The sequence below is a fragment of the Monodelphis domestica genome, chromosome 1 (assembly GCF_027887165.1).
Source record: "Monodelphis domestica isolate mMonDom1 chromosome 1, mMonDom1.pri, whole genome shotgun sequence".
NCBI classification, from domain to species: Eukaryota; Metazoa; Chordata; class Mammalia; order Didelphimorphia; family Didelphidae; genus Monodelphis; species Monodelphis domestica.
The window spans coordinates 255,797,500-255,904,176 of record NC_077227.1 but is presented as its reverse complement, the minus strand read 5'-3'; the positions used below and the strand labels follow the sequence as shown (position 1 = coordinate 255,904,176).

The window sequence follows — 106,677 nt, the reverse complement described above, 5'->3', positions numbered from 1 at the left end:
GTACATATTATATCTGTACACCACAATTTGAGGAATTTAATTAATGGCAACTCACTTTCTAGGTTTTTGCTAAAATAAAAGTGGGATCTGTATAATGAATTCAGCATTAGGCAGTATTTTCCTCTAACACCAACTCCTCCTTGGACCGGATCCCTGATTTTTGGCTCTTGGCCACAAGACTTTCATCTTTCACTAGCCTCTAAAGTTTTACTGATCAATGTACTGAACCTTCTGGTATTCTAGGTCCTCAACCAATTTGACTCCTAAACCCCAATTACCTGTCCCCTTTCTTCTAATGGATTCCTTATATCTGACTCTTAAGATCTACTTCCCTCTTACTCTCCTTATTTGTTACTACATATTCCTGACCATAATAGTACATTTTCTTGGGTTTCATTTACAAGACAATATTATTCAGAAACAATATACTAAAGTAAGGTAATTAAGAAAACCACCTGAGATCCTAGACTGGGTAATACTCAGCTTCTAAACTATAAATTCTAAATCTGGTTAGAATTCTCCACCTCTCCTGGCCTACTTATACAAATTATGGCACAATTGGGTAGATTAAGAACTGGCTAGATGGTCATATCGAAAGATTATTATTAATAGTGTGATGGCAACATGGAGAGAGGGATCCAGTAGAAATCAGTTCTTGACCCTATGCCGTTTAACATTTTTTATTCCCTGACTTGACTATGGAAAGTATATTGAATTTGCAGTTGACTGGATGGTAGGAGGCATAGTTAGCAAACTGGATAAGAATCATGATTCAAAAAGATCTTCATAGGTTATAATGTAGAAAGTCAATTTGGGTTAAAAAAAGTCAGACTTTTAGAGATCTCTAAACTTAGTATGAATCAGTAAGTACAATATAGCAGCCAAGAAAGCTAATTTGATCTTGGGCTATGTAAGGAGAGGCAAAGCTTCCGAGAATAAAGTGATATTTCTTTAGACTCTGCACTGGTCAGATCATATCAAGATTTTTATGGGGTATGTGGGAGGGAGATTGGAACTAGATATGTTTATTCTTAAAGAGAAATAATCTGAAGTGCAGATGAGGGGGAGCAGGAAAAGGGAGGGATTAGATTTATTCAGCTTGGGCCAAGAGGGAAGAAGTAGGAGTGATGAAGGGAAGTTTTAAGAAAGGCAAATTTAGATTTGATATAAAGAAAAAGTTTCCCAACAACTAAAGCTATCCAAAAGAACTGCCTCAAAGTAACACTTCTTCTTGATTATAGGTCTTAAAGAAAAGGTTGACCTCTTATTGTGAGATTTTTTTCATCTAGTTGTTGGAATAGATAACCAATGAGGTACATTACAGCTTGGATAAGGCTAGTAAATGTCTGAGGTGGGAAATGTTTCATTACCTGTTCTCTAGAGTCAAGATTTCCCCCATGAATCAAAAAATCTACACGGGGCTTTAGGGATTTTCTAGTTATGACACCTTTCAAATATTGATAGGTGATTCTCATGCCTTCAAAAGTCTTCTCCAGGGTGACCATCTCTAGTTCCTTCAATTCTTCCATTATCTTAGCTGTTAGTTTTTAAAGCATGGCCACAAGAACTAAACATAATTCTTCATATATAGTCTGACCCAGTAAAGGAAAATAATGTTGGAGGGGACATGGCAAAATTGGGACACTAATGCATTGCTGGTGGAGTTGTAAATTAATCCAGCCATTCTGGAAGGCAATTTGGAATTATGCGCAGAGCTTTAAAAGACTGCCTGCCCTTTGATCCATCCAAATCACTACTAGGTTTGCACCCGAAAGAGATAAGGAAAGACTTGTACAAAAATAGTCATAGCCGTGCTTTATGGTGGCAAATTGTGGTATATGATGGTGATGGAATACTATTGTGCCCAAAGGAATAATAAACTGGAGGAATTCCATGGGAACTGGAACAACCTGTAGGAATTGATGCAGAGAGGAAGGAGCAGAACCAGGAGAACCATTGTATACAGAAAGTAGAGCATTGTGGAATGGACTTTGCTACTAGTAGCAATGCAACAAGCCAGGACACTCTTGCAGTAGTGTAAAAGAATACTATCCACACTGAAAGAACTATGGGAGAAGAAATGCAAAAGCAAAACATATGACATCACTTAATGCATGTAATATATGGGTATGTGATTTGGGGTTTAGACTTTTAAAAAAATTGTACTATAGCAAAAATGAATAATATGGAAATAGGTATCAAGTGACATTTGTACAACCCAGTGGAACTGCTTGTAGGCTCTGGGAGGGGGAGGGAAAGAAAATGAATCATGTAAACATGGAAAAATAGTTTTTAAAAAAAGCTAAAAAAAGATGTAGTCTGACCAAGTACACAATACAATGGGAGTCTATCCCAAATTGGAGAGCTACTTGGTGTAATGGGAAACTATATTTCAAGTCAGAAATTCTAGGTTTTAGCCTTAGCTCTGATACTAGCTGTGTGACTAGGGAATTAATTTGTTATACATACATATTTATAAATAAATCTTATTTATCCAGCCCAAACCTCTTTCCTAATCTTGTCTTGTATTTTCAACACCTTTTGGATACCTCAATCTGAATGTTCCATTTGTTGTTCTGATGTTTAGTTGTTTGGTCGTGTCTGACTCTTCATGACCCCATGAAGCCCATGGGCTTTTCTTGGCAAGGATACTAGGGTGGCTTGCCATTTCCTTTTCCAATAGACCTTTTTTTCAGTCAACCATAAGATATGTGACTTGCCCAGGATCCCACAATTAGGAAATATCTGAAACCAGATTTGAGCTCAGGTCTTTCTGACTCCAGCTCAATGCACTGAATCATTGAGCCACAGCTGCCCCTGCAGAATGTCCTATAGATATCTTAAACACAACAGGTCTAAAACAATTCCCTCCCCCTAAACTTTCCCCTCTCCCAAACTACCAAGTTACTGACAAGGGCACCACCATCCTCCCAGTCACCTGTGTTCAAGAACTAGAATAATCCTTGATTCTTTATCTTCCATATCCAATCTATTGCCAAGTCCTGTCAATTCTATCTTTCTAACATTTCCCATATACTCCCTCATGAGTCTTCTAATATAGCCACCATACTGGTGCAGATCCTTATCACACATCTGGATTATTACTTTTTAATCCATACCACCCATCTTGGAATCAATACTCTGTATTGGTTCCAAGCCAGAAGAGTGGGAAGGGCTAGGAAATGGGGGTTATGTGACTTGTCCAGGGTTACACAGCTAGGAAGTGTCTGAGGCCAGATTTGAACCCAGAACCTCACATCTCTGGGCCTGACTCTCAACCCACTGAGCCACCTAGCTGCCCCCATACATCTGGATGATTACTGAAATAACCTTCTGGTTGATCTCCCTGCTTTGAGCTTCCTAAATGTGGTCTTCCTAAAGTGCAAGTTAGACATCATTATCCCCATATTCAAACCCCTCTGGCTCCCTATTACCTATAACATTCAATAGAAAATCTTGTTTGGCTTTTAAAGCCCTTTAGAACCAGGGCCCATTTTACCTTTCCAATTTCCTTTCATTTTATTCTCTTCCATGCACTACAATCTAAGGACATTGGCATCCTTGCTGTTCCGTGAACAGGAAACTCAAATCTTCATCTCCTAGCTGTCCTCATGTAGCTACTAAAATCCCAACTTCTACAAAAAGCCTGTCCTCTTCTTTAATGCTAGTGGCTTCCCTCAAAGATTCCATCCAACTATATATATATTTTTTGGACAGTTTGCATATTGCCTTCCTCATTAAACTGTGCACTCGTTGAGAGCAGCAATTCTTTGGGAGTACTTTTCTCTATATCCTTATCACTTGTCTAGTACATAGAAGATGCTTAATAAATGTTTGTTGACATGATCCTTAGGTATTATGAAGTTGTAGGAAATAGTGGAAAAACCAGAATTGGTTTTAAATACCAATAAACCTAATTTGAACTCAATTTTGCTTTAAAAAATGAGAAAAATGATACTCTTTATCACCCCTCTCCAAAATGGCTTTAAACTCTTCCCTTGGGGGGTCATAATTGTCAGATTTAAAATGATTTTGAGTCATGATTCTGTATTCCCAGCCTTTTAAACAAGTTCACTAAGCATAGATTCAGTGTCTTTATAAGTGTTAGTATATAAGACAGGACCAAGGCATTATACTAATGCTTAAAGACATCGCACATTTGCACTATGCAAAGCTCTCTCCAAGTTGGTATCTATTTTGGCATAGAATTATTTGACCAGCTATACCGACCTATTTTATCGTTCAATTCATATTTCTCTATATGACCATGCTATAGTAATAAAGTGAAAACTAAAGGCCCTTAGTCTCACTAAAAATAAATGTTGGATGGGGAGTAAGGTATAACTTAGACTAATAGTTTGGTATAGGATTGGTGGTACTCCTGGTAATTTATCTTTGAGATCTTAGAAGGAAATTTTACACTTGAGTTTTGTTTTGTTTTTTAACTCTTACCTTCTGCCTAAGGGCTAGGCAATGGCAGTTAAGTGACTTGCCCAGGGTCACACAGTGAATTCTGAAATTTCTAAGAACCAAGTTCTGGTATGTACTGCATTCAAACTCATAAAGGGACAAGGATATGGATTCCAATCTCCAAAAGGGAAGTGAAAGAACTGTATTTACTCATAGTCAAAAGTTTATAAAGACATATTAATCCAGACATAAGCTCACCCAAAGCCTAGAAATTATTTCCCATTAGTTTTGCATATTTACATGGAAAAGGGAGGGAGAACCCTTTTATTTGTTATTTACTCTTCTATTTGAACAGCCCACTAGATTTGCTAACTAAAAATAATAAAGCACTAGCTGTGATTAATAGAGAATATAAGTGCAAATGACATCCACCACCATGAAAACTGTCTGCTTATTTTAGAAGAAACTGAATAGGAATAACTATACTGAGTTCTTCATTACATAGGAACAATAATCAGATTTGGAACTATTTCTTGTGAGTAAACTTTTCTAAGTCTGTTAAAAGCTAAGTTATGAATAACTTTTTATTATCTGATCTTAAGGAGAGATTAAGTGAACATACATATTCACAAGATTAATATTAAGGGAGGGTCTTAAAAAATGCTTTATTACAATAAATGAGGGAAGAGGCTAAACTACCCCTTGCCTGTTAGGGAATTTAACATTAGTTACCAAGGATTGCTCATGTCAGAGGTGAACTCCAAGTTCCAAGAAGTGAACTCAAGTATAATTTTGGGGTTGTTGCCTGGGCAGGAAGAGAAAAGAAAGTCCTTGGACACAAGCAGTTCTAGCAACAATTCACAGGGAAAGCTCAGCTTAAAGGGTATCAGTTGGGTCTTCTAGGTGATCCTCCATAGTACCATACCATATAATGCAGATAGGATCTTTCAAGACATGCCCACAGTTTACTGCACCTACAGCAGGATTCGAATTGCCAGATTCTGAGGGGTGTGATCTATCCATTTTAACAGCAGATGGCGATATTACTCAATGTTTAGTAGCTTAACTATCCTTAACCTAGCTTGAAATTCATGAAGGCAGGACTTTTCCCCCTTAGTCGTCATCATATATAAATTTGTCCCTCTTTAGAACTGAGGAATCTGCAAAAGCACAATCAAAAATTTTAGCAGAGATATAGACTAGACTCATAAACACAACTAAAATGGTTTCCCCTAAACTTTATTTCAGAAAATTTACACAAAAATACCCAATCCAATACTTACAGGTAAATCTGTATAAATCCCACATGCTTCTTTCCTATAAAACAAGTTGTGTGAAAACAGCTTTATGACAAGAATTGCATTTAATTTATGACCATGGTACCAGTAAAGCTTACTGTAAACTTTACCACCTCATTTACATTATAGAGGTCATTTTGAATAATATACTCACAAGAGAGAAAGAGAAAGCAGAGAACTCAGAATACTCTTATTTTCTAAGCAGACTTACTCTAGCACCAGTCTTTCAAAGCAATTAATTCTTTTTAGATAAAAGCAAGCAGAGTTATCAATTAGCTTTAGAATAAAGCAGAGGGCTCTGGAGAAAGTTCCAGCATGGTTTAAAAAGGGGACAAACACGAAACAGATTTCAAACTACACAAAACTCAAGTCAAGGGTCTAAAGTAATGGAGAGAATTGATAAAATGAAGAGCTTCCCTTTCCGCCTGGATTAAAAATTCAATGAAAGACAATCTGTCAACTGATATCATAATTACCTCAGTGACTATCACGGTTAAGACAAGAGAAGAATGTTGCGATCAGAGAATGGTAGTGAGTAGCTTGTCACAGACTTTGACTCAGAAGGGAGTCCCGATGGCCTGTGTTGGCCGTCGCCTTGAAATGTCTGCATCTGCAGGAGGTGCCTCTGACACCCATTTATTCTCTTCTCTTCCTTCTTGTACACACTGACACTTCACCTTACAAGTCTCACATGCAAAACTGTAGATGGTACTCTCAATGACTACTGTTACTGTGGATTTTTGCTACACTAAGACTGGTAAGTCTTACCACTGCTGGATTCTCAGGAGCAGGAACTCATAGCTTCTACCAGCAGATGGCAATACTGCACTAGTTCTCTAAATCAATTTGAAAGGGGCAGTTCACACAAATGGGCGGAAAAGCTTCAATAGTTGTCACTCTCTTCAGCTGGAACATTGCTTAGTTCCCAGGTTCTTTTAAGTAGGTCTCCATCCTGTTACCAAATCTTTCCCCATTATCTTCCAAGGCATCACCTCAAGCTCTCCTGTCAACTCTTTCCAATATATTACTCTCTGTATTAAAGAGAATCAATCACATGGCTGAGGGCAGTTCTTTCAGTTGCTGCTTAAGAAACTTTAATTAATATAAAGGAGTAAGTTTCTTCCTACCTCTGGATCAACTGAGAAATCCATTTCAAAATAAACATCTATTTTGCATAACTATGTGAACATGGTCACTGCATCCTTCCTCATATGTAAATATATAAACACATCTGGCGATGGCCTCTACTCAATCTTTAATCCCACACTGATTCTTGGCCCTGCATGCATTCACTCCATGTATTTCCAGCACCTACTTTATTCATGATGCTCCCAATTATACAATTTTATACCTTACTGAACTAAATTCCTAAACATAGCATAAAAATATAGGAAATAAATATAAAGAGCTAAAGTAAGGAAAGTTATTCAATTTTACTTTTGTAGGTTACATTAAGAAATCTAAGAGGCTGAGTGCATAAAGTTTATTTTTATCCCTAGTTCTGAATTTTCTATGGAACTACAGTTCCAAGTTTTAGCTCTATCAGGAATCTTATCTTCTATCTTTTCTTTGGGTCTTGGATTTTTGTATCACTAGAAGTCACCCAAACAAATTCAATTTCAGCTAAAATATAATGGTTATACTGCTATAATAACCATAAGGGGGGGAAAAAACAGGACAATCAGAACACAGTAAATCTACAGTCAAGTCAATATGGTCATACAAATCTTGATGACAGAACTAGAGTAGAAGTCCAAGCCAACAGGTAGGTAGGAAAAGGAAAGAAGTCATATGGTTCAAACAGATCATTTTGAGGAAACCCAATGGCAATGCTGGGTTTCAGCATCTACAAAATCCATTTTCTTATCATAGGTGGCCTTAATGACAGTCCCATTGTTGCAAAACCAGCCCAACCCCCCCCACTACCCAGCAAGTTAAAAAGAGTCTCCCTCATTGGCCTATGTGGAGTTTAGGTGGTTCCCCATTCCTCCCACCCGAAATGAGGCCAGTTCTGACAAGAAAACTCCAGGGTCAGCAGATAGAATGTGCTGTCTGTGGTGTGGCTCAGGCCAGGTATGTCCCAGTGGTGTCCTCCTGGCTGCAAGACAGGGTGGGAAAGAATTTCTTCATTATTCTATCAGCTTCTTGGCCTTGAAGAAACGTCGAAGATAGAAAACTTGCCAGGTGGCCAATCCAATAAGGCAAAACATGGAGAAGATGCTGAAGTACAGAACCCGGGTATTTGTTGACTCTAAAAGGCAAAAAACAAAGCTGCAAACACATCCCTCTGGGAAATGGAAGTAGAAAAGCTCAGTTGACTAAACTAGGCAAAAGAATCAAAGAGTTTAAGTTCTATTATCTCTAATGATATGATTTTAAATGAATTACTTAGTTTCAGTGACCTAATGTGTAAAGGGTAACAATAAAGAACCAACCAACAAATATTTATTAAGCACTTATTGTGTACTAAAGTGCTCAGGATACAAAGAAAAAATAAAAATACAGAATTTTAAAGTTAGGGCTTCAATCCAAACCATTTCTGGGAAGAAAGCATTTACTGATGTGGTACTATGTCCCAGGCACTGTATTAATGATCACATTTGATTCTCACAACAACCCTGGGAAGTCAATACTATTATTATCTCTATTCTAAAGTTGATGAAATTGAGGCAGACAGAGGTTAAATGATTTGCCATGCAGCTAGTATCTGAGGTGGTATTTGAATCCAGGCCTTCCTGATTGCAAGCCCAATGCTCCACCTAGCTGCACTCTTGTTTACTGACACTGATGCCCTATTATAACACATTAGGTAAAGGTTATAGCACTGTTGCTTGAAAACCTCCAATAAAGGGGAACTTACCACATCTAGATACAGCCCGTTGCATTTCTAGACTGCTCTACTGTATTTCTAGATATCAAGGCAAAATTCACCTCTTTATACCTAATGCCCACTGATCTATTCCCTGGGATGAAGCAGAACATGTTTAACCCTCTTCTGCAACCTTTCAGATAATTGAAGACATTAATGTGTTCCCTTAGTAGTCCTCAGTTTTCTCACTCCCTGCGACATGGAGCGAGATCTTTCCCATCCTAGTTGCCTCATTCTGGACATCTTGTGGCTAATCAATTTCCTTCCCAAACTATAGCTTCCTGGATGTACTCCAAATGTACTCTGATCAAGGAGATCCAACTCCAGGAGGGTTATTGCCTCCTTATCCCTGAAAGCAATGTTTATCTTTCTGTCTCTGTCTCTGAAAACTCTTATCTCTGTCTTAGTAACCACTCAGCTAGGAAGTATCTGAGGCCAGATCTGGAACCCAGGACCTCCTGCCTAGTACACTATCTACTGTGCTCCCTCGCTGCCACAGCAATACCTCTCTTCATGCAGCACAAGCATGGATTAACTTTTTTTTCATTCCCATATCACAATGATGACTCCCATTGAGTCTGTAGCTCACTAACTACAACCAGAGATCCTTTTTCAGACAAACTGCTATCTGTCTCCCTAGCTTATACTTGTAACGCCTCTAAAAAAACCCCAAGCATATCTCTAAAATTTAGCACAATGTTCTAGACTGTAAAGATCTTTGTGGATCTTGTTAGTTAGCAATGTTAGCCATTCCTCCCACTTTTGTGTCATTTGCAATTGTGGTGAACAAGCAAAAATCCAAATCATTGTTATAAATATTAGATTCTTTCCCATAAGAATACTGTGAGCTATTTCATCAAATAATGTTATGATCTAAGCAACTATATCTACAATATTCTCATTAATTTAGAAAACTTAAAAAAAGGAATTGAAATTAATCTAGCATGACTTATTCTTGATGAAGCCATGCCAACCACACAGTCCTACTTGTCTATGATTTTTCTCCTTCCTTCCACCCTTACCATCTGTCTTAGAATCAATACTATGTATTGGTTCCAAGCCAGAAGAGCAGGAAGGGCTAGGCAATGGGGGAGTTAAGTGACTTGCCCAGGGTCACACAGCTAGTAAGTGTCTGAGCCTAGATTTGAACCTAGGACCTCCCGTCTCTAGGCCTGGATCTCAATTCATGGGGCCACTCTGATGCCCCCTTGATTTTTCTTTAACATCTTTCAATTAATCATTTGAACATTTAAAAAAATATTTCAATGACCCTTTTTTCTTCCTTCCCTCCCTTTTTCATGACCCTGTCACTAGCTTCTCTTTCTCTCATGCCCACTCAACTAAACAGAAAAACATAAGTCTTGTAACAAATAAGCATAAAGCATAATGCATAATGAATCTACACATCCACCTCATTCTGTATCTTGAGTCCATCACTTCTCTCTCATAAGGTAAGTAGTATGTTTCCTTATACATCCTTTAGTCATGAATGATTGTTGCATTGATCAGAATTAAGTTTTTCTAAGCAGCTTTTCAATACAATGACGTTGCTACTGTATAAATACATTCTTGCCAGCCTTTGTTAGGTATATTTCACCCTTGGTCAGGAGTTTCCCATCCTTATATTGTCATGTTTCAGAAATGTAAATCCCATTCTCAGACATGTTCACTTCCCAAATCAGTTTTCCCTTCTATATCCTTTACCTTCAAAGGGCAGCAGTGGTGAAATATAACCTGTGTTCCCTCTGGTGTCTCGTCCAAGACTTTATAACTCTTGGAAGTGTGTTTTAGGTCTTTCCTAGCAGTATCATTTGTGTCCACAAGAATCCTTCAAAGTGAGTACTAGTCACTGGTATTATAAATCTTGGAAAATGTTCAGTTATGCCTTGGATCCATGACAATGGTCTTCTCTATTGCTATCATCAGGTCAATGGCTTCCTCAGAGTCCCAAGGTAGAAAGTCACCAACCATTATGATTTTTTCTATCTTCCTTGCCTTTACTGGATGATCTCTACACAACTTTAGTGGCTTTATACCCTTCTTTTGGATTATAAACAGCTTCCTTCTACCTCCTTAGGAAGAATCTGAAATTTATATATTTGAATCCAATGTACACTTGTTCTTTTTTCTTCCCTTTCTTTTCTATGTGACATTCTTTTACACTCCTACTTACTGATGAGTCAAGTTCCCCCTCCTTTGCTTCAGATCCTTTTCCCATTCCCATTCCCATTTCCCTCTTTCTGGTTTTTTTTGTATTAAAGAAAACTTTATTTTCTTTAACAACCTGATTGTGAAGAGGCACTTTGACTGCCTTACACTTTTTCTACCAGGAGGAAGGGTAGCATACATTTGGAACCGACAGAACAACCAATAGGCTGTGGCAGAAATATATGCAACATTCAATGCAAATTATTGCAAAGTTTGCCCTAATTTATGTAATGGCTAATATTTTTATCTTCCCATACTAATTACTTTCACAGTATGATTTAAGAACAGCAAAAAAAATATCTATAAAACCTTTAGAAATGTAATACCACAGAGCAGCCACATAGCACAGCGGATAGAGTGCCAGGCCTAGGATTGAGAGGGTCAGGTTCAAATCTGATCTCAGATACTTCTGATCTGTGAGACCCTGGGCAAGTCACTTAACTCCAATAGCCTCACCCTTAGTTCTTTTGCCTTTAAATTGATCCTTAGTACATTCTAAGACTAAAGGTAAGGATTTAAAAACAAAACAAAAAAAAGAAATGTAATAAACATTATATGTTGATTCTACTACTTTCAAGTCAATTTGCCATGAACTAGATGACAGAGTTTATAACAATTAGAAGAAAAAAATATTTTAAAGTGAATCAAAATGTGTGTCAGAATTCCTACTCACGATTCCTACCTGTTCACATATGAACTCCTTCACTTTATCATACCCAACAATAGCCCACTTTTGGTGAAGTCTTTTGAAGTACAAGACCAACATTTAAAATTCTAGAAGATGATTAGGGAAATGCTAACTGCTACTGACCATTAGTATCTCGCATCTCTTCTTCTCGCTTCTTCATGTAAGCAAAATCATTGACAATAGATTCTGAAAGGTCCTCCAGGCGTCGCAGCTCAACTTCCAGGGGTTTTAGTTTCTCCACTTTTGCGATCTGGGAAAGAAAGGAATGGTGGAATGGCTGAATGCAGTATTACCTACCTAAATCACCTCTGAAGAGTAAAACATTCCTACTTAAAGACAAGACAATGTATAAACTTTCCATGTGAAAAATTTAACAATAATAATGGCGATCACCTAGTCTATTGACTATAGTAATATAAAACTTCAAATGAAACAGATTGTCAAGGACACCACTCTTCAAACTTCTTCTCATTTGTTCATTCAGTTTTAGGGATCCCTAGTGGTAGTCCCATACTACCTGCTCCAGCATAATAAGAGAGGGAAAAGGGGTGAAAGGTAGTAGTATTTGTGTGTCCTCACACTTTCAAAACCTACTACAATCCATAAGGGAGATTTTAAGTTTTTTTTTTCCAAGGGAAGACCCATATCATATTTATCTTGATCTTTCTCCTATTATCTAGCACAGTACCTAGGCACATAGTAGGGACTTAAATGTTTACTGATCCTGCTAACAGCAGGAGCTATTTTATTTTTATCTTTGCATCTCCACAACCTTAGCATGTACAGATGCCTGACATATAAATGCTTTCTGAATGAATTCCCAATTACTCCCTACCACTATCCTAGCATATCCTTAACCTAAGCCTCTGATTTGCTCTCCCTCTGCAGAGCCACTTATTTCATTAACATGTATTAATTCATTTGAAACATTATAACAGGATCCAAATAGAAGAAAACTATGTGCTTTTGCAGGATGTGTGACATCAATAAAACTATTCACTTCCTCACATGTTAAGGAAACACATATAACAAGGTGTTTTGTTTTTTAAAAGGAAAGGAAAGTGAAAACCTGGTACAGAACATTCACTGTCATGACAATATTAGGCCAAACCAAGCTTTGGAAGAGAAACCACAGTCAGTCTATAAACATTTACTAATCACCTACAATGTTTCATGTACTGTGCCAAGTACTGGGGATATAAAGAAAGGGAAAGGGGGCAGCTGGGTAGCTCAGTGGATTGTGAGTCAGGCCTAGAGATGGGAGGTCCTAGGTTCAAATCTGGCCTCAGACACTTCCCAGCTGTGTGACCCTGGGCAAGTCACTTGACCCCCATTGCCTAGCCCTTACCACTCTTCTGCCTTGGAAGCAATTCACAGTATTGATTCCAAGATGGAAGGTAAGGGTTAAAAAAAAAGGGGGGGGGGGAATCTAGCCTCTGCCCTCAAGGAACTCCTAATCTAATAGAGAAGATAACATGCAAATAACTATGTTCAAACAAACTATATAAAGGATAAATTAGAAGTAATTAACAGAGGGAAGGTATCAGAATTAAGAGGCTTAATTTTTAAGGAAAGGCTTCCTAGATGGTAGGATTTTTTTCTCTCTCTAAAACCTGTACCTTCCATCTTAGAATCAATACTGTGTATAGGTTCTATGGCAGAAGAGTGCTAAGGGCTAGGCCAGCGGTTCTCAACCTCTCAATTTGTAGCAATGAGAATACATAATGCATATCAGGTATTTACATTCCGAATCATAACTGTAGCAAAATTACAATTTTGAAGTAGCCACCAAAATAATTGTTTGGTTTGGGGTCACTGCAACATGAGGAACTGTATTTCGGGGTCACAGCATTAGAAAGGTTGAGAACCACTGATCTAGGCAATGGGGATCAAGTGACTTGCCCAGGGTCACACGTGCCCAAGGTCACACAGCTAGGAAGTAAAGATGGGGGGATTTTAGCTGGCTCTTGAAGGAAGTCAAGAGGCAGGAGAACATTCCGGATATGGGGACAGCCAGTGAAAATGTACTGAGTTGCGAGATAGAGATAGTGTCACTGGATAGCAGAGTATGTAGAGGTGGTGGGATAAAGTATAGGTTATAAAGGGTTTTGAAGGCCAAACAGAATTGATTCTGGAAGTAAATAGGGAATCACTGGAATGTGAATGTATATGACCTATACTTTAAGGAAGATCAATATGTGAGAAGATGACAGATTGGAGTGGGGAAAGACTTGTGGGCGGGGAGACCACCCACAGAAACCTAATGCCAAAGGTAGTGAATCAAAGTCCAAAAGACAGTCTGTTGGGATTGTTAAAGCTCTGAAATAAACTAAAGATTTATTCAGCAACAAAATTCAATAAATGCCTATTTAAGCTCTACAATTGTGTTAAAAAAAATTTAGATTAAGTAACAAATGGTCAGGCTGGGATTCAAACCTTTGATAATACCAAACTACTCCCCCCACAGAAGTTACCCTTTAGTTGTTAAAAACTATTTATCTGGTGACCTTTCACTTTCTGCACTCTCCCACCCCCAATTTCAGCAAAAGTGGAATTCCTCTTTGTACAAAAATCAAAGCCTTCTCAATTACTACTGATGATATAAATCTACGGAGTCTTCAGTATAATCTATATGAAAGCAATTCTACCAAAGAAAGGTGTTAACTCCTTAAAAAGTAGTTTCTTAAAGAGGATGTGTGAAGACAGTTTGCAAGTCTCCAGATTTCACACTAGTTTCATAAAGCTCTTTTCCCTCATGTAGCATCAAGACCTAAGAAAGAAATTTCTTTGTAACAAGCTAGATTTAATGAAAGCATTACATCAATGTCTGAAACTGACTTTTGAAAGGGGCAGAACACTCTTGTGATGGATTCCAGATCACAGCAATAAGTATTAACTACACAAGCCCAATTCACACAAAAACAGGAACAAAATATACTTATGGACAAAGTCTGTGCATGTTTACTTGTGTCTGGGGAAAGCAAAACAAGGCAAAGTCCTGCCTATTTGGTGATTTAAGAATTAATGACATCTCATTTAGTTCTACAAATGTTTATATCTCAAATGAAATTTGACTCTGGAAATTATCAGATTTTGGTCCTATTTTAGAACAACAGTTCCTCCTTCCTCACTAGCATACTAGGAGAGAGCTATAGAAAGTCCTCAGCTGTCATTTAAATCAAGAAACTGTGGTTTTTTTATGTGTTCTATAATATTACTTTCTTGAGGAGCTTATAAGCAGAATGTTAACATTAAAACTGCTGAAAGAAAAGACATGTCCAGAGAAGGTATTGGGATTGGGAGTTGGAGGGCTTAAGAATTAAAATTTAAAGTAACTAATATAGTCTTTATTTTTTTTAAATACTGTGTATTGGTTCCAAGGCAGAAAAGTGGTAAGTGCTAGGCAATGGGGGTTAAGTGACTTGCCCAGGATCACACAGCTGGGAAGTGTCTGAGGCCAGATTTGAACCTAGAACTTCCCATCTCTAAGCCTGGCTCTCAATCCGCTGAGCTACCCAGCTGCCCCCAAATCAATGCATTTTTGATGAGCAATGACTAGCTTCCCTAGAAATGCACTAGATAAGCATTAGTTCCCTGAAACATTTGCATTAATATATTGACCATAAATTATCAGAAACATGCTAAATTCACATAATGAAATCAAGCAAAAGGCAAGACACTAAGAGGCACAAGGTAATAAAAGCCAGACATCTACCTATGCTGTCCTGGAAAAAACAAACTGAGAAATCAAGAAGACTGCTTGCTATCCTTTTTAAGACAGAAGTGCATTCTCTCCATATAAGCATCAAGTTGGGAAGTTTTGTACATTTTTAGGCAGAAGGGCAAAATATTTCATTTTAGCTGTGCTAAACTAATTTTCTAAGAGACACACAAAACATCTGACCACATAGGAGGGACTGACTAAAAGGACCTGAAGCTAGATTGTAAAAGATGACCAATGGATGACCTTCAAATCCTAGTGCTCCAGTATGAATTCAAAGAAGGAGAAGATATGTAGCATATCAGAAGCACATAATATCTTCTTAAATTTCAACAACAGACTCCAAGGATTCTGACCTTTTTGTCTAATAATTACTCCCTACCATATTAAGGCCTATTATCAGCTGTTTCAACACCATATGAACTCTCCAGACAAAGCATGGATCTGGGTAGGTTCCTGAAAGTTAATTACTCCCATTCTTTTCGTGGTCTCACACTCTATTCTAATACACAAAAGGGGCACTGGGGGCAGCTATGTAGCTCAGTGGATTGAGAGCCAGGCTTAGAGACAGGAGGGTCCTAGGTTCAAATCTGGACACAGATATTTCCCAGCTGTGTGACCCTGGGCAAGTAACTTAACCCCCACTGCCTAGTCCTTACCTCTCTTCTGCCTTGGAACCAATACACAGTATTGATTCTAAGACAGAAGGTAAGGGTTAAAAAATTTTAAAAAAGAAAACCCAAAAAATAGGGGCAAATGGTGTCACTGCCTGCTTCTGATATATAGGAATGGCAGTAACAGTGTAAGGCAGTGGGAAAAGCAATGGTCTTGGAGTTAGGCAAGTTCTGGCCTTTAACTTATTGTGTGACCCCAGGCAAGTCACTTCACTTCTCTGTATCTTAATTTCCTCATCTACAAAATGGAGATTACCCACCTCACAAGGCTGCTAGGGGTATATATTTGGGGTTCACAGACAGGATTGGATACTTATTAGCTATATAATACTGGGCAAGTCACAAAGTCTTTGAATGTCAGTTATCTCATCTATAAATTAGAGATAAAAATACTATACACTACTGATCTCATGGTATTGTAGGAAAAATGATTTTTAGACCTTAAAAGGCTCTGAAAATGAGCTACTATTATTTCTAAAGACAGCATACAATTGTCTCTAAATAAAGGAACACCAGATCCTGAGCATAAGCAAAAAAGCACAGCCTTTGGAATATAACCCAACCACTCCCTCTTTGATAATGACCAAATGAGGGTTGCTGCTAGGTTCCCATTTTCCTGAGCCCCAATAATGGTATACCCTATTGGGGGAGGGGAGTTTCATAATTGGGAAGCAGAAGCATTGAGTTATGTTGTAACCAAATACGTAAAGACAGGCTGAGGAGAAGCTGAGGATGTGCCAGACATCCAAAGCAGGAAGTAAGGAAAGGAAGAGCAGTGCTTCCTTTCTGTTAGGGATTCCCCAGAAGGATTAACTAGAAGGTCAGAGGACCCAAAGCCCTTCTTCCCAGTGTTAACAAATAAGGCTTTAATGTTAAGTTCAAGAGGTTCAAAGTCCCCCAAATATTAATAGAATGGTGTCATTTATGTGTCTTCTAATTTAAAGAACAAAAGAAACTGCTACATAAAAAGCCTTATTGGATACTTAAGGTGCAGCTGATAAAATAGCTATCTATTATGCTGAAAGAAAGAAGAGTTCAATCTAAGCTATATCCCAAAAGTCCAGCTGAGATCTTGTTGCCTGTTAAGTTATAAAAACCCAGCAGTGTTGCCTTGGGAGCTACTATAATTTGGAACAAGAGATTGGGTAGAAAGATTACTGTACCTTCATAAAGTCACAGTTTAAATGTCTTTGGGATATCTGTTTGGTGTCTAACTAAAAGGAGAAAGATCAAAGTTTAGCCACTTGCTATCAAATGGAAAGCATTCTATTCCTTTCTCACTTTTTATTAGAGTCCCTCATCTTTGGCACTGTGAAGACTTGAGAAAACCTTTATTCTTAAACCCATCTGGAGAAAAACAAAAATCTATTCTTTTTTTATTGATCAAAATTCAGATGGGGCAAGCAACACAGTATCTCCAAGGAGTATCTACTGGCTCATTTGCTCTGTTCTACTGTTGACAGATAAGTCAGAGCAGTTTCATTTGAACACTTGACAGGACAACCTACTTGGAGATCCCAGGAGAAAACGAGCAGAAACATCTCAAAGAATTATCATCCCTACTTCACTACTTCCTATTTCAAAACTAGCCATTTATTTCCACTCCTCATTCAAGCCAGGGCATCTTCCTTTCAATATCTGGTTCAAAGATAAATCTCAAGTGGCTCCCATCATTTTTCTAAGAAAATTATTCCTTCTCTTGTTTTCTGGTCACTTTGTTACACACTTCTACAAATTCCTTTAAATGGCTTTGCACAACTAACCTTCCTTAGTTTATAGTCTTCAAAAATACTTTATTATTTCCTGTTCTCCCCTCTTTTTCATAGCCTGAACTGTTACTCAGCCAAATAAAACATATTCTTTCATTAGAGATTGATACCTCTTGTCCTTAAATTCTACTTGTGGTTCCCCCGAGTCTCTTCTAATTTAGTGAATCCTTTTGTGCCACCCCCAAAATCTTCCAGCTGGGCCCTCCTAAGAGATGAATCTGTGCTCCTTTGTTCCATGATGCCTCATTCATTATATGCAACTGGCCACTCTCCTAACCTCCATCCCCAAGTGCAATGACTTGAATCTCTACCACACTTTTATGTGGGCATCTAACTGCCATTCATCACCAAACTAGTCTCCTACAATTTTTTTCAGTTTCCTACCTTTAGTACTCTTACTTTTACTAAAAGAAACTTTTGTCTTCCTTTGTGTCTCAGAGGGCACTGTTGCTCAAGATTAAATAAAAGTGAATTCATGCGCCCAAGAAAATAGCTCCACGGGCATTCAAAAAGCCAAAACAAACCACTTTTCCCAACTTTGGATTTCAACAGAGAAACAGATTCCAGCTTTTAAAATTAGAACTAAGCATATCTGAAGTTTGCCTCAAGAGAACTAATGGCAAGCAGAAGGGAGTTTTATCACCCTGACATTTCCAAAGGGCTGTCAATAGAGTCTCTTTGGCTAACAACAAAGCCAGGAATGTTTTTCAAGACTGCTAAACTAACTTTCCATATCAGTAAGACACCAGATTACTAACAGCTGGTTGTCATGTGACTGCTGAGAAAAATACAGCATTCTGGGCAAAGCACAGCCTACTGGCCTTAGTGGGTCACGGAGTCCTAGTAGCATAGTTGGCTACTGCCTAACTGGGTATCACTGTAGGACATACCTCCTCATAATTTTTCGCTTCTACCCCATGCTTCATGTCCAGGATCACGAGCTGGTCAGGTGTCCGCCCTGTTCCTGGAAACGAAATGAAAGGATTCATTGTGTGGAATATTTAACATTCCAGGAAATCACCCACCCACTCTCTCCTTGCCCCCACCCTCTCAATAAAGGGAAACAGGCAGTCCCTCCCCCTACTCAGCTGCAGAGAATTCCCGTCTCTGCCTAAAATCACAAGCGCTCCAGACAAAGCCTGGATCTGTGTGGGACTCCGGAAAGCAAAGAGAACAGGCTGCTGGCAAACAGTACTAAGTGTGTAAGACACAAGATACTGCAGCTGGTGCTAGAGGGATAGGGAGGGAGGAAAAAAAAACAGGACTATGGGAATGTGAAATAAAGCTCACAAAATCAAAACAATTTGAATCCGAGTGGGAGAAGAATCAGCTGGTGGTGGTCATTGGTTTAGGCTGACACATACATTTCACTCATCTGAAGGAACTGCACTGACAAATTCCCCATGGGCAGCCAGGCTCACAGAAGCTTAAAATGTGAATAAGATACCACATAGTTAATACAGACACAAAAAGGAGACCAGATTCTGTCATGCAATAAACTATTTTAAATGTAGGCATTCTGGCCCCCAAACAACAGAAATCTCTCTTTCTCTGTGTACAGTATTAAACCCCTGAAAATTCAGAACATCTTAAGAAAGCCTGATAGCAAACTGAGCAGTGCACTGGGCTTAAGAGTTAGGAAAACCTGAGTTTAATCCTGTTTCAGACACTTACTAGTTGTGTGACCCTGGCCAAGTCATTTAACCTCAGCTTTCTCATTTTTAAAATCAGTGGGAGTGGACTTCATGGCCTTGAATATTCCTTCCAAATGATGTCATTATAAAGAAAGGTTTCTGTTCTTCAGAAAGAAGTCTATTTATGATGACAGCAATCAACAAAACAATGGTCATACTAACAAAAAGTTCATCTCTGACCCAGAGTGGTAAAATGGAATTATTTTCTTATTTATCAAGTACGTGAAAAGGAAAAGGCAACCAGAAGATTCTGTGATCCAAGATCTTAAAATTCAGATGCATCATGCATAGCAGGCATCAAATAATTAACTCACATTTATATAACACAAAATGCTCTGCATGTATTATCTCACTTGATTTCTTACAACAAGCCTGCAAAGTAGGTATTTTAAGTGTGCAAAAGTTTAAGTGATTAGTTGCACAGCAAATGTTAAGAAGTGACATTCAGGCAGTGTAAAGTGACAATTGGGCATAGTGTAAAGAATTCTATGTGTGGAGTCCAAGGACCAGAATTCAAATTTTAACTACCTCAGACATGTCACTTACACTCGTCAGGCCTCAATTCTCTCATTAGTAAAATAAGGAGATTATACTAATTGACCTCTAGGTCCAACTCTAGAATCTGGGATCAGAGCTTTATTTGAGTCTAATATTTTGTCCATGAAAGCTAACCAAGCTGAGGAACATATTCTCTGAAAATAAGAGTTAGTCTTAATAATAATGTGGAATTAAATTCAACAAGTATTTACAGATGACATATCTGCCAAGGATATAGTCCCTGTACTTAAAGGTCTTATTGATAAGCTGCCAAAAGCAGTGACATAAATAATAAATGCTAGAAGTCAGAAAAAGGAGAATTGTGGGCCAACAGTGGGAGTACAGATTTCATGAAGAAGTCAGGCTTTGAGCAGACTGAAAGAACTTAAGAAGGGGGGTAGTGGGAGTGCATGTAATTCAAGTTGGGAGATGAGAGTGGGGATGGAGTAGGGTGAGGGAAAGAATGAAGGGGGGGAGAGGGGGACAGCTGGGTAGCTCAGTGGATTGAGAGCCAGGCCTAGAGATGGGAGGTCCTAGGTTCAAATCTGGCCTCAGACACTTCCCAGCTGTGTGACCCTGGGCAAGTCACTTGACCCCCATTGCCTAGCCCTTACCACTCTTCTGCCTTGGAGCCAATACAGAGTATTGACTCCAAGACAGAAGGTAAGGGTTTAAAAAAAATAAAGAATGAAGGGGGGGGGAAGAAAAGGGAGGGAAGGGTAGACATAGTCCAGTATGTTCAGAAGGCAGTAAAGAGACAAACATGGTTAGAGCAGTAGATTCATTAGATAAAGGATAGATAGGCAAGCTAAAATAAAACTACAGAAAGCTTTGAATGTCAGGATGAATATCTGATTCCCAATCCCATCAATAGGTGATGATGCTTTCAGAGGACTTTGCCCCAAAACCTAGGTGTGCAACCCTGATATTACCACAGTTCCTATAGGAGATATAAAAACATTTTAAATTTTCCCTTCCTCATTTTAGGAGTTATGAAATCCAAGCAGCTCATAAAAGCACCTGGTCCAACTATCTAGGATATCCTTTGCCTAACACTAACAGTTTCTTTGCACCAGTTCCCACTTTGTCACAGCACAATATTATTCAATCACAAGTAAAATCTCAGCCCTCTGCCAGATCTGATTCCAGATAACCAAGTCCCTAGAAAATTTCCCATTAAAAAACAAACAAATACCTCTTTCAGTTTTATATCAGTTTGAAAAGATAGACTTCAGTCTAGGTGGTGTCAGAAAGGAAAAGGTAAGACAGGCAAGATATTAACAAATGAGAGAACCACTAGCACCCCACCCCTGTTCAGGGGCAGGGCCCACAGTCTGGCCTTGCTGAGCTCCATTGCAGCTACAGTGAAGGTAGGCTCCAGTTCCACACCTCATCTTCCCCCCCTTCATTCAGGAAGTGAATGCAGCAGTGAAGCCAGTGCTAAGCTCTACCTGGAAGGAGAGAGGATCAAGAGCCCCACCCCCTGCATTCTGGGGCAGGGCCAGACTCCCAGACAGCCAAGCCAGGGACCTGCACATACCCACAGAGAGGTCTTTGCGTGCCATCTTTGGCACATGTGCCATAGGCTTGCCACTACAATGCTTAATAACTGTCTGCTAAATTCTTATGTGCCCAGAACTATATATTACAGTAGTATACTGAAGTATACTATCTAGAACTAACCTGCAGGAAAGCAAATAATAAATATAGGGCCCAATGACTATCTTTCAGAAACTTAGCTGGGGTGAGGCAAGACCTGCCTGTAGAACACTTAAATAATATTATAGTAAGTGGTCCAGAAATGCTATAGGAGATCATAGAAGGAAGATTATGAGCTGCAATAACTTAGGAAAGCTTATTGCTGGCAGCAATAGGGCTTGTGTTGGAGGAGGAGAGGGCTTTCCAAACCAGAAGACAATGTGAACAGAACTGTTGGGGCATGTTTAAGAATAGTGTTTTCCAAAAGACATGGGGATCAGACTAGCTGGGGGGAAAGTTCATGCTGGGAGAGAAATTTAAAGTTAATGTATGTAAGGGAAATATTAACTACGGAAGCTCTTTAAATACCAAGTTCAGGATGGACTTACAAGTCTAAAATTCTGTAATTCCATAACTTTATTCTATCTTGGTGAGTCTACTAAATGTTTTTAAAAAGGGGGGATAATACATGGGCCCAGGATCACAGGATTTACATTTGGAAAAGCTGATGAAAGTAGTTTGAGAAATATTTATTTGGCAATAGTTCACATGATAGAACAGAAGAAAGGTGGCAAGTAAGGAGGATAATGAAATCCAGGCATAAAATAATTAGAGTATGGACTAAGGTGATTAATGTGGGAATGGAAAATAATAAAATAAAAATTTCAAAGGAATTATTCATAGAACTGGTGACAGATTTGATACAAGTAGTGAAGAGGAAGGAGAATAAGAAGACTTCCAATATTTTGGGCTTATCATGACTGAGAAAACAATGGTGTCATTGACAGAAACATGGATGTCAGGAAAGAGAGTCGGTTTGAAAAGAACACAATAGATTTTGAATTGTGTTGCATTTAAGTTGATAGTAGATCAAGTAAGTGGAAATGTCTGGTAGGCAGTGGGCCATATGAGACCTGGGGGATAATTAACATTACAGAAGAAGTCCTTTAGTTACTTCACTTCTTTATTTATAAGTCAACTCATTGCACTACACAATGGGATGAGCATTAAATGTGGAGGGCAGGCAGCTCCCTGCCTTGCCATTTATAGGCGGTGTGGACTTGAGCAAGGCACTTAAGCCTCTTTGGGATTTAGCTACTGCTCCTATAAATGAGCAATAATAATTCCTATTCATAGAACTGTTTTGAGGATCAGATAAAAAGATATACATAAAACACTTGGAATCTTGAAAGGTGTTATCATTGTTAATATCCCCATTAGCTTTTAATCTTAGCAGGCCTGGTCCTGATCAGTTGTAATCAACTAGTTCTTGCTAGGAATTCTAACCATTATGGTGAAGCTGCATGTGTTGTTTACTGAACTTTCCTAGTTGAGTCTAGGAAAATGTAATGAATGAAAGTCTAACCATTTTGGGGCATGAGTTGCTGAAAATGTCCTTTAGACCAAGGCCTACTCTGCATATGATATTAACTAGGAATCGTGCTTATTAGTTTTGCTGACTTTTTTTTCTTTTTCAGTCTGAGATGTCTCTTGGGCCAAGGGGATAGGGCGATGAAGCTACCTTGGGAAACATATGTGGTATGAAAACAAAAACTATAAATAAAAGATTTTCTTTTAAGGCACAAGACCACCTCTGACAAAGTTCTAATTAACTCAAATTTATAAAGAGCTAAATCAATTGTACAAAAAAATCAAGCCATTCCCCAATTGATAAATGGGCAGGGGACATGAATAGGCAATTTTCAAATAAAGAAATAAAAGCTATTTATAAGCACATGAAAAAGTGTTCTAAATCTCTTATAATCAGATAAATGCAAATCAAAACAACTCTGAGGTACCACCTCACACCTAGCAGATTGGTTAACATGACAGCAATGGAAAGTAATGAATGCTGGAGGGGATTTGGCAAAATTGGGACATTAATGCATTGCTGGTGGAGTTGTGAATTGATCCAATCATTCTGGAAGGCAATTTGGAACTATGCCCAAAGGGCGCTAAAAGACTGTCTGCCCTTTGACCCAGCCATAGCACTGCTGGGTTTATATCCCAAAAAGATAATAAGGAAAAAGACTTATACAAGAATATTCATAGCTGCACTCTTTGTGATGGCAAAAAAATTGGAAAATGAGGGATGCCCTCTGATTGGGGAATGGTTGAACAAATTGTGGTATCTGTTGGTGATGGAATACTATTGTGCCCAAAGGAATAATGAACTGGAAGAATTCCATGGAGATTGGAACAACCTCCAGGAAGTAATGCAGAGTGAAAGGAGCAGAACCAGGAGAACATTGTATACAGAGACTGATACGCTGGTACAATCGAATGTAATGGACTTCTCTATTAGTAGCAATGCAGTGATTCAGAACAACTCGGAGGGATTTATGAGAAAGAACACTATCCACATTCAGAGGAAGAATTGTGGGAGTAGAAACACAGAAGAAAAACAACTGCTTGATCACATGGGTCGATGGGGATATGATTGGGGATGTAGACTCTAACTGAACATCTTAGTGGAAACATCAACAACACAGAAATAAGTTTTGATCAAGGACACGTGTAAAACACAATGGAAATGGGTGTTGGCTATGGGAGGGGGTGGGGGAAAGGGAGAAGGAACATGATTCTTATAACCTTGGAAAAATACTCTATTTAAAAAAAAAAAGGCAGAAGACCAAACAGAGAAATGACAGATTCAAAATGCAGAATGACACACATTTTTGGACACAGACACTGTGGGAATTTGTTGTTGATGACTAAGTATATGTTATAAAGGTTTTGTTTTTCTGTTAAACTGGGGGAGTAGAGGAATGAATACTTTTTAATTGAAAAAGAAAATAAAAGATAAAAAAAATAAAAGAACTTCAACTAAAGCACTCATCCAGAAATAGCCAACATCAAGGAGTTCTTAGCTCTATCACACAATGAAAGAAGAGAATCAAATCTTGTTCTAAATTACAGAAAAAAAATTGTAATCAAATGTGAATAGTTTTCTGGGCATCTATACTAAAATCAAGTCTAGCTACTCAACCTAAGGCACGTCACAAGACTCAGAACAATTCCAGTTACTGCACATGAGGAAAGAGGACTAATTAGCTAACTTTCACTTCTATTTCCGTGAGTAGATACTTGGGTCTCATTTCCCCTTCACAGCCATCCAGGACACAGGAAGTTCATGCTTTGCCTTCTTCTGATAGCACTTCAGGAGTTCCTTGCCTCTCTAAAAGCAAAGCAAAATTGGGGAGAGTACCTATCATCCAGGAAGGACCTTCTGTGGCCACTTACCCTTGCTCTCAAAACATGCCTCAAACATATCATAATCCTCAGTGGTGAAGGCAAATTTCCCCTTGGTTGCATCTTCCTTAGAATACAGGATGTGGCCAGCTGAATCTGTAATCTGCAAAAGAAAATAAGAGTAAATGATAAATGCAGTTTTGGAAGGGAATAACATATTCTTCCCCCACATCACATCTCTAAAGGATAATCATGTAAAAGGAGCTCACATTTGTCTGTTAGGGCTTATCCAGCTATCATCAGAAATGGGCTCTAGATTTAAAAGTCCAAGTAGATACCAGTTTGCAAAATTTGAGATTTTTCCTGTCAGTCTAACTATACTACAAACCGAGACTACTTATTTCTTTTCTTTTCTTTTCTTTTCTTTTTTTTAAACCCTTACCTTCCATCTTGGAATCAATACTGTGAATTGGTTCCAAGGCAGAAGAGTGGTAAAGGCTAGGAAATGGGGGTCAAGTGACTTGCCTAGGATCACACAGCTAGGAAGTTTCTGAGGCCAGATTTGAACCTAGGACCTCCCATCTCTAGGCCTGGCTCTCAATCCACTAAGCTACCCAGCTGCCCTCTGAGACTAGTTATTTCTATAGATTTTCCTATCATCCTGAAGGGCTGCTGTAACATTATTCTATTTTATACGATTAAATGACATAGGAAAGTTTTGATTTTTTAAAATTACCACACATAACAAAGACTATAGATAGGGCTCCTAGCCAAGCTTGCGGATAGTTAAGATCTTCTCTAATCAACTTTTATCTTCACCAGAGTCTTATGTAGTTATTCTAGATACAGAATGAATGACATTCTGGAATTTGGATTGAGGTTTTCCCATAGTAGGGAAAGAACTTGAGTTTTTTAGGGAGTCAAACTGCCTACAGCTCTAGAGAGCTCAACTGGTATGGGTCATGGGAAGAGGGTTCCTTTCTAATGCTGAAATTTTAGGAGTCTGATAGGTGTGGTGGCACACACCTGTAATTTAATCCCTGCTGCTGGGAAAGGCTAAGGCTAAGGCTGATAGATAACTTGTGTTTGGAAATTCTGAGCTACAGCAGAACAAGTACCAATCAGGTATATGTACTGGCCCCACAGGCCCTTAATGAGGTAGTGGTAGTATTATGAAGCTGTGAAGTAGGACCTACCAATGAGATACCTAGGGAGGGGTGAGATGGACCAGGTTAGATACAGAGTAGGTCAAAACTCAGAAACAAAGAAAATTCTAAAAGGTGAAGAAGATATCTGATTTCTATATTTTAAAAAGATAAAACTCCAGTTGGAAGGCAGCTAAGACCAAAAGTTGTAAATAAAGTCAGTCTCTTCCTCAAAGCATATTCATATAAAACCCAATATTTTAGACTTGCTCATTGTAGTAGCTTAGTTCTTAAGATGGCAATGATTGAATAGTGATAAGCAATATTTAAATGTAAATTAATATGGTTTATGCATTAAGGATATGTCATTGGGTGGGAAAAAATAAACACTGATTTAATCTCAACAAGCCAAGTCACTGACAAATGAACCAAATGAAACAATGTTCTGATGAGTCCAGAGTTGGCACAGGCATATCCTATTTCCCTAAAAGGTATAAGCTGAGTTCTTTGTGGTTTCCTAAAATATCCAAAAAGATGCCATTTAAAATACTTGATATATGTTGATACACATCTAGCAAGGAAAAAATATATTATTTGAAGGAGTTGGGGGTTAGGTAGGAAAAGTTTATGGGGGAAGAAGATGGAAAGAGAAAAAAGAGAAGAAACAGTCTAGATTGGAAAATTGAAAAATCTTTAACTTCCACAGTACTAACAACTATGTCAGTGACTTGTTAATTCTTTGTGTGTGCAAAGAATTGGACGGTCTTGGCCTAATTTCCCAAAACCTTTTTTTTTTTTTAACAGGCAAATTCAGGCACAGTACAGAGAACTCTTCTTCAAAATAGATGAACATAAGAGACACTTCCACTGTCAACTGAGGATTTAAGGAGGTGCTACAGTTGTGACTGTGGAAAAACACTAGTCACAACCCTATATCACCATTACCTGTGCAACTAAAGACAATCTGCAGAGGACATTCTGGAATACGAAGTACTTGAAGAAATTGTAGAAACTGCTGAACAAAATAAATACAACTAAGAAAATGATTTACATAATGACCTAAAACAGCCAACCAACAGCAAAATGTTTTGAGAAACAACAGTACAATGTACTTCCCTCCTCTCAGCAAAGAGGTAACTATGGTTGTGGAATGAAATCTATTCCTTAAGACATGGCCAATCTGTTTATTTTGCTTAACTATATACTTTCTTTGTTCCTAGAGAGTTCCATGAAGAGGAGAAATCCGAAAAGTAATACAAATGTTTTAAAAAACAAGACAAATTAGGCACACACATGAAGTGGTTCAAAGCAAAAAATCCTTCCATTCCCAGTAAACTGTGTAACTTTTATTATCTATTTAGAATATTTTTCCATGGTTACATGATTCATGATTTTCCCCACCCCTTTTCCATCCCCCCTCCCAGAGCCGACATGCAATTCTATTGGGTTATACATGTATCATTGTTCAAAACCAATTTCCATATTATTCATATTTGCACTAGAGTGATCTTTTAACATCAAAACCCTAATCATATTCCCAAAGAACCACGTGATCAATCACTTGTTTTTCTTCTGTGTTTCTGTTCCTACAGTTCTTTCTCTGGATGTGGATAGTGATCTTTCTCATAAGTTCCTCTGGATTGTTGCACTGATGCTAGTAGAAAAGTCTATTCCATTTGATTGTGCCATAATGTATCAGTCTCTCTGTGTATAAGGTTCTCCTGGTTCTGCTCCTTTTGCTCTGCATCAATTCCTGGAGGTCTTTCCAGTTCACGTAGAAATCCTCCAGTTCATCACTCTTTTCAGCAGAATAGTTATTTCATAACCATCAGATACCACAATTTGTTCAGTTATTCCCCAATCGATGGATAACCCCTCATTTTCTATTTTTTTTTTGCTACCACAAAGAGCGTGGTTATGCATATTTTTGTACAAGTATTTTTCCTTATATTCTCTTTGGGGGGGTGTCTTTTATTATAAATAAATTTGCTAAACAGAAATGATGTGTCCAATAATAAACACCCATAGTTCCGTAAAGGTTTCTCTTCACTTTTATATTCTCTATACATTCTTATAAGGATATAATTGATACAGTAACTGTTGTTGGGTTTGTTGATCCTTACTAGGCAGCTTATGTGAGTTGAGAGTAAGTTATAACAGTTGGGTCTAGCTAGCTGAAGGATGATGATTACAGACTTACTAGAGACAGTTATAAGAATACCTATTTAATAAATTCTTGAAAGGCTTAAGGAAAGGATAAACACAAGAAACTAAACTTTACCCAGTACCCTTCTGACTCACAAGAGTCTATTTCTTGCTTGAGATTTACTCAAGCCTTACTTATCTCCTTATTAGTAACTAATTCCCCCAAATCTATTCTTACTAAGCTATGTATTAATTTTATATATATGTATACATATACATACATATATAATAAAATAAAATTTACTGTCCTTCTTCCTCCAAGGAGAAATCAATTCAGTTGTTCTATCTCACTGTTCAAACTGTCAGTTTTCTTCAGGGCCTGAGATGAGCCTGAGTTGGGCCTCCTTTTCTCTTCAGTGTCACAGAGAAAAGCAGTTTGTTTCTTCTTATTGTTGATCCTCTACCAGTCTTTTCCTGAATCTCCAAATTCCTCCACACCAACTGTCACTAGTTATTCCAAGGTTTTTCCAGAGCACAGATCCATCAGCCTCCTCCCAGAGTCAACAAACTCCAAGAGTAGTCAGTTAAGATCCCAACAGCTCTTTAGGCCCTGACCATTCTCTTAAGGAATTCTCCCCAAGATTCCAACTGGCTCCTAAAGGTAACCCTGCAATATTCTTACCCTATTCCTATTTTACCCAGATCCTAATTACCCCCAATACTTAATTAACTGCAATATTTTCAAGGTGACAAAACTCTTGGCATCATACATGTTTCTTTAGATTAATTTGAAAATATGAAGTCAGACAACTCATTACCTTTGAGGCTTTGTTAACTATTACAGTTTGGAATTCTGATATAGGTGTCCTAGAGATTTCCTGTCCTTCAATTCAGTAGGCTCTTTCATCTTTCAGATGGCACTTTGAGGCTGCTTAGACATCAAGACACAGATCATCTCAAAATTTCTTTCCCTGCTCCCCGGAAATCCCATTACACAAAACCAGCAGGTAGCTAAAATTAGAGAATGGGAAATTGGGCCAAGCTTAGTGACTAACCAGAGTTGGCAAAGACCAATAGGCTAAAATGATTGTTTTTAATTTTCTTTAATTAAAATATTCTAACCACAGATCATTTGGTAAGGTCATTTAGTTTCTTAGGAGTTCAACTTGGTAATTTTATATTTTGTTTAAATGTTATTCAGATAACGTACTTATCAATATCCTAGATAAGTTCTCTCTCTGCCTCTTATAAATAGTATATCCCCTTCAAGGGGTTGTCTTTCCTTCCCTTCTAACAGCAACAACAACAACAAAAATAGCTTTCGATTATACAGGCCTTATATTAACCTTTGCTTAGATGGAAAGTGATGTTTAACTTTAAATTTGTTCCAGCTACTTTACCTATCTGATATCCCATCACAAAAGTAATGGGATACAAAGATTTATATTAAAATAACACCTTTAAGAGAAAGTCAACCAAAGCTTACATCTTAAAAAGTAGGAAGAGAAAAATGTGCCAATTGTATATGCAGAGGAGCTAATGTCAAGGATATGCTTTAATGTGAATACTCGCCTTAAGTAACTGTGAAAACAAAGATCATTAGAAGTAGGGGGAATGAAAAAAAGAAACAGAAGTACATCAAGAATTGCTATGCATAAACCCACATAAATCATCAACTTTTCTATATATCTCCAACACAGCTCAGCAGCAAGAACTAGAAAGAGAAATCCCATTCAAAATCACCTTAGACAAAATAAAATACCTAGGAATCTACCTCCCAAGACAAACACAGGAACTATATGAACACAACTACAAAACACTCGCCACACAACTAAAACTAGACTTGAACAAATGGAAAAACATTAACTGCTCATGGATAGGACGAGCCAATATAATAAAAATGACCATCCTACCCAAACTTATTTATCTATTTAGTGCCATACCCATTGAACTACCAAAATACTTCTTCACTGATTTAGAAAAAACCATAACAAAGTTCATTTGGAAGAACAAAAGATCAAGAATATCCAGGGAAATAATGAAAAAAAAACCACATATGATGGGGGCCTTGCAGTCCCTGACCTAAAACTATATTACAAAGCAGCAGTCATCAAAACAATTTGGTACTGGCTAAGAAACAGAAAGGAAGATCAGTGGAATAGACTGGGGGAAAGCGACCTCAGCAAGACAGTATACGATAAACCCAAAGATCCCAGCTTTTGGGACAAAAATCCACTATTCGATAAATTCGATAAAAACTGCTGGGAAAATTGGAAGACAATGTGGGAGAGACTAGGAATAATAGATCAACACCTCACACCCTACACCAAGATAAATTCAAAATGGGTGAGTGACTTAAATATAAAGAAGGAAACCATAAGTAAATTGGGTAAACACAGAATAGTATACATGTCAGACCTTTGGGAGGGGAAAGGCTTTAAAACCAAGCAAGATATAGAAAGAATCACAAAATGTAAAATAAATAATTTTGACTACATCAAACTAAAAAGCTTTTGTACAAACAAAACCAATATAACTAAATCAGAAGGGAAACAACAAATTGGGAAAAAATCTTCATAGAAACCTCTGACAAAGGTTTAATTACTCATATTTATAATGAGCTAAATCAATTGTACAAAAAATCAAGCCATTCTCCAATTGATAAATGGGCAAGGGACATGGATAGGCAGTTCTCAGATAAAGAAATCAAAACTATTAACAAGCACATGAAGAAGTGTTCTAAATCTCTTATAATCAGAGAGATGCAAATCAAAACAACTCTGAGGTATCACCTCACACCTAGCAGATTGGCTAACATAACAGCAAAGGAAAGTAATGAATGCTGGAGGAGATGTGGCAAAGTTGGGACAGTAATGCACTGCTGGTGGAGCTGTGAACTGATCCAACCATTCTGGAGGGCAATTTGGAACTATGCCCAAAGGGCGACAAAAGAATATCTACCCTTTGACCCAGCCATAGCACTGCTGGGTCTGTACCCCAAAGAGATAATGGACACAAAGACTTGTACAAAAATATTCATAGCTGCGCTCTTTGTGGTGGCCCAAAACTGGAAAACGAGGGGCTGCCCATCAATTGGGGAATGGCTGAACAAACTGTGGTATATGTTGGTGATGGAATACTATTGTGCTAAAAGGAATAATAAAGTGGAGGAGTTCCATGGAGACTGGAACAACCTCCAGGAAGTGATGCAGAGCGAGAGGAGCAGAACTAGGAGAACATTGTACACTGTGGTATAATCGAACGTAATGGACTTCTCCATTAGTGGCGGTGTAATGTCCCTGAACAACTTGCAGGGATCCAGGAGAAAAAAACACCATTCATAAGCAAAGGATAAACTATGGGAGTGGAAACACCGAGAAAAAGCAACTGCCTGAATACAGAGGTTGAGGGGACATGACAGAGGATAGACTCTAAATGAACACTCTAATGCAAATACTATCAACAAAGCAATGGGTTCAAATCAAGAAAACATCTAATGCCCAGTGGACTTACGCGTCGGCTATGGGGGGTGGGGGGGAGGAAAAGAAAATGATCTATGTCTTTAACGAATAATGCTTGGAAATGATCAAATAAAATATATTTTAAAAAAAAAAGAATTGCTATGCAGGGGGCAGCTGGGTAGCTCAGTGGATTGAGAGCCAGGCCTAGAGACAGAAGGTCCTAGGTTCAAATCTGGCCTCAGACACTTCCCAGCTGTGTGACCCTGGGCAAGTCACTTGACCCTCATTGCCTAGCCCTTACCACTCTTCTGCCTTGGAGCCAATGGAAGGTAAGGGTTAAGGGGAAAAAAAATTGCTATGCAGTCTGGACTATATGGAGCTTCTAAAATATTCTGGGTTTTGCTTCTCTAGATTAGCTCTGCTCCCAGACACTTCCCCAATGTCTTGTCCTTCATTCTTTCAAAACTTGTATCCCCCTTACTTCTGAAAGGATTTTCAGATGCTTTCACAATAGGCAGAGTACTAGCAAAATATTTAAGAATAAAAAAAGATTCAGGAGTCAGTCACTTGACTATCCAGATGGAGGACTAGACATTTTTCCAGTCCTCTCAAGTCTCAAAAAACCAAATCAAACAAAAGAAGAATTATGCAACAGACTAAGCAATTATAGCTATGTCGACAAGACAAGAAAGGAAGAAGCCTAACAACATAAGGCCCACAAACCAATTCTTGAGACTGTATTTTGGGTATATACACTCAAGGATTTCTCTATTGCTCTAAGTTCTCTGCCAGCATATCCTACTTTTGCTCTTTTCCCATGGTCCTGTTCTAACAAACAGAAAGCCTTAACTTGATCCAATCTCAGAAACATGTGTGCACGCATGCATCCAAGTTGAAAATCATGCTCCCCACACCCGACACCAAGATAAACTCAGAATGGGTGAATGACTTGAATATAAAGAAGGAAACTATAAGTAAATTAGAACACAAAATAGTATACATGTCAGATCTTTGGGAAAGGAAAGATTTTAAGACCAAGCAAGAATTAGAAAAAAAAATCACAAAATGTAAAATAAACAATTTTGATTACATTAAATTAAAAAGGTTTTTTTGTACAAACAGAACCAATGCAACCAAAATTAGAAGAGAAGCAACAAATTAGGAAACAATCTTCATAACAAAAACGTCTGACAAAGGTCTAAGTACTCAAATTTATAAAGAGCTAAATCAATTGTACAAAAAAAAATCAAGTCATTCTCCAATTGATAAATGGGTAAGGGACATGAATAGGCAATTTTCAGATAGAGAAATCAAAACTATTAATAAGCACCTGAAAAAGTGTTCTAAAACTCTTATAATCAGAGATGCAAATCAAAACAACTCTCAGGTATCACCTCACACCTAGCAGATTGGTTAACATGACAGCAACGGAAAGTAATGAATGCTGGAGGGGATGTGGCAAAGTTGGGACAGTAATGCACTGCTGGTGGAGTTGTGAATTGATCCAACCATTCTGGAGGGCAATTTGGAACTATGCCCAAAGGGCGCTAAAAGACTGTCTGCCCGCTGACCCAGCCATAGCACTGCTGGGTTTATATCCCAAAGAGATAATAAGGAAAAAGACTTGTACCAGAATATTCATAGCTGCACTCTTTGTGATGGCAAAGAATTGGAAAATGAGGGATGTCCTCCAATTGGGGAATGGCTGAACAAATTGTGGTATCTGTTGGTGATGGAATACTATTGTGCTCAAAGGAATGATGAACTGGAGGAATTCCATGTGAATTGGAACAACCTCCAGGAATTGATGCAGAGTGAGAGGAGTAGAACCAGGAGAACATTATACACAGTGACTGATACACTGTGGTACAATTGAAATGTAATGGACTTCTCCATTAGTGGCAATGCAGTGATCCTGAACAACTCAGAGGGATTTATGAAAAAGAACACTATCCACATTCAGAGGAAGAATTGTGGGAGTAGAAACACAGAAGAAAAACAACTGCTTGATCACATGGGTAGAAGGGGATATGATTGGGGATATAAACTCTAAATGATCATACTAGTGCAAACAACAACATGGAAATAGATTCTGATCAAGGACACATGTAAAACCCAATGGAATTGCATGTCAACTATGGGAAGGGGGGAGGGGAGGGAAAGAATATGATTCTTGTAACCAAGAAATAATGTTCTAAATTGACTAATTAAATAAAATTTTTTAAAAAAGTAAAGAAAATCATGCTTCCCTTCTGTTTGAGGCATCCCAGACTCAGCCTTGACAGAGAACCAAAGAATGTAGGGAAATGGAGTAGGTTAGTGAGCATGGCTACACCAGGCCTGAAGGAGTGGGACAGGAATCCAGCTGGGACTAGTCTAGTTCTATCCCCCTCTAAATCTACTTGAAACAGGGACTGAGGCCAGTTGTTAAGTGAATTCTCCTAAGGACTTCAACATCACTCGGTGTCTAGACCTGGTAGTAAAACTACTAACCAAGGGCAAGGAGTCAAAAAATGTATAATAAGGAAAAATGTAGAAACAACAAAAAAATTCTATTAAAATTTTTTTTATTTTAAATTTTAAAATGAAAATTAAATTCTATTAAATTGAGGCAGATAACAAATGATAACTAAAAATAGAAGGAAAGATAAAATACCAAAATATCCACAAAATTACAAACTCAGCCTTCTGAATCTCCTTCCAACCAGTCATTACAAAGCGTCTCAAAAGGACAGAAATCAAAACCAGATGAGTAAAGGGGCTCTGGCACTGGACACAGTCTTAAATGTAGGCAGTGTTTGGGGATTCCCACACTATAAGGGGGCAAAACTGCACTAATCAAAGGGCAAGCTGATCACCTCTCCCCCCACACCACTTACCATGCCAGAGTTGGAGCACAGCTGGGCAATCTAAAGCACCACAGATTTACCTCTGAGGATAGTGCAAAGCCTTGGCAGTGAGACTTGAGACATGAGGCTGAAGAGCACAGAGCCTGAGCAGAAACAAGGCTGGACATAGCCAAGGCAGCAGGGGCTGGAAAGATAGCCTCAGGGTAAAAACCGCTTTAAAGCACTCTACACAAAGAATATAACATTACCTATCCTCACTCAGGCTTCTGACAGGGAAGGGAAGCTACTACCAAGGTAAAAGTCCTGTGAGGCAGAAGCTAAGAAAGCAATCAATATGCAGGAACCCCAACCCACTAGTGGCAAAAGAAAGAAGCAACAACAATTACAACAACAACAAACTCTTGACCTTGGATAATTTCTACGGAGAAAAAGAGCAAAATACAGAAGCAACAGCAGAGAGTGACAAGGTGCAAACACATCCAAACTTTCCAAAAGAAAAAAAAAAGGAAATTGGTCACAAGCTCTCGAAGAACTCAAAAAGGAGCTCAAGAACCAAGAGAGAAAGATAGAAGAAAAAAGTGGGGAAAAGAAATTAAAGTAATACAAAAAGCAAGTAACAGTTTAAATAAAATTGCCCATATGGAAAAAGAGGCATAGAAATCAAATGAAGTAATAAGCAAATTGGAGACCAGAACTGACCAGCTGGAAGCCATGAAAAGCAAGATAGACCAAGCCAAAAAGGAAAATCCAAAGTTCATAGCTGAAAATCAGACTTTAAAGACTATAATTGGGCAAGGAGAAGCTAATGATCTCATGAGACAGCAAGAATTAATAAAGCAAAATCAAAAGAATGAAAAAGCAGAAGGAATCATGAAATATCTCATTGAAAAGACAACTGACCTGGAAAAATATATCCAGGAGAGAGACAATTTGAGAATTATTGGTCTACCTGAAAGCCTAGAACAAAATAAAAGCCTTGACATCATATTACAACAAATTATCCAAGAAAACTGCCCTGATCTTCTTGAACTAGAGGGCAAAATAGACATTTAAAGAATCCATAGAATCACCCCACACACATTAAATCCATAGAAGACAACCCCCAGGAATGTTATAGCCAAATTCAAGAGCTTCCAGGCCAAGTAGAAAATACTGCAAGCAGACAGAAAGAGACAATTTAAATATCAAGGAGTTGGGATTACACAGGATCTGGTAGTCTCCACACTAAAGGACTGCAAGGCTTGGAATATGATATTCAGGAAAGCAAGAGAATTGGGTCTACAACCAAGAATCACCTAACCATCAAAATTTTTCAAAGGAAAGTATGGACTTTTAATAAAATAGAAGATTTCCAAGCATTCCTAAAGAGAGAAATTTGAATCCACAATGGTGAGTCTAAAGAAGTAGAAAAAAGTTTGGGAACACAAATATACTGAAGAGAAGGACAATCAGGGGAAAAAAAGCAATAACATTAAAAGAATACATGATCTCTCTAGAAGCAAAACACACTGATCTTGAAGACAAGATGCATGGAAACAACTTATACAGACATGTTTGTAATAATTTTAAAAATATAACCACAATTCAAGAAATAATACAAGTAAATTGCCCAGGACTTCTGAATATAGAAAACAAAGGACCCAATTTGAAAGAATACAGATTACCATCAGAAAAAAATCCAGTGCTTTAAATTCCAAGACATACTATGCTTAAATAAAACTTCCAAAAACAAACAACAAATTCTGTAAGCAACAAAAGATAAAGACCATTAATTAAAGAGGAAATGAGCATTTATATAGCATCTTCTATGTGCCAGGCATTGTACTAAGGGCTTTATACATGTTATGTCATTTGATCCTCACAACCCTAGGAAGTGCTATAACAGAACCTGAGGCAAACGGAGAAACCCTGACTTGCTAAGGGTCACACAGCTTTAAACATAGGTATTCCTGACTCAAGGCCCAGCAATTTATCTACTGTATTGCCTAGTTGCCTCAAATTTGAATAACACAAGATTGTTATGCACCCACCAGAGATCAGAAAGCAATGGAATGTATTCCAAAATGCAGAGGAGTTCAAGATGCAACCAAAAAAATGATATAGTCTACAAAATTAAACCTATGGGAGAAATCTATATAAACATTACATTTTATACGGTTTTCCATGTTCTCCTATTCTAGGCTTTGATAACTGCCCCGCTTGACACTTGTTCAGAGCTGCTCAGTCCTAATTTTGCCACTCTCTTGGTGCATGTTAGGATGTTACAAGTCAATGTCACTAGCAATTACTAAATTTGTGGTAAAATGGCCCATGAAAGTCAATAAAGAATAAAAGCTGCATCAATGAGTTAAGGGTGATTGGGAACCTGCTATTTGGAGAACCAGATTAGCTATATTTTGCATATTGAAACTCCTCCAGGTACTCCAAGCAAGGCTCTATTGTATTGTAGGGTTTCATGTCCTTTTCTTAAGAATCAATAAAGGCAAGTCTCTCACCTGATCTTGAATTAACAGCTATATGTAAAATAAAGTCCAAGCTGTCAAGAAGCTTGTAATTTAGTTAGGACACACAAAACACATACTCTTTTAAGTCAGGAAAAAGTCAAAGGGTTGAGCTGAAACACAGTATAGGTCTATCATTTCCCGTCTGGGTTGTAGAGGTGACAGGTCTAATTCATCCTACCTGTAAGAAAGCTGAAAAGAACTATGCTGTGTGACATCCTTTTTTCTCTTTTTTTCAAGTAACTCTGATACTAAGAATTGGTTTCAAGATAGAACAGCAGTAATGGTTAGGCAATGGAGGTTAAGTGTCTTGCCCAGGGTCACACAGATAAGATGAATCTGAGGTCATATTTGAACCCAGGACCTCCCATCTCTAGGCTTGGCTCTCAATCTTCTGAGCCACCTAGCTGCTCCACTTTGCTACATCTTAAGATGCTTTGTAGTTTTAATTACAGAAGTTTTCTGACACGTTCTAAGCACATGCTAGCCTCCCTTTCTACTTTGCTTCACCCAACAATGTTCTGAATTACTAGCAGAATGCAGAACATCCAATTCTGTGTTGGTGATGAAATCTTTAGATGTATTATCTCCCTAGTATATGATGCTATGTGACATCAGTCTTTTTTGAGGAGGGAGAGGAGAGTTATCAGCTGCTATGCAGTCTATACAAAGTGGGTTGTAATCTTTTACATATTCTCAAACACAGGCTCTGAGAGATAGTCATCATTTAATAATGTCAAATACTTAAAGAGGTCAGGAAGAATGAAGACTGAAACAAGGTCAATATAGATGACTTGGTCTCTAGTGGCATTCTGGCCAGTAGTTCCAATAGATGAGGACCAAATCCAGATTGCAAGGGGCTGACAAAAAAGTGGGTTGTGAGAAGGGAACTGGATCTAGATAAGAAAAGACCTCATCACATTCTCATAGCCTTTTATTAGTCCTCTTTTTGAGTATTCTACTGTACCTGACCCTGCTGACCATTTCCATCCTTCCCCTGATTTCTGGGTAACACGGTCTCATTATTCTCTTTACTTCCTTCTTTTTTTTACTTCCTTCCTTTACTTCTGGCTGTTTGCCTACTCTGTAGACTATTTCCCCTATTCTCTAAACATCCACTATCTCTAGGGTTCCATTCTCACACTCTCCCTCCATTTTGTGATCTTATGACTTCAATGGTCACTTGGGGGATGATGCCTTCCAAAGCTACATCTAGGGACCCAACCTTTTATCTGAGCTCCAGCTATATTTTGAGCTCTTTCCTGGATATTCATTCATATTTTCTCTCTCTCTCACCCACCTAACTTCCCTATTTCTTTATCAGTGGCACCACTGTGCTTTCTTTCCAGCCTTGGATTACTCCCCTTCATGCATTCTAACATCCAGACCAACTTTTTTACTTTTGTCTTTGTATTCTATGTCCCTAGCACACTATACTCTTCCTCTTCTCTGTATCCCCATTCCACCTCAGTGTAGGCCTAAACCATCTCTTGCCTAGACTACTGCAACTATGTCTTGACTGATCTCTCTGCTTCCATGCTCTCTATTCCAATTCTTCCTACATATACAGTTACCAGGTTAAGATGATCAGAGACACCTTTTAGGAATAGTCACATCCCTTTCTTGACTTATTCAGATTTACTTTAGTTCTTATTCTTGGGCTTTCTTTTAGATATTACTTTTGGTATGAAGTCTTCTCTAATCCTTGGTTATGCCTTCATCCTCTAAATTAGTATTGTATTTTATATGTGTACAACAAAAATAAATTTATAAAGGTACATTGGAGGAGGGGTGTCTAACAAGGGGGAGCAATGCTGCATGGGGTGATAATAATGCCAACTGAGGAAAGTCCTTATTTTGCCTGTTTTCTCTGGAAAGGGAAATCACCTTTTAATTATAAAGAATTGAGAGAAAAAAAGGAGTTTTTTGGAGTTGAAAGAGAAGATAAATGGAGAGGTCTAGCTAACCTTGAGGGATACAATCCAGGCATCCTGGCACAAATAATCTACAGAAAGTACTGGTATATATGACTGCTGAACTATTGTTAACAATCTTTGAAAGACTGGAAAATAGGAATAGGAGTACCAGGATTAGTAAGAGGCAAATGTTTTAATTTTCAAAAAAAGAAGAAAATGGAGTCTACCTAATTATAGGCCAGTGAGCTTGATTTTAATGCGTGGCAAAATTCTAGAATGTATTACCAAAGGAATAATTGGTGAATATTTAGACAAATAAGTGATAATTACTAAGAGCCAGCCTAAGAACACATCACATCACACTAACCTTATTTCCTTTTCCCCCCAAAATATTATAACTGTTAGATCAAGGTAATACAATTAATAGTTTATCTAGCTTTTTGGCTATATAGCATTGAAAATTTCTAATGCTATTTGAGTAGATAAGATAGTCTCAAGGACAGTATACTTAGATGGATACAGATCTGACTGAATGGCCATTTAGTCTGTTTATGTGACAATTGACTACAAGTCACTGAACCCCAACTGCCTAGCCCTTACCACTCTCGTGCCTTGATATCAATTCTTAATATTGATTCTAAGACAGAAGGTAAAGATTTAAAACAAAGCAAAAACAGTCATGTATAGCTCAATGTCAAATTGGGAGTTCATTGAGTCCTTTAGGGACTTGAGATCCCTGGCCCTATGCAATTTAATATTTTATCAATGATTTTTAAGATGGTGGAATGTGATTAAGTAGCAGAATGTCTGAAAAAAATCTGGTAGGTTTTAGTGAATGCAAGTTCAAAATGCATCAAGAGCAGCAAAAAGGTTCATTAGATCTTGGGTTCTACTGTAAGCAAAGGATCTCGAATGTGGTAATAGGACCTCTCTGGTATGTTTTAGCCATGTTCTGACTGGAACAATGTCTAATTCTGGAGGTCGCAATGAAACAGGTACATCAGTAAGCTGAAGAAGAGTTGAAAGTGGCTAAGATGTTTGAAGGGTCCTCCAGGCCATGCTATGAAGATTGTTGAAAGAAGCGTGGAAGGATTAATGACAGTTGTTTCAAGAATTTGAAGATCTGTCATGTGGAAGGGAGGATGGTCTTGTTTCCCTTGCAAGGCCTAAGATGACACAGCCAGCAGCAATGGATAGAAGAAGAGAGGCAGATTTAAGCTTGATGGGGAATAATAACCTAACAATCAGAGCCAGAAAAATACAAAAAGAGGCAGTTCACTCACCTTATAGATTGTCAAGCAAAAGTCAGAAGAACAGGCAGTTAGGTAGCTCACTGGGTTGAGAGTCAAGCCTGGAAATGGGAGGTCCTGGGTTCAAACACTTCCTAACTAACATTCTCACAATGATCAATTTCTCTTTATAGGGAAAGTCAAATTTGGCACAGATAAGCCATACTTTTAACCCTGAATATAATTCATCTTTGTGCCACAAAGTGAAATAGTACTAAAACTAGTAAATGATCAAGAGCAGGGAGACATTCTATACAACAAACATGTTCAAAACCAGAAATAGAATTTTTCCTGGCACTTGTAAGATAACAGCCAGAAGCAGCTCTACCAGCTTTAATCAGCATTTGCTACAATACCCAAACATAGACAATACGTCACTTCAGGCCAGTTTAAAGAGCGCACCAAAGACCAGTTGCTGCCCAGACAATGCTGTTGTGGGGGTGAAGTCCTATCATATTCTCCCCTCTCCCCACTCTGTTCCAAAGTTATTTACGGTAAAAACCTTCAGTATGACCCTTTCAGTCACAAATGATGCCTTGTTCTTTATTAACAATTATTCCTTTGATTTAACATGGTTACACTGAACAATAAGGTGGGGAACCAGATAAAGCAGATGACATCAACCTTCTTCAAGCCAGAAGCTTGTCTGAGAGCTCAAATTCTAGTCCTTGGTCAGCTGGCTGACATCACAGAGGGCTCCAGTGTCAGAGCAGCCATGTGGTTATGTACACACACAGAATCTGTAACCTAGTACTAACCACTAGTCAGCACTTCATATAAAAAGAACAAGCTATAACACACCAATGACAATGTTTTAAATTTGTTCTACTTTCCTAGAAGCCATATTTGATCTCCAGCAGCCAACCCAAAGAAATAAAGAAGCAAACTTAAAATGGAAAACATTTCTTTTCTCTCTGTAATACCTAAAGAGAGAAACATTCCCTGTTTTATCATTCTTGAGTAAGAAAGATTTAAAAAGACAGAGGCAGCTAGGTGGCTCAATGGATAACCAGGCCTAGAGATGGGAGGTCCTGAGTTCAAATTTGACCTCAGATACTTCCTAGCTGTGTGACACTGGATAAGTTATTTAACCCCAATTACTTGGCTCTTACCACTCTACTGTCTTGGAATGGATATTCAGTATTGATTCTTAAGACAAAAATTAAGAGGCGAGGGGGAGGGAACAACCATACATATTTAGAAACTTGTTTTTATTAAAGGCAAAAGAAAACTAGTCATTTAGTACTTTAAGCCTAAAGTTAGCTCCCATGACACTGAAGCACCTGAGTCTAATGGACAGGAACCCAAATAAACTTTTGAAAGATCCATTCTCTCTCCTCTCTTTCCAGTTTCATTCATCTTTCAATCAGTCAGAAAAGTAAATCAATCAACAAGCACTTAATCAGTATTTACTTTATGCCAGGCACTGTTAAACACTGGGGAAACAAAGAACATCAAGGAAAAAGGACCTTGTCTCTTCCCTACTAAATGGGGTGACAACACATAAACAATTTGTTATATATGAGACATATATATATGCAGAATAATGTAATGGGCAAGAGAGTTGGGAGGGAGAATGTCAGGAAAGGTTCTATGCTACACTGAAATGTGAATTGTTGAAGAAAGTCGGGGAAACTCAGAAGCAGAGATGAGGGGAAGAGTATTCCAGGCATGGAGAACAGACAGTGTTATATTTGGAAGAATGGTCCATGTAGCTGAATGGTAAGAGTGTGTGGAAGGGAGTAAAGGATAAGAATATTGGGGCAGCTGGGGAGCTCAGTGGATTGAGAGTAAGGTCCAGAGACAGGAGGTCCTGGGTTAAAATCTGGTCTCAGTCACTTTTTAGCTGTATCACTCTGGGCAAGTCACTTAACCCCCATTGCTTATCCCTTACCATTCTACTACCTTAGAACCAATACACATTATTGATTCTAACACAGAAGGGTAGGGTTAAAAAAAAAAAAGAATTTTGTAAAGGCAAAAAGAGTCAAGTTATAAAAATTTTAGAGCCAGAGTTTTATTGGATCCTGGAAGGAACAGGAAGTCTTTGGAGCTTAGTGAAAGGTAGTGATATTAAACTGGAAAGACCTGAGGCAAAGAGACCAATTAGAAGTCTATTGTAGATAGATGGTGGCCTAGCAGTACCAGGTTTCAAACTGTACTATAAAGCAATAATCATCAAAACAATCTGGTACTGGCTAAGAAATAGAACAGTGGATCTATGGAATAGATTAGGGGTAAATGACCTCAGCAATCTAATGACTGATAAACCCAAAGATTCCAGCTTTGGGGAGAAAAACTCACTATGTAACAAAAACTGCTGGGTAAATTGGGAAAAAGTATGGCAAAAATCAGATATGGATCAACATCTCACATCCTATACCAAGATATAGTCAAAATGGGTATATAATTTAAGCATAAAGGGTGATAGTATAAGTAAATTAGGGAAACGTAGAATAGTTTACCTATCAGATCTATGGAGAAGGGAAGAATGTATGACCAAACAAGAAATGGAAAACATTATAAGATGCAAAATGAATAATTTTTAATATATTAAATTCAAAAGTTTATATACAAACAAAACCAATTTAACTAAGGTCAGAATGAAAACAAAGTGGGAAGAAATTTTTATAATAAATTTCTCTAATAAATTTATAATATAAGTCATTCCTCAACTGACAAATGGTCAAAGGATATGGATAATCAGTTTTCAGATGAAGAAATCAAAGCTCTCAATGATCAAATGAAAAAATGTTCTAAATCCCTCTTGATTAGAGAAAAGCAAATTAAAACAACTCTAAGGTAACATCTCATACCTATCAGATTAGCCAGTATGACAGTAAAGGTAAGTAATAAATGTTGAAGGTGATGTGGCAAAATTGGGACACTAATGCAATGCTGGTTGAGTTATGAACTGATTCAACCATTATAAAAGGCAATTTGGAACTATGTCTAAAGGCTATAAAACAATGGATACCCTTTGATCCAGTAATACCACTACTAGGTCCATGTCCCAAAAAGATTAAAAAAGGGGGGGGGGGACTCACAAATACAAAAATATTTATAGCTGCTCTTTTTGTGGTGGTCATGAATTGGAAACTGAAGGGATGTCCTTCAAAAGGGGAATGGCTGAACAAATTGTGTTATATGATGGTGATGGAATACTATTGTGTTGTAAGGAATGATGAACAAGATGATTTCAGAAAGAACTAGAAAGACCTACATGAACTGATACAGAGTAAAATAAACAGAACCAGGAGAACATTGTACATAGTAACAGCAATATTGTGGGATGATCAACTGTGAAAGATTTAGCTACTCTCAGCAATTCAATGATCCAGGAAAATTTTGAGGGACTTATGACAAAGAAAGCTGTCCACCTCCAAAGAAAGAACTGTTAGAATCAGAATGCAGATCAAAGCATGCGATTTTTCACTTATTTAGATTTTTGTTTTCAGGAGGTTTTTTCTCTTTTTTATTGTCATGCAAAACAAATTTCCATATTGGTCACTGTTGTAAGAGCACACTCATACAAAACCAAAACCACACACACAAAAAAAAAACCCACCAAAGATACATTGATGTGAGAGATGACTCCAACAGTTCTTTCTCCAGAGATGGATAGCATTTCCTGTCATAAGTCTTTCAGGACTGCTGAGGGACTTAAGAGAAAGAACACTATCCACATCCAGAGAAAGAACTGTGGGAGTAGAAACATAGAAGAAAAACATATGATTGATCACGTGGTTCTTTGGGAATATGATTGGAGATTTTGACTTTAAATAATCACTCTATTGCAAATATGAATAATATGGAAATAGGTTTTAAACAATGATGCATGTATAACCCAGTGGAAATGCTCATCAGCTCTGGGAGGGAAAGAACATGAATCATGTAACCATGGAAAAATATTCGAAATAAATAAATTTATTAAAAAAAAAAATCTCAGGCACTTCCTAGCTGTGTGACCTTGGGCAAGTCACTTAACCCCCATTGCCTAGCCCTTACCACTCTTCTGCCTTGGAGCTAATAGAGTATTGACTCCAAGATGAAAGATAAGGGTTAAAAAAAAAAAAGGTCTTTCAGGATTGTCCCAGATCATCGCATTGCTAAGAATAGCTAAGTTTTCAGGGGTTTTGTTTTAGTATTCCCTTAAAAAATGAATATAGAAATGTATAACAGATTGAACTGCTTGCTAACTCTGGTTGGGGGAGGAATGAGGGAGAGACAATTTGGATCACATACCTTTGAAAAACTTATGTGGAAATTTATTACATATAATTGGTAAAATAAAACATCTTCATTAAAAAGTCTACTGTAATAATCTAGGTAAGGGGTGATAAGAACCTGAACCAAAATGGCAGTTTTGCAAGAAGGGAGAAGCTAATATATACAAAAAAAGTTGTAAAAACAGAAATAACTAGATTTGGCAATAGTTCATATATATGGAGCACCAGTGTAATTTAGAATGCTATGAAGTTGGCAAGCCCAGGTGTGGGAAGTTGGTAGTATCCTCAACAAAAAAGAGTAAAGCTGGTAGCTAAGTGGCTTAATAGAGAGAAACAAGGCCTGGAGACAGGAGGTCCTGGTTTCAAATCTGATCTCAAATCTCAGACACTTCCTAGCTATGTGACCTTGGCAAGTCACTTAACTCCCATTGCCTAGGCCTTACCACTCTTCATTCTTGGAACAGATACTTAGTATCAATTCTAAGACAGAAGGTAAGTAAGGGTTTTTAAAAAAAAAACAAATAAACAATGAGATAAAGATGGGAAAGGGACAGGGTTTGGGAAGGAAAGATGAATTCCATTTTGGACATGATGAATTTGAGATGACTGTAGGACATCCAATTCAAGATATTCAAAAGATAGTTGTCCAAGGAGCTCAAGAGATTAGAGTTTGATATATAAATGGATCTAGGAATCATCTCCATAGAGATGATGACCGACAGCATGAGCATGAGATCACCAAATGAGATAATATAACAAAAAGAGTGCCCAGAACAGAGCTTAGGGGCATGCTAGGGTTGGTGGGCATGATGTGAAGAACCAGCAACAGAGTCTGATAGAAGAACAAGGAGAGTTATGTCATAAAAACCTAGAGAAGAGATGATTAACATTATCAAATGTTTCAGAAAGGGTAAGCAAGGTGAACATTGGAAAAATACCATCAGATTTGGCAACGAATAAATCATTGGCAACTTTGGACAATTTCAGTTGGATGAGGCCAGATTCTAGGATGTTTAAAACAGAGTGAGGAGAGAAAGTGGAAGCACTGAATGCAGATGGCCTTTCCAAGGTGTTTAGACACAAAGAGGAGAGTGGCTAGTGAAGATGGTCAGATCAAATCAAAGTTTTTAAAGGATGGAAGAAACATAAGCTTATTTGCAGGAAGCAGGGATGCAGCCAGTAGATAGAGAGATTGAAGATAAGAGATGATAGTAGGGATGATTTGCTGGAGAAGTCTGGAGGGGGAAGGGAACAAAGGTGCTCCTAGAGAAGTTGGCTTAGCAAGGATCACATCTTGATCAGAAACCAGAATGAAAAAAGAATGAGGAGATTTGTGTATATAAGGTGGTAGTGTAAAAGGCAGTCTCACTAAATAGCCTCAATTTTTTTTTCAAGTGATTTGCCTCACTATAGTGAGACTCAGATGATATGATAGCATAAATCTGTAATGACAGGATGAGCAAATTTTTTCATTTCCTCCAGCTCCATTCAGAAGCTCATGAATAGAACAAGGTAGCTAGGGTTTGATAGTAGGAGACAGTTTAACAGTAAGTTGGTTTACCAAGGAACCAAGACAGAGAAAAGAGGAAAGAGTACAAGGGTGATTGATAGCCTGGAAATTAACAGGAGTGAAGACAAAGAACAAAGGTTAGGAGTCTTCATAAAGCACAGGTAAAGATTGAAAGAAAAAAGATTATAATCAAATGAAAGAATTTCAAAGTTAGTGACCATCTCTATTTGTAGCAAAGGAATGGAGTAGTTCAAAGAAAATTAGCAGACTGAGAAGTTAGGGAATTTGAGGGAATATGAATATATATATTAAATTCAGGAGATAGGGAAGAATACTTAGTATAAAATAAGATATTCAGGAAAATGTAAATAAAAATGAATGATTCTACTTCTGGATTGAACATCAAGAATTCTTCTCTTTCTTTAACTCTTTTCTTGGAGGAAACATATACTTGACAGCTGTGATTAAGTTGAAATACTTTGCAACCAAATAAAAATTATTTGAAAACTGTTAAAAAAAAAACCAAACCCAGTAACATTTGTACTCTTTGGTGAAACTGTTTCCATAAAACCAATGTTTACCCATATGCCACATTATTTCATTGAAACTTTTAGTTTGGCTTTATGGTTGGGTACTAATAACCAAGACTGGACTATTCTTGAAGTCATCTGTTTAGCTCTCCTAGTTATATGTTACTTGGGAGTTATTTATTAGGGTCATACATGTGAATAATACAAGTTATAATTTCATTAATAAAATGCATTGTTAATTAACATTAATGGGAGATGACTGTATCTGGGAAATAGGCCAATTAGATTATTAAAAAGGGACTAATGAAATATATAACTCACAAGAGATTTGGATTAATATCATTGTCAGTTCTTTAGAGATGATCTATACATACATGCAATCTACAAAGTCTTTCACAGATGATTTTTCAGTAAAGCTTCATAAGTGCAAACCACCCATAAGTGTTTTGGTACCACTGGCATCATTTGATTGACTCTTAATCTGTATCTGGCCAAAATTTTTTTGATGGCAAATACTTTTTGGACAGGTCCTATGATTTCACTGGTATAGGGTCATGTTGGCAAACCTATGGCACAGGTGCCAGAGAAGGTTGCTCCCCCACCCCCACAAACCTGAGGACATTTCTCACATCACCTGCCCCTCTTCCCAGCAGCCCAATGGGAGCACTTCCTCCCTTCCCTCTCTGGGGTTAGGCAAGGGGCCCTCACACAAAACATGAAGGTTGTAGTTTGGGCACTCAGTCTCTAAAAGATTCACCATCACTGGTATTGGGGAATACCCAGTTAGGAAGTTTCTTCTAAGGAATCCAAGGCCACACCTGATCTGCTACTTAAAAAGTCTTAGAAAGTTGTTTGGGAGTCCTGAAATGTTAAATGACTTGTCTAGTTACTTAAGCAATATACATCAGAGGCAGGACTTGAATTCAGTCTTCCTTTGAATCTGGGCCAGTACTTTATCTAAGCACTTTAAAAAAAGAAATTGTTAGAGGCAGCTAGGTGGCTCAGTAGATAAAAGAGCCAGGCTTGGAGAGAGGAGGTCCTGGCTTCAAATCTGACCTCAGATACTTCCTAGCTATGTGACCCTGGGGAAGTCAATTAACCTTGATTGCACAGTAGCCCTTGCCAATCTTTTGCCTTAGACAGAAGATAAAAGGATTTTTCTTTTTTAAAGTAAATTTTCTCTTGATCCTGTTCAGCTTATCTAATAATTAGAAAAATTATAATTCTATTTTGGTTGACAATGTAATTCTTAACTTAGCACAATATAAATGTTGAACAAAACTACCCCATAAATACAAATTCTTTTTTTTTTTAAACCCTTACCTTCTGTCTTGGAACAGGGCTAGGCAATGGGGGTTAAGTGACTTGCCTAGGATCACACAGCTGGGAAGTGTCTGAGGCCAGATTTGAACCCAGGACTTCCCATCTCTGGGCCTGACTCTCAATCCACTGAGTTAACTAGCTGCCCCCCAAAAATACAAATTCTCATGAGACATAAATGAAAAAAATTCAGTGTTACTGCAGTATGTAGCAGAATAAGAGTTCCTTGAAGGCAAGGATTATTTCACTTTTGATTTTGTATCCACACTACCTATATTTATATAGGGCTTAAAAGTCTACAAAACATTTCACTTACATTATTTCCTTTCATGATGAGTTTTTTTTTTTAAGTTTTTGCATACAGGCTTCAGTTGAAAACAAGAATATGAAGGAATGAAAAAGTATTAAGTCCCTACACTCAAGTCCCTGGGCTCTTTACTCTCCCCCCTCACTTAATAAAACAAAACAAAACAAAAAAACCTCTCACCATTAATAAGTAACAGTTCCAAGAGAGAAGAGCAGTATGTGCTAAGCACTAGGAGTTGAGTGACTTATTTTGGGGTCAGTTAGGAAGTGTCTGAGGCCAGATCTGAACCCAGGACCTCCTTTTTCCAGGTCTGACTCTATCCACTGAGCCACCTAGCTGTCCCTCTTACTTTCCACCAACCAATAAGATGCCAAATCTTGCCTTTTTATTTCTCACATCTATTCTATCAGTTCCCTTCTCTCTACTCACATAGCCTTCAATCTAGGACAAATCTTTATCACTTCTCACCCAGATTACTGCCATAGCCTCTTAACTTCTCAGCCTCTTCTCCCTACGCTCCAATTCATCCAAGGCACAGATGCCAAAACAATTTTCCTAAAGTACAGGTTTAACCATATCATTCTTCTATTAAATCAACTCCAATGGTTCCATATTGCTTCAATATCAAATATAAACTCCTTTGTTTAAAACTTTTCCCAACTTGTTCCTAATTTATACTATTATTCCCCTTCAGTCACTGTTTGTTCCAGTCAAACTGGTCTTGTTGCTATTCCAAATAAGGAACTCTTCACCTCCAGTTTCCAGGCCTTTATGGTGATTGTTCCTAATGCCTGAAATATAATCTCTTGTTTCTGAGAATCCCTCCTGTTATTCAAAACTCTACTCAAGAGACATCTTCACAAACCCTTTCCTGATCCTTAGCACCTCTGGCATCCCACTATGAGAAATTTAGATTTAGATTTTTCAAAAATGTCTGCACAAGTCATCAATCCAGGTAAAACATAAGCTCCTTAAGGACAGGAATTATTTGTTTGTTGACTGGTTACTAAATTTCTGTCCCACATGGGCTGTTTCTGGCTTTGGGCATCATAAGCCACTCAATTGCCTATTTTCATGACTAACACCATTCAATCCAAGAATAGACACATATCTGATGCTCAGTTTTCCCTGCTCAAACAATAGGCCTAAAAGAATGGGCTCCCTACTCCCAGAGTGTGTAGTGGAAAAAAAGCTAAGACACAGAAGTGGGATCTGGGTTTGAATTCTAGCCCTGCCACTTTAACTTTAGAAGCAAACCCTGAGCAACTCATTTTGCTGGTCTGAGTCTCTTGTTTCCTTCACCTGAAAAACAGATTAATACTGCAGTATTTACTTCACAAAGTGGTTGTGAGCCTAAAATAATGTAAGTGAAAAGTTTTGTAAAGTTTACAGCTTAAACCAGTACTCGCTGAATACATATGATATAGCAGCACAACGTAATGGATAGAGTTGCCCATAAAACTGACTGTTTGACTCTGTTTCACTTAGCCCCATAGGAATCTAGGAACTTCTCTAAGATCATAAAGTGCAGAGAATGTCTTGATCTGCAGTGAGAATCTCTTCTCTAATTTCCTATACCAGTGAAATTAGGCCTAGATATTAAACTCAACATGCCAGGCCCTAGGTAGATAAAAAGAAAAGTGAGATAGATGATCCCTGCTCCCAAGTTTACATTCTTCTAGGGAGATACAGCGCATATAGTGGGGATACAGGCCAAAAAAGGGCTCTTTGATTTAGGCAGTTGGGAAGATATGTGAATTGAGCCATAAGGCAGGAGATTTTCTCACCATGTTCAATGGCAGGGATATTAAATTATTGGTCTCATCAAGTGCTGAAAAGTCCCCACCATCAGGGGAGATGGTAAGATGCCCATGATGCCTAGGAATGCTTGGGATGAAGTATGTCTCATGGTTAAAACTAGAGGGCTGAAGTAAGCACTGATTTTACTTGACCTCTTGACCTTCAATCTAGGCAACATCACCTATTAGATACACAATGTAGCCAAGAAGAAAGCACTCTAGCCTAGGCCTAGAAAAACTGGAAGCCAAAACTTTTCTTGCTCAGTACAACATTGGGATTCTGAATTCCAAAAGATAATACTTAAAACAATCTCTGGTCCTCTGACAGAGATTAGTTTCAAATAGGAAATGGGAGACTATCCATTCGGTTTTGAGTCAAGAGAAGAAAAATACTATTAAAAATTTTCTGTGAAGTAGTTGAACACTCCTAAAATGTATTTTACTACTTAAAGAGTAAAGATCAGGGGCCAGCAAGGGAGCGCAATGGATTGGGAGCCAGATCTACTGATGGGAGGCTCTGGGATCAAATCTTGCCTCAGATACTTCCTAGCTGTGACCCGACAAATCCTTAACCCCAATGCCTAGCCCTTACCACTCTTTTGCCTTGGAACCAAAACACACTATTGATTCTGAGAAGGAAGGGTTTAAAAAAAATAAAGAGAGAGAGTAAAGATCAGACATAGTCCTTGTCCATAAGTCTACTTTGCATAAGATGATTTTCTTATTTTTCTCCCATTTTTGTATCTTCAGTTCTTAGCATAGTGCCTGGCATGAATTTAATAAGACTAAGTGCTTTTAATAAATATTTGCTATTATTGACTATTGACGGATGCCACTGTAGAACTATTTACCTGCATTATGCCTTCTTTCTATTCAGCAATACAATCTAAATACATTAAGCTGATGTGTAGGTCCTTTGACAAATTTCTGGTTTTCCCATCCCAAATTTAGGGCTGAGAAATATTACCTACATTTCTTGGAATACCTCAGTAGGCAGATAGGATTCAGGAGTCACTAGAAACTCATCTTGCTTAGCAGTAGACTCATTCCACATGTAATTACATAATATATTATATAAATATATTATATAAATAATATATTATAACTATGTATATGTAAGCTGCCTTGTATTCACAGAATCAGTCATAAAAACCACCAACTCTACCACTAAGAAGCTGAGTGACTTGAGCTAAGTCACTAACTTTCCTGAGCTTCAGTTTCATTATCTATAAAGTGAAGGGCTTTATCTAGAGCAGTGATGAAAACTCAAATAGAAACAAAGCACTAATCTGAACATAAGGATCCTAGTGGACCACATACTGACCATTTTAAAATGTACTATTATCTATGCTTTATTATATTTTCATTTAGTTTGTTAAATATTTCCCAAATACTTATTAACCTGGTTTGAGCTGCACTCAGAAGTATCGTGGGCCATGTGTTTAGCCATCTTTGATCTAAAAGATCTTTAAGGTTCCTTTCAGTTGTAAACTTCTGAGCATATAAAATGTCATATCTATGAATTTTCACTTTAAAGTCTAAAATCTATACTCAAAAGGAGTCATATTTGAGTCTAATTTCTCCTTGATTACTTTCTTATCTATCTGGACAGTATAACAAAGTTTGTGATGGGATAGTAACTGAAGAAAAGATCACCTGTAACAAAAGATAGAACAAAGAAGAGTGAGAGGTACAAATAAAGTGTTATAAAAACCCAAGGAAGGAGTCCAGTTTGCTGACCTGAATCTTGTTGCTTTGATGATTTTTTTAAAATGACATTTTGGAATTAAAATGGATTTAGCCTCTACTGGCAAAACTGTGTATTTCTGTGTAATAAACAGTAACAAGCTGGGACGTATGACAGATACACTGTCACTAATTCCATTTTTTTAAAACCAATTCCATTCTATAATTAAGAGTTGATGGGGATATAATTGGGGACATAGGACTGATCAACCTAGTGCAAATTACCAATAATATGGAAATAGGTCTTGATCAATGACACATGTAAAACCCAGTGGAATTGCTCCTTGGCTACCAGAGGGGGTGGGGAGAGGAGTGGGAAAGAACATGCATCATGTAACTGGAAAAATTCTCCCTAATTAAATAAAAATTTTAAAAGATTATCATAAAAAAAGAATGTATAGCAAACTTGAAGTAATATAGGCTGTAGAATAGGAAAGACCTACTTACCAGTATTAGCAAATGAGTAGGTCTTACCATATGTTAGCTGACAGCCTAACAACTTAGATAATAAATTGGGTAGAAGGTAAATTGTTTCTGTATGTGCAAGCTGAGAAAAGGAAGGCATACCCAAAGCCTTGATACTGAAATGTAAAAATGTGAAAATCTCCTAATTCCTCTTCCTTCAAAAATACTAAGAAATTAAATTTAAATCTTGTTTCCTTTCCTTGAGAAATGGGAATCTAGCAAATATAAATTATGAAAATTCCCTCTACAACTAAACTATACTAAATTTACAGTTTTAAAGCATGTAAGAATCTTTGAAATAATCTAGCTCTTCCTCATTCTCTCTCTTTTTTTAACAGATGAGTAAATTGGGGCGTAGCGGGATGAAAGCATTTTTTCAAGGTCTTCCTACATAGGCATAGGCAGCAAGTGACTCAAATGGAGATTTGACCACACAGCTGGGAAGTGTTTCCTGGAATGGGACTTCTCCGAATCTCTAAGGACGGGTCAACGGGGTCCAAACCTAAGGACAATCTCAGCCTGGAGCCCTAGAAAGGCAGGACAGAAACGGGGTTACCCCGATCTGATTTGGAAGGGGCATTCCTGCCAAGCTCTTTCATTCCACTCCTGCCTTCGGGGTCAGGGTCGTGAAGCCCTTCGTTACTCCAAACGGGAAGGGGGACTCGGGTGTGGGGGTACCCCGAAGACACACCCCAGGTGATTCCCACGGGACAGGGCCTGTCCGCAGGCCTAGGCCTCGGTCCGCCCAACCCTTCTGTAGCGGCCGAAGTCCGAGGCCGATTGCGGACGCGCCCACGCAAGCTCGTGACCCGCTGCCCCCCGCACCTTGAGGTGGGTCCGCAGGCCTCCGGCACCCCCCGACTGGTCGGTGATCTCGTACTCGCCCGTCACCAACAGGTCCTTGTGGATCTCCTCTCGAAGGCACTTGCGGGAGTTGACGGGCAGGTGGAAGGAGATGGTGAGGACCGAGCTGGGACCGAGCAGGAGCAGGAGAAGCAACGTCAGCGGGCCGGGGCCGCGGGGAACACGAGGATCGAACAACCGGGACATGGTGCTGGCGACTGCTTCAGCTCCTGGGGCTTCCACCGCGCCGGAACCGGGGGGCCACGTGACCTGCTGCCGCCACTGCGACGCTGCCGGCGCCATCTTTGAGATTGGCAAAGTGATGGGCCGGAGGAACCTAGGGGAAAAAATCTAGAAGGAATAAATGACCAATAACAGTGTGAAGCAGTACGTAAAAGGTCCTGAAATGGTATAACTATCGTCGGTAAAATTCCTGTATTTTTGGTTGTTCTATAACTTCCTTATCCACCATCACTAGTAAGGGCAACCCTGGAAGTAATTTTTCTTTAATTTCCGGAAACTCTTCCCAAGAGACCGGGGCCACAGACACCATGACAACCAAGCCCCAATGGGGAAAGGCCACAAAGCCGTTTAGAGAGCCCGCCCCGCGCACGGGTGCTGACTATGTGGCGGCGAGCTGTTATCGCTGCTGTTCTCAGCTTGGGCCTCCGTCTTCCGGGCACGCTAGCAACCGACCGGGTGGAAGCCTTAGATTCCGCCCAGGAGCGCTGGGTGACAGCTACAGGCCTTGGGCGGGGAGTTGGGGAGGAAAGGGGGAGGGGCCATTGATCTCTTAAAAGCCCAGGGGAGGGAGCGGAGGCCAGAAAGATTCTTCTTAGAACTTCTGGGCCTGCGTTTGAGGCCGGCGTCCCCAGTCTCCGAGGAAAGGAATGGTTCCCAGGGGCCGGGTTTAGTTGGGCTGTTGGACCCCAGTCCGCCTGATTGGCCTACTGATTAGAAGTAAACTGTAATTTCCTCTCCACCCAGAGCGTGGAGGGAGGGAGTGTGTGTGTTTTGTTCATATGTTCTAAGTACAAGGTTTGTGCATTAAGTGAAAGCCCCAGATACAGCTGTCCATCTATAAGTTGCACGTGTAGGTGAAAGTCCCATCTATAAAATGTGTGAGTGTAGGTGAGAGACCTACATATTCAGTAGTGGTATTACTATTGAAATGTTATAGATCCTTCTTAGGTTTTCAGGCTATTTCAAATAGTATTATTGCTCCTATAATAAAAGCTGATGTGTTTAAGGCTTGCAAAACGCTTTATGTTATCTCACTTGATTTTCACAAAACTCGAGGGTTACATTATTTTTATTTTACATAATCGAAGAAGCTGAGGCTCAGAGTGGGGTAACTTGATAGCCATAATACCTAAGAAGGGTTTGAACCAGAGTTGGAACTGATGTCTTCTTGATTTCAAGTTCTGCACTTTCTTCTGTGCCTTATTGTTTCTTGAGTTCTAATAATTTTTTGGAGATATTCTTGTAGAGTTAAGGGACTGGGTTCATACTCTTGGGCATTATTATATATATGTGTATATTTTTACACACATATATATATACATATATATAATATACATATTTTAAAATCTTTACTCTTTCCTTGGTTTTAAATTGGCAAATAATGATGAACATGAGTATTTCCATATACAAAGAACAGAAAAAGAGGATTGCATATGAAAATCAGCATCTCCTTTATATCCATCTTTCAAAAAATTACTGTAATAAATTCTATATTAGTTTCAAAGCTGTCCTACTTGTCTGTATCTCCCTCTGAAATTCCCTCTCTTCTTTGATGCTTAAAACAAAATACTGTTACTCTTTTATTCCTTTTCTTTGGTGGCCATGGGGTGGAAGGCACTTAACTTAATTTTACTATCAATACTATTCCCTCTCACATCTTGCTTCCTTCAATAAAAACAAACATTCTTATAACATAAACTTGGTAAACTTAAATTCATATATTGGCCATGTCTGAAAATGTATACCTCAATCTGCACCTTGAGTCCCTTATCTCTTTGTTAGGAAGTAGAAATTATGATACTTTTGTATCATTGGATCTCTGGAGTTATGGTTAGTCATAAAATTGAGAAGAGTTCTTACATCTATCAAATACCTTTTTCTTTACAATGTTATTATATAAATTGTTCTTTTTGTTCTAATTATTCTTTTATCAGTCAATTTTAAGAATAGGTTTTCCTGAATCCTTCCTTTTGTCTGGTACAATAAAATCCCATTATATTCCATAATTTGTTCAGCTATTCCCCAGTTAATAAGCATTTACTTTTCCTCCAGCTCTGTTAAAATGAGAAGGGCTGCCATAAACAATTTTGTGTGATAAGTCCTTTCCCTTTTTCTTTGATCTCTTTGATATATAAAACCAGTAGTGATGCCTTGGGACACAAGTTAAATACTTCAAAAATACTTTATGGTATCTCTGAGTCAAATAGTGTATAATACAGTGACTTTGGGGGATATAATTCCAAATTGCTTTCCAGGATGACTGGACCAATTATAGTTCCACTAACAATGCTATGGTGTGTTTTTGTCTTCCTATAACCCTTACAACTATTATCATTTTACTTCTCTTTTGTTTAGATCTTATGGGTGTAAGGTAGAAACTCATTCATTTTAATTTGCAGTTCTCTTATTAGTGACTTGGAGCATTTTTTCATGCAATTGATGATAGTTTGAATTTCTTCTTTTTAGAAATGCCTGTTTGACCATTTATCTATTGAGGAATAGCTTTTCTAATAAAGTTGAATCAGTTCCTCATATACCTTAAAATCAGACTTTTAGCAAAGAAACTTGTTGCAAAGATCCCCCCCCCCACCAGTTAACTGTTTCCCTTCTAATATAAACTACATTGATTTTGCTTGAATAAAAACTTTTCAAATTTATATAATTAAATTATCCCCATTATTTTCTGTGATATTCTCTATCACTTCTTGTGCCATGAACCCATCTCCTGCCCATAGTTATGAAGGGCATCTTCTTTCCTCCAATAATTTATGATGTAAATTTTATTTATTTATCCATTTTGGAGCATGTTTTGGTGTATGGTGTGAGCTGTTGATACTAATCTAATTTTTGCCACCTTGTTTTCCATTTTTCCCAGTCAGACAGGACTGCACAGGGAAGTTGCATGTCAGCCAACTGCTGTGAAGCCATGAATTCCTTTCTGCCACCAGTACTCTTGTTTTAATGGTATATCCTTGCTTACAAAGACCTTGTATTAGACCTTGGCATTAGAAAGCAAGTCTTGTGCTTCAGTATTACAAAAAAGAATATAGCACATCTCACTTTACATTGCCATGTATTATAGTAATTCTGAGGCTACTTGAGGTTAAGCTCCCAGATAAGAGATCTTTTACCTCTTTGTAAAAGAAGTGCTGTATATGTGGGAAGAGGAGGAATCTTCCTGGTAATTTGGGGTTTTGGAGTAATGGGGAGATAAGGAAGTTGTTATTTATGCTTAGAGAGTTTCTGTTTCCACTTCCAAAAGAAGTTTGTGAATTTTATAATTTTAAAATTCTCATTCAGTTATTAATTTCCATTTCCCAGGTAGAAAAATTGAGGCCTAAAACAGTTAACTTGTCTAGTCATCGCCAGAGGCAATAATTAAAACTAGGTCCTCTGACTTCAATACAAACTAGGATTATAGTCAGTGTGTTTTGTTTACCTATGTGTATATACATATATATGTTTTTGTAAACTTTATTTGGTTTTTAGTATTTAATTGCCACATTACTCATTGTTATGTGTCTAGCACAACACCTGGCACATAGTAGGCACTTAATAAATACTTTTTGATTGATTTTTGGAAGTTCTGATTTGATCGATTGACTGGACACCTTTCTTTGTTATTTATAGCACATGCTATGTTTTTATTAGTGCCTTGTACTCTGTCAGAACATGAAGATGCTTATATCTAATGCAGAAACTTATGTAACATCCAGTATATATTCCCTCCCAACTCTACAAATGACTATGCCTTGAAAAATATATGTGCCTTTCTAGATTTCATATGAGGATAGATTTTCTGTTTTCTAGGCATGAAACATGAACTATATGCCAACTCTATATGATATTCTGTACTTCATCAGTGCTAGCTCTACTATGTCCTGAAGATAAACTAGCAGGACCCTGTCCTATATCCTAAAGCCTAAATCACCAGGATCAGAGTTCCATCAGTGACATTGCTAACTGATGCGCTAAGAATTCCTGATTTTAAAAAAAGATCATTATTAAAGAGGACTTATGAGAGAAATCATATGAAAGACCCAAAATGAGTAGAGAAAAAGAAATTTTCCTTCTTTATTTCATATTTCCACCCAGACCCCCTACTGCCTACCCCTAATTACAACACCTTAAACAACATCCTGATATATATAGAGCGTGTTTGTATATTGGCTTTTCTACACAATCTGTACCTCTCTTAACAAAGATATAGGAATAGGAAGCAATGGGAGAAGGAAGGAGAAAGAGGACCTCTTTTCACAAGCGCATGAGAGGTTTTTTTTTTCCCCTTGCCAAAGGTCATCCTGGCACGTGGACCAAGGAAGTATTAATAGCTTCTAAAGAGGTACTTCTCCAGGATTTGGTGTCTCACAGACCACAACCAATGCTGTCAATTCTCCAGATGGTCAACTTCTGCATTATGAACTGCAACTTCCAAAGATAGCTCAAAGTACATCCCAAATCAAAGGATTAATTTATGGTGATGGGCATCACTAGTCTCTGTGCTAGATATTAAATGCCATATTTGTCCAAAACAAAGTTGTCAGAAGTAACAGACCTAAAAGATAACTATCACAACTATCACTAACTAAGCAAGGAAAGGAACAGCACTGAAGAATACACAGAGACTTAGATCCTTGCATATATATATATATATATATGTGTGTGTATATATAAGTATGTATGCATGTATATGCTTGATGATGGAGTGGAATTGGAGAAAGAAGACACACAAAATAGATATAAAATGTGCTTCCTGTCCTTAAAGATTTTAAAATTATTTGGAAGAGAAACAAAATACACATACAAAACAATTATACAACATTATCAAGGCAGCAAGCAAGGTGTGGTTAGGATTGCACTGATTTGAAGTTAGAAAGTGAGAATTCTTGGCCCACCTTTTTGGCCTGGTAGTAGTGTAAAAATTTCCATAGGGCATACTCTATATAGGCCCAGCACTGTGCTAAGCATTTTACAGTTACCTCATTTGATACAACATTCTTAGGAGGTAGATGCTATTATTATCCTCAGTATACAGATGAGAAAACAGGCAAATGAATTAAGTAATTTGCCCAGGGTGGGATGTATCTGAGGAAGTATGGTCTTGGCAAAGTAATTTCATCTCTGGACTTCTGCTTCTTCATCTGTAAAACTAGGTGGTTAGATTAGATGATTTCTAAGATCCCTCTTTGTACTGTTTATATAGGATCCTATGAATTATCCTGCTAGTAAAGATAATGATTTGTGTCTATAAATGATCAAATATTATGTGACATCCCAGGAGCCAGAGGTATTCAGGAAGATATTATGAGTCTGCAACAATCAAAATTTGGGTTTGCCCCATTTTTGTACCTGCTTGTGAGTAGGACTTTTGTGTCAGAGTTTTAAAATTAAGAATCAATTACAAGGAAATAGCATGATTTCCTTGCTCATTGCCACTGATTAATGAATATTTTAAAAACGGATTTAAACTGAATTAAATTTGACATAGGAGAAAATACACTGGACCTAGAGTCAAATAATTTTGGATTCCTGGCTCTTTCATTTTCTCTGTGACTAACAGCACAAATATCTTCATTCCTCTAGGCTCTAATTTCTTCATCTGTGAAATGAGGGAATTGAATTACATGATCTGTATGGTTCCTTTGAGTTTTAATATCCTGTGATTTGGCATATGAAAATGCTAATTTGTGGTATAGTCTATAAATGCTTTTAGAAGTTTAAAGAAGAGAGAGCAATGTAGGCTGGAGTAGTTGGGGCACAGTTACCATATTATTGCCTCTTGCTTGTTGTCATCTACCAAACTCCTCACTTCCTCAATGATGTTGGAACCTGGCTAATTGTCTTTTTTTCCCATCCTACATCTTCTTCAAAGTTCTCAATATTTATAGTGATTAACACCCCAACTACATAATGCTCAATTTTATGCCACTTCAGCCATGCATCATACTTAGATTTTACCATCTATAAAAACTAAAATTCTGCTCTTGGACTACCATCTACTTTTACCATTCTACTCATACTATACTTCTTCATATTCCTCTCTATAGGTCTTGGAATCTTTTCTGATTTTCTCCCATCTGCTTCTCCACTCTGGCTTCCCTTGCCTTTTTTTTTTAATAACCCTTACCTTCTGTCATAGTATCACTTATCAGTTTTAAGACAAAAGAATGGCAAGGGGCTGACAGAGTTAAGTGATTTGCTCAGGGTTACCCAGCTAGGAAGTATCTGAGGTGATATTTGAACCCAGGTCCTCCCCACTCTGGATCTGGTGCTTTATCTAGTGAGCTATTTAGCTGCCCCCTTCCCTTACCTCTTTATCATATATCCCTCCTTGACCCCATTACCTGCTACTTTAATGGCATAGGAACCAACATCCTAGGATATTTTGTTTTCCAAATCTGTAGGTATCCTAAATCATCTTCCTTCCTGGTTTTCTCCACTATCTGATTCCTCTTTTCAGCTCCTAGACTGTTAGATATCAGTCAATCATTTTTCAAGTGCTTACTATGTGCTAGTTATTGTGGGATGCAAAAAGATGTAAAAAAGACTGTCCATGCCTTCTAGGAGCTTATAATCTAACAGATGAGAGAACATGCAAACAAATATATACAAAGCAAACTATACAGGATAAGTAGGAAATGATTAGCATAGGGGAAGCAAAGAATTAAGAGGGATAGAGGAAGGCTTCCAATAAAAGATAGGATATTAATTAAAACTTCAAGAAAGCCAAAGAAGTCAGTAGAAAAAAGCATTCTAGGAATGGTTAATAACTAGAGAAAATGCTTAGAATTGAGAGAAGTGTCTTCTTCATGGAATAGCCAGAGGACCAGGGTTTCTAAATTGAATAGTACATAGTAGAGAGTAAAGTGTCAGAAGACAGGAAAGGTAGGAGGTGGCTAGGTTATGAAAGATTTTGAATGCCCAAAGTAGCATTGTATATTTGGCCCTGGAGGCAATATGAAGTCACTGTACTTTGTTGAGTAGGGGGAGACATGTTCAAACCATTAGTGGTTGAATGGAGGTTGGCTTAGAGTGGGAAGAAACTTGAGATAGACAGACCTACCAGTAGGTTATTACAATAATCTACGTATGAAGAAATGAGGGCACTAGAGTGGTGTTGGTATCTGGATAAACGGGGATATCTTTGAGAGATGTGGAAAAGATGAAATTGATAGGCCTTGGCAACAGTTTGGATATGGGGAATGAGGTGTAGGAGTCCAAGATGACTTTTAGTTGTAAATCTGAGGGATTGGGAGGATGTGGTTGCCCTCTGCAGTAATAGGAAAGATAGGAGCCAGGGAGAATTTAGGGGAAAAGAGAATGAGTTCATTTTTTGGACACACAAGATGTCTACTGGACATCCACTTTGAGAATTGTTACAAGGGAATCACTTTAAAAGACTGATATATATTAATTTAAGGTCGCCAAGGAATCAGCTATGTAATTCCTAAATGAAAAACTCAAGTCAGCCGTCAGCCTTTTTTGGAGTTTAATTACAATAGGAGCAAGAAAGGAATTAGAGATATATATAGAGAGAGAAAGGGGAGAGAAGGGAATAGGGCTTAAATACCCCTTCTGTTTAGGCTGGGCCAAAAGGCCCAAGCCCTTAGATAGCTGGGGCAAAGAAAAGAGATCAGTCCCTTTCACTCACGTGTCCAAAATGGAGAAACAGTCTCAGAGGCCCCCACCTTCAGCTTCCTTCCGAGCAAGCTTCCTCAGAGCCCAGGAACCACACCGCTCAAAAACTCCACAACCCCCGAGTCTCCAGACCCTCCTATCTTTAAGGAAACCATCCAAGTTGCCTCCCCTCAGTCCTCACATCTACCAATCACTCTTCATCAATTTCCCTGTCAATGGAGGCTCTCGCTTAACCCAGGACCGCCCAGAGGTTTCTGGCTTTTGCACATGTCTGTTGAAGGTCATATTTTTCAAATGATTAAATCTTTACTCTTTTGTTACAGCCCTTTCTAAATCCTGTTAACTTGAGTATGGTAGAGATTGGAATAATTAAATTTTGATCTAGGCTGCAGCCCTTACTCAATCCTATTAGGACTGAATAGGGTGGAGTATCTCCATTGTATCAATTCTAAAATCAATCAAGACTCAAAGAAATTCCTGTTCTATGCTCAAGCATAGGTCAAAGTCCTTTCCATTGTTCAGCAAAGGGTTTCTGTCCTAAAGTAATCTTAAGAAGGGAAGAGAAGGAACCTCCCATGCCAATGGAGTTCCCATTCCAATAGACTATCAGTAAGAAATTTTCCAAGTATGAAATATCCCAATGGTGAAATTTTCAACAATTATAAGTCTAAGGAAATTTGAGGTTTACAGAATGTAGAAAAGATAGTTGGGAAAGTGAGATTGGAGATTAGCTGAGTTTCAGGCAAGATAAGTAGATTTGGGAATTATCAGCATAGAGATGAAAATTGATGAGATCACTCAATGAAACAGTATAAAGGGAGAAGAAAAGTGGGCCCAGGATTGAGCCCTGTGGGATACCCATGGTTAGAGGGTGTGACAAGAAGGAAGATCCTGCAAAGGAGACTGAGGAGTAGTATGCTGGGGAGGAGGAGAAATGAAAGAGTAGTGTCCTGAAAACCTAGAAACAAGGGAATATCAGGGAGAAACTAGTGATCAACAGTGTCAAAGGCTGCTGAAAAGAGAATGAGGACTGAGAAAAGACCATTGGATCTGACAGCTAAGAGATCATCTGTAACTTTGGTGAGAGTAGGTTCAGTGGAATGAAGGCAGATGGTAAGGGGTTAAGAAGAGTGAGAGAGGAGAAAGTGGATATATTACTATAGAAAGGTGTGAAATGGAGCTGATTTCATCCACTATAAAACTGTTGTACTTTGCTTTAGCTGTTTCCTCACTGTTGTTACGCTATCCAACTCCAGGTTTGTCAATTCTCTACCTTATTCCCTATACTAAATTCCATCGGGTATTCCAAACATTTCCCTTTCTTTGTAAGGCCACAGATCATATTTAAGACAGATGACTTGGTCTCTTACTTTACTAAGATTCAGGCAATTAAATGAACATTCCTTCAATTCCTTTCTGTAGCATACTAGGCATGTTAGCATCTTGGAAGTATGATTGATGTATTGATATTGTATCCTGTATATTCATTTACCAGACACATGGTCAGATCACTTAATGTTCATTGTATGGAAAGGGACAGTCCAAAGGACTAGCAAACTCCTGGCCTGGGCATTGACAGCCACAGTGCCCCGACTTGGACTACATTCATTTACAGAGCGTGAGTTCAATTAATCTCCTCCTATTTGATTCCATCATTGTCAATTCAACCAATGTAAAAACCTGTATCATGTCACGTATTCATTAATCACCTCCCACTTGACATTCCTAAGGTCCCCAATAAAGGCTGGGGAACATGTGCCAGCCTCCTCTTCTCTTACAGTTCTTGCTCTCACAGCCCTTGCTCTCCCTCTTGCCCTTGCACCTTTTAATCTTGCTATGGCCTATAATGGCCTCCTCAGGTCTGACTGACTGACACAGCGCAGCTGCCCCGCACATCTCCCATTAATCTCTTGACCACCTGGTCCATGGGGGATGTCCTAGAGTTCTCAGCTCCACGCATGTGCTCTTGTTTCTCATACTTATAATTTCTCTGCTTGCTTTCTCTTTCTAGAGAGGTATTAAGAAGCTCGCTTCTCTCCATGCGTTTGAACTTGTGGTCTCTGAGACTTTATTCCTGCATCTCTTCCTCTGACTGCCTTATCTATCTCACATCCATATTCCTCTAGCCTTCATTCTCCTTCTCAGGTCACCACCCACAGGTTCATTATATAGGAACAGCTGGCAGATCCTATACTTTCTTTCATTCCTGACTATTGCTTAGAATCAGCATATTTTTTTTCTTCCTTTCTTCCTATGTCAGAGAAATGAGCATCTTTATTACTTGCTCTCTGTACCTATGACCTCACCTTAAGGTGAAAGGATTTAGCCATCAAACAGATGAGTAAACTGAGGCTTATTCATTTTATCAATAAGCATTTAAGTACTTGACCTGTGTAAGGTTCTATGCTATTGTCCTGGGATACAAAAACAAAAACAAAAATTGTTCTGCCTCTCAAGGAATTTATGTTCAGAATGGAATGAGGTGAGGAGAGGGAAATGATAGGAACACAGAGAAGTAAATACAAAATATATATCTAACAATTATAACTGGGGCTAGGTCCAACGGGTTGGGGCAGTATGTCCTCTAACTCTCTACAGAAGGCTGGACCCAAGTATATGATACAAGATAGGATTTAGCCCTGGAGGATACTGACCAACTAGAAGGGTCAGAATCATTTTTTGACACACCTCAGATCTTTCTATCATCACCCCAGAGACTTAGGAGGAGATTTGTGTAAAGTTTATGTTTAAAGTTATGTAAAGTTTAGGTTTAGTCATATCTAGGGTCTCCCCAAAAGGAGGTGTAGAAAAATACTCATTGTACAATGTAACAAATGGGACAGGTATTCTTTTTCCTCTACACAAAACAAATACTATATACAAAAGGCCATTACAAGAGTGCAGTGTTAGAGATTTAACAAGCAGCAAAAATAACTATCATTTAATTCTTCCAGGAGGTTGAGTCTTAAATATTGCAAGCAGGTTGCCGGACTAGTAAATAGGCATTTGTATACTTTACCTTGGCTCTATACTATCTTCCTCAAGAACCATGAAGTAGCAGAGGGAGGCAGAATTCATTCATGGCACAAGGAAAAGGCTGGCAAGCATAAAGGATTGGATCCAGATTACAAAAGACTTTAAATGCCAGACAGAAGAATTTGTATTTAATCTTACAGGCAATTAGAAGCCACTGGAGCTTTTTGAAGAAGGGAATAATACCTTGGTCAGACTTGTGCTTTGGGGATTTGACTCTTGGATGGGGTATGGATTGGAGAGAGGAGTCATTGTTTAATATTATTGGTCAAGTCAAGGTCACAGCTGATTGCAGAGACTAATTGAATAATTTCCTACTAGCCTGTGGGATGCCATCACTTCTTTGCCTTGAGAAGGAATAAAACAGCTAGCAGCTGAATGAAATCACCTCTAAATCTTTCATCAAGCTTTATGCTTATAGGATCAGTTAAACCTAGAAGAGAACTCAGAAGCTATTTGGTCCAGTGCTCTCATTTTATAATTGCTACTTACCACAAATGCTTTTAGCTTTTCAAGGCTTCATTCCTATTTCACTAATTATTTCTTTTTTTTTCCAGCTATTATTTCAGGCATCCTGTCAACTTAGGAGGTTTTCCAATCTGTTTTATATATGTGGTTGCCTTGAAAAAATAGGTATGCACATGGCAACTAGGTAGCAGTGGATAGAGCACCAGGCCTGGAATCAGGAGGCCCTCAGACACTTCCAGGCTAGGTAACCTGGGCAAGTCACTTCACCCCAATTGGCTAGCTCTTGCTACTCTTCTGTCTTAGATTGATACTGGATGACTCAATAGATGAGTATTAATCTTGGAAATGACCTGGGTTCAAAAGTGGTTCAGACACTTCTTAGCTGTGTGACCCTGGGTAAGTCACTGAACTCAACCTAACCCATACCACTCTTTTGCCTTGGAACCGATACTTAACACACATTTTTAAGATAGAAGGTAAAGCTTTTTAAAAAAGAATCGATATTAGGATAGAAGATAAGGATTGGGTTTTTTTTTTTTAAACCCTTGCCTTCCATCTTAGAATTAATACTGGTTATTGATTCCAGGACAGAAGAGTGGTAAGGGCTAGGGCAATGAGGGTTAAGTGACTTGCCCACGGTCACATAGCTAGGAAGTGTCTGAGATCAGATTTGAACCCAAGGCCTCCCATCTCTAGACCTGGCTCTCAATCACTGAGCTACCCAGCTGCCCTCAGAGTTGTGTTTTTTTTTTTTTAAGAAAAAAATAGTTATGCAGTTTCTAGCCTACACTTATCTTGTTTGTTATGTTTGTATCTTTCTGCATTCTCCCGGAGAGAAGGAGAACCTTGGACTCAGGAGAGTCCTCCTTCTGAGATATACCACAAGCAAATGACTTCAGTGCTCCCCAGACAGTCAAAGGAGAGTTTAAGTTACAGAATTTTTAAATCTTCCACTATAGATGGAAGAAGTTTCATAGCTCTGGATCAATGAAGAGCATCATAGGATTTGCTTAAGGTGGGAAGTAAACAAATTTAGAATTTGAACCTAGGCCCTCTGGCTCCAAAACTAGCAAGTGCTCTTTAAAAAACAAACAAAAAGACAACCATAATACAGTGCTTTCTACTGATTACTCCTAGACTTTGCTACAATAACCATCTCCTCTCTCTCATCTGGCTCCTTCTAATCTGCCTATAAACATTCTTTTACCTCATTAGCATTCCATAACTCTCCTCTTAACTCCTCAACTTCTTAGAAAAATTGGCTATATTAATGTTTCTATTTCCCCAATATTCACTCTCTCTCCTACCCCCTGCCATCAGACTTTAACCTTCCCCTTCCTCCCACTACCCCATTTTCCTGAAACTACTCCTACATTGGACCAGTGATCTCCTAATTGACAAATCTAATGACTTTTTTTTCCAGGTCTCATCCTCTGTAGCTTCTAATACTAAGTGCCCATCTTTGATTTTAAAGGCACCAAACTTGGGGACAGCTAGGCAGCTCAGTGGATAGAAAGTCAGGTGTGGAAATGAAAGGTCTCTGGTTCATATGTGGTCTCAGACATTTCCTAGGCATATGACTCTGGGCAAATCACTTAACCACAATTGCCTACTTCTTACTGCTCTTCTGCATTGGAACTGATACTTGTAATAAAGAAGGTCAAAGTTTAAAAACAACAAAAAGATAGAGAGATGGATGGAGGACAATAGTTGAGTGAATATTTCATGGACAGAATTATCTTCTTCTATCCATTACCTTAACTATTACTTTCACCCATACAGAATGCTATAAACTGAAAAGGATTGAGAAATGCTATTCTTAGCTATTATTATTAGCTAAGGGGTGACTGGGGCTAATAGGAGAGTGAGGGAATAACTGAGGTTGTGAATAAATCATTAGGCTTGCCATAATTTTTAAAAAATACCTAGAATTAGCCCTGTCTCCAAATTTTAAAATTAATCATGAATTGTTTTCTTTACCTCCAGTGACCAGTGTTGTATTTTGCTTAATTTGGCTCCTAAGTTACCCACATGTTCTATGAATTTCCCTTTGTTATATGTCTACCACAGAAGAACCGCTGTGGAGACCACAGGGACTGGGATATGATGCCATTTTTTGACTAGGAGGACCCAAAATTCTATGTGACTATGTTTAGCAGGGAGGAGTTAAGGGTGGGAAAGGGAAGAAGGTTAAGGAAAGGAGGGAGAAGGGAGTATAGTCTCTAATAGGAATGGTTAAGCTCTCTTTTATCATTCTCTTAGGCTCATTAAGTCCCCTACCCTAGTACCTTAGAGACAATTTTACTTATAACAAATTAAATTATAGAATATGTCTATTATATTTCTCAAAGTAGGGAGTAGAAAGCTATACAGTATGTTCTATGAATCAGGTATAGGACAGGTATTTATTTGTGACACACAAAAGAAATGCTAAATACAGCACATTCACAAGCATGTGTTTGACAGAAACAAACCATTCTGTAACAACTTGTAACTATAGTTACAATCTCCTAGGATGCTGATACTTAAAAAAACACAAAAAATTTTAGTTAATTTTTTCAATTAATGAAGTCTATTTCTTTCCTTCCCAACCTACCTCTGAATTGAAAAAAAAAACCACAACAAATTCTTTTTTTTTAATTTTATAGTATTTTATTTGATCATTTCCATGCATTATTCATTAAAGACAAAGATCATTTTCTTTTCCTCCCTCCCACCCCCCGTAGCCAACGCGTGATTCCACTGGGTATCATATGTGTTCTTGATTTGAGCCCATTGCCATGTTGTTAATATTTGCATTAGAGTGTTCGTTTAGAGTCTCTCCTCTGTCATGTCCCCTCAGCCACTGTAGTTGGGCAGTTGCTTTTCCTCGGTCCAACAAACAAATTCTTATAACAAATATGCATGGTTCAGCAAAATAATAGCCTATATTAGCTATGTCCAAAAAATCTATTATTTGAGTCTTCACCCTGAGTCTAATTCCCCCTCTCAAAGTATACTTCATCATTAATCCTCTGGAATCACTATTGCCCATTGTGTTCATCAGAGTTCTCAAGTCTTTCAAAGTCATGTAATGTAGTTATTATTGAATACATTGTTCTCTTGATTCTTCTCATTTCACTGTCATTTCAGACAAGTTTTTTTGAAGCTGTTCTTTTCACAATTTCTTATGGCATACTAGTATTCTGTTATAGTCATTTGCCATAATTTGTCCATTAAAAGACTGATACAAATCTCATTAGAACTTAAAAAAATTTGCAGGATTCCTGCTTAGGCATTTTATGTTTCACCTCGGCTCTGCACTGTCCATTCTGCTAATGGCCATTTTCACTAAGAACACGAATAGGTATTGGAAACGCCTCTCTAGCTGCCAGTCTGATTCAGCTGAGGAATTCAGGACCTCTTGAACTTATAAGGTCACCTCCAAGCCAGGACACATCCATTTCAGTTAGGTACTCATTCATCCAAGTTCAGGAAAGAACAAATATAAAAGAGGCAGCCCTAATCTCAGTACAGACTTGCCCATGCAGGACATATCCATATACATAAGACTCCTGAGCCATATGCTTATGGCAGCCAGGTTGGTGGTTGTACGGGGAAACAAACATCTTGGCATCAGTAGGATAAAGTTTAGTATGGGTAATATCTAGCTATTCTTTAACCTGTCTTCACCAACTATTCTATTGACCCTTGTTAAAGCCTTAAGGAAGACTTTTCACCCTAAGTGTTCTCTTATTCAGTAATCTATATACTGTTGCAACTGCATTATCATGTACAAGTTTTAAATACTAACAATCTATGCTCATTATAGATAGAATAATATCTATGTTCCAATCTTTGTAATATTTCTTGTCGTCTTGGGAATAAGTTCAAATAGAAAATAGTATCAGGACTCCTGGATGATACCTTGTTTTGTTTGTGTGCCTGAAATATGTAGTGCTTGCAAAAGACTCCTGAGCTGTCACTTTGCCAACTTTTCTATGGACTAGAATAACCCTATATTCTTACACACTTTCGACAGAGTAAGTCTCCATAACAAACACACCCAGCACTGAAATTTCTAAAAGCTACTGAACTGTGAATGCATGCTGCCCCAGAGCCAACTTAAACTTTTATTTTTCCCACTGGTTGTCCTGATTGACTAGTTCAAGTCATGGCATATGATGCCCTGGAGCTCCATGCAAATGAAATGCTGGGGTATTCCCAGATGTCTAAAACACTAGAACCAACGTAGGCTTTTTTACTAAACTGAAGGCAACTGGGTGTCTCAGTGGATTGAGAGCCAGGCCTAGAGATGGGAGGTCCTGGGTTCAAATATGACTTCAGACACCTCCTAAGTGGTATGACCCTGGGCAAGTCACTTAATCCCAATTGCCTAGTCCTTACCACTTTTCTGCTTAGGAACTGATACACAGTATTTATTCTAAGATAGAAGGGAAGGATTTAGGGAAAAAATGGTAAATAAGCTTTAAAATATTTATTAAACCAAAGAAAAAGGCAGGCTCAGCACAGGTTGAGAAATGTTTAAATGTTTTAGTGCTGTGTTTGTATCTATTTATTCCTTTCCTTATCTGAAAGACTTTGATTTGTAAAGTCCCTCCCAGCTATAGTATTCGATTTTTAAAAATCACTTTTGCAGATGAATGGAGGATAGACTGGAGTAGAGGGAGACTTGAAGAAGACAGACCCATTAACAGTTTATTACAATAATCCAAGTGAAGTTATAAGAGCCTGAACCAGAGTGTGGTGGCAGTGTCAGAGGAGATAAGGGGGCATATTTGAGAGCTGTTACAAAGGCAAAATTGACAGACCTTGGCAATAGATTGGAAATCGAGGGTGGGAGAGAGGAAGACATCAAGGGTGACTCCTAGGTTATGAGCCTGTGAGACTGGAGAAGGATAGTATCCTCAACAGTAATAGGAAAATTTGGAATTAGAGAGGGTTTAGAGGAAAAGAGAATGAGTTCAGTTTTGGACATGTTGAATTTAAGATGTAGTTGGAGAAGTGAGAATGAAGGTCAGCAGAGAGGTTGCGCTGCAGAGGTATATTTGAGGATCATCAGCATATAGAGGGAAGTTAAATTCATGGAAGCTGATGAGATCACCAAATAAAATAGTATAGAGGAAGGAAGAAGGAAAGAGGACCCAGACAGAGTCCTGTGGAACACTCATGGTTGGTGGGTGTGACTTGGATAAAGATCCATCAAAGGAGACTGAGAAGGAGTCTGATAGGTAGGAGGAGAACCAGGAGAGAGTGGTGTTCTGAAAACTTAGAAAGAAGAAAATATCAAGAAGAATGCTGGAGGCTGTAGAGAGGTTGAAAAGAATGAGGATTTAAGACTATTGGATTTGACAATTAGGAGGTTATTAGTAATTTTGAAGAGAGTATTTTTTGGTGGAATGACAAGGTTGGAAACCAAATTTTAGAAGGTTAAGACAAGATGGAAAGGAAAGGAAGTGGAAGTGTCTATTGTAGATGACTTTCTCAAGAAGATTAGCCACAAAGAGCAAAAAAGATATAGGCTGGTAGTTAGCAGATATGGAAGCTTCAAGTGAAAATTTTTTAAGTATGGAAAAGATATAGGCATGACTGTGGGCAGTAGGGAAAGAACCGGTAAACAAGGAGAGATTGAAAATAAGTGAGAGAGGGTAGCAAGGTGGCTCAGTGGATTGAGAGCCAGGCCTGGAGATGGGAGGTCTTGGGTTCAAATTTAGCCTTCTTAGCTATGTGACCCTGGGAAAGTCACTTAACCCCAATTACCTAGCCCTTGCCATTCTTCTTAGAACTGATCCTAAAAAAAACAACAACAACCAAAAAAAAAACCCAATAGATCTCAGTTTTTTACATTATAAAAAGGAGATTATAATACTTGCACTTATAAGAATATAAGATTTGTAGGGAAGCAGACTATCCTGCCAACTATACCAAATGTAGGAGGCAGATAGCTCTATTCTGAATCATTTATGCCAGTTGTGAGGTAGCATACACTCCAAAGGAATATTGAAATACCAAAGAAAGAGGGGCTCCTGCCAGCTTGATTATTAATAGGTTTTATTGGTGTTAATTAGGTTAATTGGGTTTATTAGAGGAGCTTACTCACAAGAGCCCTATCCTAGGCAGCAGGAATACAAAATAACATGGTGATCCCCACACCAACTCCAGGCCAGGTCAGAAATTATATAGAAACAGAACAAAGAAGGCATAATTCTAGGGATGGCTCAGGGTCATTTGCAAGTTTTCTCATTGGATAGTTGGAACTTCTTTTGCTGTTTACATTTACTCAGAGTAGTTTATATTTTCTGTGGAGCGTCACATTCTCACTCTGGCTATCATTGTACAACATTACAACTCATGGGGTGGTTGAAAGAACCAAATTATTATAGGATTATAGATTTAGAGCTGGAAAGGACCCCAGTGATCATCTAGCCTGATCCTTTTATTTTACAGATTAGGAGACTGAGGGTCAAAGAGAGGAAATCACTTTTCCAAGATTCTAGAAGCAGTAGGTGGCAGAGTTAAGATTTGAACCCAGGTCTTCAGACTCCAGAAAAACCACGTTTGGTTGTTTGTTTTCCACCATATGTATAAAGTACTTTGCAACTCTAAAACACCTTGTAAATGGAGCCTATAAATTCTATAATCTCCTATGCAGAGAATGCTACTCACCATTATCTTTAGGTTATGAACTTTTGTTTTCCTAGTAGGTATGTGGAGTTTGGGAAAAGCTGCTCCTTTTGTTCTTTCTTCCAGGGTTTCTGTGACTACCCCTTTTTTTTTTCTGTATAAAGACAGTAAGCTTGTACACAGAGCTCAAACCTGTGACCTTAGCTTCATTAACAGCATGCTTTAACCAACTGAGCAACTTCGTATGGACAAATAAGTAACAACATTTGAATGATTTGATCTCAACTTTTTCTTTGCCTTACTCACACTCTAGTGGAGGTGCTAATGAGCTGTGAAATGTCTAAAAGGAAGTAAGCCAGAGGGAGGAAAAGAGGTATGGATGCTCCAAAACTGAATGAGTTCTTGAATAATCATGAGTTGAACTATAAGCATGTCATACTTTACAAAATAATTATAATAAGGTTATCTATAAAGCAATCTCTATGTTCCCATTGACTTCAATTATATAATTAGGGATGTGCTCCCATGGGTGAAATATTCTTTTGCAAGGAATAGGTTAATTAACATGGTATCCCTGTCATTTTATCTCTGTCATCTTCAACAAACCCTTTCCTGTTCTCACTTGCTCTCTATTTTCTATGCTATTCTTTTTTTTTTTAAACCTTTACCTTCTGTCTTGGAGTCAATACTGCGTATTGGTTCCAAGGCAGAAGAATGGTAAGGGCTAGGCAATAGGGGTCAAGTGACTTGCCCAGGGTCACACAGCTAGGAAGTGGCTGAGGCCAGATTTGAACCTAGGACCTCCCATCTCTAGGCCTGGTTCTCAATCCACTGAGCTACCCAGCTGCCCAGCTGCCCCCTTTCTATGCTATTCTTAAGGATTCCTATCTCAATGGTTTTGGCTTCTCTCCTTTTCATTTGGTTTGGGTACTGATGGCATCCAATAAACGCAGGCTGCAGTATCTCACTGTGTTGGTATGATAAAAATTGGTGCCCAATATGGGTTTGTAATATATAAATATATCTGTGCCGTAGACCTTGGACCCAAAAAGTTGACAAACCAATGGTGGATAGAGAAGAGCACAAGTATTCATATAAAGGAGAGGAAAATAAGGACAAAGGAAAGCTATAGAGAAAATGCCAGTAGAAATTTGAATAGGGAGTTTATATTCCAATTTCAAATTCCTTAAATTTGAGGTGTCAAGTTCTCTAAAGTAAATTTTATTTCCTAGTTTGTCACTTTTTAAGTTTAATCTTTACATTGAGTTTAAACTATGTAGAGTTCCTATGTAAAATGTTTAAGTTCTTACTTAATTCAGTATACAAATTGATATCTATAAGGATGTGTTCTCTTCCAAATTTGGCACTAAACATGCCTTTCTGAATAATAATGATTTCAGATAATTAACAAAACATTTTGTTTACTTCCATTTAGGTCCAGCAAACATTTATTAAGTGAGTATATGTATGGTAGAATGGATAGATAGATTGGCCAGGGAGTCAGGAAAACCTGAGTTTAAATTTGGCTATTTACACTTTCTTTGTGACCCTGGGCAAGTCACTTAATCTCTGTTGGCTTCAGTTTCCTCCTCCGCAAAATAAGGATAATAATAGCAACTACTTTCTAGGTTTGTTGGGAGGATCAAAGGAGATAACATTTGTAAAGTGCTTAGTATAATGCCTGACACATAACAGGGACTATATAAATGTTAACTATCATTATCATCATCATCATCATCATTATTACTAGATGCAAGACACTGGGCTAGGTGCTGAGAATGCAAAAATGATAAATAATAATTGTGCATAAAAGCAATAATAGCATGTACCACTTCATCTGACTATTCAAATGCCAGAAACTACTGCAGAAAGGGCAGCTTGGTGGCTCAGTAGAGAACCAGGCTTGGAGATGGGAAGTCTTGGATTCAAATATGACCTCAGATACTTCCTAGCTGTGTGACCCTGGGCAAGTCACTTAACCCCAATTGCCTAGCCCTTACCATTCTTCTGCCTTGTAATGATACTCTATATTAATTTTAAGAAAAAAGGTAAGGATTTTTAAAAAGGACGTACTATAGGAAAGATAGCTTTGATAGGCCCAAAAACAAAAATATTTTGCTTTGATCGATTCATTGATGGGTTTTGCTAAAACACTTTCCCCCTTTTTCTTAAAAAAAATTTTTTTTTGTTACAAGGGATAGTTTGCTAAGTAGAGGAGAAGGATGTATTCAGAAATGAACATGATAAAAAAACAAAAGATAACAGTGTTAAGATTAAATTTTAGTTTTTCTGCTAAAAGTATTATATTTTTAGAGGTTTATTAAAGATTAAGAAATAAAGAAAATACAAAATAAGAAAGCACTTGCCTACGAGAGCCAAAAAGCCCATTTGATTTCACTTACTACATCTTGGGAGACGCGTGTCCCTAGAAGCAGAAGCCGAGAGAGCTAGCCGTGTGTACCCTCAGTTTAAACACCCTTCTTTTGCTCTTGGCCCAGGTGAGGACTCAGGGAGATTAGAGGGAATTCTGGGAGCTAGCAAAAAGTTCCAAGGACTTCTGGAAATTGAAGTCTAGGGTTCAAATCTCCAACAGAAAATGAGGGGATACCCTTTGATTGGGGAATGGCTAAACAAATTGTGGTATCTGTTGGTGATGGAATACTATTGTGCCCAAAGGAATAATGAACTGGAGGAATTCCATGTGAACTGGAACGACCTCCAGGAATTGATGCAGAGCAAAAGGAGCAGAACCAGGAGAACATTGTACACAGAGACTGATACACTGTGGTACAATAGAACATAATGGACTTCTCTACAAGCAGCAATGCAATGACCCAGGACAATTCTGAGGGACTTATGAGAAAGAACACTATCTACATCCATAGAAAGGACTGTGGGAGTAGAAACACAGAAGAAAAGCAACTGCTTGATCACATGAGTTGATGGGGATATGATTAGGGATGTAGACTCTAAGTGATCACCCTATCAATAATATGGAAATGGGTCTTGATCAATGACACATGTAAAACCCTGTGGAATTGATCTTTGTGGGAAAGGGTTGGGAGGAGGGGAGGGAAAGAGTGTAACCATGGAAAATTTCTCTTAATCAATTAAATAAAAAAAATTTTAAAGCTATCAATAAGATTAGATGAATTTTTTCCTAAACCTAACATATTTCTTCTTTTGTCTCCAAAAAAGTCATGAGTTTCTAGACATTGTGGGAGGAATTCTTTCTTAGTTCCCTAAATCTTGTAGCTTCCTCAAAACTAGATCTCCAGTTTTGCTCATTTTTCCTGTTTAATTTCCTGCCAGACACTTCAATGAACAAGGTTGCCTTTTTATGAAATGCTCCCAGTCACATCTTGTTCAACCAAAGACAGCAATTACTTCCTTTTAAAAAATCCTCCTCCAGAACTGCATCTTGGCATAGGGATAACCATTTATTCTTGAAGACCATGTTAAGTTGTATGTAAGCTCTGGCAGATCCCACCAAGTTAGAAAGATTGTGGGGACAGGTCTGATAATAAACTATACCTTTACCATCTGTGGACCAGCCCAAGTTCAGAGAAGTTCATTAACAGTTATTTGGCCACAAAGTTATTAATTTTGCCACCATAGGAACTATTGAAAATCACCTACTAAGGGACTGAAAGGTCATGACCCATATAAGTCTTCCCAGGAAGCAGCCACACCAAATTAAACCAAGGATCACAGAAATAGGTCTAATGGAGAAACTGGCCAATGAGGACCTCTTCCTTAGAGAATAGGTAATATGCTCTGAGCTGTACCTTTACAGAGGCTTGGCAAACCTGTTTCTAAGAAAGTGGGACCCTTTTCCTAGTTCAGGGTATGCACAGGTATCCTGTAACTATTTAATTTAATTGGCTGCTGAGCTAAAACAGAGAGTGTGTGCAAAAGGCTCTGAGAAACAGAATTCTTTTCTCCCTGGTAGTGAAGAGAGTGAAGAGAGAGAAATGGAGAGAGAGCCTGGGGCAGTGGTAGCAACAGGCCATGAACCCATGGCCACCATGTTCCTTCTATCCATGTTTTGCCTATTCCTTCCTAATCTTAGATAAATGAGTATTGGAGATAGAATGGCTATGACCTTCTGGTTAAGGTTCACAGGTCATCTTTGAAAGGTTGAAAAAGCCAACAGAAGTCCAGCAACTAGATTCCATAGCAGAGTGTTCCAAGTCATAGCCACTGAGTTCAGTGAAAAATCAGTCCTGAGAAACAACCAGCTTGACCATGACCAGTAGTGAATTGGTCTAACTATTGGGAATACTATGCCCTGCAAATTAGGAAGCAAGGAAGAGATTGGCTATGCCACACCCAGATGGGAATTTTACTCTCTCCCTGGGGATTCTGGTTGTTGTCGCCAAGAAATAGTAGGGGAATACTGGTATTATTTTAATATTTTAAGTTTGAGTCCATTCTCCCCAAGGAACAAGGTAGTAAAGATAAGGAACTCTTAGTTTTGGAGATTTTTATACTTTTCATATTATATCTTTTCAGATATAGTCTTAGTAAAGAAGTATTCCTTTGTAAAATCTAATGGATATTAATTGGGTAAGTGATATTGAGAAAAGATCAATTCATCAACATGATATTGAAGCACAGTTAGTTGGCATTAAGGAGATGAAACTGGTTTATTAATATTAGAGTATAATCACTGATTAGATAATCTTTAGGAAATATTGTTGGATTATTGGTTTTATGAACTATAGCACTAGAATGACACCCTTCGCCTCTCAGGGATACCCTCAAACCCAGAGGGAAACTATGGTTGCTAAGCTCAGGGGATCCAATTTACTAGTCTAAATGTGGACTGAAAGAGTGTACTTGTATCCTACATAAGGTACATAAGTAATCACATGTGTGAAAACAAGTTAGAAAAGACAGTAGCTGTTACTTGATCATGAGGGTTGATGGGGATATGATTGGGGATATAGACTATAAATGATCACCCTAATGAAAATATCAATAATATGGAAATAGGTCTTGATCAATGGCACATGTAAAACCCAGTGGAACTGCTTGTTGTCTATGGGAGGGGGTTAGGAGTAGGGGAGGGAAAGAATATGAATCTTGTAACCATGGGAAAATATTCTTAATTGATTAATTAAATACAATTTTCCAAATTAAAAAAAAGAAAAGAAAAGATAATAGTTGAGTCAGTTGAGCACTTAACTCATTTCAAGATAAGAAATGGCTTTAGGCATCTACATATCCCAAAACAAAACCCTCCAGTTAAAGTTAAAGCTTTTCAGACACCAGGGAAGGTGTTTCATGGTAGTCTTAGGCTGAATGAATGCAAGGGTCTTGCAGAAGATACCAAAAATTAAGTCTTGCGGGAAGGGGCCAAGCATTACCAGCTGCCTGGACAACTATTCTGTTTCATGGGATCATAGTTCTGGAGCTGAAAAGAACCTTAGAGATGATCTAAGCCCCTGGTTTTAGACATGACAAAGCAAAGACCCAGAAAAGTTGAACAATTTTCCTAAGGATATACAAATAACAAAGAGCAGATTGCATTTGAACCTCAGGACTCTAAAGTTAGTGTCCACATTGTCTCTTTAGTTCTTAGGACTGTGCTTTTCACACATCCAGTGACCTTTTCTCAGTCCTCGTTTTCCTTGTCCCTTCTATTGCATCTGACTCTGTTGGCCATTCCCTTGCTTCTAAAGAATTCTTTCCCCTTAGTTTCCATAGTACCGTACTTCTGGTTTTTCTTCTGCCTCTCTAACTACACTTTTTCTCTTTTTCTGTCTTCTCTTTCTACTTCCACACAATAACTGTGAATGTTCCCCAAGGTCCAATCATTGGTCCTCTGCTCTTTTTTCTCTACAGAACAATTCTCAGGGAAATAATCCTGTCTCATAGCTTGTTTTAGCTTCTTGAGGTTGCTAACAGCCAGGATTCCCAATGTCACGAATTTTGTTGTAAAACAAAAATGAAAAAAGTGACAAAAAGAAGTACACCACACAATAATGATGCAGAGAAACTCTTAAAAATCTTTGTGATTAGAGCCACTGGAAGGATAATCTTGATTCAGGAAGGATTTTTATTTATTATGTACAATATAACTTTAATAGTTGCCTTTTGGTGAGAGGGATTGTGTGTAGTTCTTACAACTTTCTTTTCTTTTCAGTAACGTTTTACTTTTAACTAATTACATGTAAAAACAATTTTTGGCATCTGTTTTGTAACATTTTGAGATTCAAATTTTCTCCCTTCCTCCCCTCTTCCCTTCCTAAGATGGAAAGCAATTCATTATTGGTTATACATTTTCTTTCATACAAAGCATAATTCTATATCATGCTGTGGAAGAAAACACATTTTAAAAAACTCATGAAGAAAATAAAATTAAAAATGGTATACTTTGACCTGCATTCAGATTCTATCAGTTCTTTCTCTGGAGGTGGATAGCATTTTTCTTCATAAGTCCTTTGAACAACCAAGAATCAACTACCCAGCAAAACTGACTATATCCTTTCAGGGGAAAGTATGGTCATTTAACAAAATAGAAGAATTCCAAGCATTTGTAAAGAAAAGACCAGACCTGAACAGAAAATTTGATGTCCAAGCACAGAATTCAAGAGAATCGTTAAAAGGTAATGAGGGGAAAAAAGAAAAACAAAACAAAACAGAAAAAAAACCCCTTTTTTATAAGAGACCCAATAAGTTAAAATGATATGTATCCCTATAAGAAAAGAAGTCATTGGTAACTCTTAAAAATTATTACCACACAGGCAGCTAGAAGAAGTACACTTCTAGAGGGAACAGTGACAAACTGTATAGGATGAAATGATAAGACATAAATATGTATATAGATATATGTATACATAAATACAGATATGTGTGTATTTATATGTATATGTACATATATATGTATATATGTGTGTATATATGTATATATATACACTAGAGCTAAAAAAATAGGTTAATACTAAAAGAAATGGGAAAAGAAAATGAAGGGGGTGAATTTATATGTCACAAAGAAGCACATGCCAGGAGGGGGGAGAACATCAATACACTGGAAGGGTAAAGAGGTTGGAGATAGGAAATACTCAACTTGTATGTGCATTGAAATTGACCCAAAGAGGGAAGAACAATCCAATCCACTGGGACAGAGAATTGATTTGTGCACTATAGGGAAGTAGAAGGGTAACAAAGGGACTGGTGGTGAGGGAAGCAGTACAAGGGAGGGAGAGGGTTGGGGGGGTAGTTTAAAAGGATTGTAAAGAAAATAGAGGAGGAATAAGAAGGGAGAGGGGCAGAAAGGGAAGTAAAATAAGGGTGGGAATTAGGGAACTGATTAAAAAACAAAACATTGGTGTGGAAGGAAATAGTGAAAGAAGAAAAGGCAGGACTAGGAGTAGAAATCAAAATGTTGGGAAATGAACAACTGGTAATCATAACTCTGAATGTGAATGGAATGAACTCACCCATAAAACGCAAGCGAATAGCAGAGTGGATTAGAATGCAAAACCCTACCATATGTTGTCTACAAGAAACACACACGAGGAAGGTAGAAATACATAGGGTCAAAGTAAGGGGATGGAGCCATATCTATTGGGCATCAACTGATAAAAAGAAGGCAGGAGTCACAATCATGATATCTGACAAAGCCAAAGTAAAAATAGATCTGATTAAAAGGGATAGGGATGGTAATTACATCCTAATAAAAGGCAGTATACCCAATGAGGAAATATCAGTACTCAACATGTATTCACCAAATGGCATAGCATCCAAATTTCTAAAGGAGAAGCTAGTGGAGCTCAAGGATGAAATAGATAGAAAAACTATACTAGTGGGAGACCTGAACCTTCTTCTATCAGAAATAGATAAATCAAACTCAAAAACAAATAAGAAAGAGGTAAGAGAAGTGAATGAAATCTTAGAAAAATTAGAGTTAGTAGACTTGTGGAGAAAAATAAATTGGGACAAAAAAGAAATACACCTTCTTTTCAGCAGCACATGGTACATTCACAAAAATTGACCATGTATTAGGACATAAAAAACATTGCAAACAAGTGAAATAGAGCATAAATAATAAATGCAACTTTCTCAGATCACAATGCAATGAAAATAATAATTAGTAAGGGTACAAGGAGAGGCAAATCAAAAATTAACTGGAAATTAAACAATATGATTCTCTAAAATCGATTAGTTAAAGAACAAATCATAGAAACAATAATTTCATTGAAGAAAATCACAATGATGAGACATCATTTCAAAACCTATGGGAAGCAGCCAAAGCAGTACTTAGGGGGAAATTTATATCCTTGTGTTCATATATTAACAAACTAGAGAAGACAGAGGTCAATTAATTGGGCATGCAAATTAAAAAAACTAGAAAGTGAATGAATTAAAAATCCTCAGATGAAGACTAAATTAGAGATCCTAAAAATCAAAGGAGAAATTAACAAAACTGAAAGTCAAAGAACTATTGATTTAATAAATAAGACTAGAAGCTGGTATTTAAAAAAGAATAAAATAGACAAAGTACTGGTCAACTGGTTAAAAAAAGGAAAGAAGAAAACCAAATTGACAGTAGCCAAGATGAAAAGGGAGATCTTACCTCTAATGAAGAGGAAACTAAGGCAATCATTAAAAACTATTATGCCCAATTATATGACAACAAATATGGCAATCTAGGTGATATGAATGAATATTTACAAAAATATAAATTGCCTAGACTAACAGAGGAAGAAATAGACTACCTAAACAACCCCATATCAGAAAAAGAAATTGAACAAGCCATCAAAGAACTCCCTAAGAAAAAATCCCCAGGTCCAGATGGATTCACAAATGAATTCTATCAAACATTCAAAGAACAACTAATCCCAATATTATACAAACTATTTGACAGAATAAGTAAAGAAAGAGTTCTACCAAATTCATTTTACAATACAAATATGGTTCTGATTCCAAGGCCAGGCAGGTCAAAAACAGAGAAAGAAAACTATAGACCAATCTCCTTAATGAATAGAGATGCAAAATTCTTAAATAGGATACTAGCAAAAAGACTCCGGCAAGTCATCAAGATGGTTATTCACTATGACCAGGTAGGATTCATACCAGGAATGCAAGGATGATTCAATATGAGGAAAACCATCCACATAATTGACCATATTAACAAGCAAACCGACAAAAATTGCATGATTATCTCAATAGATGCAGAAAAAGCCTTTGACAAAATATAACATCCATTCCTATTGAAGACACTAGAAAGTATAGAAATAGAAGGGCCTTTCCTAAAAATAATAAACAGTATATATATATCTAAAACCATCAGTAAGCATCATCAGCAATGGGGATAAACTAGAAGCCTTCCCAATAAGATCAGGAGTGAAACAAGGATGCCCATTATCACCTCTATTATTTAACATTGTACTAGAAACACTAGCTGTAGCGATTAGAGAAGAAAAAGAAATTGAAGGTATTAAAATAGGCAATGAGGAGACAAAGCTATCACTCTTTGTAGATGATATGATGGTCTACTTAAAGAATCCTAGAGAATCAACCAAAAAGCTAGTTGAAATAGTCGACAACTTTAGCAAACTTGCAGGATACAAAATAAGTCATCAGCATTCCTATATATCTCCAAGACATCTCAGCAGCAAGAATTAGAAAGAGAAATTCCATTTAAAATCACCCTAGACAATATAAAATACTTAGGAATCTATCTGCCAAGACAAACACAGGAACTATATGAACACAACTACAAAACACTCTCCACACAATTAGAACTAGATCTAAACAGTTGGAAAAACATTGAGTGCTCATGGGTAGGACAAGCTAACATAATAAAAATGAACATCCTACCCAAACTTATTTATCTATTTAGTGCCATTGAACTACCAAAAAATTTTTTTACTGAATTAGAAAAAAACATAACAAAGTTCATTTGGAGGAACAAAAGATCAAGGATATCCAGGGAAATTATGAAAAAAATGCGAAGGAAGGGGAATTTGCAGTCCCAGATCTCCAACTATAGTATAAAGCAGTGGTCATCAAAACAATTTGGTACTGGCTAAGAGACAGAAAGGAGGATCAGTGGAATAGACTTAGGGTAAATGACTTCAGCAAGACAGTCTATGATAAGCCCAAAGATCCCAGCTTTTGAGACCAAAAGCCACTATTTGATAAAAAAAACTGTTGGGAAAATTGGAAGACAGTATGGGAGAGATTAGATTTGGATCAACATCTCACATCCTACACCAAGATAAATTCAGAATGGGTAAATGACCTGAATATAAAGAAGTAAACTGTAAGCAAATTAGGTGAACACAGAATAGTATACATGTCAGATCTTTGGGAAAGGAAAGACTTTAAAACCAAGCAAGACCTAGGAAAAAAAAAATCACAAAATGTAAAATCAATCATTTTGATTACATCAAATTAAAAAGTTTTTGTACAAACTAATGCATCCAAAATTAGAAGGGAAGCAACAAATTAGGAAACAATCTTCATAACAAAAACCTCTGACAAAGGTCTAATTACCCAAATTTTATAGAACTAAACCAATTGTACAAAAAATCAAGCCATTCTCCAATTGATAAATGGGCAAGGGACATGAATAGGCAATTTTCAGTTAAAGAAATCAAAACTATTCATAAGCACATGAAAAAATGTTCTAAATCTCTTATAATCAGAGTGATGCAAATCAAAATGACTCTGAGGTATCACCTCACACCTAGCAGATTGGCTAACATGACAGCAACAGAAAGTAATGAATGCTGGAGGGGATGTGGCAAAGTTGGGATATTAATGCATTGCTGTTAGAGTTGTGAATTGATCCAACCATTCTGGAGGGCAATTTGGAACTATGCCCAAAGGATACTAAAAGACTGTCTGCCCTTTGATCCAGCCATAGCACTGCTGGGTTTGTACCCCAAAGAGATAATAAGGAAAAAGACTTGTACCAGAATATTCATGGCTGCGCTCTTTGTGGTGGCAAAAAATTGGAAAATGAGGGGATGCCCTTCTATTGGAGAATGGCTGAACAAATTGTGGTATATGTTGGTGATGGAATACTATTGTGCTCAAAGGAATAATAAATTGGAGGAATTCCATGGGAACTGAAACAACCTCCAGAAATTGATACAGAGTGAGAGGAGCAGAACCAGGAAAACATTATACACAGAGACTGATACACTATGGTACAATCGAATGTAATGGACTTCTCCATTAGTGACAGTGCAGTGATCATGAATAACTTGGAGAAATCTATGAGAAAAACCACTATTCACATTCATAGGAAAAACTGTGGGAGTAGAAACACAGAAGAAAAATAACCGCTTGATTACATGGGTCGAGGGGATATGATTGGGGATGTAGACACTAAATGGACATCCTAATGCAAACACCAACAACATGGAAATAGGTTCTGATCAAGGATACAAGTAATACCCAATGAAATTGAACATGGGCTGCAGAAAGAGTGGGTGGAGGGGAGGGAGGGAAATAATGTGATTATTGTAATCAAGGAATAATGTTCTAAATTGACTAAATTAATTAATTTAAATAAATAAATAAGCAGAGAACGGCAGATGAAATACAGTAAGGCAGGAAGCAAGGGTCATAGGCTATTACTACTAAATAATGGCTTATGTGTAAAAAATGGTATGAGTCAGCATTAAATACATAAAGGTCTGGAAAATGGAAGTGGATTGTTTCTATGGTGATCATGAGGGATAATTGCAAGATCCTCCAAGGATTACACTGGTAAGGTAAAATATTTTTAAAAAATGTTTTTAATTAAAAAAAATAAGTACTTTGGGATTGTCTTAGATCACTGTATTGCTGAGAAAAGCTAAACCATTCAAAGTTGTTTATAATCCAGTATTATTGTTAGTATGTATAATGGTTTTCTGGTTCTGCTTACTTCACTCTGCATCAGTTCATTTAAGTCTTTAAGTTACTCTGTAATTCTCCTGCTCATTATTTCTTATAGCACAAGAGCATTCCATTAAAATCATATGCCAAACTGGTTCTGCCATTTCCCAATTGACTGGCACCCCTTCAATTTCCCATTTTTTTTCTACCACTGTTGCATAGCTGTCTTTTGTAAGAGCCTACTGAATATCTCTCAGCTTTCTTGATTCCTGATGCTTCTTGCAATAGTTTCTGAAACCTTCATATACTCAGCTTCTTGGAACTTTGTTGTATCAGCATTGTGTAGTATACATCTACTTGTGACTTTCGTAAAGTATTCCAAATTCTGATTAAAAGAAAAATACAGCTTGACAGTGACAGCTTCCAAAATGAGATAGCCTAATTAGGCTTTTCTTTAAAGAAAACTTTTGTCTATTCCTAAGTGTTTCTTTAAGCATTTTCAAAAGCAATTTGGATTTAAATTTGTTTTTTTAATCATGAGCCAAGGTGTATGTTTTTTAGTTTTTATTTTTTCATTATAAATTTTTTATAACAAAACTTGAGGGAGGTGCTGTTTCAGTTTTCATTGAAATAGAAAAGGATCTTTAAGACATTGCTCACTGAAAACTGAACAAACCATGGAAGTTTGGCTTTTTTAAAGTAATGAATTACCTTCCATTTTGTAACATTCCTTTAGTGTGTGAGGTTGGAATGCAACTGTAAGAATTCATGGAGAAACAAACCCCTTTGATATGACCAAAGATAAATTGCTTCTAATTTCTATTTGAATAAAAGTATTTTTACAGCATAGTTTCAATTACCCAGAAGGAGATGTACAAATTTAGAGGTCCTTTAAAATATTTACTTATATTGTCCTTTTCTTTTAACCACAAGAAGTATGCATATTCCATTGGCATGTATTTGAAATGGGTAAGGAATTCTTCTTTGAAGTTTTGTTTTGACTTTACAAAACTTTTTAAAAGACCATCTGAAATGTGGGGGAAAAAAACAACCCTAAATCTACAAGAGTCCTTGAATATTTTCACAACAGAGATAACTTTGTTTAATGGCCTTCTTGTCATGCATAACAAAACACAGCATAAAACATAGAAAAATATATGCTAACTACAGAAAGTCTTCATTATGAGATAGGCTATGAGATATGTCATATATGAGACAATGCAAAAAACAAGTTGAAGAGGGGTTTCTAATAGATGGTGAGATCCTCCAGATACTCCATTGTGCCAACCTCATAAAGCCTACATGTGATAGAAACTCCGACATGTGATCTATAACCACTCAAAAGAGATTATTCTAAGTATCTAACTAACTGAGTAGATGAAAAATGTCTATTGTCCAGATTATAGAAAATTAGATAGATAACCTACTGGGCTTATCTAATAGCACACATATATCCATGCATATGTGTACAGACACACACAAACATAGATATTTGGGATATACACTGTGAGTAGACAATAAATTGGATCTCTAATCTTAACAGGAAAGTAAAGGTGGATTTTTTTTCTTTAGAAATTTTTGAGGTTCAATAGATTGAGTACTAGACCTCGAGTCAGAAAGTCATGAGTTCAAATTCAGTATCAGACAGTTCTTAGCTGTGTGACCCTGGGCAAGTTACTTAATCCTGTTTGTCTCAATTTCCTCATCTGTAAAATGATCTAGAGAAGGAAATGGCAAACCACTTCAATATCTTTGTCAAGAGAACCCCCAAAAGGGGCCATAAAAGTTGGACATGACTGAAACCAAATGAACAACAACAAAAGACCCTTTCAGTGACTCCAGACTTCTCCCTTAAACACTGTCCCATCTTTTGAACATCAACATTCTTCCAGTATTGTTTTATGGAATTTTACTATTTTGTTTTTAAATTTATGATCTTCTTATATTATTTATGTGAATTATGCATCACTATAGTCTCTGAAGAATTGAAATTTTGAATCACTCAAAAAGTCAATGCTGAGATCCAGGGGGATGTGAGCAAGCTGCAATGTATTACAAGCAAGAAATTATGAAGGAGAAGTAGTGATAAATGGTAACATCAAAGAAATATATGATGAAGGCTTTAAGGAAGATGGCCTCGTCACATGCCATGAATAAGAGTTAACCAAGGAATAATTAGTATACTTAATTTGGTATTCTCAGAACACCAAAGGGAATTAAGGAAAGCTCTCAGCACACTGGGAAGACTCCCAGGATGAATTTATTCTAGAACATGGACAAAGGACCCACATATTTTTCAGGTATGGATAGATTGTGATCTACACTTTGGAAGGAATGACCATATCAGTGAGATTACAGAAAGAATGAATGAATTAATGAGTGAATGGAAAAGCATTCATTAAACACTATTTGTCAAACACTATGCTAAATTTGGAGAGCAGGGGATCCAAATACAAAAGTGGAGACTGTGTCTACCCTCAAGGAACTTATATTCAAATAAGGGAAGATAACATATGTTGGAGAGTATGGCCAGGAAGAGTAATTTGGTTTGGAAAATTATAGGGATGGAAAATAGAGTCATAGGGGACTCCAACACAGGAATTTCCTAATCTTTCCACAAGATTAGTCTTTTCCCCCAGGGATGCTGGAGCAAAGATTCTCCTTACCAGCTCAGAGGAAAGCCAGATCAGGAGAGACTGTTAAACCCAGTAAATTCCCAAGATCCTTCTCTCCTTCCCGAATTTTCTCCCAGGGTTTGTATCTAAATTCTCCTCCTTTCCTCTTAAAGACAATCTATGCATTTTTCTCTACCCCTCATCACTTATCCTTACAGACTGGCATACACTTTCCAGTAACAATGACATTGATTTGATTTGATTATAGTTCCAGAACTGAAAAGCAGGTGGAAATATGGGGAAAGAGAAGTAGCCCAAGAGATGGCCAGTATGTAAAGTTAATCATGGCAGGGCCCATCCAACTATGGCTGACAGTGTGACCTTTTAGGGAAAATTCCCTTCCATGCATGGTTTCTTTCTATAGGTAGATGTGGTGAGAGGGGCACAAATCTTAATTATTCCTGGTAGGCTATTTTATTTTCAATCATAATTTCCAGAGACCATATGAGATAATTTTTCTCATGAATGAAAATAAAAGCCCACATGAAGATCTTCCTACTCACTCACATTTCTGAAATATCATACTGGTTCTTAGATTGCTCAGTTATTTCCAGAATTCTTACTCTTGTCTTTCTATCTTTTCTAGCAAATTCCTTAGACAGTTTCCATTGTCTAGTATACATAAAGATTGAAATGTCTAGATCTGGACTGTTTAGGAAGCTGAGTGAGAAGAGCAGGGTTCCAATTCTTCTTTTGCTAAAGACTACCTTTTTGAGCATGGATGAATCATTCTTTGTCCTCAGCCTCAGTTTTCCCTTATGCAGAATGAGAGGAATGAGGGATAGCCTTTTGTACCAAGAAAAGTGCTGAAGTATAAAGTCAAGATTTGAGTTTGAATCCCATCTCTACCATCTAACTATCTTAAATGCTTCCCCTTTCTGACCTCTGACAGTGTACGAAGGTACAAACTCTAGTTACCTCAAATCTGGATGATTATAATAGCCTGATATTGAGCCTCTCTGCCTTGAATTTCATCCTACCCTCCGCTTAGCTACAAATAATCTTCCTAAAGCACAGGTCACCCCCACCCACCCACCCTTTTCAATAAACTCCAGTGGTTCTCTATTACTCCCAGGATCACACATAAAGTCCTCTGGTTTTGAAAACTATGACATAACCCAGCCTCTTCTTATCTTTCCAATTTTTTTTTTTACACTTTACCCTGTATTTTGTAATCCAGCCACACTGACCTCCTTGCTGTTCCTCCCAAAAGACATTCCAGCTCCTAAATCCAAACATGAAGAGCACTTACCTGCTAGGGTCATGAGGATCAAATCAGATAAGATTTTAAAGTGCTTAGCCTACTAGGTCTGTATCCCAAAGACATTTGACCATAGTCCTCCAAGCCAGGAATCCTATCTTCCCTTCCCTGTTGCTTTGATCTCCTTCAAATCTCTATTAAAATCCTAACTTCTACAAGAAACTTTTCCTAGTTTCCCTTAATGCTTAGTGGCTTCCCACAGAGATTACACTACCAATTGTGTGTGTGTGTATATAATATGTTTATGTATATAGTTATATATATATATATATATAATATATATGCAAAATTGGACATTTTAATCTAAGAGGGAAGGAAAAAAGTCTACATTTATACATATGCATGAGTATGTATATATCTGGATATAGACACATACAAACTCTAGAGTAAATATACCAGTGTATATCCAGATACACATATACTTACATACATATCTTATTTGCCCATTGTCTTTTCCTGTTAGATTGTGAACTCCTTGAGGATAGGGACTCTTTTCTGCTTTTTTTCTTTGTATCCCCTGGACTTAGCATAGAGTAAGTCCTTGATAAATAACTTGTCAACCATTGTCTCTGAGTTTCTTCATCTGTTGAATGAGGAAGCTGGACTAGATAACCTCCAATGCTCCTTGTAACTCTCCTATTTATGACTGCAATCTAAGATTTTAAAACTAGATCAATGGACTCTAAGGTCCTTTCCTTTATTCTATGAAAGGACATTTCTGTCTAGAAGAGAAACCTCAACAAAAACCATTACCTCATCTGGACCAATTTCCACAGAAATTTCACTTTAGGCTCCTGAAACTGCCTCTAGGTGATTTAGACTTTCTCATGAAGCTCTAGCTGGAGTTTGCCTTTTTCCCAAAAGAAAGATGGAAGGGGGGGATCAAAGGCTCTTGAGCTACTGAGCAGGAGTGTTGAGTTGGTTCATTAAAATGGGTAGCCTGAATCAGCAGTTACTTTGGACTTAGGGGATTTCCATGGGGAACTGTGTGGGTAGAATTCCCCTTGGATGATGGTCTAGACAGGGAGCTCACCCTTCCCTCTGTACTCATTAGCAGCTTCTGCTTTCCCTTTGGGGAAGAAGCACCCCAGCTGTTTATTTTTGGGTTGAGGTACCATTTTGTATGAATAGTGTATGGGGTTGTGGGGGTGGGGAAGGGATGGACTGTAGCTGAAGGAAATTTCCACTTAGAGGTGATTTCAGGAAGCAAAAAGCATGGGCTACGATTTTCCCTTATATATTACCCCAGAAAAGGGGTTCTTAATCTGGAGTTTATAAACTAATTTTTTAAAATTTCAATATCTGTCTTTAATATAATTGGTTTCATTGGTAATACTATGTATTTTGTTTTATGGATTTAAAAACATGATTCTGAGAAGGCTTCATCAGACCATGACACAAAAAAGGTTAAGAAGGCCCACTTTGGAGGGATTAAAAAATTAATGGAAGAAAAACTAAAATAAGTGGGTCAAATAATAATAGTATTTCAAAAGTATTTCAAGGATATTTTAAGGATGAAGGATGTGTGAGTATTCACTCCATAAATGCAAACCACCACCATTAGTAGTTCCATGAAGAGGCTAGAGCTTTGGGCCTTGAGTCAGGAAAGCCTGACTTCAAATCCAGCCTCACACAACTAGCTATGTGAATCTAGTGATGCCAAGTCATTTAACCCTCTATCTGTCTCAGTTTCCTTAATTATAAAATGAGTATATTAAGAGCACTTACCTGCTAGGGTCATTATGAGGATCAAATCAGATAAGATTTTAAAGTGCTTAGCATACTAGGCCTGCATCCCAAAGAGGTAAAAAAAAAGATGGGGGAACCTACTTGTACAAAAGTATTTATAGCTGCTGTTTTTGTGGTGGCAAAGAATTAAAAATTGAGGGGATGTCCATCAAGTGGGGAATGCCTAACAAATTGTGCTATATGATGGTGACAGAATACTATTGTGTTATAAAGCATGATAAACAGGATGATTTCAGAAAAAGCTGGAAAGACCTACGTGAATTGATACAGAGTGAAATAAGCAGAACCAGGAAAATACTGTACATAGTAACAGTAATATTGTAAGATGATCAACTGTGAAAAGATTAGCTACTCTCAGCAATACAATGATCCAGGACAATTTTTTTTAATTAAATTTTTTGTTTTATTATTTAAAAAATATTTTTCCATGTTTACATGATGCATTTTCTTTTCCTCCCCTCTTCCCTTCCCCTTCCCTGAGCTAATAAGCAATTCCACTGGGTTGTACAAATGTTATATCCTTTGATACCTATTTCCACATTATTCTTTTTACCATAGAGCAATCTTTTAAAGCTGAAACCCCAAATCAAATACCTCTATAAACAAATGATAAGTGGTGTCATTAGTTTTTCTTCTGAGTTTCCACTCCCACAGTTCTTTCTCTCAATGTGGATAGCATCCTTTCTCATAAGTCCCTCAGGAATGGATTCACGACAATTTCGAAGTACTTATGCAAAAAATTCTATCCACTTCCAGAGAAAGAACTATTGGAGTCACAATGCAGATCAAAGCATATGATTTTTCACTTTCGTTTATTTGGGCTTTTTATTTTGGTGTTTTGGATTTCTATGATTATTCCCTTACAACAGTGAATAATATGGAAATATGTTTTGCATGATAATACAAGTATAACCCAGATCAAATTGCTTGCCATCCCTGGGAAGGGGAAGGGAAAGGAGAGAGACAATTTGGATCTTATAACTTCAGAATACTTATGTGGAAAATTATTATTGCATGTAGCTTATAAAATAAAATATCCTTTAAAAAATAAAGTACTTAAGAGTGAATGTACATAGTAGGTGCTTAATAAATGTTTTCTTCTTTGTGATAATAATAATAATTATTAATATCCCTTACATTTTTGTGGCACATTGCAGTTTTCAGGGTGTTTCCTTAAACACACTCACACACACACACACACACACAGACAACTTGAATTAGGTATTACATAAATATATTTTACAGATGTTGAAACAAAAACTCGTAAAAGTTAAGAGTCTTGTCCACGTCAAACATATCCAAACCCAGATCTCTTGACTTAGAATTCAGGGTTTATTCTGTACATTAGAGGATGTTCATGAAACTTAATGTCATTTTCGAAGAGCCTGACATTCCCCTGAACTTTTGTCTCTTTACAAGAGTCAGTCTGGTGTAGTAGGACAAACACTGGATTAGGGGTCAAAACTCAAGTGCTAGTCTGAGCCCCACCACCACTTGCTAACTTTAATTGCCATAATGTCTCTGAGCTATTTCTTTATCTTTAAAATGGAGTTAAGAATTCCTACTTTGCCACGGAGCTGCCAGAGAAAGCCTCAGACTAGGCTTGTCCACATGGTGAGAAGGGACTAGTACCTGGAACCCCTGGCTTTGCTCAAAACAGGAGAATATTCATAGTAACAAGGACTATGGTTTGTCATTCCCTGTGGACGTCCTACTTCATTGATTTGGGGAGAATCATAGCAATTATGGCTTCCCTCAGAGATATATTTTTTCCCAGGTGTCTCCCCAACCTACACCAGATGTGACGGTCTGCACGCTCATGGAGCTCCGGGTCCAGATCTCCCCAAACTGGCCTTATGAGAATATGACTTCATTTGGCCCAGTACTGTTTGCTAGAAAAACTAAAAGTATAACAATGAAACAGCAGAAAGGGTGAGTCAAGTTGTCAATAGGGTCTGTGTCACTCCAACTGGATCTCCAGGCACTTAAGGAAGTACCATTTTTGGCCAATAAGAAGAAGTTCTGGGCTGAATCAGGAAGACAACAAAGTTTATCCTAGCTCACTTCTTCCTTCCCTGTTTCTCTCTCCTCCTTTTTAGGTGCCCAAGTTTCTTCTCCATTCTTGCTACCTGTTCTAATGAATGGACATGATGTCGTCATTTGGTTTCCTTTCCAAAAGGATTGTGTATTTTGAGACTTCCTTCAGATTGTGGAATGAAGGTTAAAAGAACGTCAGGAATTAGAGATAAAAATAAAACCCCGGAATCCCAGTAAAGTGACAACGGGACTTCCCGATGCCCCGGAAATCACACCATATTGGCAGTCATCTCATCTGCCTAAGAGTAAGGACAACCCCACACATTAGGACACAGTTAGGACCCTGAGCAGCCTGATTATCGAGTGCTAAGATCATTCTGTGAAATCTGCTCTCTTGTGCTCAGCTGCCCTCACTACAAATCGGCCTTCCATCACTTTTGTCAAGTCGTAGACCAGTAACTCATTTTTCGGGAGGGGAAGGGAAGGGGCTTAGGGTGGGAAGAAGCATTTATTAAATACCGACTGTTTGCCAGTGCTTTCCGCATGTTAACTCATTTGGTATACCCAGGGAGGCGGGTGCTTTTTATAGTTCCTATTTTCCAGCGGAGGAACCTGAGACAGGCAGCAGAGGTTAAATGACTTGCTCAGGATTACATAGCTCCTTAGTGTTTGAGGCTGGTTAGGAATTTTTTTTTTTTAATAGTACTTTCCTAAAGCATTACTAGGAGTGGCAGTGGGGGTCTGGGGAAAGAGTATCGTATCCAGAGTCAGGAGACCCCGCTTGGGGCTTGGCTCCACAGTTTGGTAGCTCTGTAGTCATGGACGAATCCCTCTCTGGTCATCAGGTTCCTCATCTGTAGAAGGAAACTAGGTGGCACAGAGAGTGGAGCCCTGCGGGTGGAGTCAGTCAGGAAAACCCGAGTTTCGATCCTTCCTCAGATACTTCCACGTGTAGGAGCCAGAGGGAGGCGCTAACCTCTGCCTGCCTCTGGGTCCTCGTCTGTAGTGGGCAATAATAATACTTACATCCTAGGCTTGTTAAGACGACAGCCTAGGGTAATATTTAGAAAGTACGACTTAAATGCTATTATTAATACTACTATTAAAAGAGGGATAATGATACTTTTACTTCTGGCTGTATAGATAGGCAAGTGCTAGGTAAACTGTGAGGCTATATATATGGTCACTACAGCTATGACTCCTACTTTTACTATTACCACCACTACCACTACTATTCCCACTACTACTACTGCTACTACTTTTACACTACTACCACCACTACCGCTACCACCACTATTACCACTACTACTGCTACTGCCACTACTACTACTACTACTACTACTACTACTACTACTACTACTACTACTACTACTACAACTACCACTACTACCACTACCACTACTACCACTACCACTACTACTAGCACTACTACTACTGCTAATGCCACTACTACTACCATTACTACTACTACAACTACCACTACTACTAGCACTACTACTACTGCTACTGCCACTACTACTACTACTACTACCACCACTACTACTACTACAACTACCACTACTATTAGCACTACTACTCTGCTACTGCTACTGCCACTACTACTACTACTACTACTACTACTACTACTACTACTACTACTACTACTACTACTACTATTACTACCACTACCACCACTACTGCCACTCCTCCTCCTCCTTCTGCTGCTCCTGCTGCTGCTACTCCTACTCCTACCTCTAAATATTGACCACCTTGGTCTAAAGCCAGCTATGTTACATTTCCCTCCTCCCCTGCCCTAAGGGAGGATACAGCCATCTTCAGAGATGTGGGAATGCCCAGACAAACCCCTCGGGGCACCTCCATGTTAGATGATCTGGGAATGGTCCAAAATCCTGTTTCACTAATAATACCTTGCAATGTCAGAATCAGTACCATGGGATGATCAAGCATCAGCAATATTTCGAACCCATTAGGAAATCTTTCTTAAACACTCACATGCCCAGAACTGTGCTAGGAGTGGGGGTAGAATGGCTGGCAAAAGCTCTCCCTGGACTCCCTGTGTCAAGAGAAGTTCTCAGAGGGAAGAAGGCTGGGTGTGTGTAGTCCATGCGATTACCAGTAACATAAGATAACATGAGATAAGTCGAGGTGTGTAGTCATATCACGTAACCGTGAGTCAGCTTCTTCCCTTGGCAAAAACCCAGATCCTTCCAACCAAGAAACAGAGGGGGCCCCGGGGGAGAGGGGGTTGGGTGGGACAAAGAGTGGGCGTTCTGGGACAGGAGCATCCCTCAGTGAAGGGCCTTCCCTCAAAACGCTTCCTTTTATTTTCTCTTGTAGTTTCCTGAAGCTCCTGTTTAATGATGCTGCCAGATCTGGAGGGGAAAGTTCCCTCTGGTGATAGATCCTGGTTTGAGCTGATAGATGACATCCCGATGGAGGATCATAAAACAAAGTGTTATGTGTCAGGGGCCTTCACAACTTTTATGGTCTAGACTTCCTGTATTCATACCTATTCTCTAACACTTGTTTTTCTTGCTAGACTTGCTCTTTGCCCCTCCCGATCCTGGTGTCTGAGACAGGAGAAAAATAGGAATGGTCTAGACTATTCCTGCTTACCTCACTAAGCCCCTAAAAAGGATGAAGTCATGAATAATAAATAAGTTGGAGTTCCTCCTTAGAAGAGATGTTATTTGCTTCTATAAAATTCTAGGGTCCCAGGCCTCTTTGGAGATTCACCATCATCGCTTGATTAGTCAAATCAGAAATAACAAATGCTGGAAGTGATAAAAGGAAATACTGGAAAAATGAATGGACTTTTGGTGGTGCAGTGAATTGGTACAATCATTCTGGAGAAAAATTTGGAATTATGCCCAAATATAAAATAAAATAAAAAATATATAAACAAATATATGCTTAATTTAAAATTTATATAAACATTTAATTTAAATATGTATATAATATAAAATAAAATATAACATAATATAAAATAAAACCGAATATACACTTTGATCCAGTAATACCACTACTGGGTCTGTACTCCAAAGAGATTAAAAAAAAAAAAGGAAAAGGACCTGTATGTACAAAAATATTTATAGCAGCTCTTTTTGTGATGGCAAAGAGTTGAAAACTGAGGGGATGTTATCAATTGGGGAATGACTCAACAATTGTGGCATATAATTGTGATGGAATGCTATCCTGCTTTAAGAAAGGATGAGGAGTAGTTTCAGAAAAACATGGCGAGACCTATATAAACAGATACAAAATGAAGTGAGAAAAACTTGGAGATCACTGTGCACAGTAACAGCAATAGTGTAATGATGACCAACTGGGAAAGCACTTTGATCAATATGGTGATCCAAGACCATGCCAAAAGACTCATGAGGGAAAAAAGTGATCCAACTTCAGAGAAAGAACTGATGAACTCTGAGTTCAGATTGAAGAATCATTTTCTTGCTTCATTTATTTTTGAGATATAGTTAATATAGAAATATGTTTTGCATAATTTCACATGTAAAATTGGTCTTATATTTACCTTCTTAGTAGGTGGGGAAAGGGAGAAAAGGAAGGAGAGAAGCTGGAACACAAATAGTTAAAAAAAATATGTTAAAATAAATAAATAATTATTTTTAAAAAAGGCAAAAGAGGGGAGAGAGATCAGTCCAAGAAAGCCACCTCAAACTAAGGAAAATCAGCCTGAAACTGGTAGAGACAGAGAGTTCCAAACTAGGAAAGCCAATAGGATCACATATAAACATATCTGAAATCAGCCTGCCAGCACTCTGATCAAGGAGGCTGCTTTAAGCCATCAGGAATTCTAGTAATAAGGAAAATGAAGCCAAATTCTAACCCTGGTCTGTTAGAACAAAATATGGGATGGAACCAATCCTCATAGATCAGTGTGAAAAGAGATGGGGCGTATTCCTCAGAACTCTGGGAACCACAGCAGAGTTCATGTCCTATTCAGCATTTGGGTAGATATCTCAAGGGGATGTTGGATAGCCCAAGATCAGAATGATCTCAGTTAACCTACTGAGGCCTGTCAGAGCCACCAAAGGATATGGAATCAACTCCTAGTTGAAGATTCTGCAAGAGGAAAACAGAAATCCGCCAAAGCCAGAAGCTCCAATGGATTGTTGTTCAGTCCTTTTCAGTCATGTCTGACTCTTTGTTTGTCTTTTTGCTTTTTTTTTAAACCCTTACCTTCTGTCAATACTGTATATTGGTTCCAAGGCAGAAGAGTGGTAAGGGCTAGGCAATGGGGGTTAAGTGACTTGCCCAGGGTCACACAGCTGGGAAGTGTTTGAGGCCAGATTTGAACCTAGGACCTCCCATCTCTAGGTCTGGCTCTCAATCCACTGAGCTACCCAGCTGCCCCCTTGTCTGACTCTTTGTGACTCCATTTGGGGTTTACTTGGCAAAGATACTAGAATGATTTGCCATTTCCTTCTCTAGCTCATTTTATAAATGATAAAACTGAGATCAAAAGGGTTAAGTGACTTTCCCAGGGTCACAAAGATCATAAGTATCTGAAGCTAGATTTGAACTCAAAAAATTGAGTCTTCCTGATATTGGGCCTAGCCTTCTATCTATTCCACCACCTAGCTAGCAGAAAGAAATGGCAGACCACTACATCTTTCCCAAGAAAACCTCAAATGGGGTCCTGAAGATTCAGACAACTGAACAACAAGCCTTTCCAGTCTTCTTATCCTCATTCTCATCTTCATATTCTGGGATCCAGTAACACTGATCTCTTTGCCATGCCTGGAATGCTCATCTCTAGCTCCTAACTTTCCTGGCTTCCATCAATTTTCAGACAAAATCTCACTTTTGGGAAAAAACCAAACAACCTTTTCTAGTTTCTTTTCATCTTAATGCCTTCCCTCTGAGATTATCTCCAATTTATCTTGTACGTCTTGCTGGTACATATTTGTTTGTATGTTGTTTCCCCCATTAGACTGTGAATTCTCGAGGGCAGGGACTCTGTAACCCCCTTTCTCTGTATCTGTTACTTAGGACAGTGCCTGGCACTTGGTAGGTGACAAAATGCTTCTTGACTGATTGGTAAAATCAGTTTGAAAGTGCTTCTTTCTTCACCACATCTCTGAGCAGAGCTGATAAATTAAGGTGTTGACATAGGCAAGAAGAGAATTGTGAGTTGGTACTCATCTGGATTTGTCTCCCACTATATTCCTTTGGGGAAACCCTTGTCTCCAGAATTTTATAGGAGTTTTTTCATTTTGTTTAGAGACAGAAGAAGGAATTTGGGGGATGGGTGGGATTTGCAGGCATGTGGCTTTGAGTGGGACATTTTTCAATAACTGTTACCACTTCCACTTTATGGTTTCTGAGAGCTATTTGTGGGTACAAAGCTCGGGTATGGAGTTTAGGGTAAAGGCAGTGAATGAGATGTGAAAGAGAATCTCACGGGTGAACCAGCCCTGTCTGATTTTTGAGGAGCCAAAGAATTCAGAAGCATCATTGGCTCCCTTTTCACTCCCTTGCTCTATTTTCCTGCTGGATGGGGTTCACACACACACGCAGACTGCCCTCCCCCTCACCCCCACTTCTCACACACGCATAGAGCTCTGTTGACAGATTTGATCTGAAAAATCTGGCAGTCTGTGCTGTCCATGGCAGAGCTGTGAGCCCAGCTCTTGCTGTCTCCCTGGAGTCCCTCTGCAGACGCAGGTGCGCGTCACCGCCTGCTCTAATTTTATCCCTGTTTGATGGAGGAGACTAACTGAGCAGCAGGAAGGCTGCTATTTTGGTTCTCTCTCTGGCTCTGAGTTATATAAAGCCTATTGCCATGACCTGCATTGCTTTGTATCCCTGCCTCACTCTCGCACTCTCTGTCACAATATGTCATCTGTTAAGACCTTCCCACCCTTTGCTCTGGGAGAATGAAGTGGGGTAATGAGAGCATAAGGAGGAAAAATGGTGGGGGCAGGGTGGCAATGGTTTTCTGGATAGACGAACAGAAGGATAGATGGATAAATAGATAGAAAGAAAGAAAGGGAGGAAGGAAGGAAGGAAGAAAAAACAAAGGGAGGAAGGAAGGAGGGAGAAGGGAAGGAAGGAGGGAGGAGGGAAGGAAGAAAGAAGGAAGGAAGAAGAAAGAAAGATGGATGGATAGATGCATAGATAGATGATAGATTTAGAAAGATAAATAGAAAAAGACAGATACATAAAAAGATAGATAGATGATAGATTTAGAAAGATAAATACAAAGACATAGATACACAGATAAAAAGATAAAAAGACAAACAGATAACTAGAAAGACACGTAGATAGATAGATAGATAGATAGATAGATAGATAGATAGATAGATAGATAATAGATGGATGGATGATAGATTTAGAAAGATAAATAGAAGGGTACATAGATAAAAAGAAAGCTAAAAAGACAGGCAGACAATTAGACAGACATAGATAGATAGCTAAAGTAGAGAGATATGTATATAAAGATACTGAGGAAGAGGTTCAACATAGGGGATTATAAATGAAATATTTTGGGGGATGGGAATATGTTTATGGTAGAAGAGGAAAGGTTTATGTATATATGTATGCTACGGTAGCTAGATAATGTTCGTCAGTTGATATTACGGATCTACTGTTGGTGTGACATATGAATTTCTATTTCAGTAGCTCCTTTTATTCCAAAGGTTTCATAAATTATACACAAGCAGCTTTGCCATTGAACGGCATCAGTTTCTAGTCTGGAATTAAGGGCAGCAGCCAGGCAGCAAGGAGCATCTCCCAAAGTATTTGACAGCATGCGTTTGGCTGTGGGTTGAGTGAGGGGGAGATGGTATTTCAGACGTCACTGGGGCAAATCTCACTCCTAAGCACAGAACTATGAAACTTATCCTCAGGGCACAGGCAACCCGCAGATTTGATGCCTCTGGAGTATTGACATAGAAAGATGTTTTGCTACAGTCAATCATGTGTAATGAGATTGCAGAGATAACACATCTCATTATTTCATGACCTGGGAAATTCACATGTCCCTGAAAACATAACATCTAGTGAAAGAAAGCCTAATGTAACTAGAGATTCCTCATTATATTTATATAATATAATATAGATATTAATCCTGTCTCCCAACATTTAGCTTTAGTGGAGGGGAAATATATCATTGAAAAGGCAGTCCAGAGGAGTGGATGAGGGTCATCCTTGCTACACAGATTCAGAGTTTGCATTTCTCTGCCTGAGATTTTCATTAGGGCCAGTCAGTGCCTCAGGCAATTCTCTAAGACTGTAAGTTAAAGGCAAGAGTTCCCAAATCCTATCAGTACCTCTTCTCAAAAGTATAAACATCACTCACATATAATCTGCTTGTCCGGCATATTTTGAATCATAAAATGGAGCCTATATCCTTGCTATCATATCGTAAAATGAAAACCTGGAATATGCAAGATTTGGTTCAGTCTTCTTTTAGTGGGTTAATGCTAAGGGATTCATGGATATGTTGCTCATATTTTTGATTTGGGCTTTTATTCCTATGAAAGACATTATATTTGGTACTAGGTAGGGTTCTAGAAATTTCACTGTTAGATTGTCTTCATGCTGTTCCTATCTACCCATTTCCAAAGGGGCATTAAAGACAATACTTTCCCCTCTCTCTTTTGAAAAAAGAATTTACAAGAGGTTTTAGAGAAAAGAATCAATCAAGGTTTTTATATATGGATAAAGCAAAAAAAAAAAGAAGAAGAAGAAGAAGAAGAAGAAGATAGGCAGGTAGGTGACACTGTCAGTAAATTGTCTTCTCAAATTCACATCTGGTCTCACTTCCTATCTCTGTGACCTGGGCAAATCCTTTAACCCTACTTGATGCAGTTTCCTCATCTGTAAAATGGGCTGGAAAAGGAAATAGCAGACCACTCCAGTATCTTTGCTAAGAAAACCCCAAATGGGGCATAAGGAGTTAGACATGCCTGCAAAACGATTGAACAATAAGACAAAAATAATAGGAACTGATCATTTAGGGACAATTGATAAATGGAGCATTTTTGGATATCAGAGGAATGGACAGCAAGTGGAAAAGAGAAAAGAACTGGATAAAAAATGAAAATGAGCATGGTGAAAGTGTATATCAACATTTCTCAAAGTGTGGTCCAACTATTTTGTCAACTGATGTTTCAGATCTATTGTTGGTGTGACAACATAAACGTCTATATCTGAGGCTCCTTTCATTCCAAAAGATTTCATAAATTATACACAAGCAACTTTGCCATTGAATAGCATCAATTTTGTTGTCTCAAATTAAAGGCAGTAACCAGGTAGCAAGGAGTGCCTAGCAAAATGAGTCCAGGGGACTCCAGGGCATCCTCAAGTCTCTTTCAAGGGATCTTCAAGATAAAAGCTATTTTCATAATAATGATAAGATGATTTAATGCTATAACCCACATAAACAAAAGCTCTTTGGAGACCTCAATAATTTTTAAGAGTTTGAGAACCTCTGGCATAAATGAATCACATATATCTGAGTATTTTTTCATGTTATACTTATAAATAATTGTCCCCAGGTATGTTTTGGCAGAAGCACTTTTATATTGATGATCCTAGGTTCTAGGAGGAGTAGAAAAAAACAATTCTAGCTCCCAGGAAGTCTGATTCCACAGATGGATGTACAGTTTACTGTTTTCCAAAGCTAGAACAGAAGGAAGGATACAGCTTGAGGTTTGACCACAGCATTGCCCTTGGCCTCATGCTGGTGCCTATAGCAACTATGCTTTCACCAACTCAGACTATGATGAGAAGATGAGGTTAGTATGATGATACATTATGGAATACCAGTAGCCCGTGTTAGAGAAAGGACCTCTGAAATCATCCAGTCCAACTTGTATTTATTTATTTTTTCAATTTGTACTTAAAAAAAGAATCCCTTCCATATTCCCAACAAATGTTTATTTGACCTCCACTTAAAGACCTCCAGGAGAGCAGGTGGCTCCAGGTGGCTCAGAGGATAGAGTCAGACGTAGAGACTAGAAGTTCTGGGTTCAAATTTGACGTCAGAGACTTCTTAGCCTTGTGACCCTGCATGTCACTTAATCTCTCTCCACTGCATAGCTCTTATTCTTTCATCTTGGAACAGATATCTAGTATCATTCCCAAGACAGAAGGTAAGGGTTTTAACCAAATAAAATAAAGTAAAGACTTCTGATGTGAATCTTAAAAACTGCTCAGACTGTGCTTTAGAAGATTTGGTTAAGCTATTCCCCATTTTTAACAATGGAAGGTACTTGATCAGGAATGTATTGAGAACTTTTAAAATTACTCCACCCTACTCAGACAGTGCCTTAGGGGAAGATAAAGTTGCAAACTCCTGATTGAACAATGAAAAGTCCCTAACTCATACTTATAGTGAAGCTAAAACCTAAAGCTAGGTCTATTTTTAGATCTAATACCAAAAGGTGCTAACTACTTATAAAGGTTAAATTAGTACCTAAAAGGTCAAGCAACTTACAAAAGGCAAGCTTAACAAAAGAGGTGTGAAGTACTCAGTAGATGTAATCTAATCAGAGAAGGTGAGAACAAAAGAAGATGAGAATTAAGACTGGGCAGTCCTGGGAAAAAGCGTCTACTGTGATTGGTAGACATGAAAATTTAGAGGAGGTGACATAAGAGAAAATTTCTTTAAATGGAAGGGACTTACTGAGTTGGAGGGAGTTTTGGGATTGAAAGTTAGTTGGAGCTGGAGTTTGGAGGTTTGGAGCTTGCTTGAAGACAATCTTGTGATGAGTGATGAAGACTGACTTGTTCTCCCTTAGGCTCAGGCCTAGGCCATTTGGCCTAGGTCCTTTCTACTATTTTCTCTTTCTCTCTCTCTCTCTCCTTCCCTTAATTCCTTCATTTATATTCATTAAAATCTCCATAAAACCCAGCTGATTTGGGTATTTTCACATTTGGGAATTTTCCTATGGCAACCACTTAACTTTAGATTTTAAATCAAGACACTAAAAATTATCTTTACAGTTTGGCCGAAATATTTACAGTTTTGGCAATTCACAGTCTTGGCAAACCACATTTTCACAGTTACACTGGTTAGGGGACACCCCCTACCTCCCAAAGCAATCAGTTTCAATTTGGGATAGCATTAATTGTTAGAAAGTTTTTTTTTTCTTAAATCAAGTCTAAATACTTCTATTTTCAAGTTCCACCCAAGGCCCCTAGTTCAGAACTTAGGGATCAAACAGAATGAATCTAATCCCTTTTCCATATAGCTACTTTAAAAATATATGAAGACAAATATCATGTTTTTCTTCTCTAGGCTAAATATTCTAATTATTTCAAGCAGTTCTGTGTAGTACAATCTCTAAACCTTTCACCATTCTGATTTATTTTCCCCTAGACCCATGTTGGTGAACCTATGGCATGTGTGCTGGTGCCTGCTGGAGGGAGCTGCTCCCTTCCCCCTCTCCACATGTGCCTAAGGACATTTTTCTCATCGTCCCTCCTCCCCCCAGCAGCCCAATGGGAGCACTTCCTTCCTCCCCTGTCAGGGGTAGGGTGTAGCAGCTCACATGGGCTTGAGGGTTGCAGTTTGGGCACTCAATCTGTAAAAGGTTCACCATCACTGCCCTAGACTTTGGTCAATGTTACATTATCATAACAGTGCTCATAGGAGAATAGGAAGGCAATGCCAACAGTGATGTTACCCTAGCCATCACCCATTCAACTTTATTCAACTGGAATATATCAGTACTAGATTCTATGATTGATCTATATGAAAACTGTAAGGGGTTGATAGATTCAGAAATGAGTGGAAAAGAAGACCTGTGACTCCAATTTCTAGATAGACAATCCAAATGGAAGATAGGGAGAAGGCACCAGGAGAAGATAGGACTTCTAGTCATCACTCATATTTCTCCCCAAAGAACTGGGACTGTCAGTTACCATAATGCTGAGAGTCTGATAGATTTACTATGGAAACTTCCTAGATTAGATTCTTCCTGTGCCCTGGCACTCTCTAAACTATGTTAGAAGTATAGGGAGACATGAATAAGTTAGGAATGGATCAGAACCCGGTGAACTCAGTACTAAACATTTTATAACAGCAGATCCAGCCACTGTGTACCAACCAGTTCAAGCTGTATCCCTTGAATGAAGCCAACACTTAATATTTCTGGGGAAATTGAAGAAATATCCTAAAAGAGACTTTAGTAAGAAGTGAGGTAGGAGGAACAAGAAGTGGAAAATATCCCTTCTTTCCCTGAGAAAATTAATCCTGGCAGGCTTGCAGTGCAAACTTATTGTTCAATCCAAGACATTCCATGTGAATGGGTGTTGATTGTATTTGCTGATTCTGCTGAATGAATGAATAGAGCATTTATTTACTGCTTACTAGTATATAAAACTCTGTGCTAGGGAGCAGCTAGGTGGATAGAGAGCCAGATCTGGAGATGGTAGGTCCTGGGTTCAAATGTGACCTCAGATGCTTTCTAGCTGTATGATTGTAGACAAGTCATTTAACCCCAATTGCTTAGCCCTTACCACTTTTCTACCTTGGGACTTGTACTTAGTATTAATTCTAAGACAGAAGATAAGTGCTAAAAAAACCCCAAACAAACACTATGCTGAATGCTGAGAGATACAAACAGAAAAGCCAGGCCCTGCTTTCAAGGAACTCACATTGGAATGATGCAGACAACACATATGGAAGATTTTAGCTACAAATCAGAAAGATCTCATGGTCCTTAGTGCATCAGCAAAAGAGATGGTAACACCACTTCTTTAATGTCACTTCCACTCATTAAGTCATATCAATTTCTGATATTGAGCCATTTGACAATGCCAAGGACTTTGGGGACAAGAACTTTCTTTTCTGGGTCTTCAGCTGCTAAAATTGTAGCACCTGCAGGAACAGTTTACCAGGCTGTATCCCTATAGGGGCTGCTTCCCAGGATAATGATGGTGGCATTAGACTGGAAGCATTGTTATTCCAAAGGTTCTTAGGTTCTTTTGCTCCAGCATATTCTATTTTATATCTCCCAATAATACCCTGGGACCAACTCCCAATCCTGCCCAAACCTCCAGGCTTGCTCCTAACTTATCTATCTCCCTTCTCCCACCCCCAGTTTGTATCTAGGGGGTGTTCTGGGAGAGTTTTACGTTTCAAATTGAGTTTGGATGACTTCTGATGTCCCTTCAGACTCTCAAATTCTCTATTTGTGTTGATTCATTCAAATGGAGGGTGTATAGAGAAGGAACCACAAGGACGTTGAAAAGATTAGAGATAATGGCTAAACATTAGCTATAGGAACTGGTTACATTTACCCACAGGATAAAAGACTTAGGAGGGACTGATAGCTGCTTTTAAGAGGTAGAAGGGTTGTCTGTCCTGTGAAAGATGTACTAGATTTATTCTGCTTGGCTGCAGACAGCAGAACTAATAATGTCTGATGGATACAGAGAGACAGATCTAGGTTGGATATAGAGAAAAACTTCCATACTATTAGCACTGTCCAAAAGTGAAATGGATTGTCTTGGGAGGTGGTGGGTTCCCACTCACTGGAGGATCAAGGTAAGGTGGGATGGCCACTGGTCAAGGATGTTGTTGGGGAGATTGCTGACTGGGTAAAAGTTACTAGATGACCTCCAAGGACCCTTCCAACTAAGAGGGTCTATGACTTCCGTAGTCTCCTCATGATCTGAGAAAGCAAATTAGTTATGTCTCACTTTATCTAATAGACTGGGTCCTAGATTTTGTTGTTCAGTTGTTTCAGTCGTGTCTGGCTCCTCATGACCCCATTTAGGGTTTTCTTGGCAAAGATACTGGAATGGTTTAGTGTTTCTTTCTCTAGATCATTTTACAGATGAGGAACAGAGGCTAACAGGGTTAAATGCCTTGCTGAGGGTTGCACAGGCCAGATTTGGACTCAGGAAGATGAATCTTTGTGACTCTAGGGACTGGCACTCTTCCCACTGTACTACGTAGCTGCCCATGGACCTAAATAGTTCTGTTAAAATAGAATTTATGCATAATAAGTATACTAGGAGACATTTTATTTTTAATTGTATTTAGCTGTGAATCCTATCATTGCACAACATTACCAAGAATTTGAATGGTCACTCCATAATTTATCTTTTTTGAAGTTCAGATTTCCATATATTTGTTTTATTAAAGTGGAGCAAACCTGTACCATATCATAATAGATCTATAGCTTGAAGGGGCCTCGGTGAACAATTAATCCAATCTCTTCATTTTACAAATAAGGAAACTGAGGCTCAAAATGATTAAGTAATTTTCCCAAGGCCAGAGATTTAAATACAAGTCCTCTCACTCTAAATCTAACACTTTCTACCAAATTTTCAGTTTTTCTGGCTAAGAATGTTTTTAGCACAATACTAAAGGCTGACTTGTGGTACTCTGAGCAATCATAACCTTTATAGAGACACAAGTTTTTTTTTTTCTTGCTTGCTTTCTTTTTAAAACCCTAATTCTGCTGTCATTTTTAGAAGTGGTTGGTGGTTCTAGATTATGAAACACATTATGGGACAACCAGAAAAATTAAAATAATTCAGAATTTCAAATGGCTAGATTCTTTTCCAGGCCGATGAATCTCGACTTTTGTATCCTCAGAAAGAGAGCATTTCTAACCATGAGGCAGTGGAGTCCAGTGACTTTGTGTAAGGCTATTGATTCAAGATGGAATTCTAATAATCCCAGAACAGCTGCAGTGCATGCAAGCAACTTGTTTGAAAGAGATGACGCTAGCTCATTTAGGGAAAGGGAAAAAATGTCTGATGGCAATGATGTAGCTAGACCAAGGATCGATATATTTTAAACTTTCTAAAGCATTATAAGATTATATTTATTGAAGGCAGTTGGTGGCCAAGAGGATTGAGAGCCAGACTTATAATAATTGGGTGGTCCTGGGTTCATATCTGACCTCGGATACTTCATAGCTGTGTGACCCTGGGCAAGTCACTTAATTCCCATTCTCTAGTCCATATGCTCTTCTGCCTGGGAATAAACATGCAATTCTATTGATTCTAGGATGGAAGGTAAGGGTTTTTAAAAAAATATGTATTATTTTGTGTGCTTATGAGGATTCAGAAACATATACAATTAAAAAAAAAAACCCTTATTTATGTCTTAAAATCAATACTATGTGTTGGTTCCAAGGCAGAAAAGTAGTAAGGGCTAGGCAATGAGAGTTAAGTGCCTTGCTCAGGATCATGCAGCTAGGAAGTGTCTAAGGTCGGATTTGAACCTAGGACCTCCCATTTCTAGGCCTGACTCTCAATCCCCTGAGCCACCTAGCTACCCCTAGAAACATATGCATTTTGAATTTTTTTTAATTTTTGGCTAAGTGATATTTATTTTTTCTTAATTACATGTAAACACTAATGTTTTGCATTCCATGGTCTCTCTTCCCTCCCTCTGTCTCTCTCTCTGAGAGGATAAGCCATTTCATTGTCCTCAAGTATAATGATGTCTAGGCCTATGAAGATGGAACGCTCTCATAAAATTCTTTCCCTGTTTATTAACATATGCATTTTGAAGCAGGTGACAAGGATAGGAAAAGGTAAGACATTATTGATAGTCTATACTAGTGATGGTGAACCTATGGCATGGGTGCCAAAGATGGCATGAAGACATTCTCTGTGGGCACACAGCCACCCTCCCTCATTCCCCTGCAAGTTCATTACTAGAAAGGCAGAGGGACTTGGGTGGGGCTGTACCCCTCCCCCTTTCCACTGTGCCTGGTGACATTTTTTCACATCACCTGCCCCTCTGCCCAGCAGCCCAATGAATCGGGTAAGGGGGGGTGTAGGGGGCACAATCGGCACTCATTGGTTGTGAGGGGCACAGCACATGGTCTGGAGGTGGGGTGGGGGTGAAGCCCAGCACTTCATCTTTAAAAGGTTTGCCATCACTGGTCTATACCATGTAAACATTTACCATATAAAATATTACAAAATTAGCAGCAAATTTATTGAAATGATCCTCCACAGGAATGGGGCCAGTTCCAGAAGTCACACTTGGGGTTTTCTTCCTTTCCTCCATTTCACATATACTAGCTCTATTAGGGGGCAATGTCCCCTTTTGTGTCTCTCTATCCTGTTTTCAGTCCTTGCCTAGCCTAGGCATGAGTGCCCTTCTTTCCCCTTATAGCCCACTCAAGACAGAGGGAAGGTTTCTGTTTTTGAGGATGTCATTAGCTGCTAAGTAAGTAATAGCTGGTGAAATAACAACAAACTTATGGAATATCAAGGAATCTTATCACAAAATACTCTTAACTTTCCACCCTTATTTCATGTTGCTCTTCCTCTCTTTCAATTTTTCAGTCAAATTGAACCATTCATTGTTCTCTGAGCTTGACATTCTAACTCTGCTTCAGTGCATCTGCACAGGTTCTCTACCATACATGGAATGCACTCCCTTCTTTGTCGTTGCTTTTCAGTATCATTAACTTTCTTTTAAGACTCAGTTCAGGTGTCATCTCTTTATGAAGTCTGGTATCCCTTCTGAGTGCTAACCATCCCCTCCAATTCACATTTGCAGATGAGGGAATTTGAGGATCAACCACCTCTGGTTCAAGGCACTCTGTGGACTCATACTCCTAAAACCATTGCTCACAGGCCCCATCTGGGTATGTTTACCTTTAATTATTAGCCAGTAGACATAATTAGGTCAAAGCAAAGGCATTTACTGAATGTTATCATAAAAACAATAGGAACAAATCCTTTTCCTACATAACTGTGGAGAATACTCTCCCACAATTATACACATCAGTGAGAAGAGGGAGCACATATATAAAGAGGTATAGACCTAGGGAGCACACATGGCAACTCACACATATGATACTAATTCCCTTCCTTTCCTTATGCCACTTACCTGGGTACAGCATCTCTGCTGGGCTGATTGCTTAGATAGGATTTGAGCCAGATGATCATTATATTTCCATTCCCAAAACTCACAGTCCTTAAAAATGTTTCCTGCTATTATGCCCAAAGGGCTATAAAAGAATGCATACCCTTTGATCCAGTAATACCACTATTGGGTCTTTATCCCAAAGATTTTTTTAAAATGGGAAAGGACCTGTTTGTACACAAATATTTATAGCTGCTCTTTTTGTGGTGACAAAAAATTGGAAACTAAAGGGATGTCCCTCAATTGGAGAATGGCTGAACAAATTGTGGTATAAGATGGTGATGGAATACTGTTGTGCTATGAGGAATGATGAACAGGATGATTTCAGAAAGAATTGGAAAGACCTACATGAACTGATGCAGAATGAAATAAGCAGAACCAAGAGAACATTATTAAATTAATGTTGTGAAAT

General features: G+C 38.1%; 1 protein-coding gene and 1 long non-coding RNA gene across 2 annotated transcripts; one reads left to right on the top strand and one right to left on the bottom strand.

The window, feature by feature from the left end:
* Positions 1-5,633: 5,633 nt before the first annotated feature.
* TMED10 (transmembrane p24 trafficking protein 10) lies at positions 5,634-53,131 on the bottom strand. The gene is made up of 5 exons (XM_001374921.5): positions 52,796-53,131; positions 24,810-24,921; positions 18,528-18,601; positions 11,597-11,723; positions 5,634-7,959 (listed from the first exon to the last, which is right to left on the bottom strand). Exons 1-5 carry the CDS (start codon positions 53,114-53,116, stop codon positions 7,838-7,840), a joined length of 756 nt encoding a protein of 251 aa, XP_001374958.1. The 5' UTR covers positions 53,117-53,131; the 3' UTR covers positions 5,634-7,837.
* LOC130456310 (uncharacterized) lies at positions 28,632-56,639 on the top strand. Its single transcript, XR_008914968.1, has 2 exons — positions 28,632-28,709; positions 52,309-56,639. It is a non-coding gene; the product is annotated as an uncharacterized LOC130456310 (long non-coding RNA).
* Positions 56,640-106,677: the final 50,038 nt, after the last annotated feature.

Coding starts and splice junctions, on each gene's coding strand:
- TMED10 (XM_001374921.5), bottom strand. CDS start 53,116: ATGGCGCCGGCAGCGTCGCAGTGGCGGCAGCAGGTCACGTGGCCCCCC. Junction 24,922..52,795: donor GCCTGCGGACCCACCTCAAG/GTGCGGGGGGCA, acceptor TTTCTTTTGCAG/ATTACAGATTCAGCTGGCCA. Junction 18,602..24,809: donor GGCATGTTTTGAGAGCAAGG/GTAAGTGGCCAC, acceptor TTTCGTTTCCAG/GAACAGGGCGGACACCTGAC.